Source organism: Megalobrama amblycephala, linkage group LG21 (assembly GCF_018812025.1).
Source record: "Megalobrama amblycephala isolate DHTTF-2021 linkage group LG21, ASM1881202v1, whole genome shotgun sequence".
Classification (NCBI taxonomy): Eukaryota; Metazoa; Chordata; class Actinopteri; order Cypriniformes; family Xenocyprididae; genus Megalobrama; species Megalobrama amblycephala.
In genome coordinates this window covers 22,069,623-22,174,354 of record NC_063064.1, presented here as the reverse complement: position 1 = coordinate 22,174,354, position 104,732 = coordinate 22,069,623, and the positions used below count along the sequence as shown (strand labels likewise).

Here is a 104,732-nt window from a genome sequence, read left to right as displayed (position 1 = left end):
TTGTCCGATTACGAACATACATACATTTGTACTTTTCCATCCTGTCATTGTCTTCAGTAATCATCTCAGTTACACAAGTACTATGCAATCTACTCTATATCTGGTAACATACTAGCCGAACACAATAGCAGTTGTTTCCTATTCTCTACACTGCTGATTGTGGATACTATATTTGTCTATCTTTCTATCTGTTGTATCTATTCAGATTTTAGGTTTTTTTTTTTTACAAAGCAACATTAGCTACCTTAATTTATATAGATGTGAAGTCATTTGCCTTCCTGTTGCTCAAAACAGTATGGTGCTAACATGGAAGCATGGAAAGCGAGAACTGAAAATGTATACCTTGAATGAAATGTAAGTCGCTTTGAATAAAAGTAATAGTAAATGTAATAGTCATTTATTTAGAGTAACATAAAGAAATGATTTGGCAAACAAACATGTCAGCAACAAAAATTCTATATAAACAATATCAGAATGACATTAAATACCAGCTAAAAATTAGTCACATTTCGACAGAAATGCTCAGTTTGTTTGCCAAATGTCCAAATTTCAGTCTTTGTCCTGAGTGTTTACATTGAATTCATGCCAAAGTTTCACATATTTGCATGGACACAAACACGCTAGTTTTAATTCAAACCATATTGTGAATTACTCTCTGCTAAAACATCAACATTTATAGACGGTACAGTTACAATCATGCCATGACTTCTCATTTCAAAAATCCACAGCTGTTCAGAAAAACCATCCACTTTTACTGTATATTTAGCCTTAAATAAAATCTAACATATACACCTACAGTTTATATGCTTTAAAAGCATGATCTTCTTTTCCTATGGTTTGAGGTATGTGCAAAAGATTTACAAAAAAAGATTGGATTTAATGAAATCATACACATACACACAATACACACACATTTCATTTTAATATTTAATTTGGCACATTTGTTCTATCCTATATACTTTAAAAATGGGCATAGTAAAAAGGCTGCTTTATGTGATGGGCACAAAAAAAAGGTTGCTTTCACTCTTATCTTGTATATGTCCTGCTGTCTTCTGCAAAATGTACTCCCTGTCTCAGAGATTGAGAATATGGATTACTTTCATTCTTATCGCTATGTTAAAACCTTTCCATTTGTGCAATAAAATGCTTCTTTCCACCTGCCCTCATTAGGGATGACATTTACCTTCTCTTTCTCTCTAATCTTTTATTTTAAATTCTAGTGATAGAAGCAATGGCTTGTTGCCTACATCAGGGTTCTGTGTTGAAAATCAAAAAGTACATCATGTCCTCAAGCATAAATAACCTTGAGAGACAGGACTGATAATACGGATACAAAGGTCCAGTCTTCTGTCCAGTTGTATGGAAGCTGCACTGCTTTATCACGTCAATTAATGTCAAGCTAATTCATTTTGAGTAAACACTGCACTCTGAACAGCCTCAGTGGCCTGTCAGGGCATTGACTATATAAGCAATGGACAGCTATCAGAGGACCACATAAACCAGACCTCAAGATGTATGCCAAATGTGCAGATAAGCGCTATGAGATCTTTTTTCCTCAAATGTTTAATTTAAATCACAACATTTCCCGTAGCTCCCTTTGCACAAACCCTGCCCACATCACAATGTGCAACAATATGTGGAGGGAATGATTATCTTGACTATAAGGCCTCCGCATTGTTTTGCACATTGCATTAGCTATAGGATTAAATGGAAATTATATTAAAAGCTAAATTAAATTTTTGTCCCTGCTACCTGGCTTTTATTAATCCCATGAATAAGAGGACTTCATACCGACATCTACTGGTGTGGAGGCATTTTCATTTTTACTAACTGTCACCTCTTCAAAGCAAACTCTTCTTTTTCAGCAGTGTTTTTGTGGCACTCACATCTATAGACATTATTTAGGCTCAATCATAACACTTTTTCATGTGTTCAGGACCAGTGTTGGGTAATGCATAACTAAGTAGCCTTACTGCCATTTAGATACTTATCCCCTTGAAAAAGTAAAGTAAGGAATTACACTTATTTTTCTGTCATTTAATTACAGTTTCTTCTGATGTAATGTCATTATAGACTGTAGAACAATTCTTTATAAAACAATAGTGGATGTCTAATTTGTTATAAAAACGTTATGAACTCATAACTAAGGGGTTTAACTCATAATTATGTGGTCATGATAATTCACACCCTGTTATTAGTAGCAGAAGAAACTCAATCTGTTGCACAAAACAGCTGGTCATGTGAGCTCAACATGGCAACAACCATGAAGGGGAGACCTGCTCCATTTAGATTCAAACAGCTCATGCTTAACATCTCAACTGTACAGACATATTCTATCCCCATAACCCTAACTCTATCCCTAAACACAACCCTCACAGAAAGCTTTATGCATTTTTACATTTTCAGTATTAGTAGATTTATAAGCTCTTTTCCTCATGAGAAACAAAAAATGTCCCCACAAGGTCAAAAATTACTGGTATTACTAGGCTATCTTTGTAGGGACATTTGGTCCCCACAAGGAGGGTTTACCCGGACCCCCACCCCACACGCACGCACGCACACACACACACACACACACACACACACACACACAAACCGGGTAGACGTAAGACGTAGAGCTTGACATCATTTCTCCACAGTCCATGCAAGACTGAGTTCTGCCTTTTAGTCATCCACATCCGAGCTGAGAACAAGCTGGTAAGTAGCCTAAACTTATCCCTCTTTCTAGACGACTGCATGTGATCTTAGACCAAAGCCTGTTTACACTTTATCTAGCCCGATTTGAATAAATATACGTGATAGTTTATGATGAGAGCAAGCGGTTTCAAATGAGTTAACGGAGTTGAGTTGAACTGCCTTCTCAAAAAGTTATGTTCCTTCTTTCGATCTACATTTTTATACCACACGTTTAGCTAATGCAATGCGAATCAATCCCATTTTACTACAGGTTATAGTAACAAGATGTATTTCGAGTTGAACATAAGTTTCCACCTCGAAAATTAAACTTGAGCTGAACTTCTTGTGGAAACAGTTCGAACGGTTTGAGTCTTTTATAACGTATCCATGTGTGTTAACTGTTACTTTACTATCCTAAATTGTACATTAGACATCATTGAAATTGTGTGCGGTGGATTTAATAGTAAAATATACCTGTAACTTTTACATTTGGATGTAAACCATGGATATGTCTCAAAATTGAACGAGCTTCCTAGTTACTTAGGTTCTTTCTTTTCTTTTCTTTCTTTTTTTTTTTTTTTTTTTGGGCAAGTAACGTTAATCGGCGTTCAAGCATTTGACAACGCGATACATGTGACGCCCAAAATGCTGGGTTTTGTTGTTAATTCTTGTGATTTATATGTTAGTCTTGACCAGTTATAATCAAATGTGAATACCTTTAAGTTTTTGTGTAAATGAAGATTGTCAGTTTGAATTGTTTCGTACTACGAGACATTTAGAGACCCAATTCATCCCATATACTGGATATAACCTACACATAGCTGGTCGAAATAAAGATAATTTTATTCAGTAAAAATCTAGGTCTATCAGGGTCTGTGTGACTAAAAACATGTGTGTCAAAAACGTCATAACAGTTACACTGACTCCTGTAAACATGGTTACTGAGGAAAGTATCCTACATTCGTAGGATAAATGTACAGCACAGCAGTGTGGGTATAAAATGGGTATATTTACAGTAAAAAAAAATAACTACATTACTGTAAGAATTCAGTGATCATGTTACAAACAAAAGTTCTTAACTGTATGTCATTAAATTATATAGTTCAACATATAAACATTCCAATGTACATAAAAGATTACAAAACATTTAAATGCTAAAATGTAAACTGTGATAGTTCATGCAGGGAATTCTGGGGATCTCCATTTTCCAATGAATTAACTTTAGGTACACTATGTAATTTTTTTGATCAAAATGATCTAAATTTAAATGAGTCAATACATCATCAGTCCTTCTTCTAAAACACATTTTTGATTCACCACCATAAGCCTATTATGAGTGTTTATATTTTAGACCTAGTGGGATGGTTTTCGCAAGAAATTGTATACATACGTAACGTCACTCATCCGTGCATCTCTCGTCATATCTGCAAATGGAGAATAATTGGCTACTTTGACTGGTGTATGGTGTGGGAGTGGCATAGGTTAGCTGTCACAACGAGCGAGTAAAATGAGCACGCTAATTCTTGAACCTCCAGGGAATCAATCATGGTTTGGGCGTGTTTTATTTTTTACCTCGGACACACACATTTAGAATACGTCCATTTCTTTAAATGAGGTTAAGAAATAAAAATTCATGTCCGTACGCAAGTGTTGTGAACTAGGCAGAACGTTTCCGTGAAATGTGCGTATAAATACATAGTTCAGTCATGAAACTCTAGATGGCGCAGGCTGATGGGTGCTTAATGCAAGCTGATGATAATTACAGCAATATTAACTACTTAGCATTCACTATAGCAGTTGGCAGCGTGCTTCAGAGTTCCTCTAAAACCCTCCATCTTCCCCAGCTCCACCTGTATAGATCTGCTATGGTTATTGATGAATGCTATTTGCGCAGGAGCACAACTCGCAGTAGCGTATCGGCATATGTATTGGCAGTAGCAAGTTCGTGTACTTGCTCTGCAGCAGCAATAATCAGCAGCAGTGTAGAAGATCTATTCCGCCAAGACCAAATACATTAACATTGTCATATCCATTACCATGCTGAAAATCTTCCGAGAGTTGTCATGATTGTCAATAAATTACATGTATTCTCAATTAAATTAATATTTTTTTTTCCAATAAGGTAAGGTTAAGATTACAGTTAAATATGTAACAGGTTTTTACAGTAGCATTTTTACGTTGTTTTCTAGTAAAATGTACATATTGGACAGTGTAGCTATTCCTGTTTCTTAAGCTTAGTTTTAGATTTAAACTAAGGGAGTTGACTAAGGGAAACAGAAATGAGCGGGCCCTCTTGTTTTGCATTTCGAAAGATATTCTGGCTATCAGAGAGGCTGATAAGTGTGCTATGCTTAAAGTTATATAGTGGGGGATGGTGAGCTTGTTTTTTCTTCCTCTCATGTTGAGGAAACCACACCACACATGCATCTCCACAAAGGTGAGGCTAACTTCATGTAATGTGAAACCCCAAAACCCCCTGCCCTTATCAGTCCACTCCACACTTCACTTAAAACTCTCACTGTAGTGTTAACATGGCCTGACTCTTTAACATGCCTTGAGCAAAACCAGCCTCTTACGCCTTTGCAAGTTAAAAAGCTCTGGCTGGCATCCAAGGCAAATCTTTTATAGCGGGGTTGTTCTCAGCACCTCAGCAGTTTTAATCGATGTTTTGTAATTGATCATTTTGGCATGACTTGCATGTTTCTGGTGTTTGTTGGTGTAGGAAACAAAAATGGAAAATCTCAGACATTGTTTATATTTGGTAAAACAAGTTTATTTAAACTTTTCCGGTAACAAAAATGGCTGTAAACATTGCTTCCTGTTTTTTTTTTCTCTTACGTTTGCAGGTTTTTAATATTTACTGTAACCAGCGTTGACACTGATGGTTACACATGCTCCACAATATTCAGATTCGTTTTTGTCAAACGTAAGAATTTGCAAAACAAAATTACATCACTAGATTACAATTGGAAGTTAACATTTTAAATACCTAGTTCAGTGATGCAAAATATGATCAGCTGACTGTTTCTGTGCAGGTAGTTACATAGTGCCTTCATCCACTTTATCTTATCTTTGTTCTTGTCATATTTTATTTGTACTTTTATATATAGAGAAAAAAGAAAAAAGTGAAAAAGGAAAAATTATTATTATTATTCAGTGGTGGTCAGAATTATTTGCACCCTTGGTAATTGTGATCAAAGATGACTGTAAAAATAAATCTGCATTGTTTATCCTTTTGATCTTTAATTCATAAAATTTGCAAAACTCTAACCTTTCATTGAAGGAAAAGAATTGAAAGTGGGGGGGGGGGGGGGGGGGGAATCACATTATGAAATAAATGTTTTTCTCCAAAACACATTGGCCACAATTATTGGCACCCCTAGAATTTGTTATGTTTTTTAGCACACCAGGGTGATCATGAACATGAAGTTGTCCAGCCATGACTTCCTGTTCCACAGGAGTATAAACATGAGGAAACACAAAGGCCAAATTCCTGTAATCATTCATCACAATGAGAAAAAACAAAGAATATAGTTCTGATGTGCAGCAAAATATTGTTGAGCTTCACAAAATAGAAAGTGGCTGTAAGAAAATAGCTAAAGCATTGAAAATCCCCATTTCCACTATCAGGGCAATAATTAAGAAGTTCCAATCAACTAAAGATGTCACAAATCTGCCTGGAAGAGGACGTGTGTCTAAATCTACCTAATGTGAGGTGAGGAGGAAAGTTTGAGTGGCCAAAGACTCTGCAAGCTGGAGAATTGCAGAGATTAGTTGAGTCTTGAGTCTCAGAAAGCCTAAAAAAAATTATCAAACAGCCCCTACATCACCACAAGTTTTTCGGGAAGGTTTCAAGAAAAATCCTCTACTCTCATCCAGAAATCTCCAGTATATTCAGTTGTCAGACAAGACTGGAACTTCAGGGGCCAGCTTCTATGGTCAGATGAAACTAAAAAAAGAGCTTTTTGGCAGCAAACCCACCAGATGGATTTGGTGCACACATGGATAAAAAGTACCCCCACGGTTAAATATACTGCTGGATCTTTAATGTTGTGGGCCTATGTGTTTGTTGGAGGTCCTGGACATCTTGTTTAGATACATGGTATCATGGATTCTATCAAATACCAACAGTTGCTAGAAATCCAATAATGTGCCGTGGTTGGATCTTCCATCAGGACAATGATCCAAAACAAACATCAAAACCAACACAAAAAAATGGGTCACTGAGCACAAAATGAAACTTCTGCCATTGCCGTCCCAGTCCCCTGACCTGAACCCTAAAGAAAATGAGTGGAGTGAACTGAAGAGAAGAAGCACCAACATGGAGCTGGGAATCTGAAGGATCTGGAGAGATTCTGTATGGAGGAATGGTCTCTGATCTCTTGTCAGGTCTTCTCCAAACTCATCAGGCATTATAGGTGAAGACTCAGAGATGTTCTCTTGGCAAAAAGAGATTGCAAAAAGTATTGAATAAAAGGGGGCCAATAATTGTGGCCAACGTGTTTTGGAGAAAAACATTTATTTCATAATGTGATTTCCCCCCTACTTTCAATTATTTTCCTTCAATGAAAGGTTAGATTTTTGCAAATTATATGAATTAAAGATCAAAAGGATAAACAATGCGGATTTATTTTTATAGTCATCTTTGATTTTTTTACAGTCATCTTTGATCATATTTACCAAGGGTGCCAATAATTCTGACCACCACTGTATATATATATATATATATATATATATACACACACAGTGAAATATTAAAATTAGAATTATTTTTATTTTGTTATTTTTTTATTTTTTTAGTTGCTATGAATTTTGCATTAAAAGCAGCTTGTGTTGGGGAAAAAATCTAATTAAAATACAAATGTTTTCAAAACTCTTATAAGACTCGTTAACAAGGACCACAGCTCATTATTAGTATTTATTAACTAACATTTGCTTGCAGTGTGGTTCCCTTCCAAACCCAGTGCGTACCTCAAGGCTCACACAGAAAGTTTGGACAGGAGTCCTATGAAAAGGGGGTCCCTTTTGCTGAGTAAAGGGCACATTTCAATGAGCAATCAAATCTGAATAGTTTGGCAGACGTTGAGGAGCCTCTGGTTTCAGTAATATGAGAATCCCATTGGCTCTGATGTTTAACACATTGGTATGCAAATGAATTAGACTAGTCAGGGTGTTCCCTTGATGCAGCTGAATAACAGTCCAAATAAAAAACACACAGGAGGTTTTTGTAGTTGTATTTTATCTGTTCTTTGCAGTGTTGAGCCATGGTAACCTGGCAGTCATGAGAAATCTGTATTATCTTATCTATTAAAAACGTCACACAACCCAGGCTGCCTACGTACCATGGCAAAAATGACTGTGGCTTAATACATTTATAGCCACTTGTATGGAAACTACTATGTCTTTCTAGTGCACTACAGCTGTTGTAATTCCTCTTGATTAGTTTTCTCAATGAACTGCTTGTTTCTCAGCTTAAGCTAATGAGAATGTTCTGGATTCATCAGCTCTGGACTGGTTACTTAAAGCTCCTTGCGTTCATTTTGAGATTAGTTCACTCTGAGTAATGAACGGAGACCCACTTTGCTGACTAGGTAGGTTTGGCTGCACTGGCCAGAGATGTAATTCTGTTTGGTCTGTAGTGAGATAGCTGTCTGGCAGGGAGAGACGGTTCTTCTGAATCAGCTGAATGTCAGCTGATCTCACTTCCCCCACTCCATTACCAGCGTCTCCCTGCTCCGCCGGACACGGATCCCTAACAGATGAGGAAAGTCGTGGACTTCCTGTTTCTCATATAGGATAACATTTCAGCCGTGCTTTGCAGTCACTTTGGCTGTGGTTTCTGAGATGGCTTTGTTTTGTTGTTTTTTTTAAGTAAAGCGACTGTTCCAAGGATTGTTGTTAAGGACTTCAAACTGGCTATTTAAATACCATGCATCAGGTCCAGAGCTCTACACTGGGAAGTAGCTGGGAGTAGCTGTGTTTGACACTCATCAATCTAAAGATGGATTTGCTGCATTGATGTGATTGGTCCAACGCAGTCAGCGGTGCTTTATTTATGAAGTTCTTCGGTGTAGATGTGGTGGGGAGTTTGAGGGAGGTTCAGCCACATTCTTGCTGTCTCAGCAGGAGGCAACAGTTGTGGACTTTCTGCAATGTACTCGTTGTATTTTGAAGTGCTCTCCAATGTGCTTTTCTTTTCATTTAGGTCAATTCGTCTTGACTGAACATAAAAACATGATTGAAAAGCAGAGGTGAAATGATACTTTCTTTTTAGCACTGCCTCAAAGAATGAGATTCCTCAGTTGAGTTTAAAGGGATAGTTCACACACAAAACAAGGAAATTTTGAGATTGATTACTCACCCTCGTGTTTTTCAAAACCTATGTGACTTAGTTTCTTCTGTGGAACTCAAATGAAATGAAAAGGAGGGAAAAAACTGTGATAGCTCTTTTCCATGCAATTACAATAAATGTGGACTGTAGCTTCAAAAGGATCAAAAAAAACTTAAGTAGTTCACGTCTTCTGTATTATATTTCAAGTCTTCTGATGAGAAAGTGACTAAACGTATTCACTGAAAAAACTCCCTTTGGCACGTTTACTAAATCTGATTTGTTAAGGAATCATTTAGACCACTTTGTAAAGTGAATCTGCCAATAGATTTAAAAAAACATTTCATTCATTAATCAGATAATGACATAATGGAAAAAATATCTCAAAATGTTGATGTTTTTGTGTATTTTTCAGGAGCTTTGGCAGCAGCGGGTATTTGCAGTGCTATGAAACATAAGCCGAGGCGTCTAGAACTGTACACAGGAAGTGGAGCTGCCTCATTTCTGACTCATTTCCTTCACTGTACTGAACAGTAAGAAACAGTTTGATGTTTCACCATGAGGCCTTGTGCTTTGGTTTTGAAAACTCGTGAAAGTATGGACAGATAGAACAAAGCCATAATGGAGGATCCTGGATTGAAGATCCTGTCATTTTCCACCTCAGAGCTCATTTTGTTTTGTAAAGCAACTCATCATACACCATAAAAACCACAATCAATTTGGCAGGAACAAGCTAAGCCAGAACTGAATGCCTGTTACAGCAGCGGATCCTTTAAATCTTTTCCTCTGGAAAACCCACCCCAAGGTTCAGTCTGTCTTAACCATGATGTTGAGAAGAAAACTGTACTTAGGCGCTTTGCTAGGTGCTATTTTGTTTTTAATGATAGCTGCTCACACTATTCAGAAGGCCGGCGTTGTGCCCATCACAGTTTTACCCTCTCACCACAAAGTCAGGATACCAACGAAGAACCAGACAGAGTTACACCCTATCACCGAGCCAACACGAGGTCATTCTTGTAGCTGTAAGTCCTGTATAGCAGACATGGGTGTGTCAGAGTGGTTTGACCAACACTATGATCATAAGCAGCAACCTTACTTCACCGGCAGGGACGATGACATAGATCCGGTCTCTATGAAGTGGTGGCTGGTAAGTAGATGATTGTTGGTTTAAAGAGGCCATATTATGCTCTTGTCTTGATTAGTCTTGATTTTTTTTTTTTTTTTTGGGGGGGGGGCAAAAAACTAGAAAAGCAAATTATTTTTAAAAACACATTATTTTTCACATATTTTACATTGTTGCAGCACCTCTCTTTCCAGTTTGTCAGTAATGCTTGTTTCCCATACAACGGTGTAACTCGCTGCTTAACTACTATAGTACGATGCATAGCTCAAGAAATCAAGTAGCTAGTCACAACTGTTTCCCGAAATCGTATTGTCGCAAATTTGTCATTCAACCACGTTGGTTAAAGGTCCCGTTTTTCGTGGTTTTTTGAAGCTTTGATTGTGTTTATAGTGTGCAATATAACATGTGTTCATGTTTCGCGTGTAAAAAAACACAGTATTTTTCACATAATTTACTTATCTGTATACCGCTGTTTCCACTGTCATAAAAACGGGCTGATGACTTCCTTGTTCTATGAAGTCCCTCCTTCAGAAATACGTAACGAGTTCTGATTGTGCCAGCGGTTCCTGTGTTGTGATTCGACAGCAGCTTCTGCTCCATCTTTCAAGAATAATCTTTGTGCGAATCCGGCATTAAACTGATTGAGATTGAGGAAGCTGTCCTCAGCAAAATGTGTTGCACATAGTTTTACATGTGGATTAGAGTTAAACATTAATTGTAACCATAGATCTCTAAGTACAGCGTCCCTGGGAAGGCCAAACAAAGGTGATTGGACTGCGGGATGAAAATAACAGCGTTTCGACGACATGGCAACAAACACACTCTACAAACGCAACTCTTGCTCTTCTCTGTGGGAGCGCAACAAGACCACGCCCCCTTTTTTGTGTATTCTTGTGGGCGGAGGTTAGTCAAAAAACTGTTTTAGTGACGTCATTAAAGAAGGAAGTAGAGGGATGTAGTCCAAACTGGCCGTTCGATGTAGGCGACTTCTGTTAAATGAAATATCTTGCTTGGCATTGAACTTTGAGCTTTAAAATTTTACAGATTTTAGTTATACTCTAACAACAACATTACACACTAACTAAAGTTTGAAACATGGGATCACGAAGAACGGGACCTTTAAAGGATTAGTTCACTTTCAAATGAACATTAGCCCAAGCTTTACTCACCCTCAAGCCATCCTAAGTGTGTATAAGGCCTTCATTAACCCCCCGGAGCCATGTGGAGTATACGTTTATGATGGATGGATGTGGATGGAAGCACTTTCTTCAGGTCATTCTCATGAACACTATTCACTGCCATTATAAAGCTCGGATGTGTCAGGATATTTATTAAAATATCTCAGATCAGTTTCATTTGAAAGTGAACTAATCCTTTAATTTATCTTTTAATTTGTATTATTTAATCCTTTTGAGATCGAATGAATGTCAGATTTTTTGCTATAATTTACAGACATTGCATCTGAGGACTAATTCTCATTTTTCTCATTTATTTTGCTTTGTTATCCAGATTCAGTCAAATGCTCTTTCTTACGTACTAAAACACGTACGCACATGTGCCCTCTTCAAAAACAGCGCTTAAAATCTCTTGACAGACTAAAAGACATAAATGTAATTTGTATATATTCAAAATGAAAGATATGATTGTACTGAATGTCAGCTTGCTTATTTTGCTCAAAATAAGGATTTATTAAGTCCACATTTCATGCAAACAAGAAACAATGCTTCTAACCACAACTCGAGAGCTGTTATTCCAACCGCACAACTTTGCGATGCTGTTTGTTGGAACTATGGTTTCTGGAAACACAGACTCGTTGAACTATGCTGGTAATGACAGAACTTGTGACCATATTTGGCTGACTTTTGGGAAACTCACCGCTGTTAAGTTCAGGTCTAGAACCTCCTTCCGAAAAGCAAAATGAGCTCTGATTGGTCAGCTGGACCAGTGTGTTGTTAATGGTCCACCGCTTTGAGCATGTTTCAGAAATGCAATGCCCCTTACCATAACCACAAGTTTCAACACACTACTTATGCTACTCAACCAGGCTGTGGCCATTTTTTTGCACATGCCTTGGGTGGGAATTTAGTTATGGGAAACTCAAGCCCGTTCTATGACACATCCTATGATATTAATCAGATAACTCAGCTCCATAATATAGATGTAACAGTACAACTTGTAAGGGCACAAAAGGATGCAAATGCCAGTAAACTTTAAGTTACACAGAGAGAGAGAGAGAGAATAACGGGTAAGGACAGAATTTACTGTAGATTTCTATAAATTTCTCATTATGATGCCATGTTTATGGCAGATCTGTGCGTTATTTTAATCACATTATTAAGTGATTCCATAAATTGCCTGCACGTTTTCAAAGCCAAATTATGGCATTGAACAAATATGAGAAAAAATGCACTGCTGCATTATTATAACATCAGTTTTTTTTTTTTTTTTTTTTTAAAGAAACATCTAAAAGCAATCAGTGGCGTGTTTAGGTTATTGAGGGCCCTAAGCAATTCTCCAGGAGGGGGCCCCGTGATCGCGTTCCCAGGGGTTTATCAGCTGGCAATTTTCAATGCACGTTTAAGAGTGCAAGTTTCAACTATTATTAACAATAATGGAAAGATGAGGCTTATCAGTATGTCACAATATCACCCTGTTTGGACTTGTTTTCTGTTTTGCATAATTTCCTGCCAGTCTGTCATCATAGTTATAAATTTTGATTCAGTATCAATTATTTTGGATATACTGTATATCAGGTAGAGTACATGGCAAATTTTCTCAAGAAAAAAAAAATCTTTCAACTAATGCTGTAAAATATACATGGGAATCAGTTATTGAAGGTTAAAATTAATTTATTTGTATACACAATTAAATTTCACTTAAGGAAATTTTTATAATAATAAAGTTTGTAGGCCTACTAACTTTAATTTATTTCTACTCTAATTCGTTTTTTGAAATATAAACATTTAAATGGCAGCTGTCAACTGATGGATTTATTCAAACATGCATTATATATTAAAGAACATTAAAAAATATAATTAATATGTAATATGGTACATATATTAAGCTAAATGCTCCTCTCTAGAGTTTATTTTTTCTAGCTGACTGACTAACGAGTTTATGGTCACGATGAATATGTTTGTTCTGAGGTAAATGTGACGTTACGTTTGTTTGTTTACCAGCGTTTTTATTAACGTCTTTCCGCGTGTGAAACACAATTACACAATACATGATATGAATTTTGATAAGTTGAACTGTATCTTTCAACATACCTTTCGCTGTTCATTCATGTTTATTTTGCATTGTAACTGGTATCAGTTCACTTGCGCATCAGGCTGCCGCTTCTCTAGAACTGAGTCATAACGATCTGTCACGGCACATTAGCGCCAAATCCGTATCCTTGCGCTTTTTAAAGCGGGTATATGCAAATCCTTGACCTTTCCTAGTGGGTATACGACATATAGGCCTACCTGCGAATCACATAGATAACGGGAGAAATCGCGCTTTGCGTGGTGGGTAAACGCTACTGAAAGCAATATGGCCGTCTCAAATATCTCAGTCAATATAGGGCATTGCATTTGAGCATGAAACTAAACACTGATATGCAGCGCATTCAACATCTTAATAAATGTTGATATCCTGACTCAACGTATCCTATAGTAGATTATTCAGATGTAGCTATTACAACTTTCATCTGCAAAAGGTTTGCGGATGCAAATGTGAGCTTGACCGAAAGTGTCACTACTATTTCAGCAATATTTTGGATTCAATTTGCACTTTCTGATCAACCAAAATGTTATTTTACAGTATGACAATCACTGATGATTATTGCTAAATTAATTATGAATAGAATTGAAAGGATATTTTCAGCACAAGATAAAAGCTTGGCGCTGCACAGCTTGCATTGAACTGAATTTTCATCTATCTTGTCAAATTGAAACTAGACATCACTATGTGACTTTGAGGCCATTCTCTCTCTTCTCACATCTTTTGACGCATGCTGTGGAAAGCTAAACAATCGGAGCTCAGGGCGCCACCCTAAGTGCTGCTATAACCAATCAGGAGAAAAAAGAAAAAATACATTTCGATCATCGTTTACATGATCGATCGTCGCTGTCACGGTCGAGTACTCGAGTACTCGGTCGCTGTTGCACATCCCTAGTGGGAATTATATGAGGAATATTGTGACGATACAGATTGGGCACCGGCTCCCGCACTGGCACCGTGTTGGGGAACAGGGGTGACCAGATGATCAGATAAATATGTGATCATTTGGGCAAATATCTCAACTTTCAACATATACTGTAGTTGTAGCTCAACAGGATCTGTTTTCCAATTTCTGCTATGAGTGGGAAGGTTAATGTTGGATTTGTTGCTAGGCTCAAGACAGCCATTGGCTTCTCTAAGCTAGAGAAGCAGAATAGCTCTTGGGTTTCTCAGGCATGCCTCTGAAGTCGCATCATCATAACTGTAGATATCATTTCCCTTTTCTGGCACACAGACACGTCAGGGAAAGACAACAGCTGGTGTGTTCATTCTAGACCCTCTCAAGTTCACTTACTACCATCATATCTGTTTGCCAAACATCATTAAAGCGATGGCTGTGGATCCCCGAGTCATTATCTGGTTTCCTTAAACAAAAAAGTAATTCTCCCTAGGGAACAAGGGCACAAGTAGGCCCTTCGGCCCAACCATGTGTTTCAGTAAGGTTTAATTTAGCCTAATTAAAGGCTTTCAGACCATTGCAGGCAATGGCAGTAAGAGTGCACTCAGATAAGCCTGAAATTTGTGTGCCTCAAGTGTCTTGAGTTTTCATCCTCATGGCACATAGAAACGTTGGCAGTATTTTTAATAATGCATTAAGGAAATATACAATAACACCAAAGACCATAGCTGGGATGATCCGTCTTTTCTTTTAACATTAAAGATGTAGAGATTAGTAGCTTATATAATATTATTGAAATTTGGAGGTTTTTTAAATGATATTGTTTTGCAGTCTTTGCAGTCATCTGATGGAACGATCAAGGAGGTCACACAGGAGATGTTTAAGATCATTTCCCCTCCACCTGAAGATAGAACACCACGGCAAAACCAATGTCGAAAATGTGCAGTTGTTGGAAACTCTGGCAATCTGTTGAAGTCCAAACATGGAACCTTGATAGATTCCCACTCAACTGTTATTAGGTGTGTTTTCTGCTCTTTGTGTGTCTAGTCTGAAGTTATAAAGGGATAGTTCACCCAAAAATGAAAATTCATCAATACAACACACAAAAAAGATATTTTGGAAAAATGTATCTATGATGGTCAATGGGGTCCAAAACAAAATTGGACCCCATTGACTTTCATTGGTTGACAACACTGAGAAATTGTTCAAAATGTTTCACTTTAAAACTCATTAAGGAATTCAAATGTGAATGCTGGACTTTAAAAGTTCCTGACACTGTGTCTACACGGGACGTGACTGTAGACGCGTTGCATGGCGCTGCAACAGCTAGAAGCTGTCTACACTGGATACAACAAAGCGACCTTTGCAAATCCATTTTTACTTCCTATGAGAAGTATCGCAAGTGTTTGGAGTACGTCATAAATAGAACGAGGCATCAGTTTACAACCCTCTACAGACACACAGTAGCTCGAGTCGAAATTGGCTATTACGTTTTTTATTTTACTAGCAGACCTTTTACATGAAATAGAGGGTTGGTTTACTGTCGGGGATTTGTTGTGTCCCATCATGCCACATCCAGTGTAGATAACATCACTGATTATAATGGCTTCTGTGTTCTTTTGTTGCGTCACATCGCACGGCTCACATCTGGTGTAGACACGGTGTGAGAGTGAAACCAGAACAAATTCATTTTAAGAAATAGTTAATCTTTATTTTCAGTAACCAATAAGTACACTTTTTTTACTAATGCATTTCGACTGAACTGTCCCACAGAATGAATAAAGCCATAACTGTGGGTTATGAAGAGGATGTTGGTAACCGAACCACCCACCACTTCATGTACCCAGAGAGTGCAATCGATCTGAGACCTGGTGTCCATCTCGTCCTTCTTCCTTTCAAATTGAAAGACTTACAGTGGTTGTCCAGTGCCCTTTCTACAGGAGAGATCAAAGTGTACCTCAAACTATTTCTGAAAATTGTACAACATAGATTTTCTTTAAACTAAAAATACTCTAAAAATGACTGTACAATCGTTTTGCTAAAAATGTTTGTATATCCCAAACAGGACGTACATGAGAGTGAAAAATCTTGTAGAAGCTGACAAAGACAAGGTGAGTGTAATGCTGAAGCTTGTAAATCCATAAACCGACTGTTAAGCCTAACTGTTCCTCCTGTGTGTGCCGTCCAGGTGATAGTTGTAAATCCAGCCTTCTTTAAGTACACATATGACAAATGGGCGGAGCATCATGGAAGGTACCCGTCCACTGGGATAGTAGCCATTATATTTGCTCTGCATCTCTGTGACGAGGTTTGTATTTCTGTTTACAGCCAAGAAAATCATTTCTGCGTCACTAGATGTTTTCAATCATGGTGTTCAATCCCAACAGGTGTCTGTGTTTGGATATGGGGCAGACAACCAAGGACACTGGCACCACTATTGGGAGCACAACAGAAACGCAGGTGCCTTTCGAAAAACTGGCGTCCATGACGCGGATTTTGAAACTGAGGTCATTCAGAGGCTCAACGCAGAGGGCAAAATCAAACTCTACAGATAAACCTGTAATTGTGGCCTTTATTGACTCAGTAGTGCTTAATGCCATGTAAATGCAGGGCCAGGACCTGCACAGCAGCCATATGGAAGCCAAAGAGACGCAGATCTGTGATCCACCCTACCGTTAATTGACCACTGTGAACTGCACTGAACCAAACCCACAGACATCAAGCTGTAGTCCTAAGACCAAATGAACTCCTCCTGTTCTCTAACTGCATTTTACTCGCTACGTGCCTGAAGAAAAAGACAGATGTTGCCTTCCTCCCCAGCCGGACATTGAAACGTTGAAGAAAATCAACAGTAAGCAAACTGGCTTGATCTAAGCCTCCTTATATACTTCTTTCTTATTTATGCTGTTCTGACTAGCCTCACAGTGTCTGCACTGCAAATTTGCAACGTGACAAAACTAGATGGGTTTCACGAATAATCAACAAAGCTGTCTACACTGCTATAAGAAAGTTGATCATCAATGCCATTCACTTGCAGATGTTATAAAAAGCCATTTGCCTTAAAGTCAACATGAAGCAGCATTCGCAACCTACTTTTCATAGTGCAACAAAATGTTCAGTGAGGAAAAATGGGCGGTTTTGATTTGAACCATTGGTAATTGACTGGATCGTGAAAACTGGGTGTTGGACCATATGACAGGTGCTTGGTTGGACAGTTTAGTGATGTCAACTGAAAAGGAATAAGGTGGAGCAAGTTGTTAAATTTTGATGGAAGATTATACACATTTTTCCTTTGAAATAATGCACACTGGCAAATTGTGTAAGACCGGGATAGTTCACTTTCTTCTTGCAACCCAAAAGAAGATATTTTGGAGAACATTGGGGTTCAAACATTAGACCCCATTTAAGAAACTCAAAATATCTTTTTTGTGTTCTGCAGTAGGGTTGTCGAACATACTGGTACCAGTCGGTACTAAAAAAATTTGCTGGTACCAACATTTCTGCATTACAAGTAGTACAGAGTACTGGGTATTTTCAGTACCCGCTGATAGACGCTGCTTTCAAACAATTTCGATCATGTTTGTTTGAACATTCTGAGCATCAAAGGTTTCTATTTACAGTCATTTTTTACAAACGTTGATCATTGAAGCCAATCATATCTGTTGAGCTCATGAACGCAATGGCCTATCAGAAGTGCTAGTCAGTAAGTTTGCTTAAAGGATTAGTTCACTTTCAAATAAAAATTTCCTGATAATTTACTCACCCCCATGTCATCCAAGATGTTCATTTCTTTCTTTCTTCAGTCGAAACAAAATTAAGGTTTTTGATGAAAACATTCCAGGATTATTCTCCTTATAGTGGACTTCAATGGAGCCCAAACGGTTGAAGGTCAAAATTAGTTTCAGTGCCGCTTCAAAGGGCTTTAAACGATACCAGACGAGGAATAAGGGTCTTCTCTAGCAAAACGATCTGTCATTTTTAAAAAAAAATAAAAAATAAAAAAATTAATATGCTTTATAAACACAAATGATGACCTTCAACCGTTTGGGGTCCATTGAAGTCCATTATAAGGAGAATAATCCTGGAACGTTTTCATCAAAAACCTTAATTTCTTTTCGACTGAAGAAAGAAGGACATGGACATCTTGGATGACATGGGGGGTGAGTAAATTATCAGGATTTTTTTATTTGAAAGTGGACTAATCCTTTAACACTAAAAACAACACAAGGTTTTGTTTTGTTCAGCGTGAACTGTGCACACTCGCAAATCCTTTCATTATAACCTACAAAGTGTAAACCCAGTTTAAATGCAGAATTCAGTGAGCTTGCAATTATTATGAAATGGGCTCTTCTTTTGCTTTCTGTTTATTGGCCATTCACAATTTGAATATAAGTTTAATTTTTCATGCTGCTTAGCACACTGCAAAGTTTCCAGATTGACAACCATATTTAAATGCACGATTGAATCGGAATCTTCAGTGAATGACAGTGATAACCAATGGACGGTACAAAACAGTAAACATTTTTTGGTCACACTTTAGATCAGGGTCCAATTCTCACTATTAACGAACAATTTGCTACGACTTTTGCTTCAATAAACCCCCTAATTACTGCTTATTAATAGTTAGAAAGGTAGTTGTTAAGTTTAGGTATTGGGTAGGATTTAGGGATGTAGAATATGGTCATGCAGAATAAGGCATTTATATGTGCTTTATAAGTACTAATAAACAGCCAATATTCTAGTAATATGCATGCTAATAAGCAGCTTGTTAATAGTGAGAGCTGGATCCTACCAAAATTGGTACCGAGAACCACAAAATTTTACTGGTATTGGTACAGGCTACTGAAATTTTTGGTAGTGTAACAACCCTATTCTGCTGAAAAAAGTGGTTGGGTATGACATGAGACATTAGGGTGAGTAAATGATGACAGAAAATTAATTCTTGGGGGAACTGAAGTATGCAAGATCCAATTACATTTCATGTTGACTTTAAACTTGAAACTGCAGTGCATTAAAGCATTTTAGATTTTAAGGTTGAGGACTATAAAATACTGAGTAAGCAATAAACACATTTTTAAAAATCAGAAACTAGTTTGAATAGCGTATTAAAACGTTCACAAATGTTATTTTAGATTTCAGCTCAGACAATTACAGAGATGCACTGACACCGTTAAAGTCACCACACATTTCCTGCATTGATATTTGAAGGACCCTTCTCACCTTAAAGTTCTCTCCTAATTTAACTGCCATTGAAATCACCTGATCATACACAAAACTCATGCTGGAAGATGTATTTTGTCACACAGAGCTGTGAAGCATTCTAGATTGTAGTTGAAAGTGTTACCGTATTTGTGTGTTATGCGTTTAATATCGTTATATACCTTTAGACCAAAGCCGTCCCTAGAGTGGTGCGTCTGGTCTCAGTGGCCTTAAAATGACCCATTGGCACTCGTACAACAACCTGTCTTGTGATTTACAGTTCTGGATATAGCAAATGCTGTACTTTCATACATGTTTGATTCATTATCTTTAGTTCCTGTAATACATTCTCTGTATTTTTGTAGTTGAAATTACTGGTGGTAGATGTTCTGTGTTTTTTTTGCCCCTTTTCTAGTTTGTATTATTGTGAACTTTAAGGACTGTGACAAGGTTGAAACTGGAGCTGTAATGTCAATGTTTGTTGCCAAGTATTACCACACATGTCGTTTGTTCTGTGGTTTTATGTTCTCGAATGTATTTTGGCTTTGCATTCATTGCTTCATGTCAGTCGGTGGCTAACACGGTTTACACAGTTTGCACAGAAAGGAAAGGAGAGTCACAGATAATCTGAAAATACACAAACACTCAAATCAAGACATTGAAGAATTCAAGTTTGGACAAAATTCAGAAAGAAACCGACAAGGAAGTGTTTTAATCTAATAAGAAACAAAACCAAAGCATAAACAATAAAAATAATTTGAATTCAAAAGTCACAGTTTAGGGCATCCAGCACAGTATTAAAAAAATATTTTATAATTTTGCATAAATAAAAATAACAGAAAAATATACAAGCATATGTTTTTGTTTTGTTTTTTTTGTTTTTTTTAAATGAGATACACAATACATAAATATCTCACAGTACCCTAGTTTTCCATTCAGGTTCTTTAACAAATAAAAAGCAAATGCTGAAACTTTTTTTTTTTTTTTTTGTAATGCATTTTCAACTTTTACTGTAATACATGACGGTGTATATAAAAGATCCTCTAGTGCATGTAGAGAAATTGATCACCAAAAAAAATTGCATTTTTATTCCACCTCCCTGCTGGAATAATTATCTAGGAGGAGTCCGAAATATTGAGCAATAAAGTCAAGAAAAGCTGTGGCCAATTGACTTTTTATGGTTTTGTTTATATCTCTTGTTTATATTCAAACAACATGTGACCACAGATTTAATATTCCCTGGGTGTGACAATTTGAAAAATGAAAAAATGCCACAAGTAGTTCTCTACTCTCAAGCACTTTAAGAAGTTTGTACATGTTCAAAGACTGTCCAGCTGAATGTGATGGTTTGATCCCACTGTAATGGCCAAATTGAGTGGTGTGTGCACATCTTTGTAAGCTTCTATGTTCATGATGTTTTGTGTGAACCTGTGATTAATCTGTGGTCTGTTTTCAATAAACCACTTACTTAACCATTTATTCAGTGGTTATTTCATCTTAAGTTATAGAAACAATGGAACAATAAATGGGTGATCTCAAAACCTGTTTGGGTATTTCACCCAAAATCAAAAGAAAAAAGAAAAATATGGTGTAAAGACATGTTTTAGGACTATTAAAACATATATTTTTTATTTATATTTTTTTAAAGCACTTTTTATCCCAAACTGCCATTACTATAATGTGAAAATACATTGTAATTACTTTAAACTTTAAATAATATATCATTTCATTATTGAAAGTAGTATTTCTTGCTGTTTATGTAACAAAATACCATTTACAGTATTTAATAAAGTAATGAGAGAAATGAATGATAATAATGAGAATTTAAAATTAGAATATAATTAAAAATAACTGAGAATTTGAGGGGAAAGTGTGCTAAATTGTTGAGAAAATGTCACAATGCAAAAATTCTTCATTTAAAAAAAAAAAAAAAAAACTTTTTTTTTTCTTTTCTTTTAAATGTAGGTGAAATATGACCCGGATGTGTTTTTGTGCTATTCACCCAAGCACACGGTTTTCGTAATTCATGAATTTGTTCTTGATTAGTTTTCTAAAAGAATTCTGTTGTTACTAAGTTACCCCGTCACAGAGAATTGTGCTTTAAAGCCGTTCTTTTTGTCTCCATTTCTTAGCAACACAATCTCGACATTAGACTTTCTCAATACAATTCTGCGGCCTGACATAAATGATTACTCACATTTGAGTTCAGTTCAATCAATGTAACAAATGACATGCGGTTCATGCTGTGTGTGCTTTTGGAGCATTTTAGGAGCGTATAGGATGGTACATTTTACTCTACGAGCGTTCGGTTTGCCTGAACAACCACAAACGATGAGAATATCTGTGCACAGCACAACTCGTTCCCTATATTGCATCTCTCTCTTGGCGCTGTGAGTGCTGCTTTGTTATGCTGATTCTTCATTACCGATGGTTCTGTGGGTAGACTTCAAGCCCCTCATTTCCCAGGGTGCTTTGGCAGTAAAGTCGACCGTGCTATGATTTCAGCTCCTGGCCGGCTTCATTCAGTGAGCATAGAGACAAACGATGCTGGAAATAAGCCCGTTCTGTCTGGCTGTCCCTCGATGTAGCCGTGCTGAAAGGAAGATATTACTGGCTCTGGTTAAAGTCATCAAAAGGAAGGAAGAGAAATTCAATTAAATGAAAGGGCGGCACATGACAACATGTAATGAAGAAATAATGTCATAAACAAGGGCTGCACATCCTGACTGAATGAAAATGAAAAAAGCAATGCTGTGAACACAAAAGATGTGGGAGGTTTGAGGATGTAAAATAAGATGCAATTCACAATCCATTTTCCACTTTCAAAGCTCTTTCCTGCATGCCAAGTGTCTCTCTCTGAATCTACAAGAAATGTATTCTTTTGATGGGCCATCCAGAGGCTATTTTTCCTGTAGAAGCATCTGCAGGATATTAGACAAGCCCGCTGGAGACGTATGGGCGTCTCTCTGACTTCGATATGGAGGCAGAATAAAACATGGACCCTGAGAGCTCTGCTCTGATCAGTTCCATCTGCTCCCATGGGATTGTGGGATACATCTGCACACGCAGAATGACTGTAAAAGGCTAACAAGAACCCTGCCGCTTCCTTGTCAAAACCATCTTTAACCGTAACAAAGATTTCAAACCATTCATGCCAGCGATACTTCAAAGGGCCAAAAACAACTGAAAATAAAGTAGAAAATAAAAATTGGTATGTAAAACAAGGAAGCACAATAGAGCTGTTCATCTAGTAAGAATTTTTTTGCCAAAGATTCCCTCAGGATTCTGCCATGGGTTTTTAAATAACGGTTTTGGATTAATGAGTAAAAAAAGAGTCTGTGGTTACCTGAAAATATGTCTGTTCTATAACATAAATTACACACAGTCACTCAAGCATAATCTTAAACTTAAATGAAAATTAGTGAATGAAATGAAAATAACTGAGAAAAACAAGTATAAGCTGAAGTACAAAAATTACAAAAACTGAAATAAAGCTATATAAAAATATCAAAACATAAAATTACAAAAGAACAACAAAATTACTAACATTTAAAATTCACACCAAGTTCACACTGAGAATGATAACTATAAAGTTAACGAAAAAGATATAGTTCTAAAAATCGTTCTAAATATAAAAGAATAGCACTGTCCACACCACAGATATAACAATAACGATATCGTTGGGATCACTTTCAGAATTATTTTTTTTCCAGCTGTTGAACGATAAAACACTGACAGCCAATCAGAATTCATTCTAATTTAAAGGCTCGCGCATTTAAAATGGCAGACGACACTGCGGAGAATCCGAGGTCCAGAAAAAGCCACCACTGATTGAGAAGTCAAAGCCTTTTCAAAGATACTTTAAAGAAAATGGATACATGGAAAACAATCAGTCATAACCTCGGAGTAAATGGTAAGAAGAATTAACGATATATGCCAGGCTAGCAAACGGTGTAAAATAAAATTACCTCAGGTATCCAGCGCTAGTTTCGACAAAATTTTGTTCCTTTGAAGTTGCAGTGAAAAGACTAGGCGTTGTTTTTATCCCACTATATCAGTGGTTCCCAACCACATTCCTGGAGGCCCACCAACACTGCACATTTTGCATGTCTCCTTTGTCTGACACACCCATTTTAAAACTCTTAGAGTCACTAATAATGAGCTGATAACCTTAATCAGGTGTGTTTGATTGAGGAGACATGCACAATGTCAGTGTTGGTGGGCCTCCAGCAATGTGGTTGGGAACCACTGCACTATATTGACTTCGTCAGCTAAATTCACTGTTAGATTAGATCGATTACGCTAGCTATTCACTCGAAACATAGCATGCTGAGGACATCTGCTGGTTAAAGCCATGTAAACGCATCAAGAACAGCAAAAACATGTTGTACACACTTTGAACCCGCAGTGCGATCTTAGAATTAACAGACTGTTATCGTTCGTTGGTGTGGAAGCAAATATAGTCATCGTTATAGTTATCGTTCTAGGTGTGAACGGGCCTTAAACCTTGAGAAGCAATCTGTAAGCAACTTAAAAGTGAATTCAAAATTTACGACTGTATTTTGTCGAGGAAAACAGGAAGGTTTCTTATAATAATTTGACCCACAGAGATCTTTTTCATATACATCCAATACTAAAAACATATCAGACATTCCCAAGGGAACCCATGGCAAATTAGCCTTCTATTATTGCGCTACGTCTGTTTGGCGCGCATGCGTGCGGCGGCGCTTGTTCACGGAAGTTTGTGCTTGCAGAAAGCTCGTCTGCTCCTGACAGCAAAATGGAAATATTTTCTCGACTTTCTAATATATCTGTGAAATGTAATTTATACACTTGAGGAAATTTTTGGATGTCACTTCAGTTTAAAGATTATTAATAGATGCATGTTTGTTCCCACCAATCAATGCACAACATCGTACGTAACAACAAGGTTACGTACGATGACGAAAGCACGTTAGTGCTAGCCCTCCCGGTGTTGTGCCGAATTATTACCCCCCTCGTTGAAGTCACTATCTGATTGCCTAATCCTAACCCCACCCCCAATCCTAATAATTTGGCAGGGGTAGGAATTCAGCACCACACCGGAACCCATAGAGATTGCATTGCAGTGTCTGCGGTTCGAAAAAAAAAAAAAAAATCTTTGAACGGAAATCTATGAGAGCACTCTAGCCGAAATCACCCAAAAAGAGGCGGTACTCCACAGAACGTGACTTGGCCCTGATTGGACTATATATCCAGAGGCAGAACGAACAGTCTAGAGCAGTGACAGCGAGCGCAACACTGTGGATGAATGTGATTGAAAAAAATCCATCCCTTTCTCACTTTGGTGGTGCGTCACCCTATCGCCCTAATGAAGAAATCGCCCCTAATGACCAATAAACTTTAAAGCTGACCGCAGTCCCAGGAAATTAAATTTCCAACATAGCTGTGCTAGTTTCGTGTCTCTCACATTCTCTTTCAGACTGATTTCAAATCAGTTGTTCTTTTTTTTCTTATACTCACCCACCAATCAGCATCTTCCTCTCCGAGTACCACCAGAACGTCACCCTCATTGAAGGTGAGCTCATCGTGATGATCTGCCACACAGTCATACATGGCCTTCACACGCCTCAACTTCGACTTCTTCTAAACACAAGAAGAAAAAAAGAAGAAGAAATTGTTGAAGGGAAACCAGAAGTGTGAGGAACATGTCAAGAAATGCCTGTATCACTCTGTGCTTTACCAACAGCCAAAGACATTTTCCGCGGAGAAAAGCAGCTCATGAATTCCCACATGGAAACAGGCTGGTTTAAGCAAGTTTGGTGCTCAAAAGGCCAGCACAGACATGCAAAACAGCTGGTGACATTGGTTTTCTAAATAAATTAATACTTTTATTTATTATTTAACACAAAGACGTGTTAAATTGATCAAAAAGGATAGATAAAGACATTTTTATAATATTACACCAAGGTTCTCACCAAAGTTTTTCTGGGCAGTGGGTGAGGAGCAGTGTGGCAGGAAGAGGAGGAGCTTCCGTTAGTCTCCAGGCTAAAGGAGCGGGGGGAGGTGGGGGACAGGGCCGGGGTGTGACGTCCGGCACTGCTGGAGGGCTGTGGGGTCTGGTACAGAAAGTGACACGAGCTGCTTTCCCCATCTGCTCGAAAGCCTGCTGCGAGAGATTACGACCATGTCACATCGCAACAAAAAACATGAGCCGAGATAAGCATAACAACTTAACTGAAAACAGAATAATGAAAAGATAACTGGACAGTTAAAGTATTACCTCGTTCTGGTAGCTCAGATAAGGAGTTGAGAGTGGACGTGGTGTATTTGGGAGACCCTGAGCTGAAACAGAAAGATTAGACAGTTAGAATGTGTTACTAACAACACATTATACTGTAATGCATTGTACTGCACTGTATATAAACAATGCAATAAACCTTAAGTGAAATTATGATGGTGTAGCCCAGTAGTTTCTTTAGTAGATGGTTTGAATGCATCTGATTAGACTTTGTATCTGATGATGATGCCTATTTACACTACCATTCAAAAGTTTGTGATAAGTTAAAAAAAAAAATTGTTGTTGTTGAAAGAAATTAATTGTTTCATTCAGTAAGAATGCCTTAAATTCTTATAAAGAAATTTAGAATGTTACAAAAGATTTTTGTTCTACTCATCAAAGAATCATGAAAAAATGTATCATGGTCTCCACAAAAACATAACAATAACATTAATAATAATAATAATAAAATTTACCTTTGCTATCACAGGAATATATTTTGACTTATACTGAAGTGGAATTTTTTTTTTCATTTGTAATATTATTTCACAATATTATTGTGACTTTAAAGGTGACCTATTATGCAAAATTCACTTTTATTAGGTATTTGAACAAATGTGTGTCCACAGTGTGTGTAAACAACCAGTCTATAATGGTAAGAATCCACCCACTACTTTTTTATAAACCCAATAAATCATAAAGTCTCTCCAAATGAGCGGTTCCAGATTTCCCCCTACTCGTAAGCCCCGCCCATGAATTAGCTTAGCCCCTCCCCTGAGTGAGCTGTACACAGTCTGCCATTTTTATCTCCTCGCCAGAGCATTTAACAGCAGCATTCAAGTAAGAAATGTATTCTTACAGTTTTTTTCAACTGCTTACACACAAAATCCTTACTTAACCTGACACTCAAACACCACAACCATACACCAAATCTTCAAAACCGTACACTAATTCTCGGCATAAAACACTTTTTTCAAAACACAACACACAATTCTCTATGTAAAATCTAACAGGAAGTATCTTGATTTCTATTTTCAAACACAACCATTGCTTCTGTCCAACTACACATGGTTGATGTATTTCTTTTCTTTCATACTGTGTAATACTGTATTCACAACCATAAAAGCTTACAGTAAAAAAATAAATAGTTTGGTTTCAATCTTGCTTTTGTGTTTACTGTGAATTTTTCAACATCTCTCTGCCAGTTACTTTCAATCTTGTACAGAAATGTACATAGGAGCTCATGAAAGAAGAGCTTTAGGTTTTGAATAACTGTGTGCATATGATATATGCAAAAATAGAATATTATGGCAAAGGTGTTTGCAACGCAAGACAAATGTTTGCTTTTGAGATGTGTTTGTGATATTTTGAATGCAGTGCTTCATTTTGCAAGAGATGTGAGGCATTTTGTGTGTGCAATTCTTGGATTTGTGTGTAAAGTTTTGAAAAAAAAAAGAGGCAAAGTTTTGAAAATGTAAGCATTTGAAAAAAAACTGTACTAAAGCTATTGGTATTAAAGTTATTGGTTCATATTAACAGCATATATGCAAGTACTGTATTATGCAGGTGTCACTTTAATACACAGATCTAATACTCACGCTGTGCGTGTGCTTCGGATGTGTGCTCTCAGAAAACCATATATCAGGAGTTTAATCTGTTATTGCTTTAAAACGCATGCAAATAATTAACTTTCATGATGACGAAGAAATACAATGTCACAAGAGCGTGGCCGCGATAGAGATGATAATCAAACTATTTTGGCAGAGAGGCATGAGCTGTAGGCTCCACCTTCTTCTGGAAAGCAGCTCATTTGCCTTTAAAGATACATGATGCACAAAAATGTTTTTCCTTTCACTCAAAAATGAGCATTTACAACATGATGTAATAAATGATCTGTGGGGTATTTTGAGTGGAAACTTCACGGACACATTCTGGGGATACCTGAGACTTATATTACATCTTGTAAAAAGGGGGTTCAAAAACTTTTGAACAGTAGTGTATTCACTTTATGATTAATAATGATTATTCATGTATAATGTTTGCATTTCCCAATAAAAGTGAAATGATGTGAAATTCTGTGCCTTTACTAGCCAATTTTTACTCACATTTGTCACTTTCTTGGGTCACTTTGGATAAAAGTATCAGCTTAATGACTATTTTTCAGCTTTTAATACAAAACACACAGTAGTTTTTTTGGTATTCCAACAAATAGCCACGAGAAGTCAGCATTTGTAGTTCCAAAAAGCACTTACACACACTTCTGGAAAGGTGAGCTTGGACCACCAAAGCTTAGCGGACATGAAGGTACTCCATAATCTGTACACAGAAAATATTGACAGAAAAAAAACACATTCATATAAGTCGATGAGCTGAGGAGGATTAAAAAAATATTTCTATAAAAATATTTTATGTTTAATTTTATAGTGATCTCAAATAGAAATTTTAGCCAGTTTATTTTATAATAATCACTTTTTTAAAATACTATAAAAATGTTAGAGCTTAGCATAAATAATACAGTTTTTCACAATTGCAAAGACACATTTCTTGAAATCTTCACCCATTTTCTTATTCAACTTTAAACACAAAGCCAAATCTTCAAACTAAATTCACAAAACCCCTGACTCTTCTGGCAAAATCAAACAATCGCTTAAAACCATTACACCTGTACTCAAATAAATCAAACAAAGCTTTCAGATCATACACACATCAGTCAATATATAAACACTACAGAGCATTCATTAGAGACACAGCATCCAGAGCATGTTACAAAAAAAAAAAAGTGTATTGTATACAGTAAACAAATTTTGCAATTACGTAATACATATATATATATATATATATATATATATATATATATATATATATATATATAATCACAACTTGGTAAGGTGAATACACAGTATATGTACTGAAAGTATTGTAATGAATATGGTATAGTATTGAATTTCTGTATATTCAGCACTTGCATACTGTAAAAATGCAGTAGACCAACTGCAAAAGCCCAAAAGGTCAAAGAAAACTCTAAATGAAAAGCGTGTAAAAGTACACTCAAAAAAGTTGTGCATCTGCAAAATCAAGGTCAATGAGAGATTCATTTTGCCTCAGCATCACATCTTTGTGTTGGGTCCGACCTGAGGACCACATCACAGGCAATGTTGTCTCTTCCCAGGCAAATGGAAAAACGCTCTGGTGTCCCGGATCCAGACTTGACAAAATTCTCCAACCTTACTCTTTCTCATCCTTACTCTTCGCTCTTCCCCATGGTCCACTACCGCTTACACTTGTCTCCCTCTCAGAATGTTTCCGTCCAATGTTCGTATCAATATTCAGTGCACTCTGAACTGTCATATATATTGTACAGTTGGTTTGACCACTTCATTATTAGAAACAAGTGTGAACAGTTTTGAGTTGTTGTGTGTAAATGATGACAACTGAGTTGTAGTTATGTTTAACTTTTGCAGACAGTTTGTGTGTGTGTGTTAAGTGTGCCATATGCATCAGATGTTCAACCAACGGTCCATGGGTGTGATGTCTGAGGCTGAGAGTAGCTGTTTTGTAACAAGCATCACAGTGCAAAATGTGTTTTAGCAAATGCGGTTTGCAAATGGTGTCCAACTGCCTGAACATGTTGAAGGTTTTGCAGAAATAATGATTTATTCGATAAATGGGATTAGGTCATTGAGAATTTGGTTCACAGAATGGGGTTTAGTGTCTTAGCAATTGTGAAGAACTGTAACAGAAGTATATTCAACACAGAAATTTCTTTGACTTTTCCATGACTTTAAAGAATGTTATTCATTTCTATGATTTCTTCAGGCCTGGAAATCATGATTTTAAATTCTCAATTATTTTACAAGTTTTTCATGACTATGGGAAGATGCATCCTTCCAGGTTAGGCACATACCTGTAGGTCCCTGCCGTGCAGAGTGGGGGCTGGGGGGCACCTGAGGGGCGGGCTCAGAGTAGGTGCGCTTGTGTCGGATGATAAGAGGGGGAGGAGGGGTTCGTTTCTTACTGCTGCTTACTTCATGGGACGTCCAGCCATCAGGTGAGCTCATGGGAGGGGGAGGAGGGGGGACATTTGGAGCTGGAAAGGACATGAGGAGTGTAAACAAGACTAAGAGAAGAGAAGAGAAGAGAAGAGAAGAGAAGAGAAGAGAAGAGAAGAGAAGAGAAGAGAAGAGAAGAGAAGAGAAGAGAAGACGTTTTCTCACCTCTGACCCGGGGTGGTAGTGGCGGTGCGGGTGATGAAGGGGGTGGCGGAGGGGGACTGTCAAGGCTGCGCGTCTGAGAGTTGGGACTGGCATACACCTCCCTCCGGTTTTCCCCTCGGGCCAATGCTAGCCTCCGACCCACGTTGAACAACCCCCCTCCTCCACTTCCTCCTCCACCGTGAGAGGCAGAGTTACTGTGATACAAACTGAACGGCCGTCCTAAGCGCTCCTTCTTCACTGGGCCCATCTACAAATACGGACCATCACTGTTACACATCAGACCGTGAATTGCATGCTACACAAATACAATCGGTGCGTCCGAAATCTCATACTTCTGAGTTGGTACTACATTTGAATTTGAATGAACTTCACTGTTGTAAAAAAAAAAAAAAAGTGCATTTTATATAGTATGAATATGGGTATTATGAATGAAATCCAGGCGTACTTCATCCGCCATGTTGTTACTGTCATGTGACCTACCAGCATCAGTTGCATTGCTTCACTGCCATTCATAAATCCTCTCCTGTGGCCTCATAGGATAGTAAAGTGTCCACTGAATGCACACTTCAGAATCTCGGTGGAAGCAGTAGGTCATCTACTGTAGTTTGGACAACTACTCTGATGTTGTACTGTTTTTTGCATATTACATAGTAGGGAAGTATTTGATTTCAGACGCAGTGAATGTCTCATGTATTTATGCTCTATTAGCACTATATGTGAGTTTGTTCTGTTAAGTTATGGGTGGTGTTGTCTTCTTTTGTTGTCACCTTGTCATCTAGGTCATCGTCACTCTCGTACGGGTCATCCTGCCGCAGTCTCCACTCATATTCCACGTGCACGTGCATGTTAAACTGGTTGTTCTGTGACTGGTGGATCTGAACATGAAACATCATTACTTTAACATGTAGATCAATCACTTTTTGACCATTGGATTTCCATGATTTTTCTAGTTTTTGAGATAATTGGATGAGGATTTTTAAAGATTTATCAAAAATCACAAGTAAAGACATTTAAAATGTCACAAAAGATTTCAATTTTAAATAAATGCCTAAACTTTCTTTTCATAAATCCTGAAAAAACCCCCCAAAAAAACAGCATACCTGTTTTCAACATTGATAATATAAAGAGATGTTTCTTGAGCACCAAATCAATATTCAATATTAATGATTTCTGAGGGATCATGTGACACTGAAGACTGGAGTAATGGCTGCTGAAAATTCAGCTTTGCCATCAAAGTTCTAAATTACATTTTAAATGGGACCTATTATGCAAAATTCACTTTTATAAGGTGTTTGAACACAGATGTGCGTCCACAGTGTGTGAGAACAACCAGCCTATAATGGTAAAATTCTACTTTTTTATTTTTTTTTTTATTTCTATAAACATATAAGGCTGAACACAGTGAGTCTAGATTTTTGTAGTGAGTATTCTGTGATTTTTCCCTCCCAGCCTAATACTCACCCGTCCCCATAAGCACCACCACACTCACTAATGCATATAGCATGCATCTAGGCTACATGTAATTGAGAGCATTCTGAAAGACTGCTTATGTGTGGGTTATCAACATGTCAATTTTTTATAAGCAACACAAGACTTTAACAGCCAATGACATTTACAGCTGGAGAGACTGGGCTCATTTTCTACTGTTTAGTGTCAATCACCATCTAACTCAGCCAGTTAAGATCTTCATTTAGCCTTAGATGTTATATGAATATGGTCACTGGAGCACAGGTTTTAATCTGCTGGTGATTTCCAATGCACATTTAAGAGTGCAAGTTGCAGCTATTATTAACAATATTGGAAAGATGAGGCTTATCATTATGTCACAATATCACCGTTTGGACTTTGTTTTCTGCTTTGCACCATTTCCTGCCAGTCTGTCATCATATTTATGCAATTCGATTATATATCAGGTACAGTACATGGCAAATTATCACAAGAAAAAAAATTATCTCAACTAATGCTATAAAATATACATCAAGTTGGTACTACATTAATATTGAAGGTTAAAATGAACTGATTTGTACACTTTTATAATAATAAAGTTATAATAGGTCAACTAACTTTAAAATTATTTCTACTCCAATTCGTTTTTTGAAATATTAATTAAATGGTGGCTGGATATTTTCATTATAGGCTATTGAAGAACATTAAAAAATGATAATTAGTATGTATGGTGCATATATTTAACTAAATGCTCCTCTCTAGAGTTAATTTTTCTAGCTGAATAACGAGTTTGAACTGAATATGTTTGTTCTGAGGTAAATGTGATGTTACATGACATTGTTTACAAGCTTTTTTATTAACGTCTTCCCGTGGTTGAAATACAGATTGAGCTATTACACGAGACATGATACGAATTTCGGTAAGATGTACTGTATCTTTTAACATACCTTTAGATGTTCATTCATGTTTATTTCTCGCTGTAACTGGTATTAAAGCAGAGGAGAGGATCGGTTCACGTGCGCTTCACGCTGCCGCTTCTTTTTAACTGAAGCACGCTACATTAAAGAGCGCCAAAATGGTATTTATATTTTTTTATTTCGTAGTAAAATTGGCAGAATTTGAAATATGAGACTTTGTTTCATGTCAAAAACAACAAAGCACAAAGCTTATTACGATTTATTGGATGGTTACGTATCCTCACACCTTTTAAAGCAGAACTAAGTAACTTTTTTACCTTCATAAATAGTTTTCTAAGTCCTTACGATGGTTAATTGACTTGTAGTGGTGTGTTTGAGGCGAGCACTAACCCCCTCTGGCACGTCTACGCCAGAAAACAGCACTTGCAAGTTGAGCTGCATCGACCCGACACAATCTCGCCTCATGTTCACGTTCACACGAGAGTGACAAAATGCTTTACGGTAATTCAAAAACAATGTATATATTATGACTTTATAAGACAATTTTGAAAATTACCCATCTCCATCGAGTGTACTGTATTTGCAAATTACCCACCTCGTCTTTCTTGTACTGTATTTGCAAAACTACTGCGCTGGTGAGCGTTGTAGTCGTTGTAGTCCAGAGATGCGCTTGGAGTATTTATGACAGTGTGATTCACTGAAGGAAACTGTAGGGGGAGCTTCGCCAATCTTACTGAGTTCCGCTTTAAAGTGGGTATACAGAAATACTTGACCTTTCCTAGTGGGTATATGGCGTATACCTGCGTATCACGTAGACTACACCACTGGCTGAACACCACTACTGACAGTTTCTGACATTTTAAGTGCGTGAGATTGTCCTGTATTGTTGTTGCCAGTATGCCAAAGCATGAGCACTTGAAGCTCCACCCTCTTCTTGAAAGATGGACGGGAGCACCAGCTCATTTGCATTTAAAAGGAGCATGTTTTTGCTCAACCCCCAAAAGTGGCAAATTTAATATGCTATAAAAAATACTCTGTATTTTGAGCTAAAACTTCACATGCACACTCTGGAGACATTAGATACTTGTTTTACATCTTGTAAAAGGGGGCATAATAGGTCTCCTTTGGAATATATTAAAATGCAATACAGTTATTTATTAAATTATAATACTAATTCACAATATTACTGTTGTACTGTATTTTTGATCAAATAAATGCAGCTTTGAAAGACTTCTTTCAAAAACATTAAAAAAGCTTACAGACACTGAACTTTTGAATGGTATTGTATGGTTTAGAAATATAAATTATTCTAGCTATATTTTGTTTTAAATTATTTTATTTGATTATTATTTTAAACTGTTATTTCCAGGACTGGAACATTCATGAAAAAAATTGAAAAAAATAATAAAATCTCTATAAAAAAAATATAATACAACTGATAGAGTAAATATACTTTTTAGTCATGAGATCACTTTCTGAATGTTTTTAAAGGTGTGGGAACCCTGCTTATATAAATGACCATGTAGCTGAAGTGTACAGCAAACATTTGGTTCAATAACAGTGAACAACAGGTTACACCCACATTAATATCCTAATGATAAAGACTTGCTTTAACAGGTTACTGCTGGAAAGCTTTTTGACTCACCAGCTCCTCACACAGTGTGTGCTTCAGTCTGCGAGCCATGTCCAGTCCCGTCTCTCCATTATCATTCTCTATCACAGAACAGCAGTTATCATCAGCACAATGATCATTCTGCTCTTTAATTAACTCTTGGCGAATGAGCCAACAGCCAAACCAGCCATCAAAAGAACACGATGAGCCTCCTTCCTTTAACAATGACTCATAAGATCCTGATAAAACCATATGTAGCATTAATTAAAGCTTACAGGGATTGTTCACCCAAAAATGAAAATTCTATCATCATTTACTCACCCTCAGGTTGTTCCAAACCTGTATAAATTTTTTTGTTCTGTTGAACACAAAGGAAGATATTTTAAATAATGTGAGGAACTGAACAGTTCTGGGGCACCATTGACTTCCATAGAATTTTTTTTCCTACTATGGAAGTCAAAAGTGCCCCAAAGCAGCCTGGTTATAAACTTTCTTCAAAATATCTTCCTTTGTGTTCAGCAGAACAAAGAAATTTATACAGGTTTGGAATGACTTGTGGGTAAATGATGACTGATGAGAATTTTCATTTTTGGGTGAACTATCCCTTTAAGTGTGTAAAATGTTTCAATGTTAAAATACTTTCTCCTATCACAGCATAAACTAAAATTAAGACAGATAGATGTCTTGCAGGTTTTGGGGTTTGAAGGTCTCACTCACTGATATGCGTGTTGGCCTTGGCTCTGAGCAGAAGTTTAAGGCACTCAGTTTTGTTGTGCTGACAGCAGTAATGCAAAGCAGTGTTTCCCTTCATAGTCTGAACGTCCAGATTATTACTGAAAGAGATGACAAGATGAAAAAGCAGTTATGATAAAGATCATGTACATGCAGATAAGCAACATGCTTTCATAATAAAAATGATGTTTCTAACTGACCAGTTGTGAAACAGGAAGTCAGCCACGTGAAGTGATGTCCTGTCAGCTAACAGAACGGCTAAGTGTAGTGCAGTTTCCCCTTTTTCCTGTCATAACACAAAAGGCCATTTAGCTATAAAAAAAGGGCCAAAAGACCCAACAAGGGTCAAAGGTAGCAGAAAATGAGAAGGTGAGACATGTTTTCTGACCTGTAGGTGGCATGGCAGTGGTTGACTGAGGTCCGTTCTCTCAGCGTATAGCTGTAACAGGCTGAAGACGTCCCGACTGCGAACAGCGTCCTGTAGATATTTGCGTTTTGTTTCCGGTGAGCCACTGCTACGCTGTGCAAACTGCCATTCCATATACTTTGAGAGTATGAAGTCTTTACGTACGGCCCTGTTGATAACACTGAATATTTTAGTACACTGTCTTTTATTGGGTATCAAAATGGCAGTGAAATTCAACAGATGTCCGATGCCAATAAAATGTGCAGTGAAATTGTAAAAATGAGCATCTCTGCAATGCCTACTAGCTCATTGCAAGCCACAGATGGTAAGAGCCAGCATAACTGGAGCTCTCATTAGTGCAAATGTCCTCTCTTTTCAGGGTACCATGTTGGACAGATGTGGGTTGAAACACTATAGAGACTGCCATTAGGAAAAAATCCAGCCCTGAGTCCTGAGACAGGCAACAGCTGTCAGAGCTCTTAAAGGGGCCATGCTTTTAAATGCATTTTTTGTGTGTCTGAAGTTAACTCAGTTATGCAAGAATTCTTGCACCAAAAAAAAAGCTGTTATTTAGTTATACATGAACATTTACACCTTCTCTCTGACCCTTGAAATTGCACAAGTTATTATGTTACTGTACCTTTAAAACTTAGGCCTACAATTACTGTTCAAAAGTTTGGGGTCAGTAAGATTTTTTTCTTGAAAGAAATGAAAAAATGTATCATGGTTTACACAAAAATATTGAGCAGCACAACTGTTTAATGGCTTCTGAAAATTCAGGTTTGCCATCAGAGGAACACATTACATTTTAAAATATATTCAAAAAGAAAACAGTAATTTTAAATTGTTGTAATGCATTTGTAATGCTGTTTTTACTGTATTTTTGAAAAAAAAAATACAGCTTTGGTGAGCATTAGAGACTTTTTAAAAAACAAACAAAACAAACGGACCCCAACTTTTGGCTGGTTTTGTATGTATGGCTAAACTCTTCACATTCCCATTCCACCACAGATTTGTCAAATAATGAAACAGGTGTTGATATTTAAACATGGAAAGTCTAGAAAGGAAAAGGAAAAGGAAAAGGAAAAGGAAAGGGGGGGGGGGGGCAGAATGAGAATCTGGAACAGACAAACACTGGAGTGAACTAAGCATTTCCTGTGACATATAACATCCCTAAAGTAGTTTCTAGAAATATGAATGCTATTTCAGTACCCTGTGCAAGAATCTAATTATAGCATTATTCATTTAGTCTAGCTGGTCTAGAACAGTGCAAACAACCATACTTTCCTCCCACTGATCGTGACAGCAGGGTAAATCAAACCGCTCAGTTTGAAGGTTAAAGTATTTTGGATGTTCTTGAACTTTAGAATTACTTTCAAGAATAATCAAATTTAAAAAGCTCTGCACCATCTGTAGACAGGTTAATTGTGTACAGAGAGGTTACGCCCGGCCAGGCCATGAAGAGTGCTCTTTTGCGGGGAAAAATTGAGAGGGAATTGAGTGGTGCGAATGTTATGGGAAATGCTAAAGACATTGGGTGCTATGGGGACACAGAGACTCCAAGAGCCGAAACCATTTGGCTGCCGTTTGAAGAGCAATTACAGGGCTGCTCATCACTCACATGTCACTCTCTGCTGACGGCTTCACAGAGGGACTGGGAAGATTGGCCTCCACAATTTCATTAAAACCTGAATTCCCCACGTTTCGCGCCAACTAAGGAGCAAAAGAGAGAGAAAGAGCCATAAATTTACAGGTACTGGTTAATCACTGATATTGTCATACTCTCAACTCTATCAAACTCTCTCTATACATGAATGCAAAAAAGATAACAACCAGCTTCATTTAACAGTGCATTTTCCTCATCTGTTGATCACCGTGAATCCTTACCAGCAATTCTGAAGTGCCTAGTTTGTCCAGAGAAAGTGACTGAATACGTGAGTAATGTACACCCATTTCACGATGGATCCCTGAGCATTCGATGCACGTCAGGATTCCCAGGTTTATAGAGATCCAAGTTGGATCTAAAAGCCAAGAGTGTAAAGAAAACACATTATCAGCTACTTAAAAGTCAGAAACTGCATGGGGTAAATAAAGCCTTATTATAAATAGATACAGCCTGATTGAAGATTACCCATATTACACCCCTCATGTTCTTATAAGTGAAGTGTAATTTGTTAACACAATACAAAAATAGTATAGAAACCAGAATAGTCTATACCTCACAACTTGTAACCAATAAAGGTTACTTTTAACAATAGTATAATAGTATATAAATAGTGCTAAAATAACACTGGCCCATTGTGAACCTGCTCCGGTGATATTTAACGACACACACTGTCTTTTGCAAAGGAGACAGAAGGTGCAGCTGAGGTAAAAAAAAAAAACTCTTCAGCCAAACCATTGGCACTTCTGCCTATACATGCCTATAAATCCTGCAGGCTGTTCTCTCATGTACACTCACTGGGTTTTAATTTAATTAAACATGATTTATGGACAGGCATTTAAAGAAACAGCATTAACAGAGGACCAGCTTAGGGTGCCCATCTCCAAAGCAGCTGCTTAGTTTCCATTTCTAACCCTGTTTTAGTCCAATAGTACTGTTCAAATAAATATTAAAGACTCTTTCATATAAACCATGTCTGTGTGAATTGTTCGAGACACTTTGACATCAGATTTTTGTTAGTGCACTCTTAAGAGTTGACAAAACATTTAGCTTTTAGTACATTTTAAATTATTTTTTTCTCAGAAAAACAGACCAAAATTATTGATGATTCATGATGATATACACCACTGTACTGAACAAGATTGTAAAATATTAAGATTAGGGGAACAAAATGCAAAAATTTAAGAACTGGTAATAACTGAAAGATGCATAATGATTAACTGCTATTCTGCCTTCACATGCTATCGGAAATTTGTGATTAAAAATCGTGATTATGAGCTAGTTACGTACAAGCAAAGACTATAGAATAACACAAGACATGTCACTCGTATTGTTTTGAATGGGAGAAAGTGTAACGCGCAATATGGCGGAATAAGTCCCGCCTTCAAAATAAGAGCCAATCGCCGACTGGTAAAGTCATCGCGTCACTGCAGCGGCCGTTAGAACCACTGGTTTCTATAGAAACAGTCAGACGCGCGCCTCAGAAATGAGGCACAAAAGACGCGCATTTAGGTCTGCGCATGCGCATTAGCTTGATCTAGCCTAAAAAAATTGTTTTTTTGTCATGATTCGAGCGTTTGGAAAAAAAATTATGAGACAGTTGTTGTCAGATTTCATTGGTGATTTCAAATATGAAATTTAATCGAAAGCTTGGCAAACAGCTTTGGACAATTTGATGTTTCCCCATTCAAAGAGATAGGCGCTGCATGGATGCCCGAGAGGCGTTTCAAAGATGGCCGCCGAGTGAAATGACTTGTCTTAAAGGGACTTTGGTACAAGTGCTTTGTTGTCAGAAAGAACAGGAATCATAAGGACACCAGGTTTATTCTTGGGGAAATCTTATCAAAGCCAAAATGTATTAAGATATTTAATTTTCAATAAAATATGACGTCCCATTCATTGACAACCATATAAACATTCACCAAGCTATCTTGATACATGCTTGCTTGCTGACGATTCTGTAATTTGCACAGTAGGAAAAATAAATACTATGGTAGTCAATGGGGGGCGAGATTTGTTTGGTTACTAATATTCTTCCAAATATCTTCCTTTGTGTTCAACAGAACAAAGAAATTCGTACAGGTTTGGAACTACTCAAGGGTATGTAAATGAAGACAGAATTTTAATTTTTTGGTGAACTATCCTTTTAAGCTTGAATTAATGCATTTTAGTGCACCTTTGTTGTAAAGTGTTACCCAATACTGAGATTCTGCCTATAATGATTGCCGCCCTGGACACTGAATGATAAGCATATTAATATACCATGCTATTTCAGTTCATAGAACACCTTAAAACTCATTGCACAAGTCCAGAAACATTTGTGCTAATGTAAAGATGTTTTTTTTTTGCACCTGTGGCCCCACAGTCGCAGCAAACGTTGTTTCCAGGCATGCGACGAATATCCTCAGTGATGGATCGCGTCAGATCCTCCACGCTGTTCTCCCCACTTGTCCTCCTCTCATCCAGAGCCACATTTAGAGCCTCCTGCTTACTGTTTGTCAGCACCGATATCCACCTGATATTTTTAGTAAGATGCAATAACATATACAACCATTAGAGGGCGACAAGAAACTGCAGATCGTATTCCCATTTTATGCACCATGCATACAAAGTCATTTGTGACTAATGCTGATCCAGCTCTGAGAGGTTAGTTTATCTGCAATTAATGAGAAAATGCCCTTGGTCACAGCTCAGGGAATTTTGTAAACAGGCTTTGCACTTTTCTAGTTGGTAAATAACCTCTCTTGGATTAATTTCTGAAAAGTTGCAGTATAATGCGACTATCAATAATCTTTTCACTTGCTCTTCTTCAACTCTGACATTTAGCTGAAGATGGAAGCCTGGGCTGTGATCTGACATGAGAAGCACTTCAATCATCGTACATGAAGCCATATCTGAGGAAGAAATGTTACATATTTCTCTTTCTCTCCAAGAAAGGAGGCTCTGTTCCTCTGTCAAGATGGAAAGGTCAAATTGCAAGAGGTGTGTGTGATGAAAATTATACAAGCTCTTTTCTATCTGATGGCGTCTACACATTCTCATCTGACAGTCACATGAGTGGACTGAGACTCAGACAAATCAGTGTCTGGCAGAGTAAAGTTATTTCTCTTTAAATAGCCCATGAAATCAGACTCAGATTTCTATGGCTTTTAGTTCATGTCTCTGAGCTTTTAGGTCATCTTTATGCTGGAGTACTCCTAAACGGTGACAAAATTCACTTTTAGTGCGTTCAAGAGTTTGGGGTTGGTAAGATATTTTGTTGTTTTTGAACATTTCTTATGCTCACCAAATTTGCATTTATTTGATGAAAAATACAGTAAAAATAGAAATATTGTGTATTTATTAAAATATTTTTTTCTATATGAATATATTTCAAATGTAATTTATTCCTGTGATGGCAAAGCTGAATTTTCAGCATCACTACTTCAGGGGCCAGTTGCATAAACTTAGTCACTATATTAAGACTGTGTCTTAAGAACTAGTTTGACCAACTTGCAGTTAACCAAGGGGTAATCAATGTTATTTTTCTAATTCAAATTACACCAGTATACCTTTTTATATAACAGACTTTTAAATAAATTAGGACCACTCTTCAAGAAAAACATTAGTGTCTTAACTTTTAAGACTAGTCTAAGTGGTTTAGGCAACCAGCCCAGTCTTCAGTGTCACATGATCCTTCAGAAATCATTCTAATATGCTAATTTGATGCTCAAAAAACATTTCTTAATACAAAAAATATTGATAACTAATGCTGTTTTATGTCCAATCAGACAGTTCTCAAGAATGAGAATGCCCCATATTAATACGTCAATACATAATTTCAAATATCTCTGTAATAATTCATATTTTGTGCATAGTTATAGACAAATGTATTATGAATAATAGTTTGCATTGCTTTTTATTGTTAGGATTTATGTGCAATTATGTCAAAATTACTCATTGAGGTACATAAATGCTTGAGTAGGTTTGAAACAAACCAAATAGTGCCATTTGAACAGTTTGCGTTTCAAGCATTTATTGCTGTGAATAAACAAAAGAAATACTTACGCCACACAATCAGACTCATCATCGGCCAGAAAATGGTAAGTGCGATTATCTAAAAAAAAAAAAAAACACCCTCATTAATCCTTGTAAATTCACAATTCATCCTCAGCTGGCACCAGCTAACATGTAATCAGCAAACAATCAGGAGAGATAAAACAGGTTTGAGGTCCTTTTGTTAAAATACAAGTGGCAGGAAAGAACAAACAATTTGTGCTCAAGTGCAAATAGTGAATTTAAATTGTGCCCTGTTTTCAGAACAACCTGCATTTAGTTCAAGGACTCTAGTATTATATTTCAAAATATTTCATGATTGCTACATAACGTAATAATGACACTAGAGACCCAAGGCCAGAATAATGCATGGATGCATGCAGATACAATTAAGCAGTTCGCTTCACCAAAAATAGCCTGAGGCTGGTTCGCTTCAGCTTGGCGTGATCCTGAAATCTACCTTTGATGTTTTTTTTCTTCCATTATATCACATGGGAGAGTGTGTGATAGACCGTGCTCTTGGTTGGGGAATGCTGAGAGAGTGCGTGGTTAACTCACGTGAGATGAGGTCAAAGCATTTCTTGTCTTCCAGACTTGGTTTGACTTGGCAAGTGAGGAGGTTCAGTTTAGCTGGTGATTTATTGGGCTGCAATGAAGGGATAGCACATATATCATGACTAAATGCCTGTCTAGTGCTATTCTGTGTACATCTCAATTGTATTGTGTGCATACCAGAATTAATTTCGGCCATTGGAAATGCAACTAAACAACATGTATAAAATATAAAATAATAATATAAATAAATATGTATAATTCTATAAATATATATATATATCTAAGTAAAAGTAATAATTAATAAATAAATATATAAATATACACTATTTATATATTTATTATACACTAATCAATTTATTTAGCAAGGATGTATTAAATTGGACAAAAGTGACAGTAAAGACATTTATAATGTTACAAAAAATTATATTTTGTTTTATAAATATATATATAAATATTATATTTTTTTTAAATTATAATGTTTCACAATGTATCAAAAGGTGCAGTAAGCAATTTCTGAGAAACATTGACACACCCCACCCAAAAGGATCACACCCCTATCTTTATAGCCCCGCCTCCAAAGTCATTAATTCACTATGCAACACAGGCACCTCCCCCATAATGATTGGACACACGCCTTACTGCTGAATGGCTACAAGTGTGTTTTAGTGCTCGGTCCAATCCAGGATTCTCAGAAATTGCTTTAAGCACCAAATCAGCATATTAGAACGATATCTGAATGATCATGTGACATGAAGACTGGAGTAATGATGCTGAAAATTCAGCTTTGCATCACAGGTATAAATTACATTTTAAAATATATTAAAATAGAAAACAGTTATTTAAAATTGTAATAATATTTCACAAAATTACTGTTTTTACTGTATTTTGATCAAATAAATTCAGCCTTGGTGAGCATAAGAGACTTATTTCAAAAACATTAAAAATCCCCAAACTTTTGAACAGTAGTGTAAATATAAATATAAATACCCAATGCGTCATATTCAGGATACAAATAAATAAATAAACAAAATTAAACAATAAAAAAGACAGATCCACACAGTACAATATTTCTAGGTGTGAAATGCCATTGTTTGATATCATGTACACGTTTTTCATGACAAAAAAATTGGTCTGCATAGGCCTTAGGATGACTGAAAAAATCTAGTCTTTTAGTAAACTAAAAGCCTAAAGAGTGCTTTACTAAGGTTATACCATATTAGCCTACTATATACTGTAGAACTGAACATATATTTTGAATGTATCCACCAGCAGATGAAAAAAAACTTCTTGCTGCTGTATTTACAGAGAGTGATGTGAGTACTCACAGTTCCATGAGCAATGGTAAGATAGCAGTTTTGCACGGTACATTTCCTCTTCTGCCACATCTTCCTCAACCTATCAGAGAAATGAGATTACAGCACAGCATCCACATCACATTCTCCTCAATCAGCGCAAAGCTATACAGTGAATGGAGTGACAGATCTGTGTGTAACTCCCGGGACAGCGTGTCCTACCACACATGAATAATTTAAAATGATGGGCTAACAGAGCACTTCCAAAAGGATCTATCAGGGAAATCTTAATGAAAGAGTGGATTATAAGTCATGTTTGAAGAATATAGGATCCGGGAACAGACATTCGATAATATCATGACCATTTGCTTCAGCATGAATTCATTTACCCATCACTCCTCTTGTAGAGGTAGCCTGATTTCTCTGTGCCATATTGCTTGTTGCCTTGAAGCTGATGCATGCTGTACACGGTCTGTCTGCTTAGAGAATCCTGCACAACAGAAGCAGAAATGGGAAAGTCATGGTTCGTTTATATGTGGTGCCCAAAAATGCTTTTTTTGATTTTCATTGCCTCTATGCATGTGATTTTGCACATGACAACTTAAAGGGATAGTTTCTGTATTTTCTTTTTTCATGGGAACAAAATAGAAGAATTTTAGTGGAATGTTCCCAATGCTCTTTTTCTTAAGATGAAAACTATAAAAATGACAAAAACAAAAAAAAAAGCATCATAACTAGAATAATATCAGAGGTATCCCGGACGAGCCCCCAATTTGTGTAGCGCCCACTACCCTCTTAGGATTTACCACGCCTCAAGTTCTATTAGGGTGGAGCACCGGGTTCTGGTCATACACTGTAAAAAAAAATCCCAGTAAAATTTACGGTAAAAAACTGGCAGCTGTGGTTGCCAGAACTTTACCGTAAAAAATACAATAGCAACGTAAAAAAAAATCTGTTAAATTTACGGTAAAATAACATATTTCATTAACTGATATAATGTTAATTTACCAACCTAATGAAGTACTAATATCTGTTTTGTACCTTTATAATACACTGACAGTCACCAAACAGTGGTGATAAGAGTCACAGAAGGTGCACACAGTGTCATTCACACACACACTAAACACCATCATGGTAACATGCATGAAATTTTAAAAATGCAATAAACATTCATTTAACAACATTAGATGTAACATAAAACCCTAATGTACATAACTGATTAGAAAAAAATTAGAAAAACTAAGAAGAAACAGAGTTATTTCATCGAAAATATATCAAATGTGAAGTGTCACGCAGGGAATTGTGGGAATGTCAATTTACGGTTTTTCACTGTAAATTTTGCAATGAATTGTTATTTTTTACTTCCAAAAACTGTGAATTTAACGGTATTTTACCGTAAAATTACATTAAATGTACCGTTAGATCTATTACAGTTATTCACCGTGTATACTACGGAAACTTTCTGTAAACCAATTGACAGTTTTTCACTGCAGTATTTTTACAGTCTTTTACTGTTAAAATCACGGTCATTTTTACAGTGTATGTCTCTCGACAATTTGTGTAGTTATAAATTATTACACACCTAAATTAATAATAGTTTTAGGCTAAGCCTTAATTTTCCCTTTTTGGTAGCCAATTAGATGCTGTAAAAACACCTATGTTAACGGACTTTACGATACAGGTAACTCACTACACCAGGTAAGTATGGGTATGTATACAAGTACCATAAAATTAATCCATAAAACGTTTCGGATAGATATGCAATAGACATTCTGCAAAATATGTTCTTTTGTGTTCCATGGAAAAAAGAAAGTCACACACATTTAGACTGAAATGAGAGAGAGTAAATTATGACAGAAGTTTCATTTTTGGCTGAACTTGTATGGTAAAGTCACAAAATGTCATTGATGCAGAAAGGTGAGAGGAAGTACTGGCTCACACTTATGAAGAAGGGTTAATACATGCAGGAAATGCACAACAGCAGTGGGTAGAAATTTAATAATAATAAAAAAGGAATATTCCAGGTTAAATTATGTCCATGGAAAATAATGAAATGATGTCAACAGGAAATAATTTCAGATCTCTAAAATTCTGTATAACAAACAAAATCTATTAATTTATAATAATTATATAATTACAATGGGCATCTATGGGGCAAATGTGCAAAGATTGTAGTGTTGTAGTTGACATCATGCTGTTGAAAGCTTAACTTGTGTTTAACCTGGAATATTCCAAATATCAACAGCTTTCAGAAACAAAAACATGAAAATCGGACATGATTTTTGCAGCAAGTTTGACAGCAAACTGTTATACTTCTCATCAGAATGTCACACCATATTGCACGTGCAAATTTTTTCAACTAAAGTGGGAAACATGAGGTGACAGTTCACATGCAAGTGTTTATGGTTAATTAGGGCAGCTCAGTAACATCACATGCTAATTAAAAAAAAACAAAATGTCTCAACTTACTCTCCTGGACTGCTAGTTTGTCATTGAAGCATTTAGAAAAAACAATTTTGTTAATAGCTGCTCTTCACAGTCATTCCAGGCAATTAAAAAAAAAAAGATGACAGTAACAAATATACATCGACCCCCCTCCACCATAATCCCATTAAATACTTGAGTAAGACTAACAAATTACTCCATAAGACCCTATCTATTTATTACCCTGACAAATAATATATAGCGCCTTGCTCTGCAACATAACATGTTATTGATTTTGTGAATCAATAGTGGTGGGTGACCTCTGAAACAGGAAAGAACACCGCGGTGGATTAAACATACCGCAGTCCTATGCAATACAAAGCTGAACACACAGTGTATTGTATGTACTGCTCACTGCAGAAATACTATGTGAAAAGTGACCGGGGCTAGTTGTCACACTTTTTTTGCTATATATATATATAGATCATATTAGATCATATCCAGAAGAATTGTTAAAAAATCCTGTTTAGACTTTGTAAACGGAACAGCTGGGAGTGTAAGAGGTGAAAGTAAGCATGAGAAATTTGAGCAAGAGGTAAAGCGGGAAAAGTGTGTGTGCAAACGAAGCGGGAATGAGGTGTAAATAGTGTCATTCTTTACCTCTTTGAATTCGGGCTGCAGAGCAGGTCTGAGCTGATCTCTGAGAGAACAGAGCTGTCTCTTCTCCTCATCCTGCTTATGTTTGATCTGTATAAACACACATACACACACGCACTTAAATTTCACCAAACACATCCTACACTTCCTCTCCTCCTTGTACATTCCTCCAGCTGTGTTTTTCTAAGCGTAATTACTTAAGCTTTAGGTGAGACAATGGCCCTTTCATTAAGTTGTCTGTCACTCACAACATCACTGCAGCTGAAAGACGCCGTCTGCTTTATCAACCACAAATTCGTGCTTAACCGGGATTTACAGCGCTGATTTCTTCCCTGATTGTGTCAGCGTGAGGTAGAGCGGTGGAGGCGGGTAACCTTGATGCGGCGTGATCCAAGCAAACAAAAGCCACACTGTTGGGGTTCTTTGTGGTCTAGAGTGAAAATCTAGGATGTTGGCTGCCAAGGCAACATTTCTAATTTCCACTTAGTTTCTGTTTTTCATCAAATATTTTAATTTTATTTCAGTTTATTTCACAAACAAATTTTTTAAATAGTTTTAGTTAACAGTAATAATCCTGGTTGCTAGATTAGAGAAAATTGATATGCTTGTTAGCTGGTCAAGCTACAAAATAAGCAGGCTTAACCAGCTAAACCAGTTAAACAGCAGATTGGCCAGACTAGGAGTCCAGCTAGACTAGCTTAATCTGCATTAGGATAGTTTAAGATTGTTTTTTTAGCAGGATAAAGGTTATTATCATTAACATTCTGGGTTTGTTTTAATCTCTAACGTAAGTAAACACCACTAATACTCAGTGTTGTGTAAGTTACTCGAAAAAAGTAATCAATTATTAGCTACTAATGACATCTTCAACAGTGTAATTATATTACTATATTAATTACTCTCTCTCAAACGAATTGCATTACTTATTAATTACTGTCTAAATCCTATATAAACCTTGACCAGTTGAACAATACAAGGATAGACATGAAACTTTAATTCTTTCATATAAATAATATAAAACTGCATAAATTATTCTTTAACTGACCAAAGTATTTAAAGGGAGAAGGTTGCACTAAAATTTATTTTGATGTGGAATCCACTATTGTTATTCTATAGTCTATACAATTTTTAATGTAATTACATCAGAGGTTAACTGTAATTAAATTACATAAAAATTAAAAGTATTCCCTTTTTTGGGGGAAATGTAATTAAATTACCTAGTAATTCATTACACCCCAACACTGCTAATACTTCAATGTGAGTCACTCGGTTATATCAGTGTAGGTGTACACGTATTGAGATGATCGACTTAACTATTTATAGCCTACAAACTATTGATCGGGGCTGACTACACAAAGCACACAGAAGGAGATGAAGGAACACCGTGAATGCACTATTAGCTTGGGGGATGATGGGATGGCATAAAGATGCAGAACAATTCCCCAAAAGTCATACGCTGCTCAGCATGAGCAATCTACTCTCTAAAATTGAGATATATTTGGCTGAGAATGAACAAAAGATGCAAAGGATCCTCAGCACTTTTCAATTTAAAAATAAAGACCTCGCTTATGGGATAGTATGAAGAAATATGAATACACTGGGGATCTGTAGGACAGCATAGACTGAATGATTGGAGCCAATGTCATGCTCATCCTAAGTTTAATTGCTGCAAAGTGAGTTGTGCTCTGAATACCGATTAGCCCGCATGACCATGAACACACACACACTCAGGGCTGATCCTGTTTGTCTGAATGGATTTTGAGTATACAGGGCCTAATCTATCAAATTGCTTGACAGATGATGTACAGGTTATCTGTCTAAATTATTTCATGTCAGTTTGGATTTCAATGATTTTTTATGCATTCTGACCTTTCCACAAGTGAGCCATTACTCCCTGAATTGAATTGAAATGTCTAGTTTAGTATAATGATGCTAAACTAAAAAGTAGAGCTGTCAAGCGCTACAAATATTTGGACAATTCTTTACTATTTCACATTAAAGTCTTAAAGGCACAATATGTAAGATTTTTGGATTAAAATATCCAAAAAACACTAGAACAATGTTATATATTTTGTTGCCTTGTGTACTTAACCCTTATGCGGTCTTCGCATAAGGGACTACACTCGTGGTCTTCGGGGTCTCTGGAGACCCCGGCAACAAAATGCAATTTTGTAACAATATAATATATTTTTTAAAAACCAATGTAATTTTACTCTGTTTATTAATGTTTTTACTCAACATTTGTGCAGTTTTTGGAGGATTTGTGATATCTTTTAAACTTATATAAATAAATTTAAAAATATTTTTTTAAATAGGTTTTTATGCAAAAGCAGCTTTTTATGTAAAATTCACTTTATGAAAGGCCCAGATTTCTAACTTTCATTCATGGGGATAACATGGATAATTTGACATGGTTTAGTGTGAGATTTTTGCCCATCTTTTGGAAAATGCAGTTATAAAAGTAAAAAAACTATCATTTTTACCAGTAGATGGCTGCAGAGCTCCACTATTTGCTGTGTGCTATTTGAATGACTGAAAGACGTCTTTTCACAAATTGTTTTCAGTTGGATTCATATCTAAATGTTATGAAATCACAATTATAACAATAAAAATTACTTTTTACTAAGTTTAGCATTTTTTGTACTGAAAAAAATCAGTTTTTCAAAAATATATTAATAATTTAACCCACAGAGACCCCACTTAGAAACTGGACAAAATCCATTCTCAAAATCAGAAACAACGCACAACACACACAGACAGAAATGAAGTGGCACACTTCCAAAAATGCAAAAAACATCCCCAATACAAAATGGACATGCTCACACGCACACGCACGCACACAAAAAGAAAAATTATTTATTTTATTATTTTATTATTTTTATTATAAAATTATTATTGAAAAACGTCTCGGTTGCAAAGGTAACCCTCATTCCCTGAAGGAGGGAACGGAGACATACGTCGAACGTGACCGACTGAATGGGAACCGATTTGCCCTGCACAAAAAATGCTAAACTTTGACAAAGTAATTTTTATTGTTATAATTGTGATTTCATAACATTTAGATATGAATCCAACTGAAAAAAGCGTGTGCAAACACGTCTTTCAGTCATTCAAATAGCACATAGCAAATAGTGGAGCTCTGCAGCCATCTACTGGTAAAAGTGTTTTTTTTTTTTTACTTTTAAAACTGCATTTTTCAAAAGATGGGCAAAAATCTTCCACTAAACCATGTCAAATTATCCATGTTATCCACATGAATGAAAGTTAGAAATCTGGGCCTTTTATAAAGTGAATTTTACATAAATGTTTATGCATAAAATGCCTATTTCAAAAAATATTTTTTAATTTATTTATATAAATTTAACAGAAATCACAAATCCTCCAAAAACTGCACAAATGTTGAGAAAAAACATTAATATACAGAGTAAAATTACATTGGTTTTTAAAAAATATATTATACTGTTACAAAATTACATTTTGTTGACCGGGGTCTCCAGAGACCCCGAAGACCACAAACGTAACTTTTTTTTTACACTAACATAAAAACAAGATATCCCTCCAATTTTTTTTTTATTTGTAGATCTTAAAAGTGTTAACCACCGTACAAAGTCTCATGCCATTTGGACAAAGAGAACATTTTTTTTAAAATTTGAGCAAACATCATTTGCGGGTCAAAAAGACCCCGAAGACCGCATAAGGGTTAAATGATCCCAAATGATTCCAAGAATGTTTAAATCCAGAGAAATAAGCAATTTTAACCAGAACATGGACCATGTCCATGCGTCGCCTATCAATGACATCATATGCGCGTTACCCTCGGTTTCCGGTTTTATCGCTCAATACAGTAAGTCTTATTGTTTAAGTCTCGTTTTCTTGATTTACCACGAGTACCATGTTTTACTATGACTAATATCGATCTAGCTTACTGCAGTGTGCAACAAGTGTCTAATAGTAGCCGCCGAGCGAACACAGAGTAGCATTATAACAACTTTCAACACAAAACATGTATCTAATATGATAAAACAGCACTTCTTTACACCAAATATGCATGACCGGTATCATCTGCGGCATAATAAAAGCTCCACTGCTCTTGAGCCACGTGTCGCGCTTGTCTCTCATTAGCAATCGCTCCAGCGGCCTTGTTCTGCTCCAACACCCTGCTTCATACTACAGTAATGTTAATAAATCTTTAATGCATTAGCTCATCCACGAATATGATTTCTGCCAGAGTCCCGACGGATTCTTTTCCACCGGATGTAGGCGTGAAGACAACACCTCCCATGATTCCGCGAAATCAAGGTGTCATCAAGCTACACCTTTGTTTTGAAAAAGTGACCTCTAGTGACGAAAAATTACATATTGTGCCTTTAATCACGTTATGGTACGATATGAAAGGTGGAAAATTAATATTATTTCTGGATTAGTAATTGTAAGTGTTATGTTTGGTTTCATTGTGTTTTTTTTTGTTTTTTTTCTCATTCACTGTTAGTTGCCTTGGTTTCTAATTGAGTTACATACCTGTTTCCTTTTAGTTCATTAGCTTGTATATTTTGCACTGATATTGCCTTTATTTTTATTTATTGTACTTAAATTTATTTTATTATTATATTCTGGATTAGTAATAGTAATAATAATTAGTAATAATTTAATAATAATAGAAAGAACAATAACAACAACAACAATAATTATTTATATGCCAATATATTATTATTATTAGTAGTAGTGGTAGCAGTAGTATTAGTATCTCTTTCCTTTTCACACAGCATCACAATATAGTTTAGTTGAACCTGTTGCCGTCTGTTTGAGATTTGAGTAGTTTGTGTAAGAAGCCATTGGCAACACAAAAGCATGAATGAAAGCATATGAAAAAACTTTAGAGGGCTGTTCAACTTGATTTCTTCCACTTTCGTAATTGTGAATGTGGCTTATTATTGTAAGGTAAGATGTGAGCGACAGCATGTCATCTGCCCCATACTTTAAGAACATTTCTGTGCAAGCCATAAACATGGGCAGAATCACTCACAGCGCTCAGCTGTCCGGTAAGGGTCTCAATGTACTGCTTCAGCTTTTCCGTTGCAGTCAGACACTCCTGAAAGAAACTGACAGGAGAAAGCTATTTTAATTATAGATCCCGTAACAAAACAGCGTCTCTCTTCCTCTTTATTTCAATGGTTTCTCATCCTTTCAAATTCCAGTCACATTTAAAACAGCGTGACAGACTCGAGCGTGGAGGGATGTGACTATAAAGCAAGGCAATCAGTCACACTAAACATGCATTAAACACTGATGGTGATAGTGCCAAGCAGGCACAGGTGCGCTGCCTGGCCCAGAGATTTCTCCTCACACAGATGACTTTGTTCATTTTGCCATGGTATGGTTCATTTCATAGGACAACTCTGTTGTGGGGGATGGATTATATTGGTTTACAAGGACTTTTCATCTGAAGGATTGTTCTATATCCATAGAAATGCATGATAAACTTCTAAAACCTTCAAAAATCACAGTTTTATCATAGACTTACTTGCACTGAGAGTGGTAGTGTTTGATGAGGTTCTGTAGCAGGTCTACTCCTTTCTTAGTCTTAATTTCATTTACTTTGATGAGGTACTGTTTAGGAGGAAAACAGATGAGATTTTAAAAAATGAATACTTTTATGTGGCAAAAATGTCAGTAAAGACTTTTACATTGTTACAAAAAAAAAAAAAATCAATTTCAAATAAATGCTGTTCTTTTGAAATTTCTATTCATCAAAGAATCCTTAAGAATACATTACATTTTCTAACAAAACATTAAGCAGCACAACTGTTATCAACATTGATAATAATCAGAAATGTTTCTTGAGCATCAAATCAGCATTTTAGAATGATTTCTGAAGGATCATATGACACTGAAGACTGGAGTAATGATGCTGAAAATTCAGCTTTGGCACCACAAGAATAAATTACATTTTTAAATATTTTTAAAATAGAAAACAAATGTTTTAGATAGTAATAATATTTCACAATATTACAATTTTACTCTATTTTCTGATCAAATAAATGCAGCCTTGGTGAGCATAAGAGATCTGTCAGAGACTGTTTAGAGGCGTGGTTCTCAACCAGGGGCCCAGGGCCCACTAGGGGGCCTCAACAAACTTCCAAGGGGGGCCTCAAGATGACTTAAAATCATTTAAAGGGATAGTTCACTCAAAAATGAAAATTTGATGTTTATCTGCTTACCCCCAGAGCATCCAAAATGTAGGTGACTTTGTTTCTTCAGTTGAACACAAATGCTGATTTTTAACTCCAACCGCTGCCGTCTGTCAGTCTTATAATAAGAGTGAACGGGAACTCGAACGATAAGAGTCTAAAACACTTCCATCCGTCCAAATTAAACCCTGCGGCTCGTGACGACACATTGATGTCCTAAGACACGAAACGATCGGTTTGTGCGAGAAACCGAACAGTATTTATATCATTTTTTACCTCTAAAACACCACTATGTCCAACTCCGTTCATCACTCGCTTAGTGAGGCCTGATCGCGCTCTGACAGCGGCAGTGATGTCTCGCGCATATACTTCAATGAATGCTAGACATCACTGCCGCTGTCAGAGCGCGATCAGACCTTACGAATCGAGTGCTGAATGTAGTTGGACATAGTGGTGTATTAGAGGTAAAAAATGATATAAATACTGTTCGGTTTCTCACACAAACCGATCGTTTCGTGTCTTAAGACATCAATGTGTCGTCACGAGCCGCAGGGTTTAATTTGGACTTGTCTATGGAAGTGTTTTAGACTCTTATCGTTCGAGTTCCCGTCCACTCTTATTATAAGAATGACAGACGGCAACGGTTGGAGTTAAAAATCAGCATTTGTGTTCAACTGAAGAAACAAAGTCACCTACATCTTGGATGCTCTGGGGGTAAGCAGATAAACATCAAATTTTCATTTTTGGGTGAACTATCCCTTTAAAGTAAGACAAAACAAGCATAAAATAAGCTAAAACAACTAAAAATCAAGATATTTCTGTAATGATCTCTTTTTGTTTTGGTTTCGTTTTCATTCTGTTCCCTATGCCGCTTTTCCTGAGTTTTGTTTGCTAGTTAGTGTCTATGGTTTCTGATTGGATTACATTCACCTGTTGTTCATTAAGTTACCTTGTTATCTCTCTAGGTGCATTCCAATTTGCGTACTAATGCTCTATTCTATGAAGTTTTTAAGTATAAATAGTGCAGGTAGTGTGTTCACACTGAAAGTTCCAAAAAGAAAAAGTGCACTTTAAATACCCAGATGATGCACTAAATTAACAGAAAAAAACAAAGTGTGGAATGTTGGAAACTTCATGCAGCTTTTATTACGCAGCGCAGGGGGAGGGGCTATCAGACTGTGCTGAATGACAAAATAACCTTATAAAATTCACACACATTACATGGATGAGTACTGTACAAAGTGCATAAGTACATAGTGTATAAGTGCATAGTGTGTCATTTGGGACTATTTATTTTGTACTCGTCCTTGCGTGCTCATTACAGCCACATACCGGGACAGATTACATACTTCTAGTTAGGCTATGATATTTTATTGGGTAGAAATTGTGAGTTGGGGGGGGGGGCTTCAAATATTGTTGCGGACAATGGGCGGACAAAAATGTTGAGATCCTCTGGTTTAGTCTTTCAACAATATCATAAGGACAATTTGATAACTCAACAATTTTAATTCATAATGGAGTGTTAAGTGTCATACTGATGATAACACAGATGCGCTGATCTCAGCATTAATCTAACAATATCTGTCATGTTCCTCTATAGCAGCTTACACAAACACGAGCGGATCTTACTTCACACATTTGTAGCTGGAACATCCTGCGCTCTTTCTCCATCTCTTCTGCAATCTCTCCTCCGCTCACCTCTGTGCGCACCATACCATACTGCTTCGCCAGTTCCCTCTTCTCTTTCTCGATCTTAGTGCTGAAGGAGACAGAAAGTGGACTTTTGTATTGTGTAGCACTACATAACAGACAAACAGATGCTATGTGTTTGATTTGTGAGTAAATTAGAAACACAATACAAAAGTATTGTAAGAGAAGTGAAGCGAGACACTTATGAGAATTGCAATTAAATGAAGAACAGAAATTAGAAGGAGCAAAATAACGATACAGGAAGTACTGGAAGGATCTCTGGTAATAATCAAGGATCAGGAAGTTAGATTAGAAGGTCATGAGTTTTCGATTTTGCTATGTTAAACCTACGATATAAATTTTTTGACTTAAAATATTTTTTGCTTTCTAATAGATTAAAATGTCAACTAATTGTGATTAATCTTTTTTTATATATATGTGTGTGTGAATGACACAAAGATGAGAATGTATGTGCTACTTTTGAGTCTCCTCCCACAGTTTTATTTTAAAAAGTGAATTTTATACTATTAAGGTTATTGCTACATGATACCCATTGTAATATGAGCAGAAAGGACCTGATTTGTTGTCTATGAAGGAACACTTCAGCCCTACTGATGTTGTTGTGAAGGTACATAATGCAAAACATGTTGAGAAATACTGGTTTAAACAACCATGGCATGTAATAAAGATGAAAAGAAATATGAGAAAAAAAGAACAAGAGAAAGTGATTGTGATGCTGCAGAGAATATGTAACACATGAGGCACAAAAAAATATATCCTACACAGTTTCTAAAATTGGTTGCTTGAAACGCACACACAGAATGTCGTGACAGAGACAAGGGATAAAATGTTTTCTCTTTCTTATTTTGAAGCTTTTGCAATATCTCGTCTAATGAATCAAAATAAACCAGCGCTCACTGGGTGTCAAAAAACACAGACACAAATGGCCAGAATAAGCCTCATTTAAAAACAGTGTTATAAAAAGCACTCACAATTTATTCTCATAATCTCTCCATGCTTTGTCAAAAGGCTTTTTCAGGTCCTGACAAGATGAAAACAAAGAGTTAGAACAGAGATTTACATCATCTTACAGTAAAAGACGAGAATCAAGACAGAATTAAGAGAAGTCATCATTTGTCTTTTTACCATCTGCTCACATTAAACACTGTGCTTATGGTAATGATCTATGTAATGGATTTCTGCTTGTAGAGGCAGAGAACACATGTCTTGTTGCCTTCTGGGATATAATATCCAGCATATTTCATCTGTATTTTCACCATATATACTGGAAGACTAATCAAAAGTATCAAAAAAGTCACATGGTAACATTTTTTTTTTTTTTTTTTTTGGACAAGGTACCATTGTCATTTCCTCTTTTTTGCTACCATAGTATAAGAATATGGTAATCATTCACTATAATGGTATACAGTTTGGTTCTATAAAAAAATGTCCTGGCAAAGGCAATATTTATACAAATGTGATTTATTAAACTTATAAAATTAGTTACCAAATGTACTTTTTTCTTTAAACCTATGAAGTTTTAAACGTTCATATACATTTAACATATTTTAATTGAATATTTCTGAATTTATTTGTAAAATATTTGATTTATTTTACATTTAATAATATTTTTATAATTTTTTATTGTTTTTAGTTTTTACCATTTTGCATCACAAATGACACTATCAGCCTAACGATTTGAGTACTTGCCTATAAAGGAAGTTAAAATACTAAAATGAAACCTAAATAATCACAATCTATACATTTACAAAGCAAACCCAAGACAGTAATGTATTGTATTGTAGTTCAACTTACACCTTTGACCTCTTTCAGATCCCCTTTTACCAGCGAGTCCAGGAAGAAGTTGATGTTGTGCAACATGCTCTTCAACTGATAAAACAGAAATATTAAAACGGAAATTGTAAGCTGGCAAAACACATTTAGACCTAGTTTATGTCAGCACATGCTTGCCTAGTTGCAAACAAGCACATTAAAACATGGTTTTTACTTTAAAATCAATTGAATGTGAACACGTCAGGAAAGGATAAGGAACTGTGGACAGGGAGGTGAGAAAACCTTTGGTGGGGAAGCTAAGCTGTTTGCAGATAAGGCCTATCTTGTAAGTCCAAACTGTGGCTAATATTAAAATTCTCTTTGGGATTATGCAGAAGCCTAACAGAAAACCTTCCCTGGAGCATGTGTCTCACCAAGTTCTTCATTGGCATCAGCAGTTCTTTGGAGAATTCTGCAAACTTATTAAAGGCAGAGGCCACTTCCTGTTCTCCATTGTTGCGGAAATTTACAGCCAGCTTCTCCATGGAATTGATGTATGACTCCAAATGTAATATGTGGTCTGGAGGGAGAACAGCAGCAGAAGTTCAGCACAAACCATGAAAATATAACCAACAAAACAGGGAAATTTGACTAAAGGCATGTGACACTAAAAACAGAAAGAGGTGTTGATGGGTTTGGGTCTCATAGGGGGATTTGCTTTCCACTTCATTCATATTCATAGCTGGGCGGGAAGAAATGCTTTGCATGCCCTTTCAATCTTTCTAATGTATTAACACAGGATCAAAAATAAATGAATGCTTCTTACAGTTTGATGTGAATGAAATAAAAACAAAACAACTATGTCAGAGTGAAGACTTGCATTTGTGACAAAATGTTGCTAGCACCTAACCAAAACACCTGACTAAACGAGAAATGATACCCTTTTAGGTACTTTCTCGCACATTTAAAGTAATAAACCCAACAGATTCAATATTATTTCATGTTACCTTGACCAGAGATATTCTTTGCTTTGGCTGCTTTCTTCATTTTCTGCAAGATTGTGCGGTCAGAGTCCAAGGCCTTTTGAAAGAAAAAAGAAGGATCTCATCAACAATGAGTTAGGAATTCACATTCATGCATTTAGCAGATACCAGCACATTTTTTAAGACTGGATTAGTGAATAAGACGGAGGTTTCTATTCATAAAAGAATCCTGAGTTTTATGTTTGCACAAAAATATTATGCACCACAACTCTTTTCAACATTGATAATGAGTCCCAAATCAGCAAATTTGATTGATTTCTGAAGTCTTTCTGAAGAGTAATGATGCTGAAAATTCAGCTTTGCCATCACAGGAATAAATTACATTTTAAAATGTACTGTAATAATCGTTCATAATATCACTGATTTTACTGTGTTTTTGATCAAATAGCCTAAATGCAGCCTTCAGAAACATTAAAATATCTTACAGACCCCAAACTTTTGAACGGTAGTGTATCTTGAATGCACTGTAAATCAGTTTGGATAATAGCATCTACCAAATGCATAAACGTAAATGTATTTTCATTCCAGACCATATATTCATAAGTCACTTCAATTTGTTTAAAGGTGCCCTAGATTCAAAAATTGAATTTACCTCGGCATAGTTAAATAACAAGAGTTCAGTACATGGAAAAGACATACAGTGAGTCTCAAACTCCATTGTTTCCTCCTTCTTATATAAATCTCATTTGTTTAAAAGACCTCCGAAGAACAGGCGAATCTCAACATAACACCGACTGTTACGTAACAGTCGGGGTGTACGCCCCCAATATTTGCATATGCCAGCCCACGTTCCCAACATTATGAAAGGCATTAGACAAGGGCAGCCAATAACGTCTGGATCTGCACAGCTGAATCAACAGACTAGGTAAGCAAGCAAGGACAATGGCAAAAAATGGCAGATGGAGCGATAATAACTGACATGATTCATGATAACATGATATTTTTAGTGATATTTGTGAATTGTATTTCTAAATGTTTCGTTAGCATGTTGCTAATGTACTGTTAAATGTGGTTAAAGTTACCATCGTTTATTACTGTATTCACGGAGACAAGAGAGCCGTCGCTATTTTCATTATTAAACACTTGCAGTCTGTATAATTCATAAACACAACTTCACTCTTTATAAATCTCTCCAACAGTGTAGCATTAGCCGTTAGCCACGGATCATAGCCTCAAACTCATTCAGAATCAATGTAAACATCAAAATAAACACTGTACTTATGTGATTAGACATGCTGCATGACGAACACTTTGTAAAGATCCATTTTGAGGGTTATATTAGCTGTGTGAACTTTTTTTATGTTGTTTAAGGCAAGCGCGAGCTCTTGGGGCGTGGAGCACGAGATTTAAAGGGCCACACACCCTGAATCGGCTCATTTCTAATTATGCCCCAAAATAGGCAGTTAAAAAAATGAATTAAAAAAAATCTATGGGGTATTTTGAGCTGAAACTTCACAGACACATTCAGGGGACACCTTAGACTTATATTACATTTTTTTTTAAAAAGTTGTAGGGGCACCTTTAAAATGGTGTTGAAATACACATAAACACAAAGAAACACACATAAACCACAAATGGAACTTGAAATGGCTCCTTACAGAAACATATTTCCTGTTTCAAAAACAGCAATTACACGCAATCATGAAATGATTATGAAATCATAAAAGGCTCAGAGTTGGTTACTGAGCATAAGCCAGTCAGATCACTCAGATCACAGACCAGTCATCTATTACAGGTACCCAGATCTAGACTGCGATGCAGGGGGGACAGAGCTTTGGTAGTAGCTGGCCCAAAGTTGTGGAACAAATTGCCTTTATCTATCAAAACAGCGCCCACGGTGTCTGAGTTCAAAAGTCTTTTGAAAACCTATCTGCCTTCTTGTGCGTTTAACATCTTGTGAATGTCTATTTTAATTTTTGGTGATAGACATAGGTAACTTTGTACAGCACTTTAGTCAACCAAGGTTGCTTTAAACGTGCTTTATAAATATAATAAACTTGAAAGTTGAAACTTGAGTTTGCACTCTGAAACTGGACTGCTGAAATTACACCTGATACATTTTCTATACTAAAATCGAATCTACTACAGAATTAAGCAACAATCTGGTTACTATAAGGCAGTAACTGGAGCATGAAGTCTGATTGTTGTGTCACTAAATAAGCAAGAGCAAACAAGGAAAAATTAATTAACAGCTTCATAGTCGCTTGCCATCTGAGAGCATGATACATTGCTGTGTGTGTGTGTGTGACTGTTGTGCTGAGGTGAAATCGTTAACAATTTGGCACATTTTAAAATGTATTTTCATCTACCACATCAGTTTAGTGCGCATGTTGTACAATAAGAAAGCATGTGATTCATTATGTGGCCTTGTGAACAAGATTTCATTCCATACAGTATTGCAACATGCCTGCAGTTTTACAGTCTATGAATGTCTAGTTTCTACACAGATTTAATAGGAAACTGTATTTCCTGTCCCAATTATCCCTCCCTTCACTCAGGATAAACAGTTTGTTCCTCAGGGTATAGAACGAAGCCCTGCAAAGGGTCATAACACTTCCCTAGCTCATATCCCATCAGCCCATTTAGCTCTGTCCTGAACAGCTCCCATCTTTTTAATCACAGGTGATTTAGCATAATCACATTTTCACAAAAAGAGAATCTCCAAAGTCTTATTGACTAAAAAAGGTTTGGGTTTAAGACCTGAGGGTGTCCCCAAAGAGCTTTTGGCAAAGCAGATTCATTTGTCTGCTTTAGTTGAGAGAAAAAGGAGATAGATCAGCTGCCATGTTCTGTACGTGCCACTGAGGATCAAACTGAGAAGTCTATTATATACAAAACTGTACATTTAGATAGTTTTGCGTCTAAAAACGCGAGACGCAGCGCTCAGGAGTGGCTTTAAAAAAGCGCAGTATAGAACGCGAGAGTCTCGAGACGCGCCTTTAAGACGTGATGCAATAACGACAATAACAGAAATAATAGAAATAGGCAAACTGCAGAATTTACAGATACAAGTTTTGACATGAAAAAAAGAAAAAAAGAAAATAATGAGCGCCTCCTCCGCCATGTTGCCATTATATAATACAGTTGTCATGCCAACTCGCAACGCTTGCCCCGCCTCCAAGTTCGTCTGATTGGTCCACTGTTTTGAAACTGACATTGATGAGCGGCGCTGCGTGTAAGGGGCCGTTCACACAGAACGCGTTTTTCTATTCCAATGCGCTACTTTCCCATTGTTTTTCTATGTAAACACGCGCTTTACGGACGTGCATGACCGTTACGCTCGCGTCTCGCGTCTTTTGCAGCGCCTCACACACGAGCGCCGCGTTTTTAAGACGCCGTGTCAAGTTAAAAGAATTTCAACATCAGAAGAACTTGGAGGCGGGGCAAGCGTTGCGAGTTGACATGACAACTGTTTTATATAATGGCAACATGGCGGCGGAGGCGCTCATTATTATCTTATTTTCTTTTTTTCCATGTCAAAACTTGTATCTGTAAATTCTGCAGTTTGCCTATTTCTATTATTTCCGTTATTGTCGTTATTGCATCAACGTCTCAAAGGCGCGTCTCGAGACTCTCGCGTTCTATGCTGCGCTTTTTTTAACCCTAAATCAGGCAACGTGACTCACGAGTCACATAGTTTTTATTGTCTTTTTTGGGGCATAAGAACAATTTTTTTATTAAATCCTTTTATCATTTATCAATGCCTGGTCTGTCTCAAGTATGCTGGTCACATGATTTGCTTCAAGTTTTCAGTGATCTATTAATCAGCCTGATCTAAATCCAACATGGCTGCCAGTTGTGGAGAACATTCAGATTTTGAAGTAGATAATTATATATTAAACTTACTTTTCTTTTGGGGAAAAAATTATATTACTGCTAACATTAATTCTGAACAATGTCTTAGGGTGCTGAAGAAAATTTTTTTGTCATATGTTGTTTATGTTGTTATTTAGCACGTTTTGAAATGTATGTGACTCCTGAGTCACGTTGCCTGTTTAGGGTATAAAAAAGGGATTAACCCTAAGAGTGGAAAAGTCTAAGGTAACCATATTAAAAAAAACTGTTGCTCCCCTTTTTGAGAATATACGTAACACTACACTACAAATGGTTGTAATTTAAGAATGTTTTGGAATATAGACATAAGTTTGGTCTTGTTTTTTTTTTTTTTTAAAAATGATTACATTTACTGTAAATCAAATGTACTCTACAGTACAGTCCAAAAGTTTGGAACCACTAAGATTTTTAATGTTTTTAAAAGAAGTTTCGTCTGCTCACCAAGGCTACATTTATTTAATTAAAAATACAGTAAAAAACAGTAATATTGTGAAATATTATTACAATTTAAAATAACTGTTTTCTATTTGAATATATTTCACAAAGTAATTTATTCCTGTGATGGCAAAGCTGAATTTTCAGCATCATTACTCCAGTCTTCAGTGTCACATGATCCTTCAGAAATCATTCTAATATGCTGATCTGCTGCTCAAGAAACATTTAATGTGTACAATTGTACAAAATATTTGTGTACAATATTTTTTTTCAGGATTATTTGATGAATAGAAAGTTCAAAAGAACAGTGTTTATCTGAAATCTAATCTTTTGTAACATTATAAATGTCTTTACTGCCACTTTTGATTGATTTAATGCATCCTTGCTGAATAAAAGTATTCATTTCTTTAATTTCTTTTCAAAAAAATAAAAATAAAAATTCTTACTGACCCCAAACTTTTGAACGGTAGTGTATAATGCAACAGAAGCTTTATATTTCAGATAAATGCTGTTCTTTTGAACTTTCTATTCATCAAGGAATCCTGAAAAAAAAGTACACAACTGTTTTCAACATTGAAAATAATCATAAATGTTTGAGCAGCAGATCAGCATATTAGAATGATTTCTGTAGGATCATGTGACACTGAAGACTCGAGTAATGATGCTGAAAATTCAGCTTTTCATCACAGGAATAAATTACGTTGTCAAATATATTTAAATAGTACACAGTTATTTTAAATTGTAATAATATTTCACAATATTACTGTTTTTTACTGTATTTTTAATTAAATAAATGTAGCCTTGGTGAGCAGATGAAACTTCTTTTAAAAACATTAAAAATCTTAGTGGTTCCAAACTTTTGGACTGTACTGTAAATATTTTATATAAAATGTATATTTTACAAAATAATTTTTACTCTAAAATTACTATCAAATCAAAGTCATATGTCTAACCAATTTGTGTTCTAAATTTTAATTTGATATCACAAAATGTAACTTCCCATGAGATTTTTAGGCGTTGTACCAAAAATAGCCACTGGGTGTTTTTTTATGCATTCTCCTGTATCAAATTTATACATTTCAGTCTCAATTTCAAAAAACAGTTGGCAGATGAGACCGTGAGACTCAGAACTTTCCGATGATATGTGTTTTGTCAAGATTAGAAAAGTTTTTTTTTATAAAGTAGTTCAAATAAATTGTGTAATACAAAACCTGACACCACCCACTAGGTGAGGAGCTTGCTAAAAGAAATTAAAGTACCATTTTTATGGTAAAGCAAGGTCCGATTTCAAAATGGTTTTCACAGGCTGAATCTTGAGTTCGTAAGCTTTTGAATGATATATAATTTGTCAACATTACATCAGGGAAAGTATAGGATATAATTGTTTTAAGCGTGCAGTCGCAAGTAGGCCAGTAACAGTTAACAGATTAATGACTTGGTCCTTTTTTTATACCCTAATCAGGCAACGTGACCTGGGAGTCACAACTCATAAAATCCAAAATATATCAAATATTTCAAAAATTCTTTTGGATATGTTTTACTTAAGCTCAGATGATATAAAAAATTACATGAAAATATTTTTTGCTTATCATTTTCCACTCTTGCCTGTTTAAGGGTTAAAACCACTTCTGAGCGCTGCGTCTCGCGTTTTTAGACGCAAAGACGCGTTCTGTGTGAACGGCCCCTAAAAGTTGAAATTCTGAAGAACTACATTGCACATGAACTTAAAGGGTTAGTTTACCCAAAAATAAAAATTCTTTCATTAATTACTCACCCTCATGTCGTTCCAAACCCGTAAGACCTTCCTTCATCTTCGGAACATAAATTAAGACATTTTTGATGAAATCCGAGGGTTTCTGAACCAAAACAAAAATAACTTTATTCAACGATTTCTTCTCTCCCCTGTCAGTCTCCTATACTGTTGATGTAGTGAAGACAGTGCAGCGCTTCCATGTTTACGTCAGAATGCCGACTCATTATTGGCCAGCTCCTACGTCAAAATATCACGCATGTGTCGTGGTGCTCACATGTACAGTGTCGGCCAATACTGAGCCGGCGTTCGGATGTAAACACGGAAGCGTTGCACTGTATTTACTATGTCAACAGAATAGGAGACTGACCGAGGAGACAATAAATAGTTGAATAAAGTTGTTATTTTTGTTTCGTTTTTGCGCACATAAAGTATTCCCATCACTTCATAACATTAAATTTGAACCACTGTTGTCACATGAACTATTTTAACAATGTCTTTACTGGACCTCAAAACGTGCAATGACGTTGTCAGGTTCAGAAACCCTCAGATTTAATAAAAAATATCTTAATTTGTGTTCCGAAGATGAACAAAGGTCTTACAGGTTTGGAATAACATGAAGGTGAGTAATTAATGACAGAAATTTCATTTTTGGGTGAACTAACCCTTTAATGACAACAACACCCACTAAAGATTGGAATACACTTCAGGACTTTTCCACAGATTTTCCTTTTGTCTGGAAGAGTCCATGTTAAGGCAGGAATACACTACTTGACATGTTTTTGTTGAATTTTTAGAATGCCATGTTAATGGACAATGGACAAATATGTATATGTAGCACATTTAAAAGCATCATGGGGAAAATGCAAAAACATGTTCAGTGTGAACAGACTCTTGTTCATACAGTAGTGAGTCAACTGTAAATATGGTAGTCAATCCCGAAAATTGCCTGCATTAATAACATTCATGTCATGTTTATTGTACTGAATGTTATGTGCGCAGGTGGAATTTCATAACATGAAACTCTGTAACATGACTTCGCAGAAAACTCAGTTTACCTAGATTCTTTGTTCTTCTTAGCCTTGATGAAATCAACTTCCTTTAAAAATAATCCTAGTTTCTATGGAGACTTCTTCCTGTTTCAAAGCCGAGGACCTCTATCTCTAACACTCATGTCTTATCTTGCTGTTTTTATTCTCTAAGGAAACAGGCCTGTCAAATGCCAGCAAGGATTATAAGCAATTTATATTCATTGGTGTCACACATGATAGTGTGAAGAGGAAAATGTAATTCACTGTTATTAGTTCAGAGAGCCCATAATGAACTCCTCAGCCCAAATTGAGAAACATGTTGGGTGTGATGTGAAATCATCTGACACTGAGCAAGAGTCAACTGTCATATAACCAACACTTAAAGGGATAGCTAATCCCAAAATGAAAATGCTGGCACTATTTTGAATATATACTGACAAAATAAAAATTTTTGGCAAACTTTCCCTTTAAATTAAGCAAACAGGAACCGAACACATTCAGAGATATTTGTTTTGCATCAAGGATGTTTGGCTTTATTTTTAGCTCTTCCAGTTAGGTCTGTTATGTGTACACTGGGCCAATAACAATTCAACCGTGTGGTATTTTTCACCTGGAACGGCATTCCATGCTGAAATTCACATTCCCCTGACTAGGCAGAGTGTGAATTCTGTACTCAGCATGACTAACCTCCCAGATCTTTTGTTCTATAGTGCAGCAATGGTGCCTGGCCTTTTTGAATTGGCTTTTTGTGTGCATTTAGTGCTTGTGAAATTCCCCAAAGCGCACATAGAAAGGATAGAACAAAGTAAGACCAGTGATAAACAGCCATAAATACTCATGGTAAACATGGGCTTATGAAGTTGTGACCAAAATGTTGTTGGTTCAGTTTACATTTACATTTTTTAACCAAAAGAACCGCCATCTTATTATGCCTTCCATTGTGCTTGGGAGGGAAGCATTGAAGTCTTTTACATACTGTGTTTCCTTAAACTGCAGAAACTCTGTTTAAACTTTGTTGTGAATATTTTTCACACCAATATGAAATAATATCTTAAGATGGGATCCTATAATATTATAATATGGCATATAATATTCGGCATGCGACTCAAGAGGACAAGCAGTTTAATGAATGGATAAATGAATATAAAATTTAGAGTTTACCCAAAAAATGTGAAAAAATATATCTTAATATGGGACAATATATAATATTATACTTTTATGACAAGTATCATGTAATATAATATGGCATATAATTTCACATCAGTGAAGATGAAAAATTATTACATGTTAATATAGGATAATATATAATATTGTAATATAATACAGCAAATTAAATTTAGAATTAAATTATTAGCTGACTCTACTCTGTTTTCATCCAAATATGAAATAGTATCTTAATAATGGATTATATTGTATATATTATTATAATATAACATGGAACCAGTGTTGGCAATTTAGGGATTTTGTCACTAGATTTAGTGACTTCACCGCCCCTTTTTGAGACTTTTTTCAAAAGTTTAGGAACAAATCTAGCACCTTCTTGGACAAACCTTATCTAGATTCTTATTTTGCCCACTGATCTATATTCATATTTATATAGATCAATGAATTTGCCATTGTGATGTCATCTAGTGACATTTAGCTACCAGTTTTAGCTACTTTCAATTGAAAGCATTTGGCAACACTGTATGGCACATAGCATTTTGAGTTATAGGGATAGATCATAAAAAAATCCCAGTTACAAATTGCCAAGATGTTCCTTTGACAACAATGCTGCTTCTCACATCTTAAATCAAATCTTTAAGTCATTTTTCCAAAGCTTGTTTCTGTTCCCAAGGAGAAAACAATGTCTAAATTCATTAATTTCATAATGTCATTATAATAATGTCATAATTCATGAACTCAAATGTGAAATAAAATCCAATTTAAATAACTTCAAATGTTAATCATTCACCACAACAGAACAGACACAATGTTTCTTGTACTGTCACATAAAAGCCCCATGCTTCATGTCACGAATCCACCATAAGACTTGCAATAATAATGTTTTGAGCTCTGAGGCATTTTATAATTGAGGAGCACGACCAGATGTTTATCTCCCTCTTTTGTGCTTAATGAAGCAAAGCCCACACAGACAAACACAGTTCATTTTCTTCACAACTGGTGGATTTCAGGTCCTTAACCAAGACGGCCAGAAGTGAAACTCAAACTATATCACAATAATACCATGCAACCATTGAAGAGTTCACTTCCTCACAGTCATTGACTGTCAGTTATGAGTAAGATCAGGTAAAAACTAACTAGAAACTGGTAATTTTTTCCACTAGCATCTGGGGAAGCCCAGATGAAAAAATACAGTCCAGAATTACTATGAACGCTTATTTAGACCTGTAGGTCTCTTATAAAGTGGTGAGGCATGCTATTTATATTGTGTCCACAGTGCTCTAAAGACTAAAGAGACTGGTTTGAAGTAAACACACACACACACACGCTCAGAAATAGCATAAAACCCACTCAGTTCAAGCTCAGCAACATGGGGAATCCAGAGCAGGTTTATCATGAAGTCAGCAGATGTTTTATGATATAAAATAACATGCTGATACCACTTCCATTGCAAGCAAATGTGTTGCCACGGGGCTTTATGATATACTGAAATAAACCTTTAAATGGGTGTTTAACCACATGACTCTTCTAAGGAACAAGATATTTTGAGAAACATTGGTAACCAGCCAGTCTAGGTTACCACTGACTTGGACTGTATTGAACCTTTTATGTTCCACAAAAGAAATGCAGGTTTGAAACTGAACTGTCCCTCTAAGTCTAAAAGAAATTGGGATCAATGTTTGTGAAATCACTAGGTAAGTGCGTCAAATTGGCTTTCATAGCACAAAGTGCTGCAGTAATTCACAATAATGCATTTAACTGGTTCCCTGGGGAAACAATGCCACAGGGTTTGGTCAAATGGGGTATGAATTACTTTTACGTGTTGAATTCATTTCATTTTATTTTATTATAAAAAATAAAATCAGTAGTGCTCTCAGTAGTATTATTATTCTAAAAGATTAATATAATTAATTTCAATTCTTTTTAGATACATTTCTTTAGGCCTATAAAACTTTTTAATGAGGAAAAAATTAGTGAGTGTACCTTTGCTCATTCTCACCAAATGTTCCAGGAATAAGGATAATAGTAATATCAGGTGTCTCTGCTCTGAATGAATGGGTAACCTTGCTTTACTTAATACAGGAAAAACAAGGCTTCTGTTGGTGTGGCAGATTATCCAAGCACTCCAATTATCTTTCATTATTCCTCTCCGGTGCCTCTGCTAATCCCAAACCGCACCTCATTTCAATTAACTTTCAGAAACATACAATGGGAACGCAGAAGCACCATGTTGTGTTGAAGGGAGATAGCTGAGGTGTGTATTGGATCATCATCAGAAATGTCCAGGGAAATCTTTCCAGTTCCAGCTTTGTCATTAAGTCACATGACCCAAACAGAGACTCTATTATAGCATGGGGTTCCCATTATCTCTCTTGAGGTCAGTGCAGATTAAGGCAAAGCATCTGTGTTGTCTTATTTCCCTCTCCATTCATCCTCTTTAATTTAATATCAGGTTAGTGATTAATCAAACTTTTCACGAGTTCAAACATAAAAAAACAAGTGAGATTCAAAAAATCAATGTGATCCAATGTTGTTTTGAGCTCCATTAACTTTCATCATATGGAGAAAATCATTCTTCAAAATATCTTCTTTTATGTTCCATTGAAGAAATAAAGTTTGGAACAACATGAGAGTGAGTAAGTGATTTTTCATTTTTAGGTAAATTATCCCTTTAATCATACATTCGCCCTCCTGTGCTTCTAATAAGTTGTTTTGAAGGTCTTGTCCAAGCAGCAGGATTTGCTTCAGAGCCTGTAAATCTGAACTAAGGCAGATTAAACAGAGGTGTCCTTCATTAATGAAGTCTGGTCTGAGACGAGTCTTGAGGTTTCTGTTATAAAAGGCTGAGGAATGATTTGGATAGTGGAGGCTTACTCTAGACAAGTTCAGAAGAAAGACTACCACTCAAGTCTCTCTTATAGCCCTTTTGTCCTGAACCCCCCTGAGGCTGTGCGTGTGCAAAGCTCGCTAGATATTAAGGGTGCTATCCTGTCACATGAAGCCCAAACAATCAAGCATGTAATGTGATGCACTGTTCAATTTGTATGGCTGTGCATTGCACAGACCAGGTCATCACCATGGTTACTTCACATTCCACTATGTCACTCTTATTAAAGCAGTCATCATTCAATTGTTACCACCCTGACCCCGCTGTATGCTTCAAATTGGCACAACTGGGGTTCAAAATTAACACTATCCAAGAGCCATTGTGCATAAAAATAAATAAATGTGTGCAACTTTATAGGAACATGATGACCTGTGCTGTGTCAAAAATATGCAATATGCGATATGTTTTTGAGGGGACGAATAAATATATGAATAAAAATATAAAAATAGTAAAATACTGTTTTCCATTGAAACAGTAATATACCATAAAACAATGCATTCTGGGTAATATTTGTTGTTTTAAGAACAGAGGCCTATACTATAAAAACGACAAATAATATTACCCAGAATGCATTGTTTTACGGTATATTACTGTTTTAATGGAAAACGGTATTTTACTGTGTAAATATGTTTTTTTTACTGATAGTTTTTAGTGTATGATAAAATCAAATTTACATAATACATAAAAATATTTTTATAAATGAAATTATAATATATAAAATCTAAAGCAATACATGTAAATAAAAATCTAGATTGAATAAACAACCTTTAAACAAAATGTCATTAAATTGTCATGACACATAAATACATAAATCATTTTTTATTTAGTTCATTGTATATATTAGATTTTAAATATGTAATTAATGGCATTCATATACATTTTAATTATATTATATATATTTAATATATATATATATATATTAAAAAATGACACCTCTGTGTTAAATTTTACAGTGAGCAAAGCACCTTTTTGTTCATTTGCTTTAGATTAATTTTTGCAGATAAAGGATGACAAACAGCAGTCAAAATACTTCACATTAGCAGGATTTCTGTGAGATGCACAACATGATCTTCACTAACATAATCACTATCCTGGATCAACATCCTTTGTTGGTCCTGGAGCAACATCTCTATCAACCAATCCTCCCATCCCTAACCCTAAAAACAGAAGGCAATGATTGGTTGAGGGTTCAATAACAACAACAACAACAATGGATGGATCCAGAAACATGACATGACATATTCATGGGCTGGTTCCTTAGCTCCAGAAGATCCATGAATCCTAAGCCGGCTTTTGTTTATGCAGCTCAATAAACACTGGATGAAAGGCACGTGCTCGTGATAATACAGCAGAAGCTCGTATTGACGCACGAGGAGCGATAAGAAGCGCGAGATAGCGGCAAAATATGAGGTAAAGAGTGAAATATATTACAGCAAAAATTATTTAAAAATAACGACGAGGAAATGTAGATGTTAATGAAAAGCGAGATCCTTCCTCTTTTAATTACACGATATAATAGCTACAGAAACCACAGGAAAAGGAAGATACATGATATTAATTATTTTTAAAAGCACCCTGATTATATGAATACAATAATTTTCTACACTTTAACTGACGATTTATCTTAAAATCACATGGTTTGGGGTGTTGGAAATAGGCTGCGCTCAGCCCAATGGATTCAACAAGACAAAGAGCATCAGTATCTGCTGTAGTAATGTTTGAAGCAGTGTTCGCAGGGGGAAAATATGAAAGACAACACGTTCATTGGCTTAAGCAGTTCTGCAATGCAGAACGGCACTGTTAAACAGGATAAAAAGCATATTGCCTTCACAAAAACACACTGAGACCTGCTCCTGATGTTGGACAGTACAGAACACCTTCATTTCATTCATCATGCTGTACAACTGTCAAAGACCAAATAAGAAGCGAAGGCAGCACATAAAGGCACAATATCATACCTCCTCGATGTTGTTGGCGGAATTTCGGCAACTTGTCATTTTGGTGTAGAAGGAAGAGGTGGTGGGAGAGCTGTAGTCCTCCAAAGTCTCCACGATAAACTCGTCCACTGATATGAACTCGGGCATTTTGGAGGAAAATTAGGAAAATGCTAATTATAAAAGAAAATTTCACAGTAAGCCCATTAAAAATGATGATATTGTTGGTGAGAAAGTAGCTAGAAAAATGTTAAGCTGTTTGAAAAGTTCTCACAGCGGTAAAGTGCAGCAGTGTTATGTTTGGCTATAGCGGCGAACGCGCATAAAGAGGAAACAGGAGGGTTTAGTGTCAGTCTAGCGCTGACTGTTCGATAGTACGCATGCGCAGTTGGCCGACGGACCCCACAAAGCACACCAGGCTGGGATGAAACTATTATAAGCATCTACTGTGGTCAATATATTATCCGGTAGTGGAGAAAGCCATAGATAAAAACAGTGCACTGAAACAATAAAACCAAAATAAACCTGTTTTGAATGAATGAGACCACCAGCTATTTTATCTAAGATATTTATTAGTAGGCTACTTATCTATTTCATTTCATCTATTTCATCTTATTGCTATGCAATAACTGATTATTAATTGTGACCCTGGAACACAAAACCAGGCATAAGGGTCTTTTTTTTAATCATCTGAAAGCTGAATAAATAAGCTTTACATTCATGTATAGTTTGTTTGGACAATATTTGGCCGAGATACAACTATTTGAAAATCTGGAATCTGAGGGTGCAAAAAAATCAAAATATTGAGAAAATCGCTTTTAAAGTTGTACAAATGAAGTTCTTAGCAACGCATTTTACGTACAAAAGTAAATTTTTGATATATTTACAATAGGAGATTTACAAAATATCTTCATGGAACATGATTTTTAATTAATATCCTAATGATTTTTGGCATAAAAGAAAAATAGATAATTTTGACCTATACAATGTATTGTTGGCAATTGCTACAAATATACTCGTGCGACTTATGACTGGTTTTGAGGTCCAAGGTCACAATTGATTAAATTAATGAATCAATACATTAAGAATCAACCATTTATGATAATTCATAATTAAAATAATATGAACATGTAGGATTATTTTATTGTAATTGTGTAGAGATTAAATTTTCAAAATGTTATACACCTGAGCAAATAAAAAATAAATTAACGCACTTTATCAGAGACAAATGACTTCAACTAGTGGTGGGGATTTTAATTAATCCCAGTGAATTGAATCTTTCAAATCCGTTCATCCACTAATTTGTTTGGTGACTGCAGGTTACACTACAGTACGTTCAGCCAGTAGGTGGCGACAAGTGTTTGTTTGTTTGTGTGTGTGTATGTGAATCACTGAATCTTTTAACCGATTCGTTTTGAACTTTTGAGTTGAAACTTTGCAAGTCCACAAACTGCCACTTTAGAAAACATTTAAGTGTTTTTACAAAAAATGACAATTTAAAGTAGATCTAAATTCTTTCCTCCATTTCTTCTTGACTGGCATGCCAGGCTGACATTCAGTTCAGTGATCAGCAAATCCTCCTCCATAAAAAAGTTGATTTTTTTTTTCTTTTTTTTTTCAAAAGATGAGGTCCAGGTTCAACCCTTTCAAGTGTGTGTCGTTCAGATTCAAAGCACCATCGACTCATTTGGTGAAGGGTGTAACATAATATTCGTGCAGTAGCTCCCAGCTTCCCACCAATAAATTTCAATTAATCAAGATCGAAAAATACATGGAATAGAAATGTGAATGATTCATTTCGTTAAAAGGTTCATTCAAAACACTGATTCACTGATTTACGAACTAAACACCAATATCTAAGACAGAACATCAGAAACTTGTCCAAGGGGACTTATAGCCACACACTGCCTGCCTTTTGGTCTGAGAGTGTAAAGAGCATAAAATAGCACATTATTAATAAAGCCTGGAAGTCACCTATCCCAGCTGTCACCTCTGATTAGAGTTTCACTCAGTCAGCCGCTGGCTCTACCCAAGACAGCCCAAAATGCCCTGCAGAGAGACATGTGACCCCTGCTGCACATTCCCAAGCTGTTCATTCACAATATGACTGCTACCTCACATTGTGATGACTGGATGCCATAGTGCACTGTAAAATCTATAGTTTAAGATGACTACAATCAACAAAAACAATAAAATGTCAAATATGGCAAAAAAAAATTGAAATTTGAACAAGACCCCAGAACTCTTGGGACAAGAATGAAAAACTCTTGTGATTATGTTGGGACGTGAGAATAAAGAGGTGGCAATAAAGTAACTTAATCTCAGAAAGATATGATAACAGACAGATTAATAACATATTTTCATAAATTCATTCACTCCTGAAAGTTGCTGTAGGCGATGGAAGCTGATAAAATGAAAGTGACAGTCCAATTACAACTGAGATGAACATAAAATTGATCTTCTTACAGAAAATCCTGTGGCGCATCATGGTAATGATATCAGATGGTATAATATTCAGGTGATTACCATATTCATATACCATAATATTCACACGATACAACTTACGATAGTCTTTTGTTCCTTATGTGAAGTACACTGATCAGGCATAACATTATGAGCACTGACATGTGAAGTGAATAACACTGATTATCTCTTCATTAGTGGGTGGGATATATTAGGCAGCAAGTGAACATTTTGTCCTTAAAGTTGATGTGTTAGAAGCAGGAAAAGTGGGCAAGTGAGTTTGACAAGGGCCAGATTGTGATGGCTAGACGACTGGGTCAGAGCATCTCCAAAACTGCAGGTGTTGTGGGGTGTTCCCGGTCTGCAGTGGTTTGATATTGCTGTGATGTCATGTGAGTGACAGGTTGGCCCGCCCTCACGCCAGTAAATACATTAGTAACTGTTTTTTTTTTAACTGGTTTTTTTATTTATTTCATGGTTACTTTAAAGGTGCCCTAGATTATGTTTTTAAAAGATGTAATATAAGTCTAAGGTGTCCCCTGAATGTGTCTGTGAAGTTTCAGCTCAAAATACCCCATAGATTTTTTTTTTATAAATTTTTTTAACTGCCTATTTTGGGGCATCATTATAAACGCGCCGATTTATGCTGTGGCCCCTTTAAATCTCGTGCTCTCCGCCCACAGCTCGCGCTTGCCTTAAACAGTGCCTTAACAAAGTTTACACAGCTAATATAACCCTCAAAATGGATCTTTACAAAGTGTTCGTCATGCATGCGGCATGCATGCGTCGGATTATGTGAGTATTGTATACTGTTACATTGTTTACATTGATTGTGAATGAGTTTGAGGCTATGCTGCGTGGCTAAAGCTAACATTACACACTGTTGGAGAGATTTATAAAGAATGAAGTTGTGTTTATGCATTATACAGACTGCAAGTGTTTAAAAATGAAAATACCAATGGCTCTTGTCTCCATGAATACATTAAGAAACGATGGTAACTTTAACCACATTTAACAGTACATTAGCAACATGCTAATGAAACATTTAGAAAGACAATTTACAAATATCACTAAAAATATCATGATATCATGGATCATGTCAGTTATTATTGCTCCATCTGCCATTTTTCGCCGTTGTTCTTGCTTGCTTACCTAGTTTGTTGATTCAGCTGTGCACATCCAGACTTCCTGCCCTTGTCTAATGCCTTTCATAATGATAATGTTGGGAACGTGGGCTGGAATATGCAAATATTGGGGGCGTACACCCCGACTGTTACGTAACAGTCTATGTTATGTTGAGATTCGCCTGTTTTCCGGAGGTCTTTTAAACAAATGAGAGTTTGAGACTCACTGTATGTCATTTCCATGTACTGAACTCTTGTTATTTAACTATGCCAAGATAAATTTAATTTTTCATTCGAGGGCACCTTTAAGGTTCACTTCTTGGTAATTTTTTTATTACATCTTATCCATTACATTGAAATATGATGATGTATAGATCCATCAAACATTTCAGATCAGGAGCATAACCATGGAAACCGTGGTTTAATATTAAGTGATCATTTGCATGTCCATTAGCTGCCAGTTTTTTGTTGTATTCCCATGTGACAGTGAGGCTTCATTGGTGCATTCTATATAATTACACTTCTCTATATCACAGGCAATTATCTCAAATGAGTGGGTTTAGATCACATACTGCGAGATCAGCCTAGAGTGCTGTGTTAGAGTGAATTAAAGCACATGCTGTCATGTTTTTTATTATTACACTGCATGAGGAAATCAGAACAAGGTCTATAGAACAGGACTATCTAGTCTATTGAACTAAATAACTTGCGTCTGGTTTTTTTATTCTTCTAAAGATGCAGGAAGCATGTTCCAGGATGCAACACACTTTTATGCATTTTTCTATGGATGCTAGTTTCCATTAGTCATCTCATCCAGTAAACCAAGCAGCAGTGTCCTGGATGCAGTAGGGTTTACTGTCGTCAGGCTGGATGTCATTTCATTTATCAAATCTTCTGCAATGTATCTCTGAAGAATAGGCTTCTGTCATGAACCTCAAATGGCTAAATCCCTGCGTAAATCTACCCGATGTCTCTGATCCTTCTCTACATCTGCAAACAATACCCTATAAAACTTGACATAGCAGTATGGAAATATTTTGGAAAAACGGCAAGCAGTGTAAGTCCTAACAGTCTAGACATAAATCAAAGAGATTATTTTCTAAATCAAAGCAACATTTTTGGTGTTTACATTTTCCATGCATTTTTTCAGTCAAATTGAAGACATTCATTTTATGTTAGTAAATGGAATGAACTGAGGTTCATTACAAGATCATTTTATTTATGCAACTTACAAGGTTTTCTTAAACAACCTATAATATTTTTAACAGTTAGTGATTATCATATCACAAAAAAATATATATTAAAATTAATAGATTAAAAAACAGCAGCATGATTGGAAGTTTGGGGTGGGTAAAATTTTTTCAATGTTTTTGAAACTAAAAGTCTCTTATGCTCACCAAGGCTGTATTTATTTGATTAGAAATATAGTAAAACTGCATTGTTTTGAATGTGAAATATTATTACAATTTAAAATAACTATTTTCTATTTTAATATATATTTAAAAAGTAATTTATTTCTGTGATGACAAAGCTGAGTTTTCAGCATCATTACTCCAATCTACGGTGTAGAATAATCCTACAGAAATCATTCTGATATGCTGATTTAGTGCTCAAGAAACATATATTATTATTATCAATGTGAATAACAGTTGTGCTGCTTAATATTTTTGTGAAAATCGTCATCTTTTCAAGATTCTTTGATAGAGAATTTACTAGAAATCTTCTGTAACAACGTAAACGTCTTTTTTGATCAATTTAATGCATCCTTGATGAATGAAAGTATTACTTTCTTTAAAAAAAAAAATCTTACTGACCCCAAATGTTTGAACAGTAGTGTACATTAAATCATAAAGCATTAAATTGCACTTAATTTACTGACAGGCAATTGTTTGTATTGTTAAAGTGTTATTTAATGCTCACATGTTTTCCATTAAAAACTAATATTGGCTATGTACACATGGGTATCATTCTTTCCCCTCTTGATCAATGCATGCATTTCTGTTCATCCATTAACAATAAGCTGGCTGATGTGTGTAGGCATAGTGTAGAGGATGAGGCAGAGAAAAAGTCCCAGGATAACCAGAATGATCAAAGCAATGATGTACTTCTTGTACTTCTTCCAGATGAAGTACACAAAGGTCTTCAAGGGGTTCACAAACCAGTTGAAGGACGTCTTGGGACGGCTTGAGGGGACAAAAACGTATTTATGTAGCACATTTTAGCAAGTATATGACAATTAAAATAAAAAGATGCAAACTAGAAATTAATGCATTTAAGTCCCTTACTTTGGCTTGTCCAGAGGTTCGGGTTCTTTGCGTGCTTTTCCCACAGGGTTCTTCTCAGCTTCCTCAGCTGTCACCAATTGGAACTCTGCCTCTACTTTACCCTGCAAACCACAGAAATTAAGGGTTTGAGTCCGCCTTTACAAAGTAAACAAGTGCGTTACTACCAGTTTCGGGGGTAACGCATTACACAGTAACGCGAGTAACGTAATCAGATTACTTTTTACAAGTAACTAGTAAAGTAACGCATTACTTTTAAATTTACAACAAAATATCTGAGTTACTTTTTCAAATAAGAAAAAATAGAAAAACCCAAAAATAGAACTTTATTGTCATTATAAAAACAAACAAACAAACCAACAGCCCAGATAAGAAAAGTAACGCAAAAGTAATGTAATGCATTACTTTCCATAAAAAGTAACTAACACAATTAGTTACTTTTTTAGTAACGCAATATTTGAATGCATTACTTTTAAAAGAAACTTTCCCCAACACTGTTCGTTGTACTCAATTTTGGTGCACTGAAGAAGTTCATGTACCATTAAGAGGAAGGTGCTTCCACTGTTGTCCACAAACTGCAGATCTTCTGGTTTCATTTTGCTACGCTTGCTGGCCTTCTTTTTCTTCTTCTTCTTGGTTTTCCTCTCTTGTTCTGCCTCTCTCTCCTCTCTCTCGATGTCCTCCTGGCTCTTTAGTTTGATGAGCGGCCACCAGCCCTTCATCCTCTTGCTGCGGAAGATGGAGAAGCGTGGGCCAGCCTTGTCTTTGGCCATCTTGATGCTGCACTGCTCTGATGATTTTGCTGCCCGGACCATATCGCTGAGACGCAGCTCTATGGATCCTAACCAAAACAGTTAAAAAAAGGAATTTATGTTTTTAATGACTAACTAGAAAATGTAACTAGAATTCATATTTGACCAGTGACTAAAACCACTAACCCAAGAAGTCATTGGAACCGATGCGATCATAATCCCAGACCTGAAGCACCAGAACAGCCGGCTGGCGGAACTCAGTCTCCTCAATGGCGAACAGAGACTCCTTCTTCTTGTAGATGACCTCCTTCTCCGTAGGAAGATAGTCAAATTTGAAGACAAAGCGCCAGTTGAAGTTGCCTTCACCAGTGAGGGAATTAAAATGCACGTCCGTCTCCTGTTTCTCGTCATCCAGACCTTTAATCCAGCTGGTGAATGTAATACACATAAATGCACAAGCATATGTACATATATTTTTAGAAACAAATATTACAAACTAAATATTAATTATAAATATAATTATAATACTTTTTATTAAATTTTCAAATTTATGTGCTGCTTAATATTTGTGTGGAAACTATGATACTTTTTTTTTTTCATTATTTTTGATGAAAATAAAGTTCAAAACAACAGCATTTGTTTGAAATAGGAATCTTTTGTAGCATACATCTACTGACCCCAAAACTTTGAATGGTATAGTGATAGTTTTTATAGAATATAATTAATGAATTTTTTATGAGAACTATAAATGTTTTAAAGAAGCTTTAATTTATTTTCTTGTGCATCCTGACCCTTTAACATAGATGTCACTTGATGGCTCTCCAGTGAAAGGATTGACATCATCCAGTACAACATCGTCAGTATTCCAGATGATCACACGCAGCTCATAACTACAGACAAAGGGTAAATATTCTATCATTACACAAATATAGCACATCAGCAAGATGTAAATTAAAAGAACAGACTGGTTATTCTTGAGAGAGATGTAGGAAGGAATCTTCAGATCTTTAATTCTATATATTTAGTTTTTTTGGTGACATTGTGTCCTTTGAACAAGACATTAAAGGTGCACTAGAATGCTTTTTCACAAGATGTAATATAAGTCTAAGGTGTCCCCTGAATGTGTCTGTGAAGTTTCAGCTCAAAATACCCCATAGATTTTTTTTAATTATTTTTTTTAACTGCCTATTTTGGGGCATCATTAACTATGCACCGATTCAGGCTGCGGCCCCTTTAAATCCTCACACTCCCTGCCCCCCCGAGCTCTTGACTATAATACAGTGCATTTACAAAGTTAACACAGCTAATATAACCCTCAAATGGATCTTTACAAGATGTTCGTCATGCATACTGCATGCATGCGTCGATCATGTGAGTATAGTATTTATTTAGATGTTTACATTTGATTCTGAATGAGTTTGATAGTGCTCCGTGACTAAAGCTAACATTACACACTGTTGGAGAGATTTATAAAGAATAAAGTTTATGTGTTTATGCATTATACAGACTGCAAGTGTTTAAAAATGAAAATAGCGGCGGCTCTTGTCTCCGTGAATAAAGTAAGAAACGATGGTAACTTTAACCACATTTAACAGTACATTAGCAACATGCTAACGAAACATTTAGAAAGACAATTCACAAATATCACTAAAAATATCATGTAATCATGGATCATGTCAGTTATTATCGCTCCATCTGCCATTTTTCGCTATTGTTCTTGCTTGCTTACCTAGTCTGATGATTCAGCTGTGCACAGATCCAGACGTTAATACTGGCTGCCCATGTCTAATGCCTTGAACATGGGCTGGCATATGCAAATATTGGGGGCGTACATATTAATGATCCCGACTGTTACGTAACAGTCGGTGTTATGTTGAGATTCGCCTGTTTTTCGGAGGTCTTTTAAACAAATGAGATTTACATAAGAAGGAGGAAGCAATGGAGTTTGAAACTCAGTGTATGTCTTTTCCATGTACTGAACTCTTGTTATTCAACTATGCCGAGGTAAATTCAATTTTTGATTCTAGGGCACCTTTAAAATGGTCACGCTCACTGTGAGGCACTATAAATATTGCTTCAGTATAATATGATATCTTTATTACCTCTCTGGAAGTCTGGGTTTGATATTAACAGGTGGTGGTGGAGGTACATCTACAGGAAACATGTCAATCCACATGTGAACATAACCCTGCCAAGTAAAAGGCAAAGACAGAAGAGATTATGTCGCAACTACAAAGAGTAATTTGATTTTATAGAATACATCTTTAGTTGGAGTAAAAAATGGGAAGGAATGACAATGGAAAATGCCACAAATCAAACTTGAACTTCGGTGCATGAGCACCGCATTATTAAATGTAAGTGCAGATTTAATCAAGGCTAAATGGGTTGACTAAGAATGCTAACAAGTCATTGTGTGTGATGGAGTCTGACCTGAGGAAGGCCTGGCTTTTCCGCATTAAGCAGTGAGCGAACCTCCACATGCTCAGGAACCAGAGGACATGCTCCCTCACAGAACTCTCTCATCTCTTTCCATCGCTGAAGGACATTCAGAGCTTTATGCTCATCCAACTCTGCATAGTCTTCCTCTGTCTTCTTATTCTTCTTCAGCAACTCTGCAGCACCAAAGTCTCATATTAATAATCAGTTATTCATAAACGGATACATCCAACACGGTGTGTTACAAGACCTCAGTCTCATTGAAAATGTATGGGAGCATCAACTAAATATGCAAATGCAACACATATTTTATTAATTAATAAATAAAAATATAAAATAAAATTGTATATTATATATATAATATCATAGGTATTCATTCCTTAGGTATCTCATGTCATATTTGCATTTTGACATGAAAGAATATTTTTCTGTTGATCAATTAAAAAAAGGCAAATATCCGGGTTCAATGTCATAAAACAATAAAAGGATATGAATATTTTATTATTTTATTTATAACCCCTTATTTATATCGCTGTTTTGAGCCAAACTCAATTTTTCTTTCAGAAAACAGGGAAACAGAACAAAATGTTTATTTTTGTACTACATGAAGGTGCTTTATAACTTTTATTTTAAATGAATAAAACGCCATTTTCACCTTCTGGAAAAGCCTCGTTGGGAATTTTGAAGATCTTGTTGAGAACTTTAATTTCAGACTCCCGGTACTCTGGAGATGGAATCCCATTTTTGCGGCAGAGCTCCAATAATATCGCAGTGGGTTTCTTGGCATCTCTCCATTTATTATAGCCATCCCTGAAATCACAAGACAGTCTAATCTGATTTAACCTGTAGAGAGTCAAATGAAAATCAGGCTACAAAATGGCATGATTTGTCTCAGTCTAAAACGCTGCAGCTGCAAACAATCAACTGAGAGCTCTCCTAATGTGAGCTTTAAAGCAGTCGATGAGCTTTCAGAAATCCTGATGATGATGAAGACAATAATGACAACGACAGTAGTGGTCACGACAAAGATAATAATACTAATCATCATTATGATCATTATCGCCATCATCATTACAGGCTAAAGCCATTACCCACTTATCATAATGAAGGGCCAGGCCACACCCGGCACGGTGTCGGCTGAAGAAACGGTTCTCCAGGTCCACGCGGGTCTCCCCAATCAGGTCATCAGAGCCCACAAGGTCATGGTCAAACACGTACAGCGTGAGCTCTGTCTCCAAGGGGAAGGACACGGTCAGCTCGAACACTCTGTGGGGAGACGAGGGCGCAGCACATCAAATCAGTAAACGAACAATGATATCATAGACTAGTTTACAGCTGCCAATGTGCATGTGCTTTCAAGAGTAAAAAATACAGCGAAAAAATGCTATTTAATCTTTAATCTTAAAGGCGCGGCTTCCATTCTTACAGCCACCATACAGAACGCTACGGTTTCTCCCATTCATTTTGTGAATAGATGGCACTTACTCTCCAAACACTGGGTTCAGTTGTTTGGGAATATAGCGCTCTTTGCTGTCCATTTGCTGCTGGCCAACTTTCACCACCACATAGGGGTCTGCCTTTCCATTTGGGTCTGTGGGTGCCAGATTGGTTGCCTTAGGGTACACAAGGAAAAGAAGCATAAACAGTTAATTCAGATAAATGAACAGAAAATTCATGGAGACTTGAAGGAACACAACATACCATACCAACATGCATGCAATGTGTATATTCTTGTATAACTGTGAAACATGCAGGACTATTTAAAGGATTAGTTCACTTTCACATTAAAATTTCCTGATAATTTACTCATCCCCATGTCATCCAAGATGTCTTTCTTTCTTCAGTCAAAAAGAAATTAAGGTTTTTGATGAAAACATTCCAGGATTTTTCGCCATGTAGTGGACTTCAATGGAGCCCAAACAGTTGAAGGTCAAAATTACAGTTTACAGCAATCCCAGACAAGAAATAAGAGTCTTATCTAGAGAAACCATCGCTAATTTTCTTTAAAAAAATTAAAAATTGTATACGTTTTAACCATAAATGCTCATCTTGAACTAGCTCTCTTCTTCTTCTCTATTTGAATTCCAGCAGTGTAGATAGTGCTAAGTGTATTACTGCCCTCCACAGGTAAAAGTTTGAACTAAATTGTCATATATAATATGCTAGTGCAAGTATATAACAATTAGTTCAAACTTTGACCTGTGGAGGGCAGTAATACACTAAGCAGTGTCTACACTGATGGAATTCTAAATAGAGAAGAAGAGAGATAGTTCAAGATGAGCATTTATTGTTAAAAATTATAATTTTTTTTTTTTTTTTTTTTTTTTTTGAGCGATGGTTTCTCTATGCTGCAATGAAAGTCCACTATAGGGAGAAAAATCCTGGAATGTTTTCATCAAAAACCTTAATTTCTTTTCGACTGAAGAAAGAAAGACATAAACATCCTGGATGACATGGGGGTGAGTAAATTATCAGGAAATTTTAATTTGAAAGTGAACTAATCCTTTAATGGCAAAATGTAAATAGTGTAACTGAAGTAGCGACAGATCTTTTCTTCTGTATTGTGACACAGCATAGAGAAACTGATTATCAGAAAAGATAGAAATGGAGGGCGGGACTTAATTCTATCAGTGGGTTGCTGATTGGATAGTGGCAGATCTAAATGCGAGCTTGTAGATGATAGTTACCAGAAAGACTCCTGCCGGTTCACCAAAAGATTGAGTTATATATATACATTTTCACTCATACATTGATATAAACAACCTAAAATCGAAAAAGTTAATGTCTACTCTGTCAACAAACTGTGTGCAGGATTGAACACACACACAGTGAACACACACCCAGAGCAGTGGGTAGCCATTTTTTTTGCTGCGGCACCCAGGGAGCGATTGGGGGTTAGGTGCCATGCTCAAGGGCTTGTGGGTAATGAGAGTGGAAGAGAGCGCTGTTCATTCACTCCCCCACCAACACATCCTGCCGGTACTGAGTGCATGTGTATATATATATATATATATATATATATATATGTGTATATATATATATATATATATATATATATATATATATATATATATATATATATATATATATGAGTGTGTGTGTATTAGGGCTGGACAATAATTCAATATCAATATATATCGCGATATAATTTTTTTTCGATAACGGTGATATGATTTTTAAACACATTTCCGGTATTTCGATATATACATTACAACATTTCTCACTGACTTGAGGCGCAGCCGTTAGAAAGAGCAGAACGCGATTGGCCATTGGCGTGATGACGTACACCACAGAGACACGCAGCTATCAGCCAGTGCTCAGCATTAATATGGTTTGTTTAAAATAGCAACATGGAAAACAGACAGACAGAGTTCAGATAATGTATGTTTCAGTCGATGGATGCGCAAAACGTTACAACAACGATAATCAAAAAGCGTGGACAAAACAGTCACTCTTTGTAAACTGTTAACAGCTAGTGCCGTATGCTCTAATGTCCAGTCATTTACGCCGTCATCACCCGGATGTTGATAGCGCGCGAGCGCAGGTGAGACCTGAACAGCACACGATGCTATCTGTTTAAACTAAACTCATTTAAGCTTTGCTGATTTAAACCTTCAAGAACAAGACGCGAAAGAGAACTCGCACGCGCCGTGAGAAGATTTGTGTGCGCTCATCCGAAGCGCGCGCACGCTTATTTCAGTCAGCATGCAAATACTGAGTTCTCTTTCAAGTCTTGCGCTTCGGCGGACAAATTCATACATAAATTAAGTCAACATGCCCGTCTTGGCGAGTATCCTAGCAAACATAGTCAGTTATGTCTTAAGTGAACGTATAACAGTCGAGAAAGACATCGCATGTGTAACAGTATATGTAGCTACTGGATCGTAACGTTACATGTCTTAAAGGGGAAAAAAACTATTCCTGCTGCCTGTTTTTAATGTTAAATCAAACAACAAATAACAAAGAAATCACTCACTGCTCTTGACTGAATAGTTTTTGTAACTTCAATAATGATTCATCTTTATTTATTTTATACAGTAAAGATAATATGCAGTGTTATTTTATATTTGATGTACCTGAAAACTACTGTTAGATACCTGAAAACCTGAAAAGCACTATTTTATTTTATTTGAGTATTTGCTTTATTGTACTTATTTGTGATGTACTTATTTGCTTGTAGTTTGATCGTTTGTTCTTATTTTCTTTATTTTTATTTGACAGTAGTCTTATTTTTAGGGTCACGGTTTCGGTACAGTTCGGTATGTGCCGAACTGTACCAAAACTGTGACCCTAAAACCATAATACGAACCGAACCATGAGAATTTTGAACCATTGCACCCCTAGTGTCATCAACACTCAACAATGTCCCTGCCCCAGCAATGTTTTTGTTGTTTCTCACTGTTTTTTTCTGTTTTTACTGTTCACAATCTTTATCTTGGCCGAAGCACTTTTGTTTTAATCTATATTAAGGATAATAAAATCAGCCTACGTTATAGTTTAATGTTAAAGATATTAATATTACAAAAGTGAGTGAGTCTTATGTTTATTTTTTATGTTTGTATGAAGGCTAAATACAAATAAAAGCTGAACATACATTTATTTCTACTGTTTTTATATCTAAAATATTACATAGTTTTATAGGAAGAGATTTCATAGATTTGGCAAATTCATTTTTCAGACATTGTGGCCGTTCTTGGCAGTTTTTCTGAGGCTATTATATAGTTCATATCGATATCGGAATTATATCGTATCGACCGAAATTAAGAATTATATCGTGATATAAATTTTGGCCATATCGTCCAGCCCTAGTGTGTATATATATATATATATATATATATATATATATATATATATATATATATATATATATATTGGTTTTTTGGACCAACTGATACTCACTTTTACTACATACACCCTCACTAGGACTTTGATGGGTGTATTTTTGGGAATTGCATTAGTGATCTGACAGTCTGCGTCCTCGTCTTCAGGAGCGATGGGGTATATCAGAAATGAACCCTGCAATGAAGCACAGCTTTGGTTTAACCTCTAATCCTCGACTTCCTTCATGCATGTCGTCACACTGTTGATGTAACACATGAGAGCTTGCCAAAACGCACATCTCACCTTATATTTACCCATATATCTCGTACTTTCATCTTCCTCTTCATCGTCCAGGCTGGATTTACCTTTGTATACAGGAAACGTGTGCAACCAATCCATGAACTGACTAAATTCATTTTCAAGTTCAGACTTGTAAAGCTGGAGAATGACATAAAAAAGAAAAAAGGAGGAAAATGTATACGGCAAATTGTTTTAGTTGGTCTATGGACAGAAACGAAACACTGTAAACATATTGAAATGTTTTCATAAATAAAAGAACTGCAGTTTGAAGAATATTTCAAACCTGTAAGGTGGCAATGTTCTTCCTCTTTGGAGCAGGAGGCTCTATTTCAATCACAGCCTCATCGTCCTCTACCTCTAGCGCAGACATGGTCAGTGGTGCTCCATCTGCACAATGTGACATTATATTGATGCTTTGAAATACATTCGGTCATAAGTATTTTTCTTAAAGTGGAGAAAGCTCAAGCCAAGTGGCATCTGTAAAGTGCAAACAAATTAGGCTAGGCCTTTTCTTAGAATAGATTTCACTTTCAATCAGTCCATAGCTGATTTAGTGCACGTATGAAGTCATTTACCTTCAGATTCACACAGGTGTCCTAGCAGACTAACCACAGGATTTGATTTATTGTTAAGTAATGCATTTGACAATTCAATTTAAACCTCTGTCTGATTGCCTGAGTGCAGTTTTATATGTATTTTCTTCTGAATTTGTTGCATTTATAATACCTCCATCTTGCCCATCTTCCAGGTCATCCTCTTTCTCCTCCTGAAGAAGAGATGGACACAAGACATTTATATGTTGAAGAAAACAATAAAGGCACACATTTTAAAACAATCCATTATCAAAATCAGTTATCACCTGTTTTTCGAGTTCAGCCAGTGACCCGTAATATTTAGACCACCAATCAAGCTCCTCCTTTTCTGGTGGCTCCTCCTCTAACTCCTCCTCTTTTTTAATCACCTTTTTGATTGGAGACTGAAAATGTAGTTTTGCACAAATACTTTTATTTTAAAATTTAAATTCTGTCATTTACTCACCCTCATGACCTTCCATGGTTTTAATTTGTGAACAGGCCTTAACACTCTAAACACGAACACAGATTTTTAAAAGTCATACACACACACACACACTCATTGAAAGCCTCCCATTTGGATGTCAGCAGGGGTCTTGGCTATGCAGTGACTGGCCAATTAATCAGAGTGATCTAACAGCAGGAGCTCAAACTGCCACAGGAACACACTTCACTGCGGCTCAACAAACCAGCAGATTCACACCATAATCAACAGGTTAATGGGTGCAAAGGGCTTCACATTTAATAACTGCAGACTGTGGATGGTTAAAAACATGTGCGCTAAGTACTCATTAGGGGCTATTTCAAACATCCCAAAGCAGCCAACTAACGTCATCGCACCCAGAGTGGATACCCTATGACCACATGGCAGCTCTGTGTGGCTGAATAAAAGTGTTTGCAAAACCTCTGAAAACTGGCGGAAGATGTCAGATAGAATTTTGTAACCATTTTGCATGCAAATTACAAAGTGGTCATTCTTGTGGCTTGAAAAATGGACAGTGGAACTTACTGTGACTAAGTTAAGAGGGTTGATAGGAATTTTGGAATGCTTCAAAGGAAGTCCTCCTAAATCCATGGTAATCACTGTGGTTAGTGGAGTGGTCTTCTTGGGGGGCTTTTTCTCTAAAATCACAAAGAGAATGTTTAGGAATTTGCCAAAATAAAAACCAGTCAATCACCATGTTTAGATGTGAAGGTATACTGATATTAATGAAAATGTGGTAATTCTCCACTTAAGTACACCACAGTTTAAAAAGTATGGGGTCAGTACAATTTTTAATGTTTTTGAAAGAAAACTGGCTGCATTTATGTGATCAAAATAGAGTATTCTGAAAATATCATTACAATTTACATAAATAGATGTTTTCTATTTTAATACATTTAATATGTAATTTATTCATGACAAAGCTGAATTTTTAGCAGCCATTACTCCAGTCTTCAGTGTCACATGATCTTTCAGAAATCAGTTTAATATGCTGAATTGGTTTTCAGGAAAATGTGATACATTGTTTTTCATGATTCTTTAATGAGAAGAAATTTATTTGAAATATTTATAAATATCTTTACTGTCACTTGATCAATTTAATGCATCCTTGCTGAATAAAGGTATTAATTTATTTTGAAAAAAGAAAAGAAAAAAAAAAGTTTGAATGGTAATAATGAGCATAATTTAAAACTTGGAACTGAGGGTCATTTAAACATCCTTCTTATTTTCTTATTTAGAAACATCCTTCATTGTTCAGGTAGAAATGAATATAATTATGATTGCAAAAAAAGTGTGTGTTCTGAAAAATTGGAGCAATAGTCTTCACAAACATTACAAGAAATGAGCAAATCTCAATATATTACAGAAGAGGATTAGGGCCAAGCAATAATAAAAAAATAAAACCATCTTGAGATTAAAGTTGTTAAATTTTGAGAAAAAACTCGTTAAATTTCGAGAAAAAAGTTTAAATAAAATGTTGAGAATAAACTTGTTAAATTACGAGAAAAAACTCATTAAATTTCGAGAAAAAGGTCGAGATAAAATGTTGAGAAAAAACTCATTAAATTACGAGAAAAAAGTTGTTAAATTATGAGAACAATTTCGTTAAATTATGAGAAAAATGTCGTTAAATTTCAAGAAAAAAGTCGAGATAAAATGTTGAGAATAAACTCGTTAAATTACGAGAAAAAAACTTGTTAAATTTCGAGAAAAAGTCGAGATAAAATATTGAGAATAAAGTCATTAAATTACGAGAAAAAAGTCGTTAAATTACAAGAAAAAACTCTTTAAATTTCGAGAAAAAGGTCGAGATAAAATGTTGAGAATAAACTCATTAAATTACGAGAAAAAACTTGTTAAATTTCAAGAAAAAAGTCGAGATAAAATGTTGAGAATAAAGTCATTAAATTACGAGAAAAAAGTAGTTAAATTACAAGAAAAAACTCATTAAATTTCAAGAAAAAAGTCGAGATAAAATGTTGAGAATAAACTTGTTAAATTACGAGAAAAAAACGTTTTAAATTTCGAGAAAAAAGTCGAGATAAAATGTTGAGAATAAAGTCATTAAATTACGAGAAAAAAGTTGTTAAATTACGAGAACAAAATCGTTAAATTACAAGAACAAACTCTTTAAATTTCGAGAAAAAAATCAAGATAAAATGTTGAGAATAAAGTCATTAAATTACGAGAAAAAAGTTGTTAAATTACGAAAACAAATTCGTTAAATTGTGAGAAAAATGCCGTTAAATTTCAAGAAAAAAGTCGAGATAAAATGTTGAGAATAAAGTCATTAAATTACGAGAAAAAAGTTGTTAAATTACAAGAAAAAACTCATTAAATTTTGAGAAAAAAGTTGAGATAAAATGTTGAGAATAAACTCGTTAAATTTCAAGAAAAAAGTCGAGATAAAATGTTGAGAATAAACTTGTTAAATTACGAGAAAAAACTTGTTAAATTACGAGAACAAAATCGTTAAATTACAAGAACAAACTCTTTAAATTTCGAGAAAAAAAATCAAGATAAAATGTTGAGAATAAAGTCATTAAATTACGAGAAAAAAGTTGTTAAATTCCGAGAACAAATTCGTTAAATTGTGAGAAAAATGCCGTTAAATTTCAAGAAAAAAGTCGAGATAAAATGTTGAGAATAAAGTCATTAAATTACGAGAAAAAAGTTGTTAAATTACAAGAAAAAACTCATTAAATTTTGAGAAAAAAGTTGAGATAAAATGTTGAGAATAAACTCTTTAAATTTCGAGAAAAAGGTCGAGATAAAATGTTGAGAATAAACTCATTAAATTACGAGAAAAAACTTGTTAAATTTCAAGAAAAAAGTCGAGATAAAATGTTGAGAATAAAGTCATTAAATTACGAGAAAAAAGTAGTTAAATTACAAGAAAAACTCATAAAATTTTGAGAAAAAAGTTGAGATAAAATGTTGAGAATAAACTCGTTAAATTTCAAGAAAAAAGTCGAGATAAAATGTTGAGAATAAACTTGTTAAATTACGAGAAAAAAACGTTTTAAATTTCGAGAAAAAAGTCGAGATAAAATGTTGAGAATAAAGTCATTAAATTACGAGAAAAAAGTTGTTAAATTACGAGAACAAAATCGTTAAATTACAAGAACAAACTCTTTAAATTTCGAGAAAAAAATCAAGATAAAATGTTGAGAATAAAGTCATTAAATTACGAGAAAAAAGTTGTTAAATTACGAGAACAAATTCGTTAAATTGTGAGAAAAATGCCGTTAAATTTCAAGAAAAAAGTCGAGATAAAATGTTGAGAATAAAGTCATTAAATTACGAGAAAAAAGTTGTTAAATTACAAGAAAAAACTCATTAAATTTTGAGAAAAAAGTTGAGATAAAATGTTGAGAATAAACTCGTTAAATTTCAAGAAAAAAGTCGAGATAAAAATGTTGAGAATAAACTTGTTAAATTACGAGAAAAAACTTGTTAAATTACGAGAACAAAATCGTTAAATTACAAGAACAAACTCTTTAAATTTCGAGAAAAAAATCAAGATAAAATGTTGAGAATAAAGTCATTAAATTACGAGAAAAAAGTTGTTAAATTACGAGAACAAATTCGTTAAATTGTGAGAAAAATGCCGTTAAATTTCAAGAAAAAAGTCGAGATAAAATGTTGAGAATAAAGTCATTAAATTACGAGAAAAAAGTTGTTAAATTACAAGAAAAAACTCATTAAATTTTGAGAAAAAAGTTGAGATAAAATGTTGAGAATAAACTCGTTAAATTTCAAGAAAAAAGTCGAGATAAAATGTTGAGAATAAACTCGTTAAATTACGAGAAAAAACTTGTTAAATTTCGAGAAAAAAGTCGAGATAAAATGTTGAGAATAAAGTCATTAAATTACGAGAAAAAAGTAGTTAAATTACAAGAAAAAACTCATTAAATTTTGAGAAAAAAGTTGAGATAAAATGTTGAGAATAAACTCGTTAAATTTCAAGAAAAAAGTCGAGATAAAATGTTGAGAATAAACTTGTTAAATTACGAGAAAAAAGTCGAGATAAAATGTTGAGAATAAAGTCATTAAATTACGAGAAAAAAGTTGTTAAATTATGAGAACAAAATCGTTAAATTACGAGAACAAACTCTTTAAATTTCGAGAAAAAAATCGAGATAAAATGTTGAGAATAAAGTCATTAAATTACGAGAAAAAAGTTGTTAAATTACAAGAACAAATTCTTTAATTGTGAGAAAAATGCCGTTAAATTTCAAGAAAAAAGTTGAGATAAAATGTTGAGAATAAAGTCATTAAATTACGAGAATAAACTCATTAAATTAGGAGAAAAAGTCGTTAAATTACGAGAACAAATTCGTTAAATTACGAGAATAAATTCGTTAAGTTAATGACTTTATTCTCAACATTTTATCTCGACTTTTTTCTCGAAATTTAACGACATTTTTCTCATAATTTAACGAATTTGTTCTCAACGTTTTATCTCAACTTTTTTCTCGAAATTTAACGAGTTTTTTCTCGAAATTTAACAACTTTAATCTTGAGATGGTTTTATTTTTTTATTATTGCTTGGCCCTAATCCTCTTCCGTAATACTGTATTTTGCAATTCATTGCAAGTAATTCTTTTGTGTTGTTGTCAAAAACATGAATGAAAAATAATGAGTTGACTGAATTAATGTGCAAAATACTCAATATTAATCAACAACTGCTATGTCCAGCATTTAAAAAAACAAAACAAAAAAAAAAACAGAATATGTACCTTAAACTAGAGCAATCTAAGAGTGTGATCACTGTCCTTTCTCATTTCAACAAAGTTTCATGCCATGCTTTTTTGTACAGCATGAGAGTCTTTTAAATGTAAAACAGTTATGTACACACATATCAGGACAGCAGATGCTTTCATTTTGGCCTTTAAACCACAAACATATGAGCTATAGATGTTCCATACCCTCAGGCTCCTCCTCTTCATCTTTCCATTCCTCTTGGTCCCTGGGCCCAAATTGCACAATGTTTTGAACCACGTGAGTTCCCACCAGGACCAGCCTCCCAAACGCCCTCTGCTCTATAACGAAGATAGTAAGAGGAGGATGCAGGTAGACAAGCTCTGGAAGTTCCTGAGGACACATGACCAGTTATGAGATATTGTGCAATTGTGATTAAAAAAAAAAAAAGAAAAAAAAAAAGTATGCGGTAGATGATTAATTTTAAATCATCTTCATCAAATTGCATTGGTGTTTGCAAAAGGCATCACCAAGCAATCGTCATTAAAAACCTACAACTAACAAAGACATTTATTGACTACATATTGTGCAATGAATCATTCTGAGCAAGACATCAGACTATTAAATTAAAAGAACTCAACAGAAGCCAGAATCTCACCAGCTTTGCTTTGTGATTCTTAGACAGGATATGTGATCAAAGCTTGCATGGCAAGTATGTTCTTAACACAGCTCTTAAGATAAAGTCTAATACTTTAATAAGAGGGAGTCTTACAACATCAAAGTGTTTAACCACATCATTGAAGTTGGGGTTCAGCTTATAGCTCTGAATCTCCTCCGACTCGATCATCTGGCCCGCACACTCCATCTTCACTTGAGGCCGCTCCACTTCAAACAGGTTGACCCTTTTCAGGTCCCTCAGGCCCCAGTACAGCACCTGCCATTTAAGGGTTTGAGTTGAAAACACTGTAGACACGTACCAAACCAGTCAGCTGGCAAACTTGTGCAGGAGGTCACCACTTGCTGCTATTTAAAACGCTCTCATGGGGATTGATTTATAAACACATCTGTTTTATGTGAAAAATCAATTTGTTCTTATGCGTTTAAGACCTTAAAATGTTGACGTTAAATACAACTCTTGTGATTGTGATTCATTTTACTTCTGTTCAAGGTCGTGCCTTTGTACCTCTATTCTGTATTTCCTCAGCATGGGTCGAATTCCCGCAGGAATGATATAGCGAGATTCTTCTCCACTGCATTCTGGTTTTTTGGGGTCAACATCCAGTGGCAGAGCTGGCTGAGATGGATTTACAGCACACATACATGACATTTAAAAGACTTATTTTGACACGTTCGGTTGTATATAGAGGTGGAGTTGAATTTAGCAGACGGATTGGCTACAAGTCATCTTTATCTTCAGATAAAATATAGAGAAATATATACTGTGTATATACACTACTGTTCAAAAGTTTGGGGTCAGTAAGATTTTTTAAAGAAATTAATACTTTTTTTCATCTAGGATGCATTAAATGTGACAGTAAAGATTTTATAATGTTATGTTATGTTTGTTGAGCACCAAATGAGCATATCAGAATGATTTCTGAAGGATGCTGGAAATGGTTAATAAATTGAGCTTTCTATTCAAATTTATCTTTCTATCCATTCAGATGTATAAAGCTGCTCTCTAACAGACAAATGAATGCTTTTAGTCATGTGAATGTGTGCGTTAAAGTAGATTCTACTCAGTCATTTGAACTGAAATTAATGAGAAAAAGCAGGGGTCCCACCTCTCCAAAGCTGGAGTAATCCAACTCGATTAGCTCAAGAGCAGCCAAAATTTCCCCAGCTTTGCTCTTGCCTTTTGTGATGTCAAAAAACTGCAGCTGGGGCTTTTCATATGGCTCTTCCACAAACTTCAGCTCTGGCTTTGCAAATGCACGACCAAGGGCTTGTGGACTGCCCTGTTGTAACATTCAAATATACCACACATAAATCAAATAAATTATACTGTATAATAAATATTCCAAAGTCTGTCATATATAGAGAACTATCCATGAATATAAATACACTTTTTAACTGATCATAACATTTGAATGCATTGCAAACTATCACTCACTAGTTTGTTGTAGTCATAGATGTTGATGATGACCACAGGAGGGTCTTCTCTGTACTCGTCCTTACTGCCCTCCATCAGAACCTGATCATAGAGGAGTAACTCACACCATGTCGGGGACAGAGTTTCTTCCATCACCTACAAACAAAAGTACAATCTTTTAACAATCCCTGAGACACAAAATTACAATCAATACAGACTGAATGATTAATTTATATGCCCATTCAGATCCTGTTGGACTTAATGGACCTGCCATAAATGTCCAATACATCAAAGTTAGTTTTCAAATAGTGCTTTTCATATTCATTGCTTTTTATTGGGGACATAGAACAAAATATGTTAATATATGAGACCTACCCGTGTGACCTGACACTGAGTGTTGAACACAACCTTGGCAAAGGGGTCGGACAATCCATTGTCATCAGCTGCAATGATGCCACGCGCCTGATAAATGTGAGCACGTAACTGGAAATAACGACTGTCTGGATGAAAGGACAAGGAAGGATGGTACTTTTCATTAAAGTGAATCCAAATGTCATCCAAATGGACAAATATTGGATTTTAAAGCTGCCCCAGACAAATTATGGAGAATATCAGAGATGTTTGTATTGGATAAAGTACCTTCCACTGCTAATTTGGTAGGAGGCATGTTACGGGGAATCAATGTGCCAGATGTCGCCTCTTCATAAATGGGTCTAAACTCTGCTGGAAGGCTGGTGACACAGTTTTTTGCGTACTTTGTGATACCAAGCCACATATAGACTTCCAGTTTGGCAAAGATTTCCCCCACTGGCCCTCCAGGGGTCTACAAAACAAAAAGTATAAAAAGTAAGCCACACATATAGTCTGGCTATTACCAGACCAAGCTCAATTTAAAATTGAACATTGGTCTGGGGAGTTTGCTATGTATTTCCTACTGCACAAGAGGCGTGATCAACGAGCATTAGTCACGCAATTGGACAGTCCTTCAACCAATCAGATCAACGAGCATTAGTCACGCAATTGGACAGTCCTTCAACCAATCAGATCAACGATCCAGGTGACGTACTTTGCAGAGCGATGCGAAAACTCCAGACAGGTTTACCGTGTGTCTCAATCAGCTCCCAAATTCAGTAGTCAGGGCACTGATCAGGGAATCAGCCACATTCACTTTCATGATATACTGATTCACGACCTAGGGAGCTGATTGAGACGCAGGGTTAATTTGTATTGGTTTGTAGCATTGATCCGCGGTTTGCAGAAGCAGCAATGGCATCGAGCGATTTTTGTAGGTTGTGCAAAAAAAACATGAAAGTGATCGGTATTTACACCCACTCGAGCAATTTGTTTGCTAACTAAAGAAGTCATTCAGCATCATCGAGAGTTTAAAAGGCGACTCTGATACTGTACAGGTTCAGTGTAAATGAACGCGGAATAGAGTGCCCCAGGGATGACGCATTTTTGTAGGCAAAATCCGGAAGCGAGTTAGCATTTTAGGACTTCCGGTTCCAACGCCGTCAAGTCTATGGGTTTTTTGAATGGGTTTTTGCTAAATCGCCTGAAATAAGGTCTGTGGTTAACAAAGCCTCTAAATACTTTCACGTTTTGATCTATGACATAAAACACACCAGTTATAACCCACTTGTGATTTTTGAAACTTATACTGTGTCTTAAAATCGGCGGTTGCTAACAAATTGCTAAAAGGGACTACTTCCTTTGGCGGGGACTTTAGATGTCATCATTAAAAACGGGACATTTGGACAGCATTTCTCATGAAAAAGTGGATAAGTATTAATAACAGCGCAGATCATAATCAGCGAGCATGTTTTGAAATAAAGTTGTTTTCTAAATAAAGTTTGAGGAAGCTTCGTGGTGACGACGTTGATCCGCAATCATGGTGTGCTGTAGTCCGTTTATAGCCTACTGTTAGCCTTTTATATCTGACGACTTTATTTAGGCTTCAAAATCTATAAATGTTGTGTTAACTTGTAAAGATTATCTTGATAGACAAAACGTGTAAGTGTCATAACCCTTTGTTAAACACAGAGCTTATTTTCTGCGATTTTCCAAAAGTCTATGGGAAAAATGCATAGGCTTTCAACCGAGGGAACCCGTGCGCCGCTAACTTCCGGGTTGGCCTACAAAAACGCGTCATCCCTGGGGCACTCTATATAGCTGCCCTAAACTACGTCATTGTCATGACAACCAAAAAGAATTCCAGTCAGCTCAGGCGGCGCGAGATTCAAGAAGCAGGGAGACGAAACATATAGAGCAAATAATAAAAATATTGTCTACCAACAAGGGGCACTGAAGTAAAAGAGTCCTGTACTCACACTGTTAAGCAAACCACCAAAATAACAGCAGGGAATCGTCTTGTGTCATTCATTGCTGTTTGTAATCTTCCTATGAAGAGACTGACGGATCAACGCGCTGCTACATTTCTCTCAGATAAGGTAAATGCTTAACACAGTCTCCGTCACTGTGATTGTGCATTGTTATATTGGAGTGACGGGTAGATCAGATAGAGTTTGAAAGCTGCTTGCCGTCGCTTCTCTATCGTCATCGTGTTATACCCTCCAATAGTGAGCAAGGTGGATAAGCCAGTCTGTGGTTGGTTCCCGCAAAAGTGTAACAGAGAGCAGTAGAAATGAATGTACGGGTTTCCAGACTGAGTTGCCGAGCGAAATCAAATCGCCGGCAGATCAGGCTGGGTTTACCCAGACTACCACACATATACATTTTTAACAAAACAACAACAACAAAATTGCTCAAAAACAACATTTCACTCCAATTTATTCATCTGAGGTTAAAGAAAACCCTTTCATTTATCAAAATATTTCATGGCAGTTTTATTTTAGGAAACTAGTAATAAATTGTTTTGGACAGAACAAAATGTTGCAATATGATGTAGGAATTCACCTTCATGTACACAGCAGTGATTTTCCCGCAGTCTTTGCCCTTCTCCTCCTCCACCAGTGAGAAGAGGATGGATGGTGCTGGGATCCTAGCATAGGCCACTCGCCTTCCTCCACTCAACATCCATAAAAACACATCAGGAAGTGTGCTCTGAGGCTGACATATGAGAACACAAACACACTTATATACAGTTCTGGTGGTAAAAAATTGTTTGTGTGTGTGTTTATGTAATATATGTATATATAAATTAGTGTAAACATTAAGACATTGCATATCTTGATGGCATTACTTCAAGGGCCAGAAAGCGGAGCCTCTTTGCGATATTCTTGAGATCTGCTAGTCTTTCTTTAACTGTATTTCTGGTGACTCGCTTTTTTATTCTCAGGGTCTGTTTGGCCAGCAAAACCTGCAAAATAAGGCAATTATTATGACATTCTCCATGAAGACTGTTAGTGCTACTAAAACTAAACCATATATCCATAATACAAAAATCAATACAGTTTACTTACGATGTTTCTTTTGATGAGCCCCACACGGCACTTGTCAAGGGTGTTTTGCCGAGCACTTCTCTTTCGGTCTAAGTTACTGCTGTACTGCCTGAGAGCCGATGAGAACAAGCTTTCTATTATCCATAATGTGCTATGTAAGAAACAGCTACAATACGTGAAATGGACTTAATACAATAGTCATGCAAATGTGTCCTACTTGCAAGAGGAAAAGAATTCCAGTACGACATCCACCAAACGTTCTTTAGACTTGATTTTTGATCTTTTCAACAGCATCTCCACTTCATCAATGCCATATTCCTTGAAGAATATAGGACATAATCCAAACTTAGACAATTCCAACAATGATGTGAAATGGATGAATTTTGAATTACATGAAGAGAATAAAGTGGCATTTTAAAAACAGAGTATTCAATTTCTGCACTGTAGCACTTGCCAGACGGTCAGCCATCTTGGACAACCAGTTGCTGTTGTGGAATCGGAAGGTGTGATCCTCAAAGTAGCTCCACACGAAGACGCATGGTTTCTCTCGGAATAAGGGAATGCAACTAAATGATCTAAATGAGAAAAACATTGATGCTTTCAGTTATTCCTCCATAATCCTACTGCACTCCACATGGCGATAAGCTGTCAGCCTTGAGGATGTCATTTCACCTGTCATATTCAGTGGGCTGTGGTTTCCTGGGCGCCGTGACGGATTTGTCCCGAGGCCCAGGGTTTAGAAGTTGATCTCTCTCCAGCTCATCATCTGATTCCAGCAGTGGCTGTCTATCCTCAGCCAGATTCTCCTGATTACCACTCTTCCTGGACTTCACTATCACGTCTGCAGTTTTACCATAGTTCCCTGTGAAGCGTCGTTGTTCTTGTATTCAAAAAGCTGTTTATATTAAGTGGTATGGGATGTGACATTATGATATTAATCAGTCCAGTCTTACCTATAGAGAGCTCAAAGGTGACAGGTTTGGTGCCAATAGAAGGATCAATCATTGTAACTTCAAAGAAAGATGCAAACAACAAAAATTCATCCTTCTCTCCAGTGAAATTCTGCATTAGAAAAAACAGATTAAATGTATGATTAAATGTCTGTATGATTAAACACTGACGATTAAATGTAATACTGTATATATGTAATAATAGTTGTAACATCAGCATGATTGCAAGTGTGATGTTTAAAAATAACTCCAAACTAAGTCAAAGAAGGAAAACCGTTGTTCGTCTCCAAGCAACACATAGTAGTGGTAAATAATTCCTGAATTAGTCAGCGTTTTGAATGAACTGAGTGAATGATTCAATGACTTTTTTTCCAAATGAATCAGTGTTTTGAAAGAATCAGTTAAATGAATGATTTGTTGAATCACTCATAAAGACTTGTGACCACCTCCTGCATAACCAGTAACTGAAAAATCCCCACTTAGCCCCATGTATAATCTGAAATAAAATAGCGTTTATCTTTTCTACAGGCAAACTTGGTCACTGACCTCAGGAAGAGGGTGCACATCTTCCACTTCCACTGTGACGGCAGCTGGTACCTCAGCGCCAACATCTTCAGATTCCTCGACAGGCCCACTGGGACTCTGCATTGCTGAATAAAATCATTCTCTAGTCAAGATTACAGTGCTAAAGCATCTTTGATAAATGTTTGTGTGTGTATAAATGCAAAATTCCAATATGTGTATAAAGTTTACATTACATATTGACATTAAAAGTTGTGATCTCTGCGCAATTAGTGACAAACAAGTTTCAGACACTCCAGACATCTGAAATTAGTTGAACAAACAGGTAGCCCCACCCCAAGTCTCACGCCATTGGCTGAGCTAATGTCGTTATGTCTGGCCCATTCAGGATGCTCAAATAAACAGATTCCTTTCAGTGGCACCAGGGGCACAGAAATTACACACTTCACCATACATAATCCATAAATGATTACAATGTGCATATTTTTATTTTAGAGGAATTAATTTTTTTTTTACTACCTTCTTTGCCTGCTGTTTTCTTCTCCTTGGACTTTCGGCTCTTGCGTTTAAGATTAAGCCTGCTAATTGTGCTCTTCACATTAGTAACAGTCTTACTCTCTGTCACCACAGCCGTAGGGGAGGAATAAACTTCCACACTCAGCGAGAGCAGCATTCTGCCCCTGTAGAAGATCCCTTCACTCAGACCTTCATTAAGATCCCTGTGGATGTCTCTCAGCGTGGAGTTTTGAGGAGAGCCGTAGAGATTGACCCAAGCTGGGCCAAAAGTGGGATTGAAACCTGATACAGAAAAGATAGGGAGTAGGTTGCAGAAGGTATAATAAAGTAGAAGTTGTTCAACAAGGGGTAAAAATCTGAAGTTACCAGAAGGCACCTACAGTAAATGTTAAAAAGTATGTTGGGAAGAGTTTTGGTTCTCACTGACTTTTTTTTTGGACCATACAATGGAAGTCAATGGGAACGAATCTGTTTGTTTACCAACATTATATAAAATATCTTCTTTTGTGTTTCACAGAAGAAAGAAAGTCGTACAGGTTTGGAACAACATGAGGGTGAGTAAATGATGACAGAATTTGTTATTTTGGGTAGACTATCCATTTAAACTTGCAGTAGTCAATATTAAAACTGACCATTTCGGTTGGGATTGGAGATTTGAAGAAGGTCCAGGAAATGTGTTGCCACAGCCACATCTCCAATGTTGGCATCATCAAGGATCTGGATTTTGATCCGCCGAGCAAGAGGAGGAAACTGCTCAATGAAAGATATCTGTTCATTCCACTCGGGAGCATTGGTGTTGATTTCTACTGATGTTTCCCCCTACCAAACATGTAAATATATTAATTTTCATGCATTTTAGGTTTGGCTCCTAAATCTTTTTTTTTTTTTCTTTCTTTTTTTTTTTTTATATAAGACAAGCTCTGACATCATAACAATTTATTTTAAGCTGAAATGTTTGCCAACACCCTGTGTGGCAAGACTCCGAGAACAGTTCAAATACTGACGCACCTCAGCCCATTTAACAAACAAAAGCACTGTCAGGGTGTGTGTGTGTGTGTTTTGAGAATAGTGTTATTTTCCATAATTCCAGTGGGAGGAATTAATTTAAAAATGAAACCAGAACATTATAAGGAAAAGAAACTCTTAGATTTAGATCATTTGACTGTTTAAATAGTACTGTCAAGCATATATCAAAGCAAGAGTTTAAGCAAACATATCGTGAGAAAGACTTTCAGTTCTTCTGGCTTAAACTTTCTGTGTTGGAAATACTCTGAACAAAATGTTTTATTCAAAGTTAGATGTAAAGAAAATCACCCGCTGTCCTGCGAACGTGACCTGAACATAAGGGTCAAGGAAAACCTTCTTGTCTCTCATTATCTTCCCCATGAAACCAGAGTTCATGCTGGGTAGGCCTTCAGCTCTGAAGATCTTTAGGATAAACTTTGCCCATGGACGTTCTGATGGCATCCTCTTTGGAAGGAGAAGGTTCCTACATGTCACATGAAAATGTACCAAAATATATGAACTTTCAGATGCTGAAAAGTATTTACTGAACACATTGATGCCAATGACCAAAAAAACAAACATCTAATATTAATGTTTCTTTCAGGGGGAATGGTTTCATAAGAGGAGAACTGCCATGTAACATAAGGCAAGCTCTTACTTTTCAATGTCATCGTTCTGGCTGCCAGCTGGTGCCAGGCTGGCCATGCCCATAGGGTCTCCTTTCATTACCACACTCACTGTGCACTTCACATAGCCTTTAATTCCTGAGCGGGTATCTTTTGGGTCAGTAAGCGGAGCCCATTTCTGGTAGAAACGGTGATCTGCGAAATATATTGGCTGTGTTAAGTTGTTGTAATGATCAATGTTACAGTTTCTAAGTAGACCTATAATCATTCTTTTTTACCACTGGGGAAGAGTTAATTATAATCATTAAAATGTCTAGGGAATGTCATTGTTTTACCAATGCAATCTAAGCCTGTATTGTTCACCCAAATCTTGCAAATAGCAGTTATAGTTTCTTTAGCTTGGTTTATATAAATATTAAACGGGCTATATGTATAATTCAGAAACATTGCTATTAGCGACACTGGTGGCCATTAAGTAAACTGCAGTCTGACTTCACACAACGTTCAAGAGACTGAACGTTATTTAATACCCTGATATACTCACAGCGAAGTTCTTTTTCGTTCTTTGCTTAGAAGTAAAAAGAAGTTGGCAATACACTGCTGAGAATGACGTTTAGATGAATATGTATATGTTCTGTACTTTTTGCTCTCAATATCAAAATAAATATCCGCACAAAGCGATGTGGATATGTTTGCAGAAGCTCTGCAATTCACCGGCATCATGTCGACAGATGAGGTAAAATTACACTTACTAGCCTACAAATCTGGCTATCTGAGACTATATTTTGAATGAATCCCTTTTACATTGCCATTACAGTACAGAATAGCTCTTTGGGCATTATCATGAACATAAGCATTCGTTTCATGTGTCATAGAATGGGAGAGAGGCTTTCGGGAACACAAATGTCACATTCTTTTGATTTTCCTGGTAAAAACGTCCTTAGTCCTTCAGATAAAAATCAGTCTGCAGGCTTTCATAGACAAACTAGGAAGTCTGGTAAGGCCCAGTTTTGTCTCAAGCTGTTCACACACTGACAATAAAATGCGATTAATACATTAAAAGCCTTACAGATATCTAGCGTAGCGTCAGTTCTGGCAGGTCACGTCAGTCAAGCTTGCATCAGCTGACTCCCAGGTGACTTGCGTCTACCTATAGGAATACGACGCCTATTACGGCATCTATATATAAGCTCCTCCGTATTATCAGCAGCTATTGCATTTCTCAGGAGCAAATTAAATGGCGAATTCGACAGGCAAACAGCATCATCTCACTAGGAATTGTGCAATCGGGAATTTAGCGAGAGGGATTTGTGGATTTCACCTCTCATTCACTGCATTGATCATAAGCCGACTGATTGGAAATGACTGAGTTAAGGTTAGCATTGCTTCTCGCATCGCTGCAATTAGACATGGACTGGCAGTTCAGATGATCTGCACTCCCCGCATGAAGAAACGTTTCAAGACGAGATCAAACATCCACGTTACAGCCGGCTATTTCACTCTCCTTCATCTCTGAATGTTTCCACGAAGCTAAGCTACGTTCCTTTTAATGCTCATTGTTTTAAAGCTAACTCGTGATGTTGTTAAAGCTATCACTCTTGCTAGGCTTCTAGTCCTTCTCAGTAAAAATGTTTTTGCAAAGCTTTTGCGATCGTATTTGGCGATGTGCGTTACTATCTGTTGTCATTGGCAACCGGCTTGATCGCCGCACACGCTGGTCGGATCGCCGTGTTTAGCGCTATACGTCGCAGATTCAAGCAGCTTTGCAGTAGAGACAGAAAAACAAAGATTCATGGTGCAAACGGCTTTTCTGTTGTGGTGCAGCACATAGTAAACATCGTTTTTCTTAAAGCTATAGTGCCACTGGAAACGCTCGTTCTTAAAGGTTAGAACAAGCTGATCTTAAGGCTATCTAAAAAATTGCTTGTTACCAAAGCTCTAGTGTCATTGCTGCATACTATAAGCACTACTGTGGTAAGTTTATTCAGGTACATGTTATCTTAAGCTGTTGTCTTAGACTTATGCTCTTTATGATATCCAATCATATCGCAACATTCTGTGATAAGTGAACAAACGTCTGTGGCTTGAAAACTTATCAGAGTATTGTAACATGCTTTTCTTTAAATACACAGAGGTTTCTTATTCAACCCTAACAATGTCTAACTTGATGGTCCTGTAAGGAGTGTGATATCATGGGAGTCGCCATCTTGTCTTTCGTAGCCAAAGGAATCGGCCCGACTGGAGCAGAATCGTGCTCATGATGAGGAAGCACTGCATTTCATTTCTTAGCTGCACGCTACATCTAACTCAGAGCTATTGCTGCGGGTGTATGCTTCCCCAACCTGACTACCACTAGTTTAATACTAGTCTGTGATTAACAACATGCTTGTTGTAACAGATTGCTGCCACTAGGGGTGTAAGCTTCCCCCAATAGGAGAGAGAAGAGAGAAGAAAAAAAAAAAAAGAAAAAAAAAAATTATTAGGCAATGGGTGTATGCTTCCCCGACTAGATTGCTGCTAACGGTGTAAGCATATATGTTATATAAAAATCGCTAACTAAATGCGCTACAACATGCTTGTTGTATCAGATTTGCTGCCGTTACGGGTGTAAGCTTCCCCCATTTATTTAAAAAAAAAAAAAAAAAAAAAAAACTGCATTTTGAGGAAAAATGGCATTCAGATTTTCGCACTCAGTTTGTGTTGGGGGATATCAGCATATGGTTTGTTTTGGGGGTTTATTGCTGCTCTCCCTGCTCTTATCCATGCTAGGCTGCATGGATGCGCAGGGAGTTCTTGCCCAGAACAGAACCATACCACCAATACAAACTCTATGCATTATCTATCATATTTGACGATAGTGGTCCTGACAGAAATCTAGCGTAGCGTCAGTTCTGGCAGGTCACGTCAGTCAAGCTTGCATCAGCTGACTCCCAGGTGACTTGCGTCTACCTATAGGAATACGACGCCTATTACGGCATCTATATATAAGCTCCTCCGTATTATCAGCAGCTATTGCATTTCTCAGGAGCAAATTACCCTCCTCCATCCCCAGCTCCTCCTCTCTTCAGTCAGGATTGGCCTTATTATTTCCCCTGAATCAGACTAATTCTCAAAAAATGTGTATGTTAAATCATGACATTTAATGATATCTGCATGTTGGTCCTGTTCTGTTTACCCTGGGGGGTTTATTGCTGCTCTCCCTGCTCTTATCCATGCTAGGCTGCATGGATGCGCAGGGAGTTCTTGCCCAGAACAGAACCATACCGCCAATACAAACTCTATGCATTATCTATCATATTTGACGATAGTGGTCCTGACAGAAATAGCCCCTTTAAAGCTAAAACGTGATGCTACCTGGCTGCTGATGCACTGTGCTGATGTCGATCTTAAAGGTTCCTATGTGGGTCATCAAAAAGGCAAGGATTTTCTTATGAACCACCTAAAATATAAGAAAAAATAAAGAAAATAGCCATGATTTATACAACACGCAAAATATGATAATATATAAATGACATTGCTTAAAGGTACACTATGTAACTTTTTTTTTTCAAAATTAACAAAATTTAAATGAGTCAATACATCATAAATCCTTCTTTCAAAATATGTTTTTGCCTTACCTTGATTCACTATGGTAGGCCTATTATAAGTGTTTATATTTTAGACCTTGCTGGATGGTTTTCGCGGGAAATTTCTTACATGTGTCACTCGCCATGCACTGTCTCATCATATTCATAAATAGAGAAAAGTTACTCAGGTTACTTTGTATATGGTGTGGAAGTGACATAGGTGAGAAAGGTTGACATGGAGCACACTAAATCTAGGACCTCCAGGGAATCACCCATTTAAAAAAAAAAAAAAAAAAAAAAACACCAAACAGAGGAGAGTCTGCTGGCAAAAAGAGAATGAGACAGAGCTTGTAATAAAACTGAGAATCAACATTGGCTTAACTTTTTGGAGATAGCAAGAACTGAGGGATTTGAAATGTTGTAAAACGTGGATGTGGAGATGGATACATATATAAGAAATTTATGTAAGTCCCTTTAAATCTTTCCCACACAGCAGGAGACTCCTAGGCGGATCCGCATCCAAGTCGCTAAACCCGCGTGACTGTCACATTCGTTTTGGCGCCGCACAGAGGATCAGCTCCGCCTCCGGGCGGTGCCGTAAATTCTACTGTCAATCAGCGGATCCGCGGACGCGCACGTACCTTTACTGTAACGGTTGTATAATTTTGCGGGTCCCAAACGGACCCGCCGCGGAGGTAAGGTCTTAATCGCGGATGCGGAGCGGATGCAGCGCGGAGCCACGGCGAGTCTGCGATCCGCATTCATTGCGGATCCGTCACTGCACGCAAGTGGACGCCGATACGGGTCCGTTCGCGGATACGTTCCGGAAGCCGCGGTCGATCCGCCACGGAGTCCTTTTGCTGTGTTTTGTTTGCATGTCTCTAGTGTCTCTGGAAATACTTACAGTAATTTCAATCACTTTATCAAAAAGCACGTCTTGTGTCTCTTGGAATTCAAACATGAAGTTCTGAAAGACAAAAAACAATCAGAGAGACGCTCAAAGCTTTAGATGCAACAGTATAATTTCTCTGTGATCATTAGTTGAGGTGTGGACTCTGCTATTCTCTTATATTTAAAAAAATATTTAAAACTATCTTTTTTGTTATCGTTTTAGTTATCATTCTTGGTGTGAATTGGCCTTAATGCTGAGTTTTTTGCAAGCAGTTAGTTACCTCATTATAAAATGGACAATTGGTAGACTTCTGAGTAGCTGTGTGCCTTTTCTCATCCCCAATAGTCACATACACTGCTGGGTTGATGTTCACCCCTACCAGTTTCTGAGCTTCAATCACATTTACATTCACCTGAGTGGAAAAAAAGAGTGAAATAGAAGACTTTACCCTAGTAGATTCTCATCAAACAGTGTCAGTTATGAGGTAAACAATTATTTGTATATGAAATAAGTATGTTTTCCTCATTGGATTGTTTTACCTGGAAAGACTTCACTTTAGGTGTGATAGCTAGCTCGTGCTTTGCTATAGCTCTGCAACGACTACACACATGAACAAAGCTGTGAGTCAGTATTATTTATCAAACTCGTTACATTCTCAGATTAGATTTCAAATATGGGAATTACATGATGGGCCATTTTTAGTTATGCAATGTGTAATGTATTGTATTACACTGCAATACAATATGCTTCATAATGGAGTAATGTATTACACTAAAAGGTAATTGAAACGCACCTCAAAATGGGAGTGAATGTCACATTGGCACATTCAATATCTGCAAAGTCATAATCATCATCATAGTCATTGTCATCATCTTCGTCTCCATTCTCGTCATCAGTTTTCAAAAGGCTACGACCAATCATCCTGGTTTCACGATCCAGCTGCTGAGGACGCAGGCCATCTGAAGAGCTGCGAATTATTGAGAATATCAGTGTTAATACCATGAATAAAGGACATGAAAATGAATAGTTGACCATACTGAAGATGTCTTACCTTGGTTCTGTAAAACCTGTGTTTCTGATGACAAGCTCTGAGCTGAAATGGAATAGAGAAAATGAGATGGATGGATGGCTGTATGGATGGATGGAAGGAAGGAAGGAAGGAAGGGGGATGGAGAAGAAGGAAGAAAGTAGGAAGGAAGGAAGGAAGGAAGGTAGGTAGAAAGAAAGAAAGAATAGAAGGTAATAGATAAAGGAAAGATGGATGGATGGATGGATGGATGGATGGATGGATGGATGGAAAGATCCATCCAAACAAGGAAAAAGGCAGGAAGGAAAAATTTTGAATGGATGGACGGAAGGAGTGTAAGTAATGAATGAAGGGAAAATGATTGGTAGGGACAGAAAGAGGGAAGGATGGAAGAATGGATGAAAAGAAATAGAAGTAATGTAGGAAGAAAGGATGGATGGATGGATATATAATTGAAAGAAGGTAAATGTTATAATGGATAAAAGCAGTGGAAGCAATGAAGGAGGGAAAATTGATGAAAGAAGAGATGGATGGATGGAAAAACAAAGGAAAGAAAAAGTTTTAATGGATAAAAGCAGTGGAATCAATGAAGGAAAGGGAAATTTATGAAAGAAGGGATGGATGATGGAAACAGGAAAGAAGTCAAGAAAGATGGAAGGAAGGATGGACAGAAGGAAAGAAGAATGGATAGAAGAAAGGAAAGAATGGATGAAAAGAAAGAGAAAGGAAGTGCAAAGAAAGAATGAATGGAAGAAATGGATGGATGGAT

The 104,732-nt window shown here is 36.3% G+C and overlaps 3 protein-coding genes across 11 annotated transcripts in view; 1 reads left to right on the top strand and 2 right to left on the bottom strand.

The window, feature by feature from the left end:
• Positions 1 to 2,574: 2,574 nt before the first annotated feature.
• Positions 2,575 to 18,097, top strand: st3gal8 (ST3 beta-galactoside alpha-2,3-sialyltransferase 8). Of its 2 annotated transcripts, none has more exons than XM_048172548.1 (7): positions 2,575 to 2,697; positions 9,420 to 10,151; positions 15,121 to 15,308; positions 16,063 to 16,242; positions 16,355 to 16,400; positions 16,478 to 16,597; positions 16,677 to 18,097. In XM_048172548.1, the coding sequence occupies exons 2-7, from the start codon at positions 9,753 to 9,755 to the stop codon at positions 16,842 to 16,844; spliced, it is 1,101 nt and encodes a 366-aa protein (XP_048028505.1). In that variant the 5' UTR covers positions 2,575 to 2,697; positions 9,420 to 9,752; the 3' UTR covers positions 16,845 to 18,097. The 2 variants fall into 2 exon arrangements, with proteins under 2 accessions (XP_048028505.1, XP_048028504.1); XM_048172547.1 differs by lacking the exon at positions 2,575 to 2,697 and adding an exon at positions 8,405 to 8,927.
• Positions 18,098 to 19,891: 1,794 nt separating this feature from the next.
• On the bottom strand, positions 19,892 to 69,769 carry unm_sa1614 (un-named sa1614). Of its 8 annotated transcripts, none has more exons than XM_048171817.1 (29): positions 69,453 to 69,769; positions 56,358 to 56,430; positions 55,785 to 55,930; positions 55,393 to 55,467; positions 54,570 to 54,619; positions 53,518 to 53,647; positions 51,222 to 51,307; positions 50,724 to 50,799; positions 45,704 to 45,790; positions 45,089 to 45,100; positions 43,009 to 43,109; positions 42,653 to 42,722; positions 41,331 to 41,418; positions 40,785 to 40,833; positions 39,089 to 39,252; positions 36,962 to 37,095; positions 36,696 to 36,787; positions 35,057 to 35,243; positions 34,869 to 34,954; positions 34,654 to 34,769; positions 33,970 to 34,037; positions 30,729 to 30,836; positions 29,962 to 30,208; positions 29,652 to 29,834; positions 28,000 to 28,063; positions 25,751 to 25,812; positions 25,446 to 25,636; positions 24,991 to 25,113; positions 19,892 to 22,104 (listed from the first exon to the last, which is right to left on the bottom strand). In XM_048171817.1, the coding sequence occupies exons 1-29, from the start codon at positions 69,576 to 69,578 to the stop codon at positions 22,096 to 22,098; spliced, it is 3,003 nt and encodes a 1,000-aa protein (XP_048027774.1). In that variant the 5' UTR covers positions 69,579 to 69,769; the 3' UTR covers positions 19,892 to 22,095. The 8 variants fall into 8 exon arrangements, with proteins under 8 accessions (XP_048027774.1, XP_048027768.1, XP_048027775.1 ...); XM_048171811.1 differs by having other exon boundaries at positions 19,892 to 22,081; XM_048171818.1 differs by having other exon boundaries at positions 24,991 to 25,110.
• Positions 69,770 to 74,591: 4,822 nt separating this feature from the next.
• Positions 74,592 to 104,732, bottom strand: part of fer1l4 (fer-1 like family member 4) — a 34,803-nt gene continuing 4,662 nt past the window's right edge. The window contains exons 6-46 of the mRNA XM_048173273.1: positions 103,988 to 104,029; positions 103,730 to 103,903; positions 103,476 to 103,536; positions 103,217 to 103,348; positions 102,949 to 103,011; positions 101,833 to 101,917; positions 98,511 to 98,673; positions 98,162 to 98,336; positions 97,480 to 97,666; positions 96,851 to 97,129; positions 96,356 to 96,459; positions 95,813 to 95,921; positions 95,532 to 95,721; positions 95,314 to 95,434; positions 95,077 to 95,177; positions 94,881 to 94,968; positions 94,661 to 94,777; positions 94,375 to 94,527; positions 92,098 to 92,281; positions 91,834 to 91,958; positions 91,480 to 91,614; positions 91,151 to 91,324; positions 90,550 to 90,660; positions 90,139 to 90,300; positions 89,594 to 89,759; positions 85,188 to 85,300; positions 84,466 to 84,582; positions 84,333 to 84,372; positions 83,890 to 83,993; positions 83,610 to 83,744; positions 83,385 to 83,501; positions 79,971 to 80,098; positions 79,581 to 79,751; positions 79,141 to 79,295; positions 78,480 to 78,661; positions 78,152 to 78,237; positions 76,841 to 76,939; positions 76,236 to 76,477; positions 75,837 to 76,138; positions 75,301 to 75,401; positions 74,592 to 75,198 (exon numbers count right to left, since the gene is read on the bottom strand). Of these exons, the coding sequence (XP_048029230.1) occupies positions 75,018 to 75,198; positions 75,301 to 75,401; positions 75,837 to 76,138; positions 76,236 to 76,477; positions 76,841 to 76,939; positions 78,152 to 78,237; positions 78,480 to 78,661; positions 79,141 to 79,295; positions 79,581 to 79,751; positions 79,971 to 80,098; positions 83,385 to 83,501; positions 83,610 to 83,744; positions 83,890 to 83,993; positions 84,333 to 84,372; positions 84,466 to 84,582; positions 85,188 to 85,300; positions 89,594 to 89,759; positions 90,139 to 90,300; positions 90,550 to 90,660; positions 91,151 to 91,324; positions 91,480 to 91,614; positions 91,834 to 91,958; positions 92,098 to 92,281; positions 94,375 to 94,527; positions 94,661 to 94,777; positions 94,881 to 94,968; positions 95,077 to 95,177; positions 95,314 to 95,434; positions 95,532 to 95,721; positions 95,813 to 95,921; positions 96,356 to 96,459; positions 96,851 to 97,129; positions 97,480 to 97,666; positions 98,162 to 98,336; positions 98,511 to 98,673; positions 101,833 to 101,917; positions 102,949 to 103,011; positions 103,217 to 103,348; positions 103,476 to 103,536; positions 103,730 to 103,903; positions 103,988 to 104,029 (5,674 nt within the window). The 3' untranslated portion in view covers positions 74,592 to 75,017. The remainder of the gene's footprint in view (positions 75,199 to 75,300; positions 75,402 to 75,836; positions 76,139 to 76,235; positions 76,478 to 76,840; positions 76,940 to 78,151; positions 78,238 to 78,479; positions 78,662 to 79,140; positions 79,296 to 79,580; positions 79,752 to 79,970; positions 80,099 to 83,384; positions 83,502 to 83,609; positions 83,745 to 83,889; positions 83,994 to 84,332; positions 84,373 to 84,465; positions 84,583 to 85,187; positions 85,301 to 89,593; positions 89,760 to 90,138; positions 90,301 to 90,549; positions 90,661 to 91,150; positions 91,325 to 91,479; positions 91,615 to 91,833; positions 91,959 to 92,097; positions 92,282 to 94,374; positions 94,528 to 94,660; positions 94,778 to 94,880; positions 94,969 to 95,076; positions 95,178 to 95,313; positions 95,435 to 95,531; positions 95,722 to 95,812; positions 95,922 to 96,355; positions 96,460 to 96,850; positions 97,130 to 97,479; positions 97,667 to 98,161; positions 98,337 to 98,510; positions 98,674 to 101,832; positions 101,918 to 102,948; positions 103,012 to 103,216; positions 103,349 to 103,475; positions 103,537 to 103,729; positions 103,904 to 103,987; positions 104,030 to 104,732) is intronic.

Coding starts and splice junctions, on each gene's coding strand:
- st3gal8 (XM_048172548.1), top strand. CDS start 9,753: ATGCCTGTTACAGCAGCGGATCCTTTAAATCTTTTCCTCTGGAAAACC. Junction 15,309..16,062: donor TCCCACTCAACTGTTATTAG/GTGTGTTTTCTG, acceptor ACTGTCCCACAG/AATGAATAAAGCCATAACTG. Junction 16,243..16,354: donor TCTACAGGAGAGATCAAAGT/GTACCTCAAACT, acceptor TATCCCAAACAG/GACGTACATGAGAGTGAAAA.
- unm_sa1614 (XM_048171811.1), bottom strand. CDS start 69,578: ATGCCCGAGTTCATATCAGTGGACGAGTTTATCGTGGAGACTTTGGAG. Junction 35,244..36,695: donor CCGTCAGCAGAGAGTGACAT/GTGAGTGATGAG, acceptor TGTTATCAACAG/GGCCGTACGTAAAGACTTCA. Junction 25,637..25,750: donor ATCTGAGCTACCAGAACGAG/GTAATACTTTAA, acceptor AATCTCTCGCAG/CAGGCTTTCGAGCAGATGGG.